Source organism: Bactrocera dorsalis, chromosome 1 (assembly GCF_023373825.1).
Source record: "Bactrocera dorsalis isolate Fly_Bdor chromosome 1, ASM2337382v1, whole genome shotgun sequence".
Classification (NCBI taxonomy): domain Eukaryota; kingdom Metazoa; phylum Arthropoda; class Insecta; order Diptera; family Tephritidae; genus Bactrocera; species Bactrocera dorsalis.
Window position 1 is genome coordinate 5,679,533 of NC_064303.1, and position 144,179 is coordinate 5,823,711.

General features: G+C 35.5%; 12 protein-coding genes, 2 non-coding genes and 1 pseudogene across 17 annotated transcripts; 7 read left to right on the forward strand and 8 right to left on the reverse strand.

Annotated features, from left to right (window-relative positions):
• Nucleotides 1–22,484: 22,484 nt before the first annotated feature.
• LOC125776059 (rabenosyn-5-like) lies at nucleotides 22,485–24,457 on the forward strand (annotated as a pseudogene).
• Nucleotides 24,458–29,078: 4,621 nt separating this feature from the next.
• Nucleotides 29,079–31,548, reverse strand: LOC105232435 (uncharacterized protein C19orf47 homolog). Its single transcript, XM_011214112.4, has 7 exons — nucleotides 31,385–31,548; nucleotides 31,064–31,235; nucleotides 30,838–30,980; nucleotides 30,569–30,760; nucleotides 30,184–30,503; nucleotides 29,753–30,116; nucleotides 29,079–29,687 (listed from the first exon to the last, which is right to left on the reverse strand). The coding sequence occupies exons 1-7, from the start codon at nucleotides 31,401–31,403 to the stop codon at nucleotides 29,365–29,367; spliced, it is 1,533 nt and encodes a 510-aa protein (XP_011212414.1). The 5' UTR covers nucleotides 31,404–31,548; the 3' UTR covers nucleotides 29,079–29,364.
• Nucleotides 31,549–31,910: 362 nt separating this feature from the next.
• LOC105232437 (peptide chain release factor 1-like, mitochondrial) lies at nucleotides 31,911–33,334 on the forward strand. The gene is made up of 2 exons (XM_011214114.4): nucleotides 31,911–32,366; nucleotides 32,425–33,334. Exons 1-2 carry the CDS (start codon nucleotides 32,010–32,012, stop codon nucleotides 33,316–33,318), a joined length of 1,251 nt encoding a protein of 416 aa, XP_011212416.2. The 5' UTR covers nucleotides 31,911–32,009; the 3' UTR covers nucleotides 33,319–33,334.
• Nucleotides 33,316–34,263, reverse strand: LOC105232436 (exosome complex component RRP41). The gene has a single exon (XM_011214113.4). It carries the CDS (start codon nucleotides 34,141–34,143, stop codon nucleotides 33,394–33,396), a length of 750 nt encoding a protein of 249 aa, XP_011212415.1. The 5' UTR covers nucleotides 34,144–34,263; the 3' UTR covers nucleotides 33,316–33,393.
• Nucleotides 34,264–34,451: 188 nt separating this feature from the next.
• Nucleotides 34,452–40,229, forward strand: LOC105232438 (actin-binding protein IPP). Of its 3 annotated transcripts, XM_019992508.3 has the most exons (7): nucleotides 34,452–34,635; nucleotides 34,693–34,887; nucleotides 35,194–35,713; nucleotides 35,810–36,001; nucleotides 36,662–37,503; nucleotides 37,576–37,831; nucleotides 37,891–40,229. In XM_019992508.3, the coding sequence occupies exons 3-7, from the start codon at nucleotides 35,249–35,251 to the stop codon at nucleotides 38,023–38,025; spliced, it is 1,890 nt and encodes a 629-aa protein (XP_019848067.1). In that variant the 5' UTR covers nucleotides 34,452–34,635; nucleotides 34,693–34,887; nucleotides 35,194–35,248; the 3' UTR covers nucleotides 38,026–40,229. The 3 variants fall into 3 exon arrangements, with proteins under 3 accessions (XP_019848067.1, XP_011212419.1, XP_011212418.1); XM_011214117.4 differs by lacking the exon at nucleotides 34,693–34,887 and having other exon boundaries at nucleotides 34,460–34,639; XM_011214116.4 differs by lacking the exons at nucleotides 34,452–34,635; nucleotides 34,693–34,887 and adding an exon at nucleotides 34,958–35,122.
• On the reverse strand, nucleotides 36,416–36,488 carry Trnav-cac (transfer RNA valine (anticodon CAC)). The gene has a single exon. It is a non-coding gene; the product is annotated as a tRNA-Val (tRNA).
• Nucleotides 40,230–40,568: 339 nt separating the features above from the next.
• Nucleotides 40,569–40,641, reverse strand: Trnav-cac (transfer RNA valine (anticodon CAC)). Its single transcript has one exon. It is a non-coding gene; the product is annotated as a tRNA-Val (tRNA).
• Nucleotides 40,642–40,936: 295 nt separating this feature from the next.
• LOC105232439 (ran GTPase-activating protein) lies at nucleotides 40,937–43,394 on the reverse strand. The gene is made up of 7 exons (XM_011214118.4): nucleotides 43,133–43,394; nucleotides 42,366–43,047; nucleotides 42,104–42,305; nucleotides 41,883–42,041; nucleotides 41,722–41,823; nucleotides 41,469–41,648; nucleotides 40,937–41,414 (listed from the first exon to the last, which is right to left on the reverse strand). The coding sequence occupies exons 1-7, from the start codon at nucleotides 43,236–43,238 to the stop codon at nucleotides 41,082–41,084; spliced, it is 1,764 nt and encodes a 587-aa protein (XP_011212420.2). The 5' UTR covers nucleotides 43,239–43,394; the 3' UTR covers nucleotides 40,937–41,081.
• A 589-nt stretch (nucleotides 43,395–43,983) lies between these two features.
• LOC105232443 (DNA topoisomerase 2) lies at nucleotides 43,984–51,565 on the reverse strand. The gene is made up of 9 exons (XM_011214123.4): nucleotides 51,267–51,565; nucleotides 49,896–50,486; nucleotides 49,396–49,816; nucleotides 48,533–49,333; nucleotides 47,585–48,413; nucleotides 46,067–47,150; nucleotides 45,715–46,002; nucleotides 45,258–45,644; nucleotides 43,984–45,184 (listed from the first exon to the last, which is right to left on the reverse strand). Exons 2-9 carry the CDS (start codon nucleotides 50,466–50,468, stop codon nucleotides 45,122–45,124), a joined length of 4,446 nt encoding a protein of 1,481 aa, XP_011212425.2. The 5' UTR covers nucleotides 50,469–50,486; nucleotides 51,267–51,565; the 3' UTR covers nucleotides 43,984–45,121.
• A 357-nt stretch (nucleotides 51,566–51,922) lies between these two features.
• Nucleotides 51,923–54,502, reverse strand: LOC105232442 (sorting nexin-17). Its single transcript, XM_011214121.4, has one exon. It carries the CDS (start codon nucleotides 54,266–54,268, stop codon nucleotides 52,658–52,660), a length of 1,611 nt encoding a protein of 536 aa, XP_011212423.1. The 5' UTR covers nucleotides 54,269–54,502; the 3' UTR covers nucleotides 51,923–52,657.
• A 265-nt stretch (nucleotides 54,503–54,767) lies between these two features.
• On the forward strand, nucleotides 54,768–57,171 carry LOC105232441 (tRNA-dihydrouridine(20a/20b) synthase [NAD(P)+]-like). The gene has a single exon (XM_011214120.4). The coding sequence runs from the start codon at nucleotides 54,845–54,847 to the stop codon at nucleotides 56,087–56,089; it is 1,245 nt and encodes a 414-aa protein (XP_011212422.1). The 5' UTR covers nucleotides 54,768–54,844; the 3' UTR covers nucleotides 56,090–57,171.
• Nucleotides 57,172–57,211: 40 nt separating this feature from the next.
• Nucleotides 57,212–60,237, forward strand: LOC105232440 (MAPK regulated corepressor interacting protein 2). Its single transcript, XM_011214119.3, has 3 exons — nucleotides 57,212–57,507; nucleotides 58,440–58,677; nucleotides 59,600–60,237. Exons 1-3 carry the CDS (start codon nucleotides 57,491–57,493, stop codon nucleotides 59,735–59,737), a joined length of 393 nt encoding a protein of 130 aa, XP_011212421.1. The 5' UTR covers nucleotides 57,212–57,490; the 3' UTR covers nucleotides 59,738–60,237.
• A 540-nt stretch (nucleotides 60,238–60,777) lies between these two features.
• On the reverse strand, nucleotides 60,778–61,983 carry LOC105232444 (60S ribosomal protein L7). The gene is made up of 3 exons (XM_011214125.4): nucleotides 61,832–61,983; nucleotides 61,415–61,731; nucleotides 60,778–61,348 (listed from the first exon to the last, which is right to left on the reverse strand). The coding sequence occupies exons 2-3, from the start codon at nucleotides 61,729–61,731 to the stop codon at nucleotides 60,889–60,891; spliced, it is 777 nt and encodes a 258-aa protein (XP_011212427.1). The 5' UTR covers nucleotides 61,832–61,983; the 3' UTR covers nucleotides 60,778–60,888.
• A 295-nt stretch (nucleotides 61,984–62,278) lies between these two features.
• LOC105232445 (RIP-like protein) lies at nucleotides 62,279–63,548 on the forward strand. Its single transcript, XM_049446685.1, has 4 exons — nucleotides 62,279–62,544; nucleotides 62,600–62,674; nucleotides 62,755–63,026; nucleotides 63,093–63,548. The coding sequence occupies exons 1-4, from the start codon at nucleotides 62,422–62,424 to the stop codon at nucleotides 63,283–63,285; spliced, it is 663 nt and encodes a 220-aa protein (XP_049302642.1). The 5' UTR covers nucleotides 62,279–62,421; the 3' UTR covers nucleotides 63,286–63,548.
• Nucleotides 63,549–64,267: 719 nt separating this feature from the next.
• On the forward strand, nucleotides 64,268–117,541 carry LOC105232446 (ATP-binding cassette sub-family C member Sur). Of its 2 annotated transcripts, none has more exons than XM_049446656.1 (24): nucleotides 64,268–64,377; nucleotides 65,116–65,326; nucleotides 82,274–82,542; nucleotides 82,683–82,858; nucleotides 82,961–83,179; nucleotides 84,298–85,435; nucleotides 88,102–88,205; nucleotides 92,386–92,523; nucleotides 94,001–94,163; nucleotides 94,221–95,184; nucleotides 102,642–102,903; nucleotides 106,548–106,685; nucleotides 107,838–107,971; nucleotides 108,374–108,797; nucleotides 109,554–110,278; nucleotides 110,405–110,574; nucleotides 111,432–112,249; nucleotides 112,429–112,586; nucleotides 112,650–112,845; nucleotides 113,834–114,272; nucleotides 114,660–114,787; nucleotides 116,207–116,498; nucleotides 116,560–116,756; nucleotides 116,841–117,541. In XM_049446656.1, the coding sequence occupies exons 2-24, from the start codon at nucleotides 65,169–65,171 to the stop codon at nucleotides 117,018–117,020; spliced, it is 7,590 nt and encodes a 2,529-aa protein (XP_049302613.1). In that variant the 5' UTR covers nucleotides 64,268–64,377; nucleotides 65,116–65,168; the 3' UTR covers nucleotides 117,021–117,541. The 2 variants fall into 2 exon arrangements, with proteins under 2 accessions (XP_049302613.1, XP_049302615.1); XM_049446658.1 differs by having other exon boundaries at nucleotides 64,308–64,673.
• Nucleotides 117,542–144,179: the final 26,638 nt, after the last annotated feature.

The following is a 144,179-nucleotide window of genomic DNA, read 5'->3' on the forward strand; positions in this document are numbered from 1 at the left end:
TTCCATGTGCTATTAAGAAGAAAATTATGTCGATTTAAACGTAATCCAGTATACTTTGTGTTTAGAGTTTTTGAATCTCTTGAGGACTTCCTGTTACAGCTCAAATACTTAATAGAACTAAGGTTTGTAGCCAGTATCACTTTCCTGCTGAATAGCAACTAGTTCAGTAAAAGTTCCTTCCAGTGTCCTTTGAAGCCGCGTACTTGCCTACTTGCTTACTTAATATTGCGTTGGGTTCTTCCTGATTATCATATGATATATCATAATATTTGAAAAGCCATGCTTAATACGATCAGAAATTGGTTCAAGGACTCAATCAACATCCCGCTCCAGCATTTCAGCGGAGCTTCGCAATTCCACAAACTCAACTCTAATGTCTGATGGTGCTGTCTTCAAATGCATTTGAAGTTCTTTATTTCATACATAACGTACTTTCCTACCTAAGCGCCGCCTGTAGGTTCGAAGGACAAGATTTTAAATCGAAAAATGTTGAAGAGTATGCCCTTATGCCCCAGGATGAGAGACGCTGGAAAATGATAGACGATTAAATATATTGCCATCGATGTAGAGAATGATTTTTACATCCCGGCACGCCGATTCGATGATTACCGTTTGTGCTTTATTCCTCTGCATTTTTAGAAGCTTTCAATTTGACATGATCAGCTTCCTTACTGGTGATGAGTGTTGCATGTTTTTTAATAATACCATTTGGTGACGAGAAAGAATTATTCCTAAATTCAGATTAATCAAAAGAAGAAAACGTTGTTATCCCATTTGCCGTGAAGGCGCAGGCCATTTGGCATTACCCAGAGTGCACCAACGGGGAGGCGACCTGCATTACACTCCAAAAATGTTCCGATGTGTCTGTCTCAAAATATATAAATTACTTAATAACCTAAACTTTCTAGCTACGGAGCAGCTGGAAAACTTTTTTCCCTAAATATATAAAAAAAACAACAACAAAATAGATTATCTAGTTACTGCAGCCTTTTGAACTTTTACTCAGGCGAAGTAAAAATCCAAATTAACCGAAGCTTCGGATTCTTAAAGTCGGTTCTCTTGCCACTTGCAGTCCTTTGAACTTATGGATGATTTTAATTTCAAAGCCGCAGAAGCTGGAGAACTTCCTTCTCGATTCCTGTAGAGAAATTAAACAAACAATTAATTAACAAACAATTAAGGAAATAATATATAAACAAATAGAATTAAGCAAAAGGAAAGCTGAATAATCGGATTTTCAAAGTCGGCTCTCTAGTTGCTTGCAGCTTTTTGAACTTGGGGATAGAGTTAAGTAAAAAGCCGGAAATAACCGGAGAACTTCCTTTCCGATACCTGCAAAACAAAGTAGACAAAATAAACTTAATCTTACTAGCATAGCTGACCTAGAAACAAATATTCTTACAATAAATATTTACAAATGTCCCTATTGATTTTTACTATTTAAAAATCTTAGTATTTAAACGCTTTAGCCGGCGGCTCTTCCGGCAAGCGATCGTATTACGATCGCGTCGTAACTGTTCCTCAACTGTGCGATCTTTTGTAGGAAACTTACGAGCCTTTTGTGGTTGGTAAGGTAAAATCTCTTCCAACTCGGAAAGAGTTACGTTATTTCGCAAACTTGAAAAATGTCGAGATCGTCTTAAAGATTGCTCCCTTTGATGGTGCACATTAACGTTTTTGATGTTTGGCTGAATTCGAGCTGTTGCCCCACCCAAGTAATTGGTTCTTGTATTTTCTCCTACAAGAGGTGCCGAATATGCTGGGAAATTCGGCAGAAATTGCGTTTGTTGTCTTCGGACGAAGTCTCTATATACAACTTGATCTGCTGGAGGAACCAAATAAGGTTGAATGTATGGCAGAACACCTATTTGTTGCATTCGGAGAGAATTTCCACCACTTTCTAAAGTTTGTCCTTCTGAAGGAAGGGAATGTGGAAGAACATGTGGAAACGTCGGAAACTGTGTCTGCAATGGATGCACGAAATTAAATCTATAATGTGGTGACATGGCTAAGTTTGGATAATTACCAAAAAATTCTCCAAGAGGAGGGGTCCGATATGGAAAAGGAGGAGCTATCGGCGGAAATGCTGGTGGCATTCCAATTATTTCTGGTTGAGTAAAATTGTTTTCCCATGGTCTAAAGGGTTTAAACTCGCCTTGCACAGCTTGAACCATTGTAAATTTTTTCAACAACTTTGATATTTTTTGTACACTCTCGGATGACTGTCAAAGGAATGAGTATAACTGGGCACTTTCGTCCATTTATAGAGAACCTGAAATGTATAGGTAGGTAACAGGTAATTTCTCTTTTGTTTACACTAACCAGAGTTGGGACTAGACGCCAACCGCAGGTAGACATACATAATTATGTACATACCTTTTGTTCTGCAATAACGACATTAATGTAAATTAAAATGACCTTGGTTTCATAATTTGTGAAAAATAATTGAATCTATCTATTCAGAAATTGTACAAGTACGAACCTTGCATGAATTGTATAAGTGAATACATTCATAAGAGATATTGACTCCCTTACTTTCTCTCAAATGGATGTCAAGACCACCGTTTCCTTAAGTTTTTCTTTGTTATCGTAATTAATAGAAGTAGAGGTGGACGACTAACAAATTTTCAATGGCTTGACGACAACACTGAATGCTTTGTGGCACTCAAATACTTGTTTTCATGAAAGCCAAACCAAAAAAACACTTCAACAAAAGTTTATGGTATTGCTGTACGTATTGCCTGTGGAGACTTTGTATTGCTTATGATATACAATATATACTTCGTTACCATTTAATCCTGTGGAATGAATACATTCCAAAAATTGAATCAAAACATCAAGGAAACCTCTGCATCACCATGAATATGATATGGCTTGAATTCACGAGATTATCAGGCAGTTTCGACGTCATATTCATAAACCCGACCCCTGTTCGACTTTGTTTTGCAAAATGTTCAGAGCCTTTGCTACGAGTCTGGCTTCATACCCAAAATATTAACCAAAATGTGTTGAGTTAATCTGTAAGAGATGTTGAGATCCTCTGCTATCTCTCTGATACCAACTCGAAGAGTGCCATGACACTGTTTCTTTAACATTTTCAATGTTATCGTCATTAATAGAAGTGGATTCACGATCTTTACTGAATTTTTTGCCAATAAAATACTTTCTTCTGTGATAAAGTTGACTCCCCAAAACACTTTTTCAAAGTTTTCAACAATTTCGTAGCCATGATGTCACTGCCGACTTGTCCTTTAATTTTTTTGCATGAAAAAATCACAGAAACAAAAAAAAACTTTCCAGTGTAGGAAAAACTCGATCAAATGCTATTGGTTCCTTAATTTTTTGAATCATCTATTAAATAATAAGGCCCTACTTAATATTTCTATTACCGAATATCCATCAACGAAACCCTTAATCAATGTAGATTTTAAGGGGTTTTATACAGTTAGAATGCCGAAAAAAGCCAATTTTCCAGAACTTTTTCTGAGAAAACTTTAAAATTTTTTGATCCAAAAATTTGTACACATATTTTGGTATATTTTAACTGTTTAAGACTTAGTATTAGTAAAAATATTTATTTGGAAAGGAACTACAGCTAATCTCCGAGAGCTCTCTTCAAAAATGACCACTAAATTTCTGAACTGGATCCTCTAAAATTAAAAAAAAATTGGAGATTTCGTCAAAGTAATGTTAAATCTATTAATTGATCGAAAATGGCGGTTCTCCATTCAGGAAATTAATGATAGAGTTGGCTTCAGCAAGTCTTCCATTGGAAAATTTCTAAAAAAAATGTCAATAAAACCAGGTCTCTTAAGAGAAAAACTGACTCTATGTAGAGCAAAGAAAAAGACAAGTTCTTGGGAAGATCGGGTGATACGTTCTATCAGCTTGAGGGATCGCTTCAAAACTGCTGAGGACATTAAAGTGGAGTTATTTGAAGATGTCGGTATGGAAGTTAGCTCAAGAACTGTTCGTCGAAGGCTTCAAGAGGTTAGTTTGAATGCTCAACGGGCCGCCAAAAAACCACTTTTAACGTCAAAAATTCGTTAAAACCGTTTACGATGGACAAAAGAACATCAAAATTGGACTCAACTGGATTGGCGAAATGTAATCTTCTCAGATGAGTCCAAATTTAACATTTTTTGCAGCGACGGTATGTCCTACGTGGGAAGGAGAACTGGTGAGCGGTTCAAAGACAAATGTGTTCAAAAACTGTTAAGCAGGGAAACAGCCGAATGGTCTAGGGTTGCTTTTCCTAATATGGCCTTGGGAAACTAGCCCCAATAGAAGGAACCCTCAATGGGAATAAGTATCAGGAGATACTTGAAACCAATTTAATACCTTCAATGAAAAACCACTTTTCACGAGCGGATGTCCTTAATTTTCAGTATGACTCTGCGCCTTCCCATCGTGCGAAAATAGTAAGCATCCGTTTTTATTTACAAATTTTATACTTATCCATTTTTCTTTCTTTAAAGTGAAGAATTATTTATCAAAATCGGGGTCTCGGCTTTGCAGTGGCCACGTAACAGTCCATTGCATTGAGAACATTGAGAACCTTTGGTTTATAATGGTTTGACAAAATACTAAAAATTCTATTATTGTTGTACATTGAGAAAATCAAAAAGATATATGTATTGTTTTTGAAAATTCTAACTGTATTTAACCCTTTAAAATAAAGTAGACATGTTTCGAGACACCGTTATCGTATTTCTTTAACATTTCAGTGGAATCCAACGTGAACAACTTTTTTACAATGGAATTTTGAATATATTTATGTTGGACAACTAACGTCTATTATTGTCTCAATCTCACAACAGAACACATGGCGTTCCTTGCAACATTAGTTTACGCAGAGCATCAATAGTTTTTGTAACAACAACTGCTTTTGGACGATCTTCACAAAATTCGTCTTGGAGTGATCTACGACTTCAATGAATTCACCACACCATCGATAAACACTGATCCTCGTTAGAGCTTGATCGCCAAAAATTGAGTACACTGTTGCTGAGTCGTTGAATAATAACGTGAAAATATTCGCTATTTAATTAAATTTTTTGGCCGAGATGAATATTTTAAGTTACTGTAAACTACACTACTATGCAAACATCAAAATTGTCAAACTTTTTGATAAAGTTCTGGGTGCAGATTGCAAAACCGGGATTACCGGATAACGTTTCTATAACCTAATATTTTCTATCTTGTTTAACCACTGTAAACAAAAAAATCTTAAAATGGATTAGAAGGGAAGAGACATTAGAAATTTTGTTTTCCAACATATTTTTATTGGTTGCTTTATATTTTAAAATGTTTATTGAAAACTTCCATTATTGCATACGTTCTTAGAGAACAACAGTTAGCCAGTAGAAATATCGTTTGGAAAACATAAAGAAGGAACGAATACTTTTCTCAGCATTTCAGCAACGTCATTCATATAATAAAACCGTGCACAAAGCGATTCCTCTTATCACCGATATCTATTGTATATATAACCATATTCCAGTTCCATGTGCTATTAAGAAGAAAGTTATGTCGATTTAAACTTAATCCAGTAAACTTTGTGTTTAGAGTTTTTGAATATCTTGAGGAATTCCTGTTATAACTCAAATACTTAATAGAGCTAAGGTTTGTAGTAAGCATTACATTCCCACTGAATAGCAACTAGTTCAGTAAAAGTTCCTTCCAGTGTCCTTTGAAGCCGCGTACTTGCCTACTTGCTTACTTAATATTGCGTTGGGTTCTTACTGATTCTGATTTAATTGTTATATCATAATATTTGAAAAGCCATGCTTAATACGATCAGAAATTGGTTCAAGGACTCAATCAACATCCCGCCCCAGCATTTCAGCGGAGCTTCGCAATTCCACAAACTCAACTCTGATGTCTGATGCTGCTGTCTTCAAATGCATTTGAAGTTCTTTGAAGTCGAGACCGTAGAACCTTATTTCCTACCTAGGCGCCGCCTGTAGGTACAAGATTTTAAATCGAAAAATGTTGAAGAATATGTCCTTATTTCCAAGGATGAGAGACGCTAGAAAATAATAGACGATTAAATATATTGCCATCGATGTAGAGAATGATTTTTACATCCCGGCACGCCGATTCGATGATTACCGTTCATGCTTTATTCCTCTGCATTTTTAGAAGCCTTCAATTATGACCTAACCCTATTTGATATGATCAGCTTCCTTACTGGTGATGAGTGTTGCATGGTTTTTAATAATACCATTTGGTAACGAGAAAGAATTATTCCTAAATTCAGATCAATCAAAAGAAGAAAACGATGTTATCCCATTTGCCGTGAAGGCGCAGGCCATTTGGCATTACCCAGAGTGCACCAACGGGGAGGCGACCTGCATTACACTCCAAAAATCTTCCGATGTGTCTGTCTCAAAATATATAAATTACTTAATAAGCTAAACTTTCTAGCTACGGAGCAGCTGGAGAACTTTCTTCCCTAAATATATAAAAAAAAAAAACAACAACAAAATAGATTCTCTAGTTGCTTGCAGCCTTCTGAACTTTTACTCGGGCGAAGTAAAAGTCCAAAAGTACCCGAAGCATCGGATTCTTAAAAACGGTTCTCTAGCCACTTGCAGTCCTTTGAACTTATGAATGAATTGAAGTACAAAGCGGCAGAAGCTGGAGAACTTCCTTCTCGATTCCTGTAGAGAAATTAAACAAACAATTAATTAAAAAACAATTAAGCAAATAATACATAAACAAATAGAATTAAGCAAAAGAACAGCCGAATAATCGGATTTTCAAAGTCGGCTCTCTAGTTGCTTGCAGCTTTTTGAACTTGGGGATAGAGTTAAGTAAAAAGCCGGAAATAACCGGAGAACTTCCTTTCCGATACCTGCAAAACAAAGTAGACAAAATAAACTTAACCTTACTAGCATAGCTGACCTAGAAACAAATATTCTTACAATAAATATTTACAAATATCCCTATTGATTTTTACTATTTAAAAATCTTAGTATTTAAACGCTTTAGCCGGCGGCTCTTCCGGCAAGCGATCGTATTACGATCGCGTCGTAACTGTTCCTCAACTGTGCGATCTTTTGCAGGAAACTTACGTGCCTTTTGTGGTTGGTAAGGTAAAATCTCTTCCAACTCGGAAAGAGTTACGTTATTTCGCAAACTTGAAAAATGTCGAGATCGTCTTAAAGATTGCTCCCTTTGATTGTGCACATTAACGTTTTTGATGTTTGGCTGAATTCGAGTTGTTGCCCCACCCAAGTAATTGGTTCTTGTATTTTCTCCTACAAGAGGTGCCGAATAATTTCAGCAGAAATTGTGTTTGTTGTCTTCGGACGAAGTCTCTATATACAACTTGATCTGCTGGAGGAACCAAATAAGGTTGAATGTATGGCAGAACACCTATTTGTTGCATTCGGAAAGAATTTCCACCACTTTCTAAAGTTTGTCCTTCTGAAGGGACGGAATGTGGAAGAATATGTGGAAACGTCGGAAACTGTGTCTGCAATGGATGCACGAAATTAAATCTATAATGTGGTGACATGGCTAAATTTGGATAATTACCAAAAAATTCTCCAAGAGGAGGGGTCCGATATGGAAAAGGAGGAGCTATCGGCGGAAATGCTGGTGGCATTCTAAATATTTCTGGTTGAGTAGAATTGTTTTCCCATGGTCTAAAGGGTTTAAACTCGCCTTGCACAGCTTGAACCATTGTAAATTTTTCAACAACTTTGATATTATTTAAGGTAATTTGCAGCTCTTGATGTACACTCTCGGATGACTGTCAAAGGAATGAGTAAAACTGGGCACTTTCGTCCATTTATAGAGAACCTGAAATGTATAGGTAGGTAACAGGTAGCCAACTATATTAATTTCTCTTTTGTTTACACTAACCAGAGTTGGGACTAGACGCCATCCGCAGGTAGACATAATACACATACCTTTTGTTCTGCAATAACGACATTAATGTAGTAAATTAAAATGACCTTGGCTAATAATTTGTGAAAAATAATTGAATCTATCTATTCAGAAAATGTACAAGTACGAACCTTGCATGAATTGTAAAAGTACATAAAATACATTCATAAAAGATATTGACTCCCTTACATTCTCTCAAATAGATGTCAAGACCACCGTTTCCTTAAGTTTTTCTTTGTTATCGTAATTAATAGAAGTAGAGGTGGACGACTAACAAGTTTTCAATGGCTTGACGACAACACTGAATGCTTTGTGGCACTCAAATACTTGTTTTCATGAAAGCCAAACCAAAAAAACACTTCAACAAAAGTTTTTGATATAACTGTATTGCTGTTTGTATTGTCTGTGGAGACTTTGTATTGCTTATGATATGATACTACAATATATACTTCGTTACCATTTAATCCTGTGGAATGAATACATTCCAAAAATTGAATCAAAACATCAAGGAAACCTCTGCATTACCATGAATATGATATGGCTTGAACTCACGAGATTATCAGCAGTTTCGACGTCATATTCACGTTATTTTGCAAAATGTTCAGAGCCTTTGCTACGAGTCTAGCTTCATACCCAAAATATTAACCAAAATGTGTTGAATTAATCTGTAAGAGATGTTGAGATCCTCTGCTATCTCTCTGATACCAACTCGAAGAGTGCCATGACACTGTTTCTTTAACATTTTCAATGTTATCGTCATTAACAGAAGTGGATGGACGACAGACATGAGGCTTCACGATCTTTGCCGAATTTTTTGCCAATAAAATACTTTCTTCTGTGATAAAGTTGTCTCCCCAAAACACTTTTTCTTAATTTTCAATAATTCCGTAGCCATGATGCCACTGGAAACTTGTTGTTCAATTTTTTTTCATGAAAAAATCACAGAAACAAAAAAAATTTCCAGTGTAGGAAAAATTCCATCAAATGCTATTGGTCCCTTAAATTTTTTAATTATCTATCAAGCAATAAGGCCCTACTTAATATTTCTATTACCGAATATCCAGCAACGAAACCCTTAATCAATGTAGATTTTAAGGGGTTATATACACTTAGAATGCCGAAAAAAATCTATTTTTCCAGAACTTTTTCTGAGAAAACTTTAAAATTTATTGATCCAAAAATTTGTAAACATATTTTGGTATCTTTTAACTGTTTAAGACTTAGTATTAGTAAAAATATTTATTTGGAAAGGCTGATCTCCGAGAGCTCCCTTCAAAAAAGACGATCACTATATCTCTGAACTGGATCCTCTGAAATTAAAAAGAAGTAAGAGATTTCGTCAAAGTAATGTTAAATCTATTAAATAGTTTATTTCTTAAAAAAATCGATTTTTGACCGGCCTTAAATTGTTTATATAAAAATATTTATCGGCTCGTGTTAAAATTTGAGACTAATTGGTTTAATGGGTTTGAAGTAATTTCACCGACTTTGAAAAATACCATTTTGAGAAAAATTCGTTTAAAGTTTGGAATGCACTTCCAAGGGCTTTTGAGTGTAACTTCGTAAATATTCACCGGAATGATATGAAATTTTCTGTGCATATTGTTAAAAATGTGGACATTAAGAAAGTAAAATAAAACAAGTAAGGAAGGGGTGCAACCGAACGTTTTACGCTCTTGCAACAATCATATAGAGAAAAGTCAGCCGGATGTTCGAAAATCCTGATATTAATTCTATATCAAGTTTTCGCTCAAATGTATCCATTTTAGGCACAAAGATGCACTGTTATGAACAAAACACGCTCTCTTATTTTCATTTTGATATCTCACATATTGGCCGATAAATGCAGTACAAAGTCACTCCGAATTTCGGATATCTTTATATTAAGTAAATGGGGGCTAAGGAAAGTATTTGTCCATCATACCATTATAAGAGAAGGATTATCGCTTGATTTCAGTTCTATATATTGTATATCACACATTGACACACATTAAATAGGACTTGTACTCAGCAAATTTGGTTATTGAAGCTTACGTGGTTTACTACATAAAACTTGGTAGAGGGCAAGTCCACGACCACTTTTTCAAAAAATTTTGCTCACAGGTGTCCCGTGCTATTGGGATCCTCTGTACGAAATTACAGCTTTATATCTTAACTAGAGGAGCCGTCCGCGCTTTACTGTGGCTGACGCATAGATAATACTACTACTACCATCTTTATGATTTCTATTAGTTAGATTATAACTATTAGTTAATGAGATATAGCATTTTTGAGAAGCAATTTGTGTTAGTTTACATACAAAAAAAAATGGATCATAAAGCATTGCGTTTTGGTGTGAAATGCTATTAAATTTATGCTCTGCACCAGCGAATTCAACCGTTGAGAAGTTTGCTAAGTTGGAAAGAAGCGAAGTTAGCACCGAGAACAAAGACGCTAGAGATCGCCGATCGCTGCTAAATTCAAATGGTACCGCCGCAAACGCTGCGTCCCGCAATTTTTATATCTCTAATATCTTCGAAAATATTCATTTAAATCAAATGGTGTAAAGGGCCATATACTTGTAGATCTATATTAAATAAACAATGTATTTAAGGTATTTAATTGGATAAGGATTAATGCTGTATTGGTTAAAATCGCTTCGAAAATTAGCCATTATTTGTCGTAAAAAGTAAATGACAAAAAAATGTTATTGTGGGATATCCATAAGGGATATACAAGTATATACACATACCATCGCGGAGTTTTCTTTAGTTCTTTTCAATGCGTACAATACTTAGTACATTATTGTGATAAGTCTCACTCTATTTACCCTGCGTTGTAACGTAAGCGGAAAAAATTTAATTATTTAGGACATCACATTAGAAAACTCAAAAATAACAGTACAGAGCTTGCTGCGGTGTTTAGGATCGTTGTCTTCCTGCAGAATCCAATCTTCATTTTTTTTTTGATGAACCATCGTTTGGCAGATACCAGTAAAGCCTTTTTGTATATTGTAGTGCCTCATCCCTGCTTTGAGAAGCAGCCCCAAAGATGCACCTTTATTCCATGATTTATGGTCCGCTGAACATGCCTATTGGTGGAAGTTGACGAGGCTCGCGTGAGGACAGAATGTGCCCATATAGAACATTCATGAGTAAAAATGACATTTTCAAAATCTCTATCAATATTCTCATGCGCTCAAGCGAGTAGCTTTGTCACAGCTTTTTCAGTCGACAGAGGCTTCTTCATTGTGTTCTGCCATTTCAGGTCATGAGTATGAAGAAGGGTTTGGATAGTTTCGTAGGATATATCTAAACCTTTTGCCATTAATTTTGCTTGTCCTTGCCACAGTGTTAAAGCAGGATTCCGCGAAAACAGATTCACTTTTTTCATATTTTTTGTTCACATTTCCTATCGAACCACGTTCTGCTAAATCATCGACATCGTACTGTATGTATATCGCTGTATCCACTTCTGTACAAATGCCTTTGACTTTCTCATATATTTAGCAGCTGCTGAAAGATCAACGACAACTGAACCTTTGTTGACAATGCATCAAGGACGAAGCTTCCCTCTATTGGCTCGCAAAGGAATTAGAGCATAATCTTTCATTAACTGTCGGCAAAGTCGACCACGCTCTTACTTGACAGACTGTATATTGATTATTAAGAAAATTTAAAAAAAATATATACGAGTATATTGTTTTTGAAAATTCTAATTTTACTTAAGCCCTTAAATTGAAGTAGACAAGTTTCGAGACACCGTTATCGTATTTCTTTAACATTTCATTGGAATCCAACGTAAACAACTTTTTTACAATCTAATATTCATGCAATTCTGAATATATTATATGAGCGTCCAACTAACGTCTATTATTGCCTCAATCTCACAACAGTTCACGTGGCGTTTTTGCAATATCAGTTTACGCAGAGCAATAGTTTTTGGAACAACAACTGCTTTTGGACGATCTTCTCAAAATTCGTCTTGGAGTGATCAAAGACTTGAATGAATTCACCACACCATCGATAAACACTGATCCTCATTAGAGCTTGATCGCCAAAAATTGAGTACACTGTTGCTGAGTCGTTGAATAATAGTAATAAAATTAATATTTTAATTTACTGTAATCCACACAAATAGATTCTTAGCAAACAACAGTTAACCAGTAGAAATATCGTTTGGAAAACATAAAGAAAGAACGAATAGTTTTATCAGCATTTCAGCAACCTCATTCATATAATAAAACTGTGCACAAAGCGATTCCTCTTATCACCGATATCTATTGTATATATAACCATATTCCAGTTCCATGTGCTATTAAGAAGAAAGTTATGTCGATTTAAACGTAATCCAGTATACTTTGTGTTTAGAGTTTTTGAATCTCTTGAGGACTTCTTATTATAGCTCAAATAAGTACTTAATAGAACTAAGGTTTGTAGCCAGTATCACTTTCCTGCTGAATAGCAACTAGTTCAATAAAAGCTCCTTACAGTGTCCTTTGAAGCCGCATACTTGCCTACTTATATTTCTTTGGGTTTTTCCTGATTCTGATTTAATTGTTATATCATAATAATCTTCGTAAACTCAACCTTTGAAAAGCCACGTTTTCATAATATCAAAAATTGGTTCAAGGACTCAATCAACATCCGCTTCAGCATTTCAACGGAGCTTCACAATTCCACAAACTCAACTCTGATGTCTGATGTTGCTGTCTTCAAATGCATTTGAAGTTCTTTGAAGTCGAGACCGTGGAACCTTATTTCCTACCTAGGCGCCGCCTGTAGGTTCAAAGGACAAGATTTTAAATCGAAAAATGTTGAAGAGTATGCCCTTATGCCCCAGGATGAGAGACGCTGGAAAATGATAGACGATTAAATATATTGCCATCGATGTAGAGAATGATTTTTACATCCCGGCACGCCGATTCGATGATTACCGTTCATGCTTTACCTCTGCATTTTTAGAAGCCTTCAATTTGATATGATCAGCTTCCTTACTGGTGATGAGTGTTGCATGGTTTTTAATAATACCATTTGGTAACGAGAAAGAATTATTCCTAAATTCAGATCAATCAAAAGAAGAAAACGACGTTATCCCATTTGCCGTGAAGGCGCAGGCCATTTGGCATTACCCAGAGTGCACCAACGGGGAGGCGACCTGCATTACACTCCAAAAATCTTCCGATGTGTTTGTCTCAAAATATATAAATTACTTAATAAGCTAAATTTTCTAGCTACCGAGCAGCTGGAGAACTTTTTTCCCTAAATATAAAAAAAAACAACAACAAAATAGATTCTCTAGTTACTTGCAGCCTTCTGAACTTTTACTCGGGCGAAGTAAAAGTCCAAAAGTAACCGAAGCAATGGATTCTTAAAGTCGGTTCTCTAGCCACTTGCAGTCCTTTGAACTTATGAATGATTTGAAGTACAAAGCTGCAGAAGCTGGAGAACTTCCTTCTCGATTCCTGTAGAGAAATTAAACAAACAATTAATTAACAAACAATTAAGCAAATAATACATAAACAAATAGAATTAAGCAAAAGCAAAGCCGAATAGTCGGATTTTCAAAGTCGGCTCTGTAGTTGCTTGCAGCTTTTTGAACTTGGGGATAGAGTTAAGTAAAAAGCCGGAAATAACCGGAGAACTTCCTTTCCGATACCTGCAAAACAAAGTAGACAAAATAAACTTAACCTTACTAGCATAGCTGACTTAGAAACAAATATTCTTACAATAAATATTTACAAATATCCCTACTGATTTTTTTCTATTTTGAAAGCTTAGTATTTAAACGCTTTAGCCGGCGGCTCTTCCGGCAAGCGATCGTATTACGATCGCGTCGTAACTGTTCCTCAACTGTGCGATCTTTTGCAGGAAACTTACGAGCCTTTTGTGGTTGGTAAGGTAAAATCTCTTCCAACTCGGAAAGAGTTACGTTATTTCGCAAACTTGAAAAATGTCGAGATCGTCTTAAAGATTGCTCCCTTTGATGGTGCACATTAACGTTTTTGATGTTTGGCTGAATTCGAGTTGTTGCCCCACCCAAGTAATTGGTTCTTGTATTTTCTCCTACAAGAGGTGCCGAATATGCTGGGATATTCGGCAGAAATTGCGTTTGTTGTCTTCGGACGAAGTCTCTATATACAACTTGATCTGCTGGAGGAACCAAATAAGGTTGAATGTATGGCAGAACACCTATTTGTTGCATTCGGAGAGAATTTCCACCACTTTCTAAAGTTTGTCCTTCTGAAGGGACGGAATGTGGAAGAATATGTGGAAACGTCGGAAACTGTGTCTGCAATGGATGCACGAAATTAAATCTATAATGTGGTGACATGGCTAAGTTTGGATAATTACCAAAAAATTCTCCAAAAGGAGGGGTCCGATATGGAAAAGGAGGAGCTATCGGCGGAAATGCTGGTGGCATTCTAAATATTTCTGGTTGAGTAAAATTGTTTTCCCATGGTCTAAAGGGTTTAAACTCGCCTTGTACAGCTTGAACCATTGTAAATTTTTTCAACAACTCTGATATTTTTTAAGATAATTTGCAGCTCTTGATGTACACTCTCGGATGACTGTCAAAGGAATGAGTATAACTGGGCACTTTCGTCCATTTATAGAGAACCTGAAATGTATAGGTAGGTAACAGGTAGCCAACTATATTAATTTCTCGTTTGTTTACACTAACCAGAGTTGGGACTAGACGCCAACCGCAGGTAGACATAATACTTACACATACCTGTTGTTCTGCAATAAAGACATTAATGTAAATTAAAATGACCTTATTTATTTACATTTATTGAGGAAACGACTATTAAAGGAATAAAGCTTGTTGAGCCCTCTTATCCTTTCATATTCTCAAATAGGTAGATAGGTAACAGGTAGCCAGAGATATTAATTTCTCTTTTGTTCTTCAATAAAAGCACTAACCAGAGGATGTTAAAGTAAGTAAAGGAGGTTAAGTACTTATACACATACATACCTTTTTAAAAAGGACTATGTAAAAGGGTGATTCAATTGAATGGTAATATAACTATATCGATTGAGGAAATGTTGTTAAAGTAAATTTTGTAATAAGTATCGACACCAAGTATAAGAAATTGACCCTAACTTACAAAAACATACATTTTCACATATTTTAAGAAAAATCTTTTTAATCGCCTACACCGAATTTTGATTTCTGAACTCTTTTGCGACTTGTACTCGACGTCGGGTTTGCAAAAGGTTCATTGACTAGTTTCATACACAAAATGTGAATCGAATGATGTCAAAGCGACTGCTTTAAACCACTGTTTTCTTAACTTTTTCGTTGTTGTCGTAATTAATAGAGATTGAGGAGGTGGACGACTAACAAGTTTTCAGAGACTCAACGACCTACACTGAATGCTTTGTGCCACTCTAATACTTGTTTTCATTTCAAGAATTCCGTACCAATGCGTGTCAAATTTAACAGGATGGTATTTGTTTATTATTTTTGGAAGTAAGTATCATATAAAGAGGACTTTCATATTTTTTAAGGCATACTTTATTTTGTAGAGGTGTTCTCTGCATAACGGCACGTCCATGTTCCTGTCAATTGCAGAGAGCAGCAAAGATTGCAGCCCTGCAATTGAAATGGGGAACCTGGGCTACTCCCCTTTTTTCATAAAATCTGATTGCTACAACCAAACGTATTGTTACAAAAAGTAGTATTAAGTTGTATTAGTATTGCTATATGCATCACTTATTATGAACAATAGTTGTAGGTATATGGAATAGCATTTGTCTTGTTGTAGACATCTGGCGCCACGGCTGTCTGCTCGTCGAAACAATAGACATCTGGCGCCGCACTGTCTGCTTGTCTAGGTAAACAATTGCTGAGTCTGGCGCCGCGACTGTCTGCTTGCGTCTGGCGCCGTATAGCCGTATGTTCTGGTAATTTCCAGACGCGATATTCTAGAAGGACACGTCGGCATCAGCGAGAAGTGCGTGGCTATATAAGCCGTGGCAGCGCCAACGTAATCAATCAGTGCTAAGAGTAAACTGCTATAGTGTAGAAGAGTTGTGAAATAAAGTGTTGTTGAATTAAATTAAACAGTGTTGATTTTATTTGTCAATCCAGAGATACGGACCTAACAAAGTAAACTAGCAAGAGTAAATTCGTAACAATTGGTGTCAGAAGTGGGATTGTCAAATAATCCAAATTCAAGATGGTTAAATTCGGAGAATTGAGAATTCAACAATTAAAAAAGGAACTGGAGGAGCGTAATTTGCCGATAAGCGGGCAAAAGGCGGATCTGCAGGCACGATTACGTGAAGCAATGGAAGCGGATGGAATTAATGTGGACGAGTTCGAATTTGTTGGGCCAGAAACTTCTACAAAGGTAGAAGAGAAAGTAGAAGAACAACGAACATCATCAAGTGCAGACACGAACATGCTGTTAGTGGCTATTAAGCAAATAATAGCTGAAAATACATCACAAATAGCAGAAAATGCAGTGCAAACAGAAAATCGTCTGGTACAGCAAATAGCAGAAAATGCAGTGCAAACAGAAAATCGTCTGGCACAGCAAATAGCTGAAAATATATCACGAATAACAGAAAATGTAGTGCAAACAGAAAATCGTCTGGCACAGCAAATGACGCAAATAGCTGAAAATACATCACAGTTAGAGTCTCGCCTTACACAACAGATTACAGAGAATAATACACAAGTGCAAGAGAAATTTTCAAAATTTGAAGACGAATTAAGCACTTTAAAAAATGACGAAGAAAATTTAAAAGCAGAAGTTCTTCAATTAAGTAATCGTGTGCGAGAACTGCAACTGCATGGCCCTGCACCATCAACAAATAATCAAAGATTGAAGGCACCCACATTCGATGGAAGTATTCCATTTCAAATTTTCAAACTTCAGTTTGAAAAGACAGCAATGGCCAATAACTGGAATGCAGCGGACAAAGTAGCGTCCTTGTTTGTATCATTGAAAGGACCTGCGGCAGAAATCCTTCAGACTATTCCAGACTGTGAACGGGACAACTATGAGGCATTGATGAGTGCGATAGAAAGACGATATGGTAGTGAGCACCGGAAACAAATATACCAGATCGAACTGCAAAATAGGGGTCAGAAGATTAACGAGTCATTGCAAGAGTTTGCAACTGAAATAGAACGACTGGCTCATTTGGCAAATGCAGATGCACCTGTGGATTACATTGAGAGGGTAAAAATTCAATGTTTCATAAATGGAATTCGTGATGTGGACACCAAACGCGCCACATATGCATTGCCAAAAAGAACGTTTGCTGAAACGGTTTCGCACGCCCTCACACAGGAAACAGCTTCCCTACTAAGTAAACCAGCACACAAAGTACAAAGGGTTGAAATGGAACAACCGGCGCTGATGGAAGAAATATTGAAGACTCTGAAGACAATTGCTGCACCGCGAGTAAATACAACAGGAAGATGTTTCAACTGTGGAAAAGCGGGTCACTTTGCCCGAAATTGCAATGTAAAAGTAAACCCATCAAACCGGAAACAACCAACAGATAACGAGGACGGAGCATCCACATCTCACAAGTCGTTAAACTAAAACGGAACAGTTCAAAGGGGCGTGAGCTGGTTCCCACAACTATTTGCCCCGCCATCTCGATATCACAAATAGGTCGCCATGACAACAATCTTACTATCAACGGCATCGTAAATGGACGACTGTCAACGCTTACTTTGGATACTGGTGCCACACATTCAATCATCCGACCGGATGTGGTGAGAGGAACGGTTGAACCATTAGTTGGTTGCAAGCTTCGAACGGCCACTGGAGAGGAAGCAGCTGTTGCGGGAAAAGTGTTCTGCGAAGTCATAATTGGTACCCTGGAAGTTAATCACACCTTCATCGTAGCAGAAATCGCGGATGAAATTATAATGGGAGTAGATTTCATGATTGATCACGGGGTTACTTTGGATTTAAACAAGCAAATGCTGTTTTGCCAGAACATGGAGATGCCTATAAACACCGGATATGTGACCAACGTTGAAAGTAAGAGGGTGATTGTTGATGATAATCAGAGTATTCCACCAAAATCTGAGGCGATTGTATGGGCTAAAGTGAATGGAGGAGGTGGGACTGAAGAGTTGTGGATTGTGGAACCAACAAAAATAGATACACCCATATTGGTAGGAAGAACGCTTGTGAAAACTAGAGAAGACGCCACCATTCCGGTCAGAGTAGTGAATGAATTCAACACGCCTATAAGTCTGAAGAAAGGAGCAGTAATTGGACAGTGCCAGAATATAAGTGCAATAGCACGATGCGAACGGTCACAACAGAAGCCTACTATTGAGCCACAACAGATAAGTCCTACACTCCTAAATAATTTGCTGAACGAACTGCATGGAAATGAAAAATTAAAAGCAGAAAAACCATTAGAAAAATACGCATCCATATTTGCAAACGAAGGAAACACAGGAAGAACCGGCATTGTCAAACATCGCATAAATACCGGAGACGCTAAACCAATCCGACAAGCTCCGCGTAGGGTTCCACTAGCAAAACGTGAGGATGCTAACAAAATTATTGAAGACATGCACAAAAACGGTGTAATCGAACCTTCAATAAGTCCATGGAGCTCACCTATCGTCTTAGTTAAAAAGAAAGATGGTAGCACCCGTTTCTGCGTAGATTATAGGAAGTTGAATGATGTCACAAAGAAAGACAGTTATCCTCTACCAAGAATCGACGATACATTAGACACCTTGTCTGGAGCGAAATGGTTTTCTACATTAGATCTACAAAGTGGATATTGGCAAGTCGAGATCGATGAATGTGACCGTGAAAAGACCGCTTTCAGTATGGGCGACGGGTTATGGGAATTCTCTGTGATGCCATTTGGGTTATGTAATGCGCCTGCAACGTTCGAGCGACTGATGGAACATGTGTTAAAAGGACTCAACTGGAAGACATGTTTGGTGTATCTTGATGACATTATCATCATGGGAAAAAGTTTTGATGATCATCTGAAAAATCTAGAGGAAGTCTTTCAGCGAATAGCATCAGCCGGATTACGCTTGAATCCCAAAAAGTGCTCATTATGGAAGAAGCAGGTCACATATCTCGGACATAAAGTGTCAACTGAGGGGATTCACACCGAGGAAGGAAAAATAAATGCAGTTAAAGATTGGCCTCGACCCACCAACATACATGAACTCCGCAGCTTCCTCGGTTTATGCACGTATTACCGCCGTTTTGTACCTGGATTTGCGAACGTGGCTAGAAATTTACATGATTTAACAAAGAAGAATCGCCCGTTTGTATGGCAGTTGGAACAAGAAAAAGCGTTTGAGCAGCTTAAAGAACTACTTTGTACGGCGCCGATGCTGGCTTATCCAATACCTGGAAAGAAATTCATCCTGGATACAGATGCGAGCGCTTATGGAATTGGAGGTGTCCTGTCTCAGCTCATCGACGGACAAGAAAGAGTAATTGGGTATTACAGCAGAGTGCTCGGGAAACCAGAGAAAAACTACTGTGTGACGCGAAAAGAACTACTAGCTGTGGTGGAATGTGTAAAACATTTCCACAAGTATTTGTATGGACAACGATTCTTGCTGAGGACTGATCATGCAGCATTAAAATGGTTATTACAGTTTAAGAATCCGGAAGGCCAAATTGCACGATGGATCGAAAGATTACAGAATTACGACTTCGAAACGGAACATCGAAAGGGGATTCACCACAAAAATGCGGATGCATTATCACGTCGCCCTTGTCCACTGGAATGTAAACATTGCTCCAAATCAGAAGGAAAAGAAGGTATAATCGACGTGCGATTACTGAATATAGAACCTGAAGATGATTGGACTCCTCACCGCATCAGAATCAATCAGCTGGAGGACCCTGATCTTGCAAAGCTGGTAATAGGCAAAGAAAATGGGGTACGACCACCAAAGGAACAAATAAGTAGCGAGAGTCCAACTGCAAAAGCATATTGGGCCCAATGGAACAGCATAAACCTCGTTAATGGATACCTTCATCGTACCTGGGAAAGCGAAGATGGCAAACAGTCTCGTCTGCTGATCATAGTACCGAAGTCCATGATCCCGAAAGTATTGAAAGAATATCACAATGGACCTAGTGGAGGGCACCTTGGAATTACAAAAACTATAGAGAAGATTAAACAACGGTTCTACTGGATCGGTTGTCGAGATTCCATAGCAGAATGGATAAGTAATTGCGTAGAGTGCATGGCAGCTAAAGGTCCTAAAGCCAAAAGTCGCGGTAGGCTACAACAGTACAACGTGGGATCACCATTTGAACGAGTCGCAATGGATGTTGCAGGTCCGTTCCCAACCAGTACGGCCGGAAACAAATATCTACTGGTTGTCATGGATTATTTCAGTAAATGGCCAGAAGTATATGCCTTACCAAACCAAGAAGCGAAGACAGTAGCCGAAGCGTTTGTAGAAAATTGGATAACAAGGTTCGGAGTGCCCATCGAATTACACTCAGATCAAGGCAGGAATTTCGAATCTTCCATTTTCCAAGAAGTCTGTACATTATTGGGCATCCACAAGACACGGACAACAGCGTTACATCCACAATCAGATGGAATGGTGGAGAGATTCAACCGAACGCTCGAAGAACATATGCGGAAAATCGTTGATAAAGATCAACGGAATTGGGACAAGTGCATCCAGATGTTCCTGCTGGCGTATCGTTCAGCGAAGCACGAGACAACTGGTTACACGCCAGCAAAGATTATTTTTGGATCTGATCTGCGACTCCCTGCTGATCTTAAGTTTGGAACAAATCCTACAGCTGTAAGAAATGATGGAGATTATTGTTCTGCCTTAAAGGAAGAAATGAATGAATTGCATCTAATGGTAAGACAGCATACGCATCTGATGAGCAATAAGATGAAGAACCGGTTCGATCAAGCGGCAAATTCAAAAGGTTTTGAAGAAGGTGATCTGGTCCTGTTGTACAATCCACTTCGAAAGAAAGGCTTGTCCCCGAAATTGCAGACAGCCTGGGAAGGACCCTATATGGTGATGAAACGACTTAATGATGTGGTATACCGCATACAAAGAAATGGGAAAGCACGATGTAAAATGAAAGTAGTACATTTGGAGAGGCTCGCCCCATTTGGTTCAAGAGGATTTGTGCCTAATCGGGACGATTAGGCTTTAGTGGAGGGCAGTGTTACAAAAAGTAGTATTAAGTTGTATTCGTATTGCTATATGCATCCCTTATTATGAACAATAGTTGTAGGTATATGGAATAGCATTTGTCTTGTTGTAGACATCTGGCGCCACGGCTGTCTGCTCGTCGAAACAATAGACATCTGGCGCCGCACTGTCTGCTTGTCTAGGTAAACAATTGCTGAGTCTGGCGCCGCGACTGTCTGCTTGCGTCTGGCGCCGTATAGCCGTATGTTCTGGTAATTTCCAGACGCGATATTCTAGAAGGACACGTCGGCATCAGCGAGAAGTGCGTGGCTATATAAGCCGTGGCAGCGCCAACGTAATGAATCAGTGCTAAGAGTAAACTGCTATAGTGTAGACGAGTTGTGAAATAAAGTGTTGTTGAATTAAATTAAACAGTGTTGATTTTATTTGTCAATCCAAAGATACGGACCTAACAAAGTAAACTAGCAAGAGTAAATTCGTAACGTATATTACCGTCCAATAGGAGTAAAGAAATGACACATATGTATGTATGTATATTTTCTGATATTGCAAGCTAAATCATACAGGTTCGTCCATTGTCATCTGGAAAAAAGTTTAGGTAAAATTGGTAAAGGTAAAATTGAGCCGACATCAGAGAACATAAAAAATTGTTTAAAAATTTAAATTCTTTATTCTAATTTTCTATGTTCTATAGCTAAAAACACCAAATAGATTATTACCTTGTGTTCTATGATTTAAATTAATATTTTTCTCTTGTACTGCTTTATCAACGAAAACTTCTTTGCCGACTTTAAATCAAAACAATCTTTTATTCAGTAGGTAGATGTCGCTTTTCACAGTAGTTACCTGCGATATTTAACGGGTGATTTTTTTGAGGTTAGGATTTTCATGCATTAGTATTTGACAGATCACGTGGGATTTCAGACATGGTGTCAAAGAGAAAGATGCTCAGTATCACGGTAGAGGAGGAGTAAAGAAAGTATCAGCTGATGTTATGTAAACAAAGGCACAGCTGAGAGGTGCCACTGTAGAAACGCCAAGTGTAGTCCGGGGTTGAGTTTCTATTTGAATCCAAGATGGCCGACTTTTAACCAAGATGGCCGACTTTTTACCGGAAAATGGTTGCATTGTGTTATTTTCTTAAAATTTATGGAAAAGTTGTCCCAAAAATATTGGTTATATATAAAACTTTAATATATTTTCAAAAGAAAATCGTTTTATTTTAATATATATTCTTAAAGATGAGAACAATATGAGCAAATACATGAAAAATTAAGTTTTTTATTTATGCCTCTTTTTAACTGTGGTAAGCTAATGAATGTTCACCACAGAAAAATGTTACGAACAAATAAGCAACCATGCCAAATAGTGGGGTCCAGATTATGCTCATTCACAGCCATATTTACATTTTTGCCATCGTAACCTCTATACCATGATAGTAACAAAGGTTTTTGCAAAACAATTTGTTCGAGTTTATCTTTAATTTTATGGATCGCCAAGAAGTTGGCGCCGAGTATAACCATTTGGAGTATTTTCCATCGATAAGAAACCCACGACTGGAGCGATATGCAAGTGAAACGAATAAATTGATTATTCGGCTACATAAATTATTAACCAATTTACCAATGGATCCCGTACTGCGAAAACAACATGAACGCAATGTGAGTACTTAATTTAAACCGCATATAATGTTTATTTACTTTTATTTAATTATGAATTCGTAGATTTTTACATGGTTGGATGGTAGCTCAGTGAAATTATGCCCTAGTTGCGCCAAAAACTTTCACATTGCTCGCCATCAGCATCACTGCCGTTTGTGTGGAAGTATTATGTGCAATGATTGTTCAAAGATCCTTCCAATAGAAACTGCATGTAAGTAACTTAATTGTCTCCTGTTCTTATGTCATAAAAAATAATTTATTTAAAAATTAGTGCAACTTGCCAGTTTGGCTACATCACAAAGCGAAGCTATCAAGGAAATGCAAATAAATCAAATCCACAGCACCATGGTATCGGTTCCTGTGACCATTGTTTGTGGCTACTAGAAACTCGGCAAGAAATGCATGAGAGTCGAACATACCGTCCGCTTATTTCACAAATTTATGCTAATACAAAAACTGCGCAAAGATGTATTACCCGATATAGAAAAGTATTTAAAAATTGTTGGTAGTCTTTACGATGGAGAGTCTAATTTCACCATTGCCGACGCAAGTGCGTTCAGGGGAAAAATTGGTCATGTGGCTGAAGCTATCGATTTGCGGAGTAAACGTATATTAGCTCTACCTTGTCAAGAAGGTAGTCGAGAAGGGGCCCTAAAAAAAGCCATACGTTTATCATGCAGCCAACTAATCAAAGACAAAATTCTGTCAATACGACCCCTACCTGAAGAAGAAGATATACGAAAAATTCAAGATCGTAAACGAATGAAGGCAAAACAACGTATTGAAACTGAACGCCGTCAAGCAATGGAAGCATATGAACGACAAGCATTAGCAAATAACGCTAGCGGCGGTCAAATCAGAGGAAATAATGAGAACGATTATGCTTACGGGGTAATTTTTTTAAATATTATTTGGTACGATGTAACTGTTATTGTATTTTTCTTTGCAGTCTGACTTGCGATCTTTAGATAATTGGTCGGCGCAACCAGTAAATACACAAAGTGAAGATCCACTAGCAAATAAATATTATTAAGGGCTATATAAAACAAGCGCGGCAAGAAATGAATTTCGAAGTAGTGGAGATATTAGAACTAAATTTACGAGAACTGCAAATGGAATTCTACAAACAAGCAACTTAGAGAACTTACAAAACAAGTATTGTATACATTATAATAGGGATAATTGCAAGTGAACATTGTTTGTCAAAGTAAAAGTATCCAAACTTGGCTTAAAACAAACTTATAATTGGACCCTTTTTCTACCTATTTTATAATTATAAACCCAAATAAAAAGTAAATTGTAACTAAATGTTTTATTTCGGTAGATTTTATTTATTGTTTCTTTTTTTTACATATTTTAGTGCCTATGTTGCATTTTCCACACCACCATGAGGTATGCAGCTAGGCGCGTTACCGATTTTTTTTGGGTGTTCGGTTCCCCCGGAGGCCTATTTGCACCCATATACCATATACCCATATACCTTCTATTAGTAATTAGCTATAATTAAACTTCTAGCATACTAACCTGTCGATCGACCTGCACAGGAACGGGATAGAATTGCTCTGTGAAAATAATAATAAAGTAATAATTTAATTAAAAACTTAAATAACTTACTTTTAGATTGACCGTCCGTCCGTCCGTTTGAATATTTTCAAATAATATGCCAGTATTGCTATTGAGCATGTCAAAATAGTGTTGCGTAAGCTAATTTAAACTCCTTTTTACTACTAAATAAATATTGCAAATTCAATAAATAATTTTTTAAGAATAATTTTTATTTAAAAACTTAGCTTAGAACTAAAAAATAATATAGTAAATCTGTTAGGATGGTCAAACACTCCATTTGGGAACGAGTAGAATTCCTGATCGCAGGCGTATAGCTAAATTCTGACATTTAAAACGTGTACGTAGTTTGTGATTACAAAAATTTATAATTAAAATATAGAAAACATGGCTATTATAATTATCTCTTGATTTATCTTACAATAAAAAATGTGTTTTACTGTTCAGACGAATTGTTATGGTACGTAATATCAAATTTTTCACAATAGTTATCTATTATGGTCCACTCATTATCAAATATAATTTCCATTTTGTCCATGAATAAGTTAACTAAAACGCTTAAAAATATATAGCATATTTATCTATATCATGAAGGTATAATTAATTTTTGTTATAACAGCTAAAATCTTTACTCTATAACAAAAATTGAAAATAGTATTTATAAATGTACAAATATAGTACTATAAATTTATAATTTAATATTATAGCATTTTCGCTTTCTGCAACCCGTTTTAACCTCTCGCCACCCTTATTCACCAGAGGTGGCCATGATGTTGTTATTGTAAAAGTACACTTGAGGGGTAGCTTAAGTACTGTGAATGGCTCTTTTTCTATGGTGAATGGGACTTTCCCTACTCCTCTATACCATGCTCAGTATGCTTTGACATTTCATCATGAATAGACTTACTAACGAGCAACGCTTGCAAATCATTGAATTTTATTACCAAAATCAGTGTTCGGTTCGAAATGTGTTTCGCGCTTTACGTCCGATTTATGGTCTACATAATCGACCAAGTGAGCAAACAATTAATGCGATTGTGACCAAGTTTCGCACTCAGTTTACTTTATTGGACATTAAACCAACCACACGAATGCGTACAGTGCGTACAGTGCGTACAGAAGAGAATATTGCGTCTGTTTCTGAGAGTGTGGCTGAAGACCGTGAAATGTCGATTCGTCGCCGTTCGCAGCAATTGGGTTTGTGTTATTCGACCACATGGGAGATTTTACGCAAAGATCTTGGTGTAAAACCGTATAAAATACAGCTCGTGCAAGAACTGAAGCCGAACGATCTGCCACAACGTCGAATTTTCAGTGAATGGGCCCTAGAAAAGTTGGCAGAAAATCCGCTTTTTTATCGACAAATTTTGTTCAGCGGTGAGGCTCATTTCTGGTTGAATGGCTACGTAAATAAGCAAAATTGCCGCATTTGGGGTGAAGAGCAACCAGAAGCCGTTCAAGAACTGCCCATGCATCCCGAAAAATGCACTGTTTGGTGTGGTTTGTACGCTGGTGGAATCATTGGACCGTATTTTTTCAAAGATGCTGTTGGACGCAACGTTACGGTGAATGGCGATCGCTATCGTTCGATGCTAACAAACTTTTTGTTGCCAAAAATGGAAGAACTGAACTTGGTTGACATGTGGTTTCAACAAGATGCTCGCGCAGCTCGCGATTCTATGGCCATTTTGAGGGAAAACTTCGGAGAACAATTCATCTCAAGAAATGGACCCGTAAGTTGGCCACCAAGATCATGCGATTTAACGCCTTTAGACTATTTTTTGTGGGGCTACGTCAAGTCTAAAGTCTACAGAAATAAGCCAGCAACTATTCCAGCTTTGGAAGACAACATTTCCGAAGAAATTCGGGCTATTCCGGCCGAAATGCTCGAAAAAGTTGCCCAAAATTGGACTTTCCGAATGGACCACCTAAGACGCAGCCGCGGTCAACATTTAAATGAAATTATCTTCAAAAAGTAAATGTCATGAACCAATCTAACGTTTCAAATAAAGAACCGATGAGATTTTGCAAATTTTATGCGTTTTTTTTAAAAAAAAAAGTTATCAAGCTCTTAAAAAATCACCCTTTATTTTATTTTAACTAATTATTATTATAATATTAAAGAATTAAAAATTTTGGAGTCAGTAAACGGTATTATAGCTCCATATATAATAATTGATATTTAATAGTCATAAGATATGGGATGGAGTGGGGTTTTATTTTTTTTTTAATTTTTAATATTTCTCGATATACAACAAACATTTTTTTTAATCGCCTTTTTTCCTCCAAACCCAAAAATTTTAATGTCGAAACCTCCTAAGAGGCAGAGAGTTATGAGGTGTCCTACAGATTTTAAGTGGCTGCTAAAAATATATAAAAATGGGCCTTGTTTTATAGGAATTAACCTTACTCCCTCCCTTAATTACGACTTCATATATTCGTTTTTTTACCGGCTTCGCTTGTTAAATAGTTCATTTTGTTTTTGTGATGATAAACTTAATAAACGTCGAAGAGAATAAGTTCAAAGTTACTCAGCAGTTATTTGGCGTTAAATAAGTAAAGCAACAAAAGGAATAATGATAAACTAACGGAAATTCAGTCAAATAACAATTAAGAAGGATAGCTAATGGAAATTAAAAACTTGTAGGTGCAAGTCATTTATTAGCTAGGCTGCTGCCGCCTAACAAGTGAGTAAATATTGTAGAACACATATTATATTATATAGCAGAGGTATATTTTAATTTAAAAATTAAATTCGAATACAACAAAAAAAGTAAAAAAATAAATAAAATACATCATTAATTCTTTTTATTTATTTGCAAATTCTTGAAGCAAGAAAACGGGACGTATTTGAAGCAACTAAAAACAAGCAATACATAAGTGATCTCAAGCAATGTCCAGGAATTCATGTACAATAAAAATTTTCCAAAACTGCTAAATTAATTGACACGCAAGTACATATACATATGTATCAAATTTTATAAAATGTTATTTAATCGTTTAAACACCAATATGCACGCGCGTCAAAATTTTGATACTGTGTGTTATGTGCATAAAAAGTTCGGAGTAATCAGAGAAATAATTAATACAACAAAATTAAAAAGGCAAGATGGCCTAACCAATCAACCGAAACGTTTTAAAGTTGAGGCTCTAAAGTCTAAGACGTCAGATACCAATAGTCCAGGGAAAAAAGCAATTATTGTTGGAACAAAAACTGAAAATAAAATAAAAAATAAACCGCTAGACATGCCAGACCTCTCTTCACCATCGCTAACATCTAGGCAAACAAAGGTGAAGCGAAAAGAACCACTGAAAGGACCCTGTAGACCTATATTGGATAATATCTCTGCAAAACCTCTGCAACCAATGTTTGAACCACGCATTAAACGAATAAACCCACTTAAAGGACCTTATAGACCTGTACCCCAGCCGCTACAACAACAACAACCGAGAGGACCTGCTGTGGCAAGAAAGTACTTGGATGATATTTCTGCAATGCCGCCAATACCTCTGCAACCAATGGTTGAACCATGCTTTAAACGGATAGAACCACTGAAAGGACCTTTTAGACCTGTACCTCTGCCGCTCCAACAGCCAATAAACGGACCTTTTAGATATGTACCTCTGCCGCTCCAACAGCCACTAAACGGACCTTTTAGATATGTACCTCTGCCGTTCCAACAGGCACTGATAGAGCCTTTTAGATCTTTAGATCTGGCGCACAATCAACAACAAATTTCTATGATGGGAAAGAGACTGGAGGATCTTAAAAAAATGGTCGATGATGAAATTAAGTTTATATGCAAATCATCAAACTCGGAGCCAAACATGATGCGAAACTTAACTAATACAATACTGAGATCAGCCAATAAGGAAAACTTAATAAAAAAACCGAAGGAAAAATTCGTCGAATCAAATTCAAAAGAAGCGAATGCAAAGATACCATCAAATAAGAGGAAAATTAATAAGGAGACAACTTCACGCTTATCACCAGGTGTCGTAAAGGCAAAAATAGAAACTCTTTCAACAACCGGCGTCAACGGAAAACAAAAAAATTGTCAACAGCCAATGCAAACCTCAGATTCAAAGCAAGCGACTACTAAGAAAACATTAAATAAAAGGAAATATAAGAAGACAACTTCAATAAAATTGCAACAGGCGGTGCAAGCCTCAAATTCAAAGCAAGCGAGTGCAAAGAAACCGCCAAATAAAAGGAAATATAATAAGAGGACAATAGAAACTCCTTCACAGAAAAACTTGCAACAGGCAGTGCAAGCCCCTAACCTTAATTCACTGAAAAATAAAACGGAAAACAACATGTATGTATGTATGTAGTGAAGAAAGTAAATCCACAACAATATGTGGTTGTATCAAACAAGCTTAATTAGGCGCAATTAAGTTTTATAAAAAATTTACAACAAAGGTAATATCTAAAATATATATAATTAATATATATTAAAATGTAACTATGAATGTATTTTGCGTACATATGTATGTATGTATAAAATTTAGAAATTTAGTGTTGAAACTATTTTAAAATTTTCCTTCCTAGCCTTCATATTACAAGTTAAAATAAAGTGTCACACAATGTAAACACAACTCTGTAAACCTCAAACAATGTAAACAGATTTCTGCAAATGTCAAACCAGAGAATGTTAATAAATTTATTAGTAGATGATTAATATTATTTATTAATTAATTATTAACATTATTTATTAATTAAAAACATTAATTATAATGTATTAACATTCTCTAGTCAGTACTAACAGTTTTCTATAATAAAAACCTCAAATAAAATATACCAAAATGCGAATATTAATTTTAGCAATTTTTTATTCATTTTTTGCAGTCTCAGTTAGTCTACTATTAGTCATAAACGTATATAAACAACTCTAAATAATCAAAAAGTGTGATTTTTTATTAAATAAGAAAGTTTTGGTTGATCTGCTTGCATTTAAAACGCCAAAATTACCGCGAAGCAAATTCAAATTACTTCTTTATTTTTGCCTCAATTATGTGATAGACATTTGAAACGTGAATTAAAGATTTTCTCTTTTTCACACATTAGAAAATTTTAAAAATTATTCGAGACAATAGCAACTTAACTGTTAAAACCTAAACGGTCAAAAACTGATGACGCTGAACTTTTTAGTGGTTTTCTTTGTATTGGAGATGATTTCTTAGAAATATTAACTCTACCGACACGCTTTGTAAGTGCCGACATCGATTTGCCTTGTGCTGTAGAACTGCTAATATTGCTTGCACCACCCAATCGACGATGTACTGGTAATTCCTGACGCATCAGAATTTCATCTGACTTCAATCGCAAAGATTTTGCTTTGACGGGGCTAATGCGTGATTTTGCATTAATATTGCTGGCAGCCTTTAAGTTGTACGTTTTCTTTGTGGTATGCAAGATCGTGTCTATTAGTGAAAAAAATGTATCAGTTTAGTTATACACAGCTAGTTTCAAAATGCGTGTAACTTACTCAAACCCAGTCTTGATTTTACGCCACCTGCAGCGTTGCCTTGATAAACACTTCCACCATTTGATTTGTAATTTCTTTCGTTGGGAGATTGTTTAAATCGCGGTTCCGATGCTATTTCATGCACCTCTGCGGTTGACGCGAATTTCACAATTTTCTCACTGCTGCTTACAGCATTTGAGCTGGTAACGATATCATCCATATCAATGTCATTATCACCATACATTGAATTATTATCGTCGTCGTCACTTTCGTTTGTTTTTAGTGGTACCTTCTTCACCAGTATAACCTTTTGTTTTTGTGGATGTATGCGTACAGGCGATATATTTGAAGTTACGATCTTCGATTTTACGATTGTAGAACGACTCTAAAGACAAAGTATTAATTAACTAATTTTATTTGATATGTACATATGTGTATATGTATGAACTTACTGTTGTTTTCGAAGTGTTTTTTAATATTGGTTTAATATGTTTAGCTATGATTAAATCATTATCAGCATCTTCCTGAGATTTTCCTCCCAAACGTGAAAATATAGATGAACCAGCAACTGATTTACTATTGTTGCCACCGACACCAGTTACTCGTACTTGTACATTGCGTATAGTTGCTGCTTTCGCGTTACTGTTACTACTTCCACTACTAATTTCGCCATCATCTGTATCGTCTTTAGCCAAATCTATAGTGGATGAAGAGTTTCTTGCTAGACGTTCAAATACATCGGAACGTTGTGTGCTTTCACGTTGTGAATATACTAAAAAGTAAAATTACATTTTAGTAAAGAAATAATATAATAGCTAATCAATGAGAATTACTTACATTTTTCTTTTTTGGCAAGTATTTCCTTGCTTCGCTTTGTGCTACCAGAGGGAAGCTTTATTTTATATTTACCTTCATGCTCTGGTAAAACGCGTCGAGTTTGCTTTGGCAGCGGTTCACCCAATTCATCTGAAGACTTTAGATATACACGACTACTACTTGTGGTTGAAGTACTTGATGTTACTGGTACAGCTGCAATAAAAATAATACAGTAATTTCTAATAATAAACAGCTGCAACAAAAACATTTGATAAATTTTGTTAACTTACATTTTAGTCTAATCGTGGTAGTTGTTGATGGACGCTCTTGTGATAAATGAGGGTTTGCCGGTACGGCTGCAATGGGCACACACATTTCCGAATTGGTGAGCACTTTTTCTCTAGCAGTTTGATCACTCACAGTCTTTGCATGCCTAATTTATCATATAAAATAGGTGATGTTAACACATTTTTCGAGTGTTATAATTTTTCAAACATTTGTTTTTATCAAACTTACCTTAATATAGCTATTATATCGCCCATCGGTGTTATACCCATTTCTCGTAAATATTCTTTATTGAGATCCATTAACATATCATTTTGTATGCGATTTTCCACAAATATATGTGCGTAACTGGCTGCCGCTGGTGAAGGTATACCAGATGCATTGAAGAATTTTACCCATTGTGCTATTCAAAAAATTAACAATATTAGTTAGGCTATTTTGCATAGATATCTTGAACATATAAATAAATAAACAAGTCTGCCCACACTTAAGGCCACAACACTAAGTAAGTTTTTTTAACTTAGTTAAAATCACACTAGTACTTTTACACACCTGCTGCTGCGTTAGACATATTCGTAACACTTACAAGCACATTTATTTAAAATATTTAAATATATTTATAATATTTTTAATGAGTGCACTTTTCACGGACGAAATATCAAAAGCTAAAAATAATTATCTGCTTTCCGAATCGCAGCCATTGAATGTCATTACAAATGTCAAGCAGAATATCCCTTGAGGTTGCCATAACGATTAGTTCGCTAAAGAATAATTACTTAGGCATTTGGCACACAGAAACGGTAAAAAATTAAAATTCTGACAGATGAAAATGAAATTGTGACACTATTCGTGGTAAATCCGAAATGTCAGAATTTCGACTAAATCAGTAGCTAGGTAAATTTTTGAGAAATTGCCTTCCTCTGCATTTTTATTATTTAACTAGAAAGTAAAAATATTAATAGAAAAAAATATTTAATAATCTTAGTAATAATAAAAAAACTTCAGTATGGTTACGTGATTTGAAGACCGGCAAAACTGGTGGCATCTCGCCTTTGTTTTCTCTATAACAGCTGACTATTGTTATTGTAAATAAGATTAACCTCTAAATGAAAATAAAGTTTTCCAAAAGTGGTTATAGTAAGGCTAGACAGTAAAATTAGTTTTTTCTGTGTACAAGATGATTTTAGGAAAATTTTTAGCACTCAGCACTGTGCAAAAAATGAAGTATTTGCTACCGAATAAGACACTATACAGACATAAGCGACTGCTTTCGGTTACCAACACATTAGCCACTAAAGATTCCCTAAATATATCAAGTGAAAAAACGCAAAAATATTTGGAAAGTTTGCGAGTTGAATTCTATAACTTGCGAATTAATCCCACACCGCACACATTACCCCGTCTAAACCAATTAGATGGAGTTGTATCTGCTCTAGAGCAATATCGTTTATTAAAATCTAAACTTGCGAGCCAAGAAGATATTGAAAATGAAAAGGATGTGGAAATGCGACAACTTCTTGAAGAAGAAAACGAAGTAGGTGTAAAAATATGCATATATATTAATTTTAATGAATACCTTTCAAATTTTTCAGGTATATGGAGATATTTTACGCCAAACGGAAGAAACATTACTTGATAAGATGCTTATGTTAGCCGAAGAACAAACATATAACTCATTAATATTTGAAGTTAATGCCGGAGCCGGTGGCCAAGAAGCAATGCTGTTTGCCCGTGAGCTTTTTGACATGTATACAAACTTTTTTGATTATAATGGATGGTCGTATGAAACTATCGACAATGAGGAGACAGGTATCGGTGGCTTACGACATGGTAATGTTATTGTGCAGAATAGAGAAGCCTTTAACCAAATGCAATATGAAGGTGGAGTGCATAGGGTACAACGGGTGCCTGCAACTGAAAAATCTGGTCGAATTCACACGAGTACAGCTTCTGTTACAGTAATTCCACGTCCGGACAATGTAAATATTAATATATCTGAGAAAGATTTAAAAATTGAGACTAAAAGAGCGAGTGGCGCTGGAGGTCAGCACGTCAACACTACAGATTCGGCAGTAAGAGTAGTCCACTTACCAACAGGTTTAGCAGTGGAATGTCAAACTGAACGTTCGCAAATAAAAAATCGTGAACGTGCTATACAACGTTTACAAGCAAAACTGGTGCAGCGAGAATTGGAAAGTAAAGAAGCAGACGAAAAACGCACTCGCAAAGCACAGCAAGGAAATTTAAACCGTAACGAGAAAATACGTACCTACAACTTCGTTCAGGATCGTATTACAGATCATCGTATATCCAACGGCACAGTGCATAATTTAGAAGAATTCTTCGAAGGCGGTGAAGGCTTGGAGAGACTTATAAAACGTGTCGCTGTAGAATATAGACGTGCAAAACTAGTTGATTTAATTGATAAATATGAAGTGTTAGTTGCTGAAACGGAAAAAGGCGCGAAGAAAAATGTGAACGAATAAATTTCTATTCAAAATATTTTTAATTTGATAAACTAATTTTCACTTTTATCCATTACATTTAAATTTTGTTTGAACTTATTTAGCAATATTACTCCAGTCGCCAGCAGAACCCATTTGCATCAAATGCTTTCGTACTTCTTTTTCCATTATCGCTTGTATTTCACGGCAACCGTTCAACGCCTGCTCCATGACAGCTGGTAAGTTATCAAGATGGAATCTTTGTGACATTTCCATGAATGCGATCTTATTAGATGTTGGTAAAGATGCGACGGTTAATGTGGGTCCTCCTGACATCTCTTCCACGTGCGAAACATCCGTAAGGGGTATGTTGTTTTTACTCAATGACGCGGTACATGCCACAACGTATTCCTTAAGACAAATACCAGCATCGACAAGCGCAAGGGTGGCGGCATTTAGAGCAACGGCATAATTAGCACCATCTGCTTGTAACACTTCTACGTATACGTCAATTTGTGAACGTGGGTATAACTCAGTCTTTATGGCAGCCCTCAATGCTTGTCGTAGGTAAAGTGTAATTTCTTGTGATTTACGATCCCCACGTGGTCTGTTCTTACGTTCCGCAGTAGAAAATGTCGCCATACTATATTGACAATTTATAACCACTTCATTAAGATCAAGTTTGTTACTTTGCGCCTGATGAGGGCCATAAACTGCGGCAAGCACTTTTGTGTTACCTTGTTCCAAATAGGCGCTACCGTCAGGTTGTTCAAATACACCGAGTTTACATTTGATACAACGGAGTTCATGAGGGCGACGACCATCAAGACGTAAACCCTGCTCGCTAAGTAATTCAAAATTAGACATTTCTTTCAACAAAATTAAAACTTATTTCGTTAAAACAGGAAACAAATTGTTTTGTATTGAAATTGCACGAGATGTGATATTGCAGTGTCAATTTTGTTTTGTTTTGTCGGATTTGACAAATGTCAACTCAGGGTCGTAATAGAGAAACTGAAAATGTTTAAAAATCGTTCAAAATATTTTTTACATTTAAATTTTGAGTTTAATAAATAATATTCAAAATACATACATTTTTTAAAGTTATAAATTTTAAAATGTGATTACAACATTAGTGTTTGAAAATTTTCATTAGGGATTGCCATAAATGAGGACTTTTTGATCTCCGTAAACAAAGAAACTTGGTATCACTGGTATTTTGTGTCAAAAGTGAAGTCATGTAAAAAATGCAATGGGCGTTTAACAGTGAATAAAACGAATTATTTTCAATAAACATAAAGAAAATCAACACATTTATATTAAAAGTTAACGAAGAAGTTTAGTGAATATTTGAAAAAAGTTGGTACGTTATAAGCGGTGTTATAAAAATAAAAATATGTTATTTTCTCTTAGCAGTGAAGGAATTTCTCTACGCAATATAATCGCTGTTTTGACTATATGTATGCGAGTATAATAAAAACCGCCCACCACCCATCACCAATATTTTCTTTTTACGAGCCTGCGAGCGTTACAAAATTGTAATTCACAACACTAAATTTGAGACCGACGATAGTGCCAGTGGCCAACAGCGCCAATTAAAGTTAATTAAATGTAATTGTAATGTTGATTATTGGAGAAAGGGAATGCGACGCAACTCTAGCTTCTGCTTAACAGAGTTAAGAGCGTTGCACATTTTACCCATACATATGTTTTGCTTATCCATAATATTAATATACATACGTACGTATACGTATGCATGTAAAAAATTTATTATTATATGTTTTGATACAAGTTGAAGAAACGCAAATACAATATTTTGAATTGCGTTCAACGTAAAAATGCATAAGTAATAAATTATATTTAATAATTGATATATATTTTTGGAATAATTACGTTTTTTTTTTGTATTTACATTAGATTAAAACATTTAATCACGTCAAAACAACGGTTTAAGTCTAAGGATCACATAATAATGCCACCATTGAAGACATACTCGCCACACAACGAATTCAATGCAAATTGTCACAATGGCAATAGTACAACTGGCGAAGGTGAAAGTAATACATCGGCCGCTGCTGCAACAGCATCTTCAAACTTAAGTGATATTTGTGGTGCTGTAAGCAATGCAGGTGCACAGCAGCGCGCTTCACTGCCTTGTTACAGCAATGCACAGTTTCCATTCAAAGTGCTAGCCAATTTAAATCAATTACGTGCAGAATCGCGTTTCTGTGACGTAGAAATTGTTGCTGGTGGTATTACATTCAATGCACATAGGGCTGTATTAAGCGCGGCCAGCGCCTACTTTGAGGCAATGTTCCGCCCTGAACTTGGTTTGAATGAGGTGAATCAAAAGTCAGTGGTGCTACACACCATAGATGGCGAGATCTTAAGCATTTTACTGGATTTTATATATACAGGACGATGTGAAATTACGCAGGTGCGTTAAAAAATTTTAATTTAATTTTATAAATAAATAATTAGCACTTTTTGTGTATTTGCTTTATTGACATATTTGATATTTGTTTATTTGCAGTCTAATGTTCAAGAGCTATTAGCTGCAGCTGATATGCTACAGTTGCCGGAAGTTGTTGACGGCTGCTGCGACTTTCTATGCCGCGAATTACATGCCACCAACGCATTGGGCATTCTCCGCTTTGCAGAAGCTCATAATTGTGAGACTTTAAAGAAAAGTGCATTGAACTTTGTGCACTCAAACTTTCCGGCGGTAAGTGGAATTGAAATATCTGTTAATTTAAGTGTTGTACCGAAAATATCAAGTTTAGTTTTAATATATTAAAATATAAGGAAATATATCGTCATCTGAAATGCAAAATAACGTAACAACATTTTCAGAAATTTAAAGTGGCATGAATGAAACACGAAATAAAATGGAACATGAGTGAAACAAAATTTTAATATCGATTAAAACTGGTTTATATCTGACCGCAGAACCTGAAAATGTTGAACATGTGTAATATTATGTGTGTAATATGAAGTAGTGTAATAAATAAGACACTCGATTTCGAATTTTTTGATGATACGTTATTTTGCATTTCAGGTGACGATATGTATTTTCAAGAAAAAATGTAATAATGTGTAAATATAATAATAATTAAAAAATAAAGTTCGCGACTTGATGTGTTTCCGGCCGGGTTCGAACCGGCGACCTTGTGCGTGTGAAGCACACGTGATAACCACTACACTACGGAAACGGTTGTGAGTGATCTGACATTTAACACATTTAATATTACAGTGCCAACGATTAAAATAAAATATTTTATTAGCCAAATTATTACTTATTTATTACAAATCCAATATATACCATACATATGTATGTATATTAATGAAGATAAAAAATAATTAAATTACGTTTATTTTTGCACAGATAACCCTCGAAGATGAATTTTTAGACACACCACAAACTCTGCTCGCTCAGCTACTGACTTCCGAGCAACTGCGTGTCGATTCTGAATCTCAAGTTTTCCAAGCGGCCCTACGTTGGATAAAACATGATGTTACTCAACGTCGTTGCTACGTCTTCGACACGCTATCACATGTGCGTTTAGCACTTGTACCCGTCAAAGTAATCGATCAGGCATTGAAGGATTGCCGCGATATGTCCGTAAAGATTGCCTTACGTTCTATTTGTCGCGATATAGCCTCGAAGCGTGGCCAATTAGTGCCACTACGTGTCTGTCCGCGTCAACAAGCTAAAAAGAACATCTATATAATTGGTGGCTCGCGGCGTGAGTCGCAACGTGACTGGACACCATCCGATTGTATATTTGAAACAGTCGCGAAATTCGATATCTTTCGACGAGAATGGTCGGAAACGGCACCAATGGAAATCGGACGCATTCTGCCTGGTGTGGCTGCATTGAATGGGAAAATATATGTCATAGGTGGCGAACGTGGTTCTCAAATTCTGGCTAATGGTGAAGTATATGACCCACAAACTGATGTTTGGACACCGATAGCACCAATGATTGTGCCGCGTTGTGAGTTTGGTCTATGCACCTTTGGTGGCACACTGCTGGCGGTGGGCGGCTGGTTAGGTGACGATATAGGTGGTTCAATTGAGTGCTATGATCCCGAAAAAAATGCATGGAGCAAGTTGGGCGATTTGCCAGAACCGCGTTTTAGTATGGGCGTAGTCAGTTTTGAAGGACTTATTTATATAGTTGGCGGCTGCACAACGTCAAGTCGTCATTTGCCCGATTTAATAAGGTGCGTAGACTTGAATTACTCTTCTCATTTGTGATTAAATTTTGACATATGTATGTATTTTTTGAACTTTAGTTTCAACCCCATAACTCTCGATTGGCAACCGATGGCACGTATGCGCACCGCCCGCTGTCAAATGGGTGTAGCCGTGCTAAATCGTCATCTCTACGTAGTGGGCGGCAACAGTAGTTCACAGGATGTGCTGAGCACAGTTGAGCGTTACAGTTTCGACGATAATAAGTGGGAGAGTGTGTGCTCTATGTCTGTACCACGTGCTATACCCGCTGTAGCTGCTGCTGATGGCCTACTATATGTGGCTGGCGGCGATCAGGTTAGTTAATACTTTTTTTTTAATTTTTTTTTTATTAATTAATGTTTTAAATGTTTCAGCCGTGTGAGGATAACTTCTATCGTGCTCATATCACAATCAACGCCGTGGAAGCATATGATCCCCTGACTGACACTTGGAAGAATTGCCCCGATTTGCCTGTTGGGCGCTCGGAGGCTGGCGCTGTCGTTGTTTAACGCATATTTATGCATAGCAACGTGACACTTTTGGGCAATAACAACTGCTGCGTTTATATCGTTGTGCGTTTAGTGAAAATTATAAAGTCTTTTACAAAACGTATGCGATAAATTTAATATACGATAGATAGGGTATGCATTTGTATTATATGTATTTCCTGATTTCATAATGTTATGATTTTTTAAAACATTTTTTACATTCTACATATAAAATTAAAATTAAGATTTCGCATTAATAAGCCACAACTATTCATATTATTTTAAAAATATTATTTTTGTATGTTATGCATTTATTATAGTGCAAATTGGAACGCCCTGCAATATGCAGTTTGATTAAACTCTCAGGGTTGCAAATATTTTAATTCCAAAAATTTTGCATTAAAATTAATTCAATTTTTAGTTTCAATTTTTTATTATAATTTAAATTTTCAATTGCTTATTCCAAAATTAGAATTTACCTTTTTGGAACAACAACAAAAAAGTTTATGGTTCTAATTTTTGTTTTAATCATTGAGTTTAAAAATTTTGTTTGGAATTAAAAATTGAAAATTTTTAAAAAATATTATTGTTTTAAAAATTTGAGTAACAAATAGGAAATTGTTTTCAAATTAAAAACTGGAATAGTTTAAAGATTTTTAGTTATTTGGAAGTAATTGTTTTTTTTTCGTTCCGGTATTTTTAACAAAAATTTCTTTATTTTTTGGTTCGGTATTTGGGATTCAACTCTGAATTATATATTTACTAAGATTTTCGGAATTACGAAATAAATAATATCTAATTCGAATGTTAATTCAAATATTTTTGCATAATTTGCAACCCTGAAAATTAAAAATAAAACGGCAACTACACATAAAATTAATATAAAAAATGCGCAAATTGTTTTGAAAGTGCCTAATATTGGCACGTAAACATCAATACTTAAATAAATGATACCAAAGCGATCAATATATTATTTAATGTTTTTTTGAACTTTTGAGCGCCAAGACTGTTGAAAAGTTCTTGCAATTATGTATTTATTCAAACCTTGCAGCATTTTCTAAAATGGAGTAAACAAATAGGCTTCCAATTGTAATTGTTAACAAAACCTAAATGAGATAAATAAATACAGACATACATATGTATGTATGTCAAATTTAGTAAGTAAAATCGAAATTCACCGTATCTACAAAAAAAATATTTAAAAAGACTACAAAGTTAATTTGAAACGCTATAATATTTAAAATTACAAACTTACATATAACGGTGTCTTTTTCATAACAAAACACAACAAATGTATGTATGTAGGAATCCTGTAGTGCGTATTTAAAATACCGTTAGCACTGTCTATAATAACTGCAAATACAAAATTATCTGTGAATATGTTGTAACTAACAATTGTAACTAATTGTATTAAAAAAGCTTTTATTATACTAAAATGGAAGGAGGTTATGTGACACGTCTAATTTATGGTTGAACTAATGTGTCTTTTTTTGTAATAAAAGCAGCAAATTATGCTCATCATTTTTGCTTTCAGAAATGTTCAAACTGAGAAAAAATCAAATAATATATATATGTATACATACATATATAAAGTAAACTTTCAACGTTAACGCATTGCTAAAAAAAAAAAAACAAAAAAAAATATATATTTTTATTTGAAGCAGATATGTATGTATATGTAACAGTACTATTGATGTTGTCACTTTACGAACTATAAAACTGCGCTGCTAGTTGAATATACTTACATATGAGATAATCGCAGAAATATTATGTAATTGTTATTTTTTAAGTTTGTGTAAAATCGATCTGATCGTTCTAAAATAAAAAAACATAAAACAAGTAGGGAAGAGCCAAGTTCGGGTATAACCGACTATTACATACTCTTGCAACATGTAAGGATATAAACCAGGGGTTCATAAAACCTGTTAGATTTGTCCGATTTCATAAATTTGGTTGTTCTAGCTTAACCGTTAGATGAACAAAACTGTTATACCCTGTAGCAACATGTTGCAAGAGTATAAAAAATCAAACTCTTGCGAAGCTAACAAATAAAATTATGCCACATAAATTGTTGTATCAAATGACTAAATAGAGTACAGACATAAGTATTAACATTATCACTAGCTATAAGAAAGAGCAAATAAAAAATAATATAAATATGTACAAAAGCTGTGTGTACTTCTTAATAAAAACTTATATTATCCTACGCAAATATCGCCATCTAACCATTTGTTTGCAGATTGTACCTTTATCTGATAGAATAATCCATGCCAAATGTGACGATGCCTTGTCAAAAAAAAAAAGTTTTCCATACAAAGACTTGCGAAATCGGCGGTTAATACAAATAAGCAGCTTCTCTGTGAGAAAGGAGGGGTAAGATTTCAAATTGGTATCTCATAAACTGTGGGGCAAGTTTGAATATTTACAGATAGACAAACAGAAATAATAATCATATGTCCAGTATACAAAAAATTATTTTACTAAAAAACTGACCGAAAACTATCTCATTTCAATAGAAATATAAAATAAAAGAAAAATAATTAAAAAGAAACAGTTAATCAGAATGTTTCCGGCCGGGTTCGAACCGGCGACCTTGTGCGTGTGAAGCACACGTGATAACCACTACACTACGGAAACGGTTACACTCTCAGCCTCAAACTGCTCACTTCAGTCGTATTTCTCATAAGAACATACCGCTTAAAAACCTACAAAAATTTGCATTTGTGTTAGCATTAATGTAAACTAACACAGAATGCCTCTGAGCAATAAAAATTTATACTTGATGTTGTTGGTTTTTAGCGGCAGAAAAACATTCCAGAAATAATTTCAAGAAATATGATGAAAATGGAGCAGTAGTCTTCATTTGACCTGGATCTTAATCTTTTGTGTATTAAAAAATTGCTAAGAAATCTCATAAATGAAAAATAAATACTTGCATTTTTGTATGAATTATATATATTTGAACTTGGCACCGTCAGTTAATGCAAAATTATAATTTAAACCGGGAATCATAACTTATACAATCTATTTTTTTAAAATCTTACAAAGATACATGAAATTCTTAACATTCTATAGTTTCAACCATCCAATTCTTTTAGGAAAACATTGAAAGCGTTACGCATATGCTCACTGCCAAACTGTGGATTAGACTTAAGTGTCTCGCGTAGCGCGTAACGACAACTTTTCAAGTCGTAGGGGCTCGTGAACTTTTCTTCGCTGCGCAGCAAACCCAGCTGCATCAGCATGTAATTCAAAACACGACGCTCTTGTTTCGTCTCCACAGCATAGTCGACTGTCTCTTTATAAAGCGCTTTCGCCAAATCCAATGCCGCTGGCGATGATTCAGAGAGGTGTGCACATTTCAATGTCGTAAAAATGAGCAATAGCAGACGATTATCGTCAGTGAATTGCTAATAAATAAAATATTGAATACACATTATAAAAATAATATTATTATAAATTACCTCAACAATGTTTTTGAAGGCCTTCAATTTATCTGTCTCCTGCAGTGACTCGAATGCTTGTATGGTGCAAGGTTTCTGACTCAGACAAAATGATTCAACGGTAACTGGCTTTGCTGGTGTCGCTTGTTCAACAAATTGAACATTTTTAGCAGACATAAAAGTATCATTTGCACCAAACATCTGTTAATCAAATAAAGAAACGAATCAATTAAAAAAAAAGACACTTTGCAATATGATATTTGAAAATTTTTACATTTGTTGTAAAAGCGGGAGATGTTATGTACGCTTCATCGCCCTCTTCGTCGGCATCTTCATCTTGGTATTCCTCATCTTCATCAACCTCCTCAGTAGTATCCTACACAATTTTTAAATAATATTTATTACATTTATTTATTTACTTTAGCTTGTACGTACATCTTCTTCATCATCATCATCTTCTTCATCGTCGTCATCTCCATCCTCATCTTCATCATCGTCGCACTCAGATTGATCTTCTTCAAGGCTCTCTAATGCATTTGGATTCGCGAATGTCTCTATAATCTCCTTAACACGCTCACGTCCTTCATAACCAAACTAAAAAAATAATTGAATGCCATAAGTGAAAAAAATTTTCGGCTCAAATAAGCAGCACTTACTTGATTGCCATCTAAGTTAAGCCTCTTTAAATTCGTCTTATTTTGTAAAGCTTCAGCCAAAACAACACCGCCGTCTGCGCCGATTTCATTGAACCCTAAATCAACCACCTCGAGTTGATTGTGATTTTCGCTTAACGCCTCAGCAAAATGATAGGCGCCATGAGTTTTGAGCAGACAATCACCAAAATTAATATCTTGCAACCTAAGTTGGGGAAATACAATAATTTCAACTAATAACTTTATAACAATTTTGCTAACTTACATTGGCGTGTATGCAAATGCTTCAGCTAGTGAAGCTGCGCCTTTCTCAGTCACTGTATTGTCGTTCAAATTCAGAATGCGCAAGTTAGGGTTCTCTTTGAAGCCACTAGCTAAAGCAGCAATGCCCACATGATATATGGAATTTTGTGGCATTGCTATTTCTTCCAAAGTTTTAAGTGTAGAAAATATTTTTGCTATAGCTTTAGCACCATCGTTTTCCAAACGATTGCGACCGGCAATAAAAACTTTCAACTTAAGTGGTGTTCCGGCAGCAACACTGCTCTTATGGCAATCCAATATAGCTTTTGAAAGCATTTGACCACCGCCAATACCCAAACCGCAATTATTCAAACGCAATGTTTGTAATGAGTAAACTACAGGCGAACGCAAGAGATCTTCTAGTCCAACCATACCATTTGGACCCAGAGCATTATCACTCAAATCTAATACTGTAAGTTTGGCACCGGCTACCATTAAACCATTACCCAAATGCTTTAGTGACAATGGTGTCTCGGTTTTGAGTCTTCTTGAGAACATATTATACCACAATGCTTTATGAAATTCGGGGTGCTTCTCAAGGCCTTTTGCAATAGCAGCCGCCGCATCAATGCCCAAGGTGTTACCACCCAACTTTAGGTAGTGGACAACTTTTGTTGTTTCCAGAGCCTTAACAATATCAGCGACTATGTAAATACATATGTAATTTTTATAGTTTAGCAAATTATTTTTCTCAAACGATTGTTGTTATGCGTTATTCTCCACTCTTACCATCCTCTGCCGTATCCCAAGTTAGTTGTTTATCCTCAAACGAGAGCCCCTCTTCCTGCACATCATGCAATTCTTGTGCAATTGTTCCGAAATTAAAATTAGACATTATAGATAACGTAAAACTGTATTACTGCAAAAATAATTAAATCATACACTTGCGAATCTTTACAATGCTTGCAAATTTCAAATATTTTTGTTGGAACGCTTGTTTTGTAGGTTATTAAGAAAAAAGCCGCTTTTTCGCCGCTTTGCAGCTGTCAAGATAGTAGCAACAGGGTGACACTTATAGCAAAATATTGCATGCAATATGTTGGGGTGGTTTTCTAGGGTAGCCAAATTTATTATTACATAAAAAATATAATAAAGGAATTTTCAAATATAATTTAGCACGTTATGGAATGCCCGATATAGGTTAGCTGTTAAGTAGCAGTAATATCTAAATGATGGTGTTAATAAGTTTATAAAACTTGATATAGAAACTGAAATACATGCAAACACTTAAAATATGAAATTAATTCATTGAACCAAACAGTAATGTAAAACTTAACATTAAAATGTTAACACAACTGTTTAAATGTAATCTAAGCTGGTGTGCAAAAGTTCAAGCCCCGCTTTCAAAAAACATGACTTTTCAAGCTATTTTTTTATCAATAAGGTTTTTAAAAAATATTATAAAACACACGGGACCATCGTAACAATGTGCTGAACTGACATTCTGCGCTTCTTGTTCTACAAATAACTGTAGGAGCAACAAATTCTTTTCGTAAAGTATTAAAACCATAAAATGGACTATAACTGCTGAATCACAAAATTCCTGTTAAAACTTGTATAATCACTTTACAGATATTAAGTAATTTATGAAATAATCATTCTTTTATTCATATTTATTAAAATTTATTTTATTTATAATATATTGAATGATAATATTTTAAGTATAACCTTACTTGGTACATACTTAATAATATGTTTCATGTTCCATCTTAAAATCCGTCTCTACGTTCATACATTTATCAGTTATCATAAATATATAGTTAGTTTGACAATGCTAACTTATTTTCGAAAATATTTCTTAAGAAATCAGCTTCCAAATTGAAATTGTACACAAAGTTTTTGTGCGCTAAAAATACATATAGTAATATACAAATTAGCAAGAGATAACGAAAATAAGGAATTTATAAAAATAACGCTTCTTTCGCACAATTATTTCAATTTTAAAACAACACTTTTAGACAGATTTTGCGATACTTTGAAAAATACTTATTACGCAATCTTCTTAATATACCGTTCATTTTGTATACTAACAATAAACTTTCACTCGAAAGAAACGTGGAGAGAACTTGTAAGTTGATTTATATTTACAAATTTTAAACTACTTTCAAAATACTTAAAACATAAAAAGGAGATTTGGACGTCCAGACGCCACGATATCATTCTATCCGCACACAGCATTGAAATATCTTAATAATGAACAAAATTTGTTAAAATAGATAACAGTCGTAGACTGCAATTATTATTGTAATAGGCATTGACATTTAATTACGAACAAAAAGTAACCAATTTTAATATGTTAAAATCATAAAAAAAAACCTGGCATGTTGGCTGATTCACTATGCCGAAGTTTGTGATGAACAATGGTTAATGGGCTAAAATTAAAAATACAATACAAAAAAATCAGCAATGATTTGAATTGTGACGAAATGTGATATCGTATAAACAAGTACTGCGATTTCCAACTTCCGTTTGATCATAAGCTGATGGAATGAATGTGCACGTTTGAGGGTGTACGGTGGGAAAAGAATGTGTATAGAGGCGTTTGATTCAACATGAATGTATAGATATAAGGTGAATTATAATTGGTTATTGATAACCTTGCTGCTTCTCCAATTTCTTAGTGCTATAACTCTTCCGATCTCACATTTTATATTATATGCAGACTCTTTTGCACATTAAGTCTAATTTTTTTTTTATAATTCATTGGATTGGAAATGCTTAACATTCAAAATCTGAATCGTCATCGTCGCTCTCGGATGCAACCCGTTTCTTCTTCTTTTTCTGGAAAAAAAATTAAATAAAAAATAAATTAAATTTACGTTAGCGTTAAAAGTTAATAGCAAATGCTGCTCACCTTTTTGTCACCATCACTATCACTTGTCATTGCCTTCTTTCGTGGACGTTTCGCTGTAGGCTTCTTCTTAATCGGTGTGGCATCTGATTCGCTCGCTATAAACGCATTGCTACCATTGGGCTGATCGGCATCACTGCCATGCTCGTCATCAGATATATGTGCCACCTGGTATGACTCTTCTTTGACACCTTCATTATCTCGGAACTCGAGCTCACCATCGCTACTCTTTTCGGCGTCGCTATCCAATAAGCCAGAATAATTAATTTTCTTGGCAGTTGCTCTGCGACCTGGTCGATCTGCGCGTGGCGCAACATCGACATGCATTTCAATATCACTACCAGATCCTAAATCATCGTCTTCATCGGAAGAATTCTGTTTCTTTTTACGCTGTTGAACAAATAAAAAAACACGTTTAGTTCACACTGCATTGGATCAAGCAAGAGTTAAAAATGCTCACCCCTTTGCCGAAGTTCAACTTAGATTGTTTCAAACCATCTTTGGGTTTACGAACGCGCTTCTTCTTTTCTCCGTCGCCGCCAGCGCCCGCTTCTTTAGCTTTTGTCTTTTTCAAAGCTTCCGGTGATCCTTTCGGTCCCTTTGCGCCACCTTCAACTATTGCATCAAACTCATCCACTTCTTCACCCTTAACTGCCTTAGCTGCTTTTTCGACCTTCTCCTTCTTAATCTTTGGTCTGGCGGCAAGTGCCACTGCAGTTGAAATCTTTTTCATAATCTCCTCAGTAACCTGTATGCCAAAAACATATATACATCAAACAGTTTTCATTAATTAAATACATTACTTTACATACCTTGAATTCAATTTTAATGCCATTTGGATCGGGGAAAATGTTTTCATTGCCATCCTTAGCAGCACGCTTCTTCAATGCACCAGATAGAGCCTTTGCCTTAGCAGTTAAGGCCTTTGCTTGTTTCTTGTTGATGCCTAACTCTTCAAGTCGTTCGCGTTCCTCTAATTCATTAAGTTTCTTTTCAAAATCATCCAAATCATCCAACCACAAAGTTTGTACTGTCTTAGCTTTAAGCGCTGCAAGCTCGGCTAACTTTGTATCGCGTTGTTTCAACAATTCATTTTTCTTTTCCTCGGTCAACATCCACATGGACATACCCAAAAGATAATCGAATTTCTTGACATCTGTTAATTTATTGAAAGCCTTCTCCGGATCCACCGGCTTTTTCTCCTTCTTCACTGTCGAGCTGGTTGCAGTTTCATCGGCTTGCTCTTCATCGTCTTCATCAGCCTCCTCTTCTTCTTCCATATTTATACGACGCTGCCATTCCTTTACTGGATCGGGTCTATAGCCGCGTTTGATCAGTTCATCGATCATGGCCTTACGTTTCTTATTTTCAACCACTATGGTACGATCGCACTTTTCCATAATAAAGCGTGCCTGATCGGTCAAACGATCAGCCTGTGCTGTCAATTGACCGATTAAGTACTCTTTGCGTTTAACATAATACTCTAGACGTACGGGGAAATATTCTTTCATAATATCGATAGATGTAGGAAAACGACGTAAGCAATTGTTTTGATCGAAGCAATGCATTTGATTGGTAGACATTGAAGAGGTTAATTTGAAAGCACGATGGAAGCCGCCATCTTCAGCTTGCAGGCGCTCGAATTCACCAGGAGTGAATGTAATAACGAAACGCACTGTGGTATCAGTATGATACTCGCGGTAATCGGCAACAACCGCTTTACCTTTTTCACCGTTTGAAAGTGCATCCAGCACACTCTCCTTATACGCTTGGGTCCAAGTGCCCACTGGCAGTTCAGATATTTCGATTTTATTATTTTGCACAATTTGTATATTGCCAGATGAAATATAACGGCCATCAGAAACGTAGTCAATGGTGCCCTTGAAATTTTTATACCTGTAATAAAAGTAAAACAAAAACAATTCAAAAGGAGCGAAACGGGTAAACATGATTATCATATATGTATGTATATGCAGGGCTGCAATTAAACATTTTATTTTGTAATCTCGAAAAACGTAATTTAATATTATTTTAAAATGTTTGATTCCAAATACCAAAGCAAAACTTTAATCCCAATTTTATAATTAAATATTGAAAGTAATAAATGTACTATTTTGAAAAATTTAATCCCGAATACCGGATTGAAAAAAAAAATGTTTAATCCCAAATATCAGACTGCCAATAAGAATAAGTTAATCCAATGTTTATACTTAAAAATTAAAAAAAAAAATTTTTAGCTTTCTTACAATTAAAAATTGAGTATTTAGTTTTTAAACTAAATTTTTTTAATCGCTATACTGTATATTACAACAATATGCAAAGTAACTTACCAAGGATGCATTGGCAAAGGCTCCTCATTAGCCAACATTCTACGTATATTCTGTATAATATCACGCGGGTTGTGATTGTAAATCTTTGTGGACCAACCTGTGCCAATACCATCAGCACCATTCACCAAAACCATTGGTATAATTGGTATATACCATTGTGGTTCAATCTTTTGACCATCATCAACTTCGTACGTCAACAATGGATCGTCGGCTGGGTGGAATATGAGTCGCGTCAACGGTGACATTAAGGTGAAAATATAACGAGCGCTCGCACAATCTTTACCACCCTGCAGACGTGTACCGAATTGACCACGGGGCTCCAATAAATTAATATTATTTGATCCCACGTAATTTTGCGCCAAATTGACTATGGTAGCCTGCAGTGACATCTCACCGTGATGGTAGGCGGACATTTCAGCCACTGAACCAGACAATTGCGCAACTTTCACCTCACGTTTGTCGTTACGTTTGAAACAGGTAAACATAACTTTGCGTTGGCCTGGCTTAAAACCATCTACCAGACATGGTATGGAGCGGACGTTGTCAGCATTGGAGAACAGCACCAACTCAAGATTAACGAAGTCCGAATATGTTATGTGTTTGGTGCCTTTGGTGTACAGATAACGTTCGGGTAGACCAAGTACTTTTCGGCGTTTCACCTCGTCCATGTGCGACGTTAGCCATTCTTTACGTGCGTCGACGTGCTTTTTGGAGAAAGCCATAACAATGGCATCATCATCCACACTGCCGTCGTACTTGAATGTTATGCGATGACGTTCCATGTCTTGGAAATATTCTTTAGCCTCCTTAGATGTGGAGGTACCCAAACCTATAAGTAAAATTGTAAAAATGTTGGTTTTAATAAAATCATTTCATGTTATAAAGTTAATATCATTGATTTGTATATGCACTATATTCGCAAATTGCAATTCGTTGAAAAAAAAATACCTTTGTAGTATTTGATATTATATGTATTATTGTTGGGCGTATCATTCTTCCACTCTTCGAACTCGGGTAGTGAGTAGAAGGAAAGCACTTCATTTTTCTTCGATGCCTTAACAATTGGCGTAATGAATTCTTCGAGGAAAGGTAGTCGCAATAATTCGGGCCAGTTTGTGTGTATGAAATTAATCAGTAGTCCTTTTATATGAGAACCGTCCTGATCCTGATCAGTCATAATCATGACCTTGCCATAACGTAAAGTTTTCAAATCCTCCATTGTGGTGTATTTCTTCTTGTACTGCAAACCAATAATCTTTACCAGATTATTGATTTCTGCATTTTCAGCCAGCTGTTTAAAAGAAGCCTCACGCACATTTAAAAGTTTACCACGTAGTGGAAATACACCATACAAGTCACGTCCGATGACACCAAGACCGGATACAGCCAACGATTTGGCTGAGTCTCCCTCCGTTAAAATAAGCGTACATAAGTACGAATTTGATTTTCCAGCCTCGTTTGCGTCTTCGAGTTTGGGTAAATTCTTTATTTTAGAAGACTTTTTACCACCTTTCTTGTCAATTTCACTCTGTGCTTTAAATTTGGCCCATGATAATACGGCCTCCACAATTCCGGACTTGGAAACATTTGCAATGAATTTTTCTGAGAGCGCACATTTCGATCCAAAACTTTTAGATTGCAATGTCATGTTTTCTTTTGTTTGCGAATCGAACGTCGGATTTTCGATAAGACAATTGACGAATACCCACATATGATTGCGTACTTGGAAGGGTTTTATGTTAATACCGCCTAAAATAAATGAAAAGATTAAAATTAAAAAATGTTATAATATAAAAATATTTTCTACAAACCTTTGTTCTTCTTCTTAACAACTTCGATCAATTGTTTAATTATCATGTCCACTACATAGTCCACGTGACGTCCACCTTTTGTGGTAGCAATCGAATTCACAAAAGACACCTGTTGGAAATTATTCTCTGAGGGACAGCAAGCTACCTCCCAACGTTCACCAGCTTGTTCGTAAACAATTTTAATTGTTTGTCCGGAGTCATCATTATTCTTTACATATAAATCAATGTAATCTTTGAAATTCTTTACCGGCAATTTTTTGCCATTTAAAAATACAACTACACCCTTTGTCGCAGCGGCAATATCATAAGCACGACGACACATTAGTGCAACAATATCTTCGTCGAGACGATCCATTTTAAACTTGGACAAGTCGGGACTGAAAGTAATTTTTGTAAAATCGGAGCCCGCAAATTCTTTGATCTAAACAAAAAAAATATAAATATATATTATATTAATATTTAAATGTCGGCATAGCTAAGTTATTAAATTCTATGCTCACCTTTGGCGGAGTAGTTTTTGACATGTTGTTAGCCCAGATTTGTTTGAAACTTTTCTTGTATTCTTTAGTAGCGGTTTCAACCATGAAACTGGTTGAAAAAATGTTGCACAACTTTGCGCCATAACCATTACGACCACCAGTCACTTTTTTCTCATCATCATTGTAATTTGACGAAGTTAAGAGATGACCGAAAATCATTTCCGGCACATACATTTTATGTTCCTTATGAATGGTAACTGGAATTCCTTGTCCATTATTCCAAATCGAAATAGAATTTTTTTCCGCATCAATATCGATTTTTATTGTACTCATTGTTTTATCGCGTTGCTTATTGTCGGCGGCATTTACAAGAATTTCATCGAAGATCTTGTACAAACCAGGTACATAGGTGACTGGTCGCTGTATCATTCGATTTTTTTCCTCATTATATACCCACATGGTTTCGCTAACGTGCTCCACCGAACCGATATAAGTGTCCGGACGCAATAGAATATGTTCTAATTGAGATTTCTTTTGGTACATTTTTTCGATGGAGGTACCACTCCCGGCCACACTACCACTGCCGTTCTCCATTGCTGTATAATTGGATAGCTAAGAATATAAAAAAATAAATTATTTTAGAAATTTTGAAACGCTTAAGCAATTAATTGCAACGTATAAAGTAAACATATTTGTAAAAATTAGTGATATAATTTGCCTCTGGCAGAAGCTGTACTGAAATTTTTAATTTGGCGCCTTGTATGACAGACGCTATACATACATATATGTAGGTATGCATAATATTACCATAGCAAGAATACATTATGGCAAACAAAATATCTTCATACCTTGTAGATTTCGATAAATACAAGAAAATATCAATCTAAGGTAAAATTTAATATTGAGCACATTAGGTAGATTAAAAAATATGAAAGCAGATGTTTTGAAACTCGCATTTGAGTATGTACACCTTTTTAACGCACCCTGTATAGCAATTTCAAATTTGTATGCCAAGAGAGTAGGCGTCGGTATAACATTCGTTATTTCGTCTAAAACTTAAAACAAAAGCATAGACATAAATATTTTAATGTTTTCTGTGTCTTGCTACAATAAACAATATTAAAAACTGAAACTATTGCTTTTCTCATGTACAATCGCATTTGTTTCTTTCTCTTTGGCTTCCGTTTACTTTTTCGCTCGCTCAACCAAAGCCGCTCGCTCTGCCACCGCTGCCACATGAGTGCGCCATTTTTAATTTGCAAAGCGAATTGCAGCGAATGCCGCTTCGCGAATATACAACAAATTTTTATGTCCTCCAACTCTACTCACAACTTATACACTTTTTCAAAGCTATTATTAATGTTTTTACACTTAATACTTTTGTAATCTTACCTTGTATAGATAACCAAGGTTTTATTTTCTTAATTATGCACAATTTCGTACAAATTGTAATGTAATCGGTCTCACCACCGTAAGTTTCAAAGCCGGCAAACTGAAAATGTTCACGTTGTGCAATTGACTCCACAAATTCAAATGATTTTATTCAAATTGACATTAAAGTATATGGGTTATGAAAAGCAGTAAAAAATTTATTTCAATTTTACAACTGACTTCACGCACTGCGACTGCAACCGCGACCGAAACACCGAAACACGTCGTTGCTTTCCGCCGTTGAAAACTGAATTATTTTCGCTTGACGCGAACCACAGCGAAATGCCAATACCGATGCGAATAGTAACAATGATACCCATCCATGGTTGCATTGCTGTTAATTTATTTAACTTTATATGAATAAGGGTATTCCTTATGCGGTCATATAGCATTAAGATCACAGGTAATATATATCTTTTGTTTGAGGCACTTGTTTATAATTCACTTTGAGATGCTAATTTTATTTAAAAATAAGATACAAAAGTAATTAATAATTAATTGTTATGATTAGATCGATTTTTTCTCAACAGAGTCTATGCATCTTTAAAAAGCATTGGATGTAGTGTACTGCCAACTCTTGTTAATTGGAAAATGTGTCCGTTAATTCAAACTTTCAATTCAATTTGTAAGTTAAATTCTTCATATATCTTTTATTTCGATTTAAGTTTTTATTTAAATTATAATAAGTTTATACAAAAGAGTTAAATATTTATAAGAGTGAGTCAAATGTTAAAATATGTATTACTAATATTATGCGCTAAGAACCGTTACCACAATGCGACAAACTTCTTTCGATTTACTAGTATTTTGAGTTAAAAATTTTAACATTGAAATCTTTAAAATAAATTTAAATTATGTATTTTCACTGCAGAATAATGACAATATTTTGTCACAACTTGCTTACATAAAATATTTCGTTCCTAAAAATAGCTTTTCAAAAACGTCCGTATACAAAAACAGGATTCGTATATAAATTCATTTACATACATACATACAAGCATATGCATATCGTGAAATGCAATTTTAAATGCAAATTCTTTCGATATCTTTTTGGCACACCAAGACGTGAGTCCTGAGTGAAAGTTTTATATATGTACTTATTGTGTTTATGCATAAAACAAAAATAAAAAATCAACTTTTATCAGTATCTAAATTTTCTATAACAGATTAATCGTAAATAATTTGGCAATATTTTTGACAAGAATAAAAAATAATCAATTTTAACATTTCAATGTGTTGGCGATCGATATCCTTAAATTGCAGAACTACATTTACCGACTTAGTAGTTAAATAAAATCCAAATGCATTTCAAAAATTACGCAGTTATAAATTTACTTAGAAATGCCTTCTGTTCAAAGATCATCATCCCCAATACCTTCGAATGCCTCATTGTGGACAGACTCTTCAGCACCGTTACGAAAGAAAACTGCAGAATACGAACTCGAACTGGATATTTTTGGATTGAATTTCGTGCGAGTGCGTTGAGTGAAAAATTTAACAGGTGCAGTTGGCGACGATGAAGAAGATGAACTTGACGTGGTAGTCGCTGTTGTTGCAGTTGATGATGACATTAATTCTGTAGACAAAGATGGTGTAGAGACGGATGACGTTAATGTCGATGGAATATGTGATACTCTTCCGTTTCGTGAAACATATGAAAGCAATTGGGATTGAGAAATTTCTCTAACTCGTGCATTCAAACCGTCAACAGTATCTTTACAATTCAGCAATTCATCAACCATTGATTGTAGACAAACTGACATAAGCATAGCTTGTGAACTTGTTATGGTAATCCATCGTAAAGTCTGTTTGGACATTAAGTATTCAAAGGCAAGCTGTAAATTGGTTGGCGATTTTCCGTAATTACTTGCATTTTCATCGGTACTGTTTGAAATTGATGAATCTATGGTGCATGTGTTATGCATAGCTGTTACCCGCCAGCAACGCATTCGTGTTACACGAAATTTAGTCTCATAAATTTTGCCAGCTTTTGCAGTACGCATACTTAATTCTTTATTTCCAATGGAAATAAGTGCTGTGGTTTTTGGTTCCGGATAGTCGATAAGTGACGCACTGAATTGCAAGCACCCGTAAAGCGGTAATTGTCGTGCCATCTCTATGTACTCTGTTTGCATCCCGTGCTCTTGCAAACTAGTTAGCTTCTGTAAAACTTCGGGAGGGCTAATTATCCATTCATTATCTATGTCGCATACAATTTGTGCAAAAAGCAGTTTCAAAGCAACCTGGTCATGTAATAGTCCCAAATCATATGTGGGATTCCAATAGCTTTTACGAATCATTACTTGGCACGATAAAGTCTTCTCTTGCGCCCATAAACGTGATAAATACGGTGATTCGAAGTCCATTAATCGTCTTAAAAGCACCAATTTGTTTTGTGTAATATCACTATTTTGCCGTCGCACCAAATATAGACAAAAATGTTGCATAAATTGCGTGGGCAGTTGTACACATTCACATACTTTTCGCAATACCGTGCTGGCATTATCGCCAATATGACAATTGACCTGCAGGGTGAGGTCATTTGATAGCCACACCTCCAAAACAGCTGACACACGCTTAAGATCGCTACCACTATAATCCAGCCCTAAAATACCATCGGCTAAAGAAGTTTCCTGTTGTGCATTCAGCAGATAACTTTGAAAATTATCCATTTTCGAAATAACGGCATCTTGTCCACATAATTGCAAATAATGTTCTAAAGAAGCCCTTCTCGATTCTAGTTGCCCATTAGTTAATGGTAGCAGACGCTTTGGAGGGAATGTCGCTGGTAACTGGATATTGAGATCTGCACACCTACGACGAAGCTGTTCGTGCAGTGCATGCAATTGTTTGTACCTCAAACAACAATGGTAGCTGCCATTTATATATATATTGTAGCCTGTGTAGGTGGTTCCAGTTAACTCCGAATATAATTCTTGCGTATCCGGAATGGAGAAGTGCATGTCTTAGCCAAAGTTTCTGTTACTTCAAGTTTTATTCTCTTCTCAATAGACACAAGCCGAAGTTTATATTTCTTATCACTCTTTATATTTACATGAATATTATTAAGTTCTATGTATGAAATTAATATTTTATTAAAGTTTAATATTAGTCACAGTCATTCACTCTTCTTTCTAATTAATTAATATTTGGGCTTTTGTTGTTTTCCTGACTTTTTATTTCGTTCTTTCTTTGTTGCGACTAACCAGAGTTGTCAAGCAAGCTTAAGCTAATTAGAAGTAATAAATATCGAAAATTTGTTAAATTTTGAAATAGTTCCAATAAATAAAAAGTTATATACTTACTCGTGATCTGAAACCAATTCATATAGTAACTAATAAAAAAAAAACATTAAGTAATTATGAAAACTTCATTCTTTATTATATGGTCTGGCATAAATTCGTACGTTAAAAGTGAGGCATCACTGGTTTCTTTTTTCTCAGAAATACTACCCTGATGATGAGAAGAAATGAACCATAACCAAAAAAAGTAAAAATGTAAACAAACGCGAATTGGATTAAAATATAGGTTTAATTATCATGAACACATTAAATATCGAGTTATTACCTCAACAAAGACCGCATGCAAATATTTTAAGCATTTTTGAACACGAAAAGGTCACCTCTCATGGATTTGTGCCTGTCAGTGCTCCAATGGTGCGATACAGCAAGCTGGAGTTTAGGCGGTTAATTCGTCAGTATGGTGTGAAACTTGCCTTTACCCCAATGGTTATTGCAGATTCTTTTATACATAGCCAAAAGGCGCGCGATAATGAATTCACAACATGTTTAGAAGATATTCCAGTTATATCACAGTTTGCTGCACGCGATGCCTATGAGTTTTCTGTTGCTTCTCAACTGATATACCCATATGTTGATGGCGTTGATTTGAATTGTGGCTGTCCACAGTCATGGGCTATATCCAAAGGATATGGTTGCGGACTTTTACGACACCCAGAATTAGTTCGTGATATTATACAAACCACTAGACGTCTTTTACCACAAAGTTTTAGTATATCGGTAAAACTACGTTTACTTAATGGATTGCCGGAGGAATCTATTAGATCTACAGTTGAATTGGCAAGACAACTGGAAAAATGTGGGGCTACATTTTTGACAATCCACGGCCGAACAATGTGGCAAAAAACATCAGATCCGCTTAACATTCCCGCTATGGCTGAGGTAAAAAAATCAGTTCATATTCCTCTTGTCGTCAATGGGAATATACGTAGCTGGCAAGATGCGCAAGAATTGCATGACCAAACAAAGGCTGATGGTGTTATGGCAGCGCGTGGATTGCTTTCAAATCCAGCACTATTTGATAATAATATTGAAGAAAAAGAAACGCCAATTGAATGCGTGCAAAAATGGTTAGATATCGCAACTCGCGCTGGTGATAACATACATTTCCAATGTTTTCATCACCATCTAACATTTATGTGGAGCAGCCACATGAAACGTAAATTGCGTTTGGAATTTAACAATTTTACTAATAAGCAACAGGTGTTCGATTTTTTTGAAGAGCGTTACAGTTTAAAGCCGCAAGATACAACACATAGCAATCCCTTTGATTACACCAAGTGTGTTTATCCGCCAGTGACACATAATTCTACAACTAATAAAAACAATGTCGAAGAATCATTTGAAGGGCAGATATGGAATGAAAACTCAAATGGAAAATACTTTAATGAATTTAAGGAGGAGTTGTCGGAGACGGAAACACGATGCGACAACAAACATGAGGACGTTGCTTTAGAAGGAAGCTTTTTCACGGAATTAGACTGATTACCATTTAATGCGTGAATATTCAGGAGAATTGACTGTGTTAAATTAAGAGAAATACAGAAAACAAATTTTAATTTAATAAAAATATACAATATTTTTTATATACGGAAAATTTTTAAGATTTTTATATTATGAATATTGTATATTAAGTTGGTTTTTAACACCCATGAAGAAATATCGGAGACCCTATAAAATATATAATACATATAAATGAGCAAAGTGTCGAGCTGACTCGATTTGATCATATCCGTCTGTCTGCATATATGCAAACTACTCCCTGAAATTTTTAACTATCCTCTTGCCCCTAAGAAAGTGCTCATTTCCCGGAAGCGCCGATATCGGATTACTAAAGCATATACGTAGGTGCCATGTATCTTGTATACACAACTTTTTCCGGAATCTGGTATAAATATTTATCCAAGATAACGGAATAATCGTTTAAGATATTGTCCAGATTGGGACATTATAACATTTATGTAGCTACTTTACAAAACGACCGACCGAAACCAAGTTGTTACATACAAACTTGTAATTGTGAAGGGTATTATACTTTCGTTCCAACCGAATTTACGGGTTTTCTTATTTTGTACTGAAAATGCAGTATTCGACCTTCGAATAATATAATCATTTTGCGTTTTTTTATTGCAGTGATATATTAGATGTATTAATTATTTTTTTTTTACAATATTGCAGTTTAAAAATTGTTTTCGCAAGAATTTAAAATTGAAAGAATGGAAAATGTTATAAACTGTCGCTGCCTATAGCGCAGTATACAGTATGCAAGATCATACTATTTGAATGCAACCCTGCAGTTATTGATTGCATACTTTTCGAAACGAAAGTAGAAAACTATTTATGGAAGAATTCCGAAACGAACTAGATAAAGAAAATTCTTTATAAAATTCTAAGTTAAAGGCTGCAGTTATTATATATTTTTGAGCTTGTAGCAGAAATTGTCGATGAACAAACTTCTTGAAGTTGTATTTCTATCTCTGTTGGACTGATTGCGTTGTTTTTGTAAGGCAGAAGAAATCAAGTGTGTGATAAATACTGACAAAAAGGAATGTAGATAAAAAATTGGGCACAGAAGAAAAAATAAATTTACAATAAACAAAGCGACGGACGAAAGAGTGTGAAAGCAACTTGGGAGTGCAAAAACAGCACCAAAATTCAACGTCGACTATATTGTTTGATATTCGAAGTATTTTAATTAAAATTCAGAATAAGTTTAATGCAGCGAAATATATAAGAAGGCACTACACGTAATTCGCATAAAAAGTAAACTTTGCGTATAGTTTAAAGAAGAGCACAAAGAAAGTTGTATGTGCAGTTGTATTGGCGCATAAAACGTATAAATAAATAATAAATAGTGAACGCTACAGATAAAGCAAAATACCTACAATGGATCGCAATAACGGGTAAGTTAATATTTTCTCTAAAATAAAATTATTTCATTTAGTGTGCCGTTGAAGTATTTGGCAAGAAAACTACAGTGAAAGCAGAATATGCAAAATGGTGCCAAGGCCTTTAACCACCAACTCCGTCGAGACTCTTTTAGATTACTCTTAAGCACCATACCTGCTACGATGAGTTTGTAGTTGACAAATGTACTAATACGTGAACGCATCTAAAATTAATCAACTACATGTTCATATATTAATGTTTACATTTTCATGTTGATTTTTAAAGGGCTTGGTGCTTAATATAACGCGTTTTAAACCTATCGCCTTGAAATTTGTTGTTTTGTTAGGTGTTTAAATGTCAGCTAATAACGCTTCTTGTGTTAAAAGAAACGTAGACGACGTTGATCACGCGCATTTGAAAGTGAGAACATTTGGAATGGAAATCAAATGCTAAGAATCCTTACTTTGGTTTTCGAAACGGCGGTATATAAATATACTAAGTAAAGAAAAAAAGTTAGTATGGCACTATTTGCAATAGTCGTCCGATATCGTCGTTTCCGACTGAGCAGCTTCTTGGGATGAAAAGTTTACAAAATTTGAGATTGATACCCCAAAAATTAAAAATTCAGTTCGCATATATACACACTGACGGATATAGCTAAATCGGATTATCACACTGAACATTTATACATGTATATAGATGCATATATAATATAATTTCTTGTACTAGAATTTCAAAACATTCTTCCTCAGGAAGTACTTGCATAGTACCAGTTCTTTCTGAATGCGTTAAGCACAACAACAGCAGATAAGTTAAATTATGCAGTTACAAGTATTTCCGTTTTAAAGTATACCAAGATACGTTTATAATTTTGATAAATATGTAAATATTCATGTGTGCGGGAAAAATATATACATAAATAATATATGTTTCAATATATTTACAGCTCTAATCGCTACACACCAATCCGGCGCGCAGGCCAGCAACAACATCAATCAAATTCGTTATCATCACTTTCATCATCGAATAATAATCAACATCAACATTTAGATAATCATCGCAATAATTCGTCACAATATTCAACGACCAATCATAGCGCATATTCACCACAATCATCAATGTCCCGCGAACCGCTCACACAACATGACGAACTGATTCGATATATCAGGGAAGCATGGACAAAGGTAATTTTTTATAAACAAAGTTTGTTTAGGAATGAATTGTTTGGAAATACAAGTTTAAGACATTAAAATAATGAAGGTATCGGGCTGGTATATAAGCATTTTCAAAACTTACCTCATATAAATTAAATAATAAATGGGAAGGTGGTTGAATCGAATCGAATTCATGGTAAGAGTAATCATGGTAGTCCGAATAACTAACTCCGTTGTAGAACTCGTCTCCATTACTCGGCTGAATTATTTCAGACGTATTATTAATCTCGGTAAAGTTTTCGTCATATTCGCCGTCAGTAGATTCGACACCTGCAAATCCGTAATCAGAATGTGCATTATTCATTGCGCCAGCCAGAAACGTGTTAACTGATGTCGAATTCGATACTGGAAGCGATGTTGGTGCAAATGACCAAGGTGGTGTTGATGGACGACTGTCGAATTTGCGTTTACGTCTTCGAGGCATTTTTACGTTTTAATAATATTGAGTGCACCTTTCTATTTATATTTGAATTTTAACTTCAAATCGAATGTACTTTGAGTTTGTTTTGATTTCTATATTATTATTATCCGTTCTCTATGGTTGAATTTCGTTTATTTTGTTCTAATGACTTTTTTAATTTATATATTGTTCTCAAATTGACGTGATTACGTTGACATGTCGGTGGCCGTTGGAATTTTTTAAAATAATTTATATAAGAAGATTTGAAAGAGAGCGAGAATTTTTGTAAATTACATTAAACAAAAAACAAAATATTTTGACTGAAGTCAATTAGTTGTAATTTGTAGAATTTTTTTATATTATTGCCACATTTGTTAAAATTACAGTAAATTTATTGATGGATAATGCTTGGAATCGAGCCAAGGTGCTATTGTATATCTCATTGAAAGCCATAACATTATAAAAACATTTTTATTATATTTATTTTTACAGGTGAATGAACAGAATACGCCCGTAAATTATTGTAATGAATCGGATCATCAACTAAAAAATTTCAAACCTTTTAATTTGGAGGAGTACTGGGACCAACGGCATTTTCAAAATATTCGTGTATCACATGGACAACAATAAGATAATAAAAATTTATGCAGCAATAACAGCAGTCGTAAAACAAATTTTCCTTGTTTTATATGTTCTGTGTTGTTTGACATGCATTGAAAAATGTTATTGTAATACTACAAGTAACACATACGCTACATAGAACTATGTATTTCCATTATTGAGAAAAAATCTAAAATTTTCTTCAAAAATCCCGGATATTTAAGCAAATACTTATTTGAAAGTAAATTGCGATATAAAGTAGTTGTATTTCTCAAAGCTGAAATTCTCGTTACATTGTAGTTAAGAAAGTATATTTAATTACAATATAGTAATTACAAAAAAAGAAAAAAAGTAACGAAACGAAAAACCAAAATTAAGTTATTTAAAGTAAAATAGAGTCGTATGAATCGTTCATTCTATCAATTAAAAGATTTCGCAATAATATTATTAAATAAAAAATTACGTGGAAGGGAATGCAGACGAAATATTTCAAAATTACAATTAAAGGCAATAAAAAATATGTAAACAAACTTGTTGGTTTTCCTTTATCAAATAGAGAAAATATAATTCTAGCTGTATGCTATAGTGGTCCGATATCTGCGGTTTCGACAATTGAATAGCAAAAGCCCAGCAAAATTTCAAATCGATATCTCGAAAACTGAAAGTAGTTCGGGTATATATGTAGACACACGGACATGGCTAAATCGACCCAGTTCGCAGCCCTTCTGGGTTTTACAAACTTCGTGCTAAATTTAATATTTTATTATACCGGCTTATGTATTATATATTTTAAGTTCTGTGGCTTCGCGTCTACAAAAATAGATTTCCGCTTGAACTCCTAAATATACTCAAGTAAATTTGTTACACCTCTCCCAAAAGAATGGTCTTTGTTTGAACATAAACAAAGGACAAAAATTAAAATTTGAGAATATTCAGCAAATGCCTTCGAAGCAAAATTAAATCTAAACGAGCCTATTTGCAAGGAATACCTAATATTTCGTATTATTACTTTCACGTTGACTTTCCACACCAATCAGCTATATTTGATATGCACTTTTATATAAAAAACATTTATTTTTTCTATTTTTATTATTATATATTTTTTTGGAATAAAAATACTCCCCCATGTACACCAACAAAATCTCCCGGAGTCAACGGGTTAGGCAATAATTTAAAATTTCTTAAACCATTTTGCGCAGCAATTTGTTGATTTTATCTTCACGGTTACCGAAATCACCACCCTCTACGTAGTGATTAGCCTTCTTGCGCCATCCACCGGTTGGAGTGTTCAGTTTGAATGGCCATAAGAAGTTGGAGGCTTTCTTGAAGTGTGGGCCAACGGTGAAGATTTCATGTACCAAATCCTCAACGCACTGGATGTCATGCGCTTTACGCAATTTACGTTCAATCACGAAGTTGTCGGTGATGGGAACACGTTGACGATTGTGCTTGACGAAACCGCGTTTGTAGACCAATTCGCGAACTGATTTCAGATTTGGGTATCCCCATGTAATGTAGGGTTCAGCAATGCGCAACATGTTAATGGTGGCTTTGTTCAATTTGATGAAAACACCATTGTTAATTTGGCGCAGACGGAACAACTGCAAAACTTTACGCACTTTGGGGGCAACTTTGTTGATACTAGTGAAAATTAAAGAAACTTATTGAAATATTTTTTTTATGCAAAAAGATCATACTAAAACTCACCCACGAATACGGATAACAAAAGCCAATTTGGATTCAGCAGGCACGTAGAATTGGCCGCGTTTCTTGGCCAAACGGCGTAACTTGATCTCACGACGGTCAGCACGCAGATATTCGGCTTGGTATTTCTCGGCACGAACCAAGTTTTCACGTTTGCGGAGCGCAATGACAGCAGTACGCTTCAATTTACGCTTGATCAAGACAGCACGTTTGCTGACTTGTTTCTTGCTGAACTTCAGCTTCGACTCGGGGACAGCGGGTAATTTCTTGGCAGATTTGCCCTTTGCTTCGGGCTTCTTGGCGGCTGCGGTGGCAGTCATCTATAATGCAAGGATACACGAACATTTTAAGAAGAATTTAATTTAGATTTGCAAGCATTAGAAGTGAAAAATCACAAAAATCACAGAATCTTTTGCTAACCTTAACTTGTCACTTAGCACGTTGAAAGAGGAAAGAAAGAAAAGAAAACGCGAAAGGAAGTATAGCCGTGTTGGCTGCGATTCAAATTGACAATATTATGTTGGCTGTACTGACGAATAAGATATGTGTCAATAAACAAATTGGAAAAATGGTTTGTGTATAAGCTAATTAAATTAAAAATAAAATATTTTATTGAAATATCTCTGTATTTAAAATATTACTGTTTTCACACAGCTAATTTTGACTAAAAAATTATAATATTATGCACTTATATTTTTAATACGTATGTATGTCAAAACATAACAAAATTTAATTGGGGTGTTTGTAATTTTAAAAAATTATATATATTATTTTCGTTGTGCAGCTTAAAGACATTTGCTACTCTGAACGCATTCTTATTCGAAAAGCCGCTTTTTTGCTATGCGAATCTATTTGTGTGAAACCACTCAAAACAGCTGTTTGTTTTCAGCAGTTGGTAAATTTGCTTCATATAACTGCAAATAGTTTTTACTGAATTCAGTTGTTTATTTCAGTGATATATTAAATATTTGATTCAAGTTGAGGTGTATATAAAGTATATTCTTTAAAATATGTCTTTGGAAATTCCTTCAAATCCTGTTTATCATACAAGTGTGGAACAAAAGCTTCATTCGAAAAATGCCGCCAAAGTATATCGCTATGGTTCGCCAAAAATTCGTGACCAATTGCGTGATGTTAGTAAATACAATAGTTTTCCTTTGTTTTATGTATTAAATATATTTAATTTAGAAATGTCGCATGCGGGTGCGTGAAGCTAGGCAGGCCAACTTCACTAAACGGCGTTTAGCAATTGTAACAGAAGAGGTTTGTTTTCTAATTTTTCGGAATTTTAGTAATACTATAATTTTTATAACAATTAAATATTTTGTATTGTTAATAATTAGTTCGACCTTGATAAGCTGTTGCGAGAAGAAGTTGCTAACTTGGAAAGCGACTTGCGTTTGCAAGAAGAAATTTTCAAAGAGCTTCGCGATGAAATGAATGAATGGTTTGTACAGGAATTAGAAGCAGAAGAAATATCGCTAATAAATGCCGCCGATGAAGATGCCAATAACAATTCTGTTATTTGTCCCATTTGCCAACAATGCAATCTTTCCCATGCAGTCGCAGAGGAGAAAGAAGGAACTAATATTTTCAAGTGCACTTGTGGAGTGAGGTAGGATTTATTTGAAAAGTATAATTTTTAAAAGTTATTTGATATACATGTGAGTATATTTTCCAGTTTCAATAATGCGGCTAAGCCTTTGGCCCTACGACAAATACTACATTCGCAAATAGATGTGCATGAGCAAAATTGTGATGCCAATCTCACCTTCTATTTGGAGCCGCAAAGCGCATATGATGTAGCAACTGATGCAAGTGTCAACAGTCTTTGTGCTATTTGTGATAAATGTGATTACTTTTATAGCTTCTAAGTGTTTAATAATTAACAATTATTTTTTCTATTGATGAATTATACCAAGGCAATAGTATGTAATTGAAAGATAATGCTCGCCATAATTAGAAATTAATAAGTGAACTGAATAAAAAATTTATAAATTTATGTGCATTTAAGTATTATCGACATCAGAATATTTTAATTTTTATGATTACTTCTACAAACATGTTTAAAATGAAAGATATAACAATGGAAAACTCATTTGTATATCGTTGTATTAATAAAAGGCTATATATTGAATTGTTTTCCCTTATTTACCGTCACATAAATGATCAACAGTGGGTATGGTGACAAGATATTAAAGTTGAGCGATGAAAACAATGAACTTAAACATACATACATATGTTGAAAAAAGATAAACAATCAGCAAGTTGAGAAAGAATAATAATCGGTAGCATCTCTTGTGTAAATAATGTGTAACGTTATCTGCTTGAATTCTTTATGTTTTAACCAATCTAAAGACATCAACAGTGGTGATAAGAAGATAAACTGTTTAAGAAAAATATATCACACACTTGTGTACTATGTACAGCTTTTGAAGATTCATGTCCCCATTAACAATATACTCACTAAAGGCATATATTCATGAGTGCATACACTTACCTACGAATGCTGTATGTACATACATATAGATATACGGAAATAAATTTATATGGTTTTATGAATATCACTAGAAAATCACTTGGCATGATCGCATGAAAAGTTATCCTGAATTCAATAATTATCAACGTTTGATGAGAGCAGATGATCGACGGGCTGCTGCTACAAGTCTCTCATGGGGTAAATAAACAGATTAATGAGCTTAAAGAGTTATAGCGCACGTACATATGTAGTATGTGTTTATAATTGTACATTTATGTCAGTGTCTTCTTCCGTCTCTTGGAGAAAAAATTTGAATGTATGTATGCATGTGTGCCTAGATGCGCGAGCATCTTCAGTCACTCACATGTTTCTTCAACTCAGTGGCGACTGTGGCATCTTCGAAATGTTTGGGCCGCTTTGTTTCAGAAATGCCGTGTCGATCGGCGGCAACGCACGCGAAATTCGGTTCAACAAATTCATAAAAGGGGTATTTCAAATTCGAGTACATTTTCAATTCTTTTTTTTTTGCACAAGAAAAACGCAAAAATAAAAGAATTTTATTAAGAAAAAAATAAACAAATATTTAGCGGTTTCCAAAATTTGTATACACTAAAATACACAGTGTGGTGTAGCAGTAAATATCTTGTCGGTAGTACGCGTCTGGAAATCAACAAAATTCATATTTTTATTTAAAGTGTGTGTGTGTTTTTGAAATTTGGTTTATGAAAGAAAATGTTTTTGTGGAATCTTTGCAAATTGTTTAATTCGATGGAATGACAGCATGTATTTATATAAAGTGCATTGGAAATAGTATTTTTGAAGCATAATAATTTAAAATATTAAATTAATAAAAAAATAATAATTTTAATTAAATAAAAATTTAATTATAAAAAAATTTAATTATAAAAATTAATTTTAATTAATTAAAAAGATATTCATTTAATTTTTTTAATTTCAAAATAATATTTATTGATTTGGTTTTTTAATTTTTAAGCGTTTTTAGCTTCCAATTTCTAGTTATGAAAATGAATTAACAGTTAATTATTTTCATATTTTTTTTTTAATATTTTTATGCATTTTTCAGTCTTCTGTTTTAAGTCATGAAGATTAAAATACACTATAGTATTTTATAATTAAATTACTGTTACATAAAAGTGTTTAATAAGAAGTATTAATATTTTTATAAATTCCATTTTTTTAATGTAAAATAAATTATTAAACACAGTGCATTTGTGGTATGACAAAAATAAATAAGAATTAAATAAATCGATAAAAAAAATGGCTCTCATATTATACTGCGATGATTTAACACAAGCCCCTCAAAGCCTTAACACGGATATATGCAGCATTAGCACCTTCAAATGGCAATTAAGTATCGTGGTAAGCGCGTTGTTGTTAGTGATTGGCCTACACGTTTTAAGAAAGTGGAAATACAGGTAAGAATATGAAAAAAAAAATTTCTAAAATTTTTTTGTAATTAAAATATTTTTTATTTTATTAGAAATATTAGTATTTTTACTCAAATTCATACCTAGTAAATATATGTATGTAAACCTACAAACTTATGTACATATGTATAGTATTTCATATACAATATGTAGTTAGTTTGAACGATTACTGTGAGGTAATTATTTCGAAATCTGAATCTAGGCAAAAAAAAATATATTATATACATATGTACATATGTATATGCGAACTAGTCGCTCGTTTCTTGAGATTTCTTTCTGAAATTTTGCTTACGTTCTTTTCTCCCCTAGAAGATACTAATTACTCGGAATCGATGATATCGGGCGACTATAGCATATAGCTGTCATACAAAGTGACCGCTCAAAACCAAGATCTTGCATTGAAAACTTTTTTATTTGACTCATTATCTTCACGAAATTCGACACAGTTATTACTGGCACATAACGGTAAAATCACCGAAAAAAATATTCAGATCGGACCACTATAGGATATAACTGCCATACAAACTGACCGATTTAAATGAAAATAAAGGACTTTTTATACCCTTTCGTGATATGTACATGTGAAGGGTATTATTAGTTAACGTTTTTTTATTTATATATACATACATGTACACTTAGCAGTAAGTGTATGCGTTTTGCAACATTTTTGATTTGTTTTTAAAAACTAATTTTTCCAAGGAATTGTGATAAACGTAAACAAAATATGTACGTGAGAATCTTACATACCGACAGCAATACAATTTTCGGTACTCTTGAACTAAATGCTAATTTGATTGCATAAAATTCCAAAATAATCTCGGCACTTGTTGAAATAGACACGCGCTTCCAAACATGATTACACATATACTTACATACATATACATATGTATGTATGTAAGTACATGCAATTCATTCACGCATTTATTGTGGAAAAATTCAAAATTAAAAAAAAAATTATTGAAGCCAAGAACAATAAAAGTTGCATAAATATGTTCGCTTTCATGTAATAAATGTGTTTCCATATAAATACATACATATATGCTTACATATATACATACATACATACATATTTACAAAAAAGCATGTTCTTAATGAAAAATGTGCAGTCATTAATTTACAAACGAATACTGCATTCGTACACATATACAAGTATGTACTTACATATATTTACTTTGCAGCGGATTTCATGTCTTGAGTGTTTTCTCTTACAATTTTACAGAAATTTCGCAAAAATCAAAAGCTCACGCGTTTTTCTAGTAATATGTTATAAGAAATAAAGCTAAAAGAGCGCAAACGAATTTTCAACAACTTACGGAGAAAAACAATGAGCGAGTTTTCCACATTCGTGGAACGTGCGAAGTACATCCGCACATACATACATATGTACTTATGTATAGCTTGTCTGCAAAAACAAAAATGGAATAAAAAATAAATAAATATAAACAATGAGCTTAAATTTAGCAAACGTGATTAATATTCTTATAAACAAAACCAAAGCGAAACAAACGTGAAAAGGTGAAATTAAAGAAAAGTCTTGAGCTGTAAGCAATAATGAAAAGTAAAAATGTTTGGCAACCAGTTTATATGTATGTATGTATGTGTTTTTGTATTTTTTATGCGAATGTAAAATAGAATAATATAATACAATTAATTAAATTATATTGACTCATAACAAATTCGAAATAAGATTAGCTTAGGCGTTCAAACTCAGAACCGTTGAATATTTTCCATAAACAAAAAAGTACCCTGAAATTGTAATTAATAAAAATGTAATAAAAATTTAATTATTCATCAGTAATTACGATACTTTATCGCCTTCAAAGTATAATAATCCCCAACAGATGCAATACACTTATGCCAACGTTTTTTTCCAGTCCTCTTAACGCTTTTCATAAGCCCTTTTTGGGATAACCTTCAGGTCCTTCAGCGAATTTTTGTTTAACTCTTCGATCGAGTGAAAACATGTTCCATTCCGATGATTGTTGACTTGTTTGCATCTCAAAATCATAAACCTTTGTCTCATCGGCAGTTATAATGCTCTCCATGAATGTGCGATCGGAATTCGCACGATCAAGCATGTCCAAAGCGACCTATTTACTGCACTATTTTTGAAAAAAAAAATCAGCTTTATCGGGACGAGTCGAGCAATAACGCGTTTCATACCCAAAATATCCGCCAAAATCATTCGAACGTTCAAGCGAGAGATGCCTCTTGCCTCTTGCTATTTTTCTAACATTTGCCTGGCAACTATATGTTTTACTAGTTCTTTCCAGCCACGTTGTTTGATATTAACCACCTTCAAGTCGAATCAAGGCTACTTAATAAGGAAAAATTATGTTTTTAGTTTGCTTTTGATCGCTCAGTTTGTATGGCAGCTACACGCTATAGTGGTCCGATCTGAACAATATGTTCGACGATTGTTTTCGTGAAGATGTCTTGTCAATAAGTTATACACATACAAGGCCTCGGTTTTGATCGTTAATTTTGTATGGAATCTACGTTATGTATCGTATATGAGATCTACGATATTTCTTTTTGGGAGTTATAAACTTCGTCGCAAACTTAATACAGGGAAAGCTCTATTAAACTATAAACTATTAACTGGTCAGAAATGCTGGTCCTGACAGTGTCCGCTTAAGGGAGATTTCACTGTATACCCTTCTCGAGTATAAAAATTAAGTAAATTCGTATTTCGGTATAATACTGAAGTTTTATTTATACTTCTTTCAAAGTACGAATATTAAATTGCGATTGGGAGCTTTGCTTTTAAGATAGTTCCAGATTTTATAACTAGTCAAGGGTTTTAGAGTTCGTGGCCTTCGTGTTTATGCTATTGCTGCACATGTTTTCTCAAATAGATAGTGCTAACAGTACATTTGGTTTCAGCCATCACTGTTACACTGCCAGAGGTGGTTTGCTTTGGTTTTGGTTTTGGTTTCCTGTTCTTTTTAGGTATACAATAGCTCTCTAGAATTACTGGGAAAAATTCGAAGAACTATAAAGTCTAAGCTGTAGCTTTCTCACTTTACCCGTGTAAATCGGTAGATATATGTACGTATTATGTAACAAAAACTCGTTTTATATCTCCTTATTAATTTGTGGTGCCACCTAGTGTTTCTGACAATTTTAACTGTGTTTGGAATGGGTTCGTATTCTTTGAATCACACTTCTTCTATTGTTTGCGTTAATTCAATAATTATTTTGCGTTTCTTTTTGTGTATTTTAGCGTTTATTAGAACCCTTACGTTCCGTACGATTGAGATTCGAACACTTAATGGCCAAACCAATGAATTAATACCTCAAAATTAACGAATTAACTTAAAAAAAAGACGGGGGGACCGAGTGAGCGCGATAGCGAGATGCAAAAGTATCCAAAAAATACGACTGGATAATTTTCGGTTAGGGAACTAAGATGGGTACTATCCCTTCCGTTATAATATTTTTATAATGGGTGATCCAAGTAGAGGTACTTTCTACAATATCCTTTTTTTGATAGATCACTCTTAAGTCGTGCCAAGATGCCATAATGGCAGTTTTGTTCGGTATTGTTTGGCATTTCATCATGGAAAGGCTTACGACTGAGTAACGTTTATAAATTGTTCAACTTTATTACGAAAGCCGTTCGCAGCAACTAGGGCTGACGTATGAAACGATATGACACATTTTACGTCGAGATCTTAAATTGAAAGCGCTTTTGCATGAATTGAAGCCGCTCGACCTTCCCAAGCGATATCGCTTCGCTCTATGGGATTTTGAAAAGTTCCAAGAAGATCTGACGTTTTCGAGCCAACCTGAAGAGATTCAAGAGCTGCCATTTCATCCAGAAAAAAAAACGGTTTGGTGTGGTTTGTGGGCCGGTGGAATCATCGGTTCATATTTCTTCAAAATTTTCGGTAATATTTCATAATAACCGACTATTTGATGCCTGAAACTGAAGCTCTTGATCTCGGCGGCCTTTGGTTTCAACAAGACGGCGCCACTTTCCACACATCGCATCAGTCAATGGATTTATTGAGAGAACACTTCGGTGAGCAAATAATTAAATGTTTTGAGCCGGTCGATTGGATACCACCTGTGGGAATATGTAAAGTCTAAAGTCTATGCGGACAATCCTGCTTCGATTCAGGTCTTGGTCAAAATGCTGGAACGAGTCATCGATGAATGGATCATCTGAGACGTAGCCATGGCCAGCATTTGAAAGTGATAATCTTCAAAAAATAAAAGTCAATGAATGTTCTTTCGAATGATAATAAACATTCCACATTAAATTTGAAGTTTCAGTGTTTTTTGTTTAAAAAAAGTAGGAAACTTCGAAATGAATCACCCTTTAGTTTTGAAAATAGTTATATTTATTATTTACAGTTATTATTCTTATTTTTATATTTATCTTGTCATGTGCATTTGATTCTACATCTGTGCAGTTTTGATAGTGAAATTTTCATCGGTAGTTCAGAAATTTCAATTACACTAAAACTTCCGATTTAGTAGGTAAATACTTAGTACATATTTTGTGTCTCTTGCCTTCTCTGTTAGAATTCTCTACGTACTGTCTTAATTAGTTTAAGATTGGGATTACCGAGTCAAAAATGAGTAGACTTTGCTAAATATCTGCGCTTTTTTAGATGTGCACAGATACATTTTAATGTATATGTATTTAGACCGTGCAAGCTTTTCATGACACATTTTCACTTTTTAGCGTCGAAAATTCCGAGAAACGTGAGCAAATACCGAAAATTATCAGAACAAAGATGAGTTGAAACAGTAGAAAGATTAAAAAATGTGTGTTTTACTTATGGTATTCCCCATAATTCTACACACACACACTTAAATTAGCCGTACATATGTTTGTCTGTATGTAAGTATACACTAATCGGGTCCAGCGGCGGGGAGTCAACCCAGCTGTCAAGTGCCAAATGCTACGACAGCTGCGGGCACAATAGACTCAGACAAACAGCAGCCATCGCATTGCTTTATCAATAAAAGCGTTCTGTGATATTAATCAGCGTTCAGTAAACAAAGAAGCACAGATGTACGATGATAAAGGGTGATTTTTTAAGAGCTTGATAACTTTTTAAAAAAAAAAAAACGCATAAAATTTGCAAAATCTCATCGGTTCTTTATTTGAAACGTTAGATTGGTTCATGACATTTACTTTTTGAAGATAATTTCATTTAAATGTTGACCGCGGCTGCGTCTTAGGTGGTCCATTCGGAAAGTCCAATTTTGGGCAACTTTTTCGAGCATTTCGGCCGGAATAGCCCGAATTTCTTCGGAAATGTTGTCTTCCAAAGCTGGAATAGTTGCTGGCTTATTTCTGTAGACTTTAGACTTGACGTAGCCCCACAAAAAATAGTCTAAAGGCGTTAAATCGCATGATCTTGGTGGCCAACTTACGGGTCCATTTCTTGAGATGAATTGTTGTCCGAAGTTTTCCCTCAAAATGGCCATAGAATCGCGAGCTGTGTGGCATGTAGCGCCATCTTGTTGAAACCACATGTCAACCAAGTTCAGTTCTTCCATTTTTGGCAACAAAAAGTTTGTTAGCATCGAACGATAGCGATCGCCATTCACCGTAACGTTGCGTCCAACAGCATCTTTGAAAAAATACGGTCCAATGATTCCACCAGCGTACAAACCACACCAAACAGTGCATTTTTCGGGATGCATGGGCAGTTCTTGAACGGCTTCTGGTTGCTCTTCACCCCAAATGCGGCAATTTTGCTTATTTACGTAGCCATTCAACCAGAAATGAGCCTCATCGCTGAACAAAATTTGTCGATTTCGAACATTTCGAACCGAACACTGATTTTGGTAATAAAATTCAATGATTTGCAAGCGTTGCTCGTTAGTAAGTCCATTCATGATGAAATGTCAAAGCATACTGAGCATCTTTCTCTTTGACACCATGTCTGAAATCCCACGTGATCTGTCAAATACTAATGCATGAAAATCCTAACCTCAAAAAAATCACCCGTTATATAGTATACTTGTGAACATAGATATAGACATATATAGGTATATACAACCCAATTGTAAGTTATCTGCTATGAGCATACCCTTAGTATGACTTATTTTACTACTTTCCTACTACTGACTTTCAGTTACAATTTGCTGTTCCAAATAGTATTTGTATGACATGGCGCGTTCTTTGAAGCTTACTTTTGAGTTTCGGAACAGAAAATAGTTATAGAGAGATAAATTCAGCGAAACAGTGTTTGTGCTATGACTCTCGTTTCGTACTTCGCCAAAAAGTCAGTCACAATCAAGCTAGACTTTGACCCATTATCGTTGTTCAAAATCAATGATTTCTTTGCCCACAAATTCGGTTGTAGACGCCTGAAAACGGCCATCTGGTATTCCCTATAAAAATATGATCTTGGCCTTAATTTTTAACTGACTTCGACAAGTTTTTTTCGGTTTGGCTCATTTTTGGAGCGCCCCACAGTGGCACCGCTCCATACATTTCTTGGAAAAAAATAGAAGGAGTGGTCGTACCACAATGAAACTTTGCAGAAACACTTCTCTGGACTAAATTAAGAAATTTTGAAAAAATCTTGGAAAACTGCCCACTGCCACACCCACCTCCCATACAACTGCAATTGCCAAAATTTTTATTTTTGGACCTAGAGACTTGAAATTCGGGACACTTCTTAATTGAGTTCTCCTGATGAAAAAAAATTAAACTTAAACGCAAAATGACGTTATTTATACCTTTACCTTTATAAAAAGCCAATATAATATGCAATGTTTTAATTGAATATGTAACAGGGGAAAAATTGTGTTAGTTTTTATTTGTAATATTATGCAAGCACCATATCTTTAACAATGGGATCTAGTTCTAAGGAAATTTTGTTCGAATGACGCCTTAAGCTACTTATGTAAGGATCCGAAGTTATGAGAAGTCTGTTGAAGACATCAGTATTTGTGGAAATTCGATCACACTTTCTCGAAAACATCAATCGATACTTCCTGTAGTCTTTGTTTCTGGCTTCCTCGGCTTCCTCTGAAAGCATTCCTATTGGTAATACGGCAGCATCCATTATATCCTTACCATGCATTAGTACTTCGTGCACAGTAACAGGCATATAAAACCAACTATAATTTTGTACGAACAGTTTCGCAGTGTCCGACGTATATAATTTAAATGTGTCACTATCAATTTTTTCGCCACATGTAATTATTTGAAGAATTATCCTGAATCGACTGATAAGTTCTTCATTGACGCCAGTAATATCCGCAACCATTTGTGGGTTTAAAAAAAAAGCCTTGACGTGTTCCCGTCGTTAGAAGTTCCTGTACCTTGTTGAACAAAATCAACTCGCAACCGCATTTTATCTTTAAAGGCCGCTTGTATTTTCAATTTATTTTGTATTTTAATTTAATACATTCCATAAACTTGATTCTAGCATGTAAGGATGAAATTCCCAATTCACATGCCTCAGGTTTAATTGTTTTCATGGAAACTAACTCTAAGTTGTTCATTTCAGTAGGTTTCGCCATACAAATGTAGCATACTGCTGCTGCAGTAGTATGTGTCACTATCTGAGCGGTTTTACCATCCAGCATTGTAAAAAGGAGCTTGTGTAATACATTAATTTCCTTGCCCTTTACATGAGCGCCTGAAAGTATACTACATTTTTTTTTGGCTTTTTGACCATTTGTATGAAATATTGGAAGCGACTTTTGAAATTAAAATCGATGTTACTAAAAGGGACGGTAATTGGCGGTTGTTTTTTTGTTTTTAATTGAAAGTACAGACTTGGAACTTTCATTTTTTTATAGTAAGAGGGCTAAGCAAGGCAAAGCACATAAAGTTTTTTTCCATCAAAAAATGAAAAGTTGATATTTTTTAGTATAATTTTTGAAAAATTATAAAAATTATCTTCCTTTGCCAATTTCAATAAATCTTTTTTTTTATAAACAAGTAGGTGCTGTATTTTCACTAAAAAATAAAAGAAAAGTCATAGCTATAAACTTACACACAAAAAAAATCTTTATTTGGACAATAATTTTAATCTGATTTTATTGAATAACTTTCCGTCGATTTCTGTTAGTTTTTTTTAACTATAAAATTTCACTTTTTAGAAAAAACCTTGTTGAATTTTTCTTATCCAAATATTTCTTTACAAACCAAAACATTAAAGTTTTGAAAGTGGAAAGTGGAAAAATCCTATTTTTTCCGCCGAAATGCCACTGTGCGCCCTGCGCTAGATTATTGAACATCTTCGATATTCGTAATCCACGACTTTTCATCATGATGATGCGTTTGATGAATGTAGAGTTCCCGGCAAGGTCGTAGTCAAGCATCTCTTTGGCGATCTTTATTCGACATTGTTTTTGCAAAATATTCAGTTATTTTGGGTTCTACCATTGCTTAGCTTCACTTCCAAAATGTTAAACCAAATGTGTCGAGTCGATCCATAAGAGATATTGAGATCTTCTGCAAACTCTCTGATGCCAACACGACTACTTTCAAGCACTGTTTCTTCAACTTTTTTGATGCCATTGTCATAACATTAAGAGAGGTGGATGGACGACAAGCTAAAGACAAGTTTTCGATGATTTCACGACCTTACCTGAATGCTTTGTACCTCTCAAATACTTGTGTTTCTGATAAAATCCTATGCAACATTTTCAAAACATTTCTGTAATTTTTCATTGGATACAGAAAACTTCACGCGAACTTGTTTAATTTTATTTTTTGGTAAAAATAGCGAAACAAACTTTCCCCGTCGAAAATAAATGGCTTCAAAACACACACTAATGAACATATGATGATCAAACTTCACCGAAACATAGAACTGATAAAATTTTGTATTGATTCCATTTGCGCGCACAATTTATATGAACCTGTCCGAGCCAAATTGGATGAGGTTTAGCAGTTACTTTTCTATTCTTTTGAGTGATTCTTTCCAAACCTTTCTCAAATAATATATTTATGTATAGCCTTATTGTAGCAGTTAGAAGAACGATCTTGAAATTTTAAGTTACCTTTTCACGGAACTCCTTAAAGTACTATATATCACCAGACCTCCATAGATAGACAAGAAGAGAGTTCGACAGAGTTTTTAGCCGCAACGCGTAAAAACCAATTGGACAGTGTCCAGCCAGAACATTTACAATTGCGGCGAGAACGGCTTTATTAAGAGGCATTAGTTCAGAAAATATCTTATTGTTCACTCTGGTCCAGAAGGATCTTGAAAAGGGATTCTATGAGTTTTAAGAAGCTCCGAACGTTTGAACGACTGATATAAAAATCACTAAAAATAGGATTTTTTCAGGCTAGTCTGATAACTGGTATAGTATGGTACTACTATACAACAGTCGCGTCTATAGATGAAGAATTAGCAAACGCTTTTACGTTTCAAAAGCCCACTTTGAGGGAACTTGTTGGATATTTTTCATAATCTATAACTTTTTGAACCTCTAAATAATATAAAAATAGTCACATGCTCAAGCTACTCATAAAGCTTGTTCTCGCAATATACATACATACATACGTGTGTACTTATAGACTATACGCTCAATTTAGTGCCGATATAACTGAAGCAACAACGTCTAGTGGCGTGTGGGTACACTCACTCATTTTGTTCGGCACTGTTGATGAGCCGGCTGATGACGATTTACGCGCCCATATAACTGATAACAATGTGCTGATGATTTCGTTGTCGATGTTGTTGATAATAATGATGATTTGTTGGGGGCAATGCCGTTCGCCTTTAAATTTGTTGCTCGCATTATTTTCCATAAATTTTTGTTGTTCCCGTCGCTATTGTTGTTTGTTTATTTTTCGCTGTCGCTGCTGTGCTATGCCTCCCGCATATGTACATAACATACATTTGGTACATATGTATATGTCTGCATATACATATGTATGTATGTATATTTGACAAGTTTATGCGTTCATAAAAATAATCTGTATGCGCGGGATTTCCATTTGTTGTGACATCATTCGTTAGACATGTATGACACATACACAGCCACGAACACCAAAGTAAGGTGCATGGTTTATTTATGTGTGTTTGTGCATATGTATGTATGCCACGAAGCTAATGGAATCGCATACATACAAATACCAAAATAAATGCATGCGACTTGCAACATAATTCACATAATATTTGTTGCACAATGTTGACTAATGCATCGGCATCGTTAATTTGTTTCCTTCTGTTCTTCGCTTGTTCCGCGGATATCCTCGCCGACTTAACTCGATCAATTGAAGTGCAGTGCACTAAAGTTCATATTGGCTTAATTGCTTGTGCAATTCCAATTGATGCGATGAGATGCGATAGGGATAGGATTGTCAAGTCATTGTTTTCAAGGAAATAATTGTTCAGCTCATCAAGCAATATTTGTGTGCAGCGTTATAGATTTTCCAAAATTCTCTTAGCCGGTTAGAAAGTCTTCATTCTAAATAGAGAAGCCGAAACAAGGTGAATAACTAAAGTGGAAGTTATTATTATAAATTCCCGGTTGCCGTAGCGAAAGAGCTGATTCTTTGGATGATTGGAGATTTCAAGCGAAGTCAGGTCCTTCTCCACCTGGTCTTTCCAACGGAGTGAAGGTTTTCCTCTTCCTCTGCTTCCCTCGGCGGGTACTGTGTCGAGATAGAGTCGACAGAGTTTTTTTTTGTTCGTCGAGCGTGGACTTTACTTCTCAATTGCCTACTTGGGCCGAAGTAGCACCTGTTGGCAAGAGATATTCTGCGTTGGATTTCGATACTGACGTTGTTGTTGGTGTTGAGGCTAGTACCAAAATAGATGACTTCGAAGTTGTGACTGACAACAGTGACGTGGGTGGCTAGCTCGAGGGCGACGACTGTTTGTTTGATGACAGGAGATATTTCGTATTTTTAGAGGACTAGGTCTACTTTTTCGATTCTTCTTTGGTGTCTATTGTTTTCCAGTGGAACCATGTCGCTATGATCAATACCAAATGTTTCGTTACCCGGGTAGCAGGGTTCATCCGCTAAGCCGTTTAAACGTTTCGATGGTCTACAAATCACATACTTCGGATCATCAGAGACGCGTCATGGACTATCTTGACCGGATGTGGTTTATTTTTGGCTGTTCACAAGAAAGGTGGTGTGAGCCGGGGCATTGTCCTGGTGCAACTTCCAATCGGCTACGATGTCGGGCCCGATTGACCTTTCGCTTGAGTCTCTTGAAGACTTCCACGTAAAACTAGGCGATGATTGTTTGCCTAGGAGGAACAAATTCATAGTGGGCGATGCCTTTGATGCCAAAAAAGACAATAATCATCGTTTTCACTTTAGGTTTGCTCATTCATCAGCGACCTCTCCCGTCCCTCCAAAAAGGCCTGGTGCCACGGAACCACATCACTTCGTGCTAAAGCTACATCTGCGTAAGCCTGTTTGATCATATCAAACGTCTCTGTCGCAGATTTACCGAGTTTTACACAGAAATTAATCGCGTAACTATGCTCTAACGAACGCTTCATAATATCTGTTCTGACTCTCAGGTGCTCGTACACGCGCATTGGCGAAGGCCCTCTACCGAATCCAAACGGCGCTCCGAAGTACAGTCGTGGCGGAAGAAAATCAGTCCTATTACTTTCCAGACAAACCCTGTACAGTCGCCTCAGTTGTGGTTGTTGACCCCGCTTGCTGCGCTCACTGGAGGACCAAGGGTCCAACGCCAGAACGAAAAGAAGACCGGGAAACGTAATATGGAATAAACCGGAAGCTATTGATAATAGGTCATGCATTTCTTGACTAGTTTTGAGCATCCAGTCAGCGAGCTGACTTTTAATCTATTTTTGTGGTATCATAATTACCGCCAGTGGGGTTTAAATAACAAGAACGAACTTAGACTTTATATCCAGTCAAAGACTGTCTACTTGGATGTATCAAAGTCTCCAATTTGGTATTAGAAAAGCAGCAAAGCATTTGAAGATCTCTATGGATCGAATCAACACATTTTGGTTAACATTTGTAGACTCATACCAAAAGATCGGATGGCGCCGTTGCATTCTAGAATGATTGTGGCTGTTATTCTGGTCAAACACGAAACAGTCATATTCGCCAGACTTGGCTCCTTCATTTATATAATATTAGTAATATGGAAGATGCTTTTACTCCACCTTCCATATTATTTCTGATGTTATCCGAAATATTGCTGTTGCCGAAGTTTTTAATGTCGAATCATATTTTGCGTTTAACATTTCCTGCAAAATGGTGGCCAGAATCAGTAACCCGCTCGAATGTGTGCTTTTATTTAACCTCAAAAATCTCTATATGTTTCCTCAATGAGATATACATTTGTATTAAAATATCCATATTTACGAAACAACATGTGCACAAATATACAAACAGACACACACACGCACACATATATTTCTAAAATTGGCTACTTAAACGGGCTCATTTTCACTTAGAGTTCCTCCAGATTGTGTGTATGCTGTGCACATTGTAAGCACACATTGCTTTATTGATCATTAATTGTGAATTGAGAATAACGTAACATTGAAATACTTTCGGAAATTTCACTGCCAGCGGCGATTGGAATATAATTTAGGCAGTGAGGGAGTCACTCTCCGAATGCGTGTATGTTTGTATGTGTATTTAATATATTAAACAATATTTCGAAATCATTGAGTATACATATTTAGATATAAATATGTGTGGATGAATGTGTGAATATGTGTACGTGCGTGTGCTTACTTTACTAGAATATAATTCATTTCGATGAAATATATGTAAAGCCTGCCCTACCTTGCTCTATTTCTTTTGATTGGAGTACAAGTGATTGTTTAAGGGATTATAGTATATCCACTTTTTAATTTCAAAAAATCAATGTTTTTGCTTTTAAAAATCGAAGCTAAGTATATAAATTTAAAAATATTCTCTGAAAATTTGAAGTTGATCCGTCAAACGGTTTTTATCTGACTTCCAAGTGGATATAACCCCTCAAAGCAGTACTTTACTCATGAACATACTCGTATCACAAGCATTAATGAATATATGTATATTTGCGTCCTTCCCCCACTCAATATTCGAATAAACTCCACTTACCACTTGAGTATACATATAAAATTAATTGGAAGCCATTACTTGACTGCAAGCGAAAAGTTTTTATTAATTGATTTTTTGTTTGAAAATTGGAAAATATTATTTTAGGCTTCTCTTTTAAGTGCATTTGCTGCAAGTGCCTTGCTGAGGCATCACTTTCGCTCTCATTTCCTTTATTAGCCCAAATAATCATAAAATTAAAATCAATAATTGGGCAACTTCGGTTCTTTTCAACACGGTAAAAAAGCCGCTAAAGAATTTTACTGCACTAGTACGAAGCAATAAAGGAAATACGCGGATATTTCTTGTGAATTTGAGTATATGCTCCAAAGCTAACAAATGCCCTGCAGGAAATGGACAAATATTGATGATATGATGAATGATAGTTTGTTATAACTAATGACTAGAAAGCTAGTTCTCAACTTATGAAAAAATTAGGTGAGTCTTGAGTCCTAAAAAATGCCTAACTTTGGCAATTTATTCTGTATCCTCTTGTGTTTGGCCCAAGATCGATCGTAAGAGATCTCTTTGTTCTCAGTAAACTAGCCTATCCCTAGTTGTGGGGCTTTTAACAAGACAATGCTCTATTTGCGTCCACGCAGTAAAGTTGGAAATCCTAACAGACGCCATCTGCAGAAGCTGTATGGAAGAAGATGATATGCAAACAACTGAACACTTCATTCGGAAGATCAAGACTCCAACACTTGGGAGCGCATACCTTCAGATGTCCCACCGAACTGGCGGGAATAGAAATTAAACGCCTGTGTGCGTTGGGTACTAAGCGTTTTGGTAATTTATAAGTTCGAACACAGGATATCTTCTCTTTCATGGCTTCACAAAGAACTAGAAATGGACTGCGTGTCCTTTTTGATTAGCCATCTCACCTAACTTAACTGAGTGAGACAAATGTTTCGGAACTACGGAACATTATTTTTTATCTAATGTTTCCAATACCCTAGAGTACACTTAAAGCCAAAAACTATTTTTAGACTGACCTAACTCTTTTAACATAGAGTTCTGACATCAAACGTTCGCAAATGTTGCGATTTTTCTTCGTTGAACGTTTTAAAAAGTTTTTACTTTCCGAAATACATTTCTTCGATAAATTACCTGCTAAGCATTCTATTACGAATTCTAAGAGAGAAAGAGAAAGAAAGAGAGAGATGAAGTGTTAAAGAAAGGTAGAGGAGAGTCGGCCTCGTTCGAACCATTTAACTACTGCTAAATATTGAATTTTTTTTTCAAATTTTACTTTGGGAAGGGACTAGCCTCATTTATTAGGATATTGATCTCAAATTTAGCGCACGTCCATTTATCCTCAAGAAACTTATCATTTGAAAACACAGTTTCGAGAAAAACTCGATTAAGGTTTAGGGTATGGACGACTTCCAGCTCGCAATTTTTCAAGGCTGTATCTCCAAAACTATTATTCGGATCAACTGGAGCATTTGGGACAATATTCTAGAGACCATAAAGAACAAATAAGACAATAAAAAATCGATTTTTTGAGGCCGTTAAATCCATATATCTTCTAAAAAACCGGCACAAGGTGTCTGAGTTCCTACCGGCCACACATTCTCGTCCGCAACACAAGTAAAACTGCGTTGTGGCAGGTGTGTGGTAGCAATTGAAGTTGGCGAATCAACACTATTTACCAAACTCATACATACACACACATATTTGTATATTTTCTATGCAACTAAACACAGAAGCCACTTTAAATGCAACACACGCGTTTGTAGTTATATTTGTGTGGCTGCCGATGCGGCTTCGTTGCATTCACACGTGTTGCCCATTTATATGCTGCTCATTTAGTATATTTGTTTTTGCTGTTGTACTTTTATTATTATGTGCACTTATTGCACTTCTGGTATGTTGTTGTTGTTTGTGTCTGGGTTTCAGTTTGTTTTCGTTATTAGTGCTATTTGCGGTGCATTAATTGGTGTAAGGTGTAGCCGAGCCGATAAATCAATTTGTATATCTTCGGCCAAGTGGCACTTGGAGTCTGTGGCACCACTGCATTCGTGTGCTACACACAAGTTGCTGTAAGTGCAAGCCACTTGCGGTACTCTACCGAATGCCACGATGAATGGGACTTTGGGTTTTGTTTGTGTTTGTTGTCTTTTTGTTGGCTCAATTTTATGAATGAAATTTCCTGAATGAGTTTAATGAGACAATTTGTTTGAGATTGTGGGATTTTATGTTGTCTGGTGGGCGAATGAGATTTTTTTCGTTAATTTTTGATTGGGTATGGGGCTGCAGAAAAATAAATATACATTAATTTATGGTTCTGTCATTGATTTTGCTCATTTCGGGTATATTGAGAAGAGGTATTTCGTTTCGAAAGGCTTCGAAAGTTAGTTTTAAGCATTTTTGCTAAGTTGACTGTTCATAGTCGTTTAAAATGCGGAGCCCTTCCAAATTTGAATTCACTCATGGGTAAAAGACAAATAAGTGTTATTGGCAACATAGAAGGCAATCGGCCGGCCGATCTTCAACTAGCCCTCACCAATATGGTTGTCTGGATGCACTGAAACCCAGACGAAGAAGTTTCAGACAGGTCAGAACTCTGCACTTCGGGCTATATCGGGATGTCTCTTGATGGCCCCGGTCGAAAGTTTACATAGTTAGGCCCGTATGCTTACGGGTAAGGAACATATTGAACTTTTCCCGCTGCTTGAAGAGGGCCGTCTCCTAGGAACATCTAAAGCTCTTTCCTTGACTACGTTGATGACATTAGACAGTGTGCGATCAAACTTTGCAGACAATTCACTGCATATACGCACTGTTCGCCATTCACAGTGGATTATTGGACATTAATTTCCTCACCGGCTCCCTATCAGTGAATTGCGGACTTGAAGTCAAACCACAACACATTGCAGGCGACGAGAATCTAGAGTGATCTAGAGCTTCGTTCAGGATACCGTAACAGGCTAAACTCCAACTTATCCAAAATCGACTCCGACATACCAAATATAGGTAACCCCACTCATCTAAAACCCCATTCATCTAACACCCCTATCCCTATGGTCCGACGCCGTAGAAACAGCTCCTTTCCCCATTGCCTACCGTTAGATGTCCTCCATGACAACTTAAGCCTGAAACTTGCCACCCAAGCGGGGATTAGATAACACCACCAATAACAACACCGAACATCACCTTTTAAGTAGATTTTTCAGTTTCGACTTCTTTTTGGAGCTTCATTCGCAAGGTTTTTGAATTCATAACCTACATCACGTCACTAGTAATAATGTGTCTGATGTACATATGTACAAATGTAGGGTTCTAAGCTACGATGTCAAGCATCTCTTTTGCGGTCTCTACTCATCGGCGTTTTTGCAAAGAATTCAGGTGTTTTGGCACGAGTCTAGCATTGAGATGCTGCATACCCAAAACATTAACCAAATTTTGTTGAGTCGATTCCAAAGAGACGTTGAGATTTTTTGCTATCTCTCTAGTGCCAACACGATGACTTTCAAGCACCTTTTCGATGTTATTGTCGTTCATAGAAGTGGATGGACCTCTCGCATGAGGCAAGTTTTTGATAACTTCAGAACCTTCAATGAATATTTAGTGCCACTCTGGTGTTTTCAACAACTCCGCAGCCGATGTTTCATTTGAATCCAAAAATTTTAAGTAAAGGACTATTCCAAATATTTTTCTCATGGTAAAAATCGCCAGACAACGGATATGGAGATCAAATTTCACACAAACATAAAAAAGTTCATATCAATATAGGGAAATAATTTTATTAGATTCGAACCAGTCTGGGTCAAATTTGATCGTATGATATATTCATACATACATACATATATGAGTACAACAGTAAACTAATTATGTATATATTTAAGTTCCCACCAATAAAAATTACAACAACAATTTACATTACGTATTCTGACCTCTAGACTACATCACACACTACTTTTGTATCATAATTTACGCGCTGCCACGGCGTTGCTGTTATTTTCTTTAAACACAATAGAGCTCGCACGTGCTTTGTTGCCCTTATCAGCAGAGCAATTACAACAACAAAACACAGATGATAATAATGCAGCGGCGAATACAACTTATTTAGTTGTTGGCAGCGATTTGCTGTGGAATGCTTTGGCTGCGCTGTGCCTCACCCTAATACTAATGTGGTATCATCGCGTGGTGGAGGTGAAGAAATCGACAAGTGAGTACATATAAATGAAGCGAGATAAGATAAGTAGAATAAGATAATGTTAGTTATTCAAAAAAAAAAAAAAATATCATAATATCAGCGTTATTTTTGTTTATGATTTTTGTTGTTGTTACTTATTATCTCTACTATAGATTACCTATACTTCACCTGCATCATTGAGTTATTTATATCCTTTGTGCGCATTTATGAGCTTGCTGAGATCTCTTATTTTCAAAATATTTACGAAATGGAGGCTTGTCTTGAAACCTTATCCGTTATGTCACTGCTAGGCATGGCCGCTATTGACGGTTTCACCATCTACAAGGAGGTATACAAACTTTTATGGCATAATATTGAAAACATTATAAACATTTTTTGGCGAATATTTTTATTTCGGAATTTTATTTTTATATTTTTTTATAATTTACAGCGTTTCCGCCCCGATTATTTAGAGGATTATGAAAAAATCGGCTACAAACACACATTAGCTACCTTTTATTCCAAAGCTTGCTTTTGGTGGCTCACACCTTTGCTTTGGTTCGGCTACAAAGAGCCTTTGGAAGTTGAAGATTTGGGTCAGATGCGTTTGGAAGACAGCGCGCGTGCGCATTACGATCAATTTTTATTGATATACAAAACGGCAAAGGTGGTAAGTGTAATGTCAAAATGTTGTTTAATGTAACTACTTTGAAGGGAGATACAAATTGTTCTATCTGCAAATAAGAAGAAATTGAAAACCGTTATGCTGAAGACCTTTCCGTTAAAATTTTTTAGTGTAGAACAAACAAAAAGTATTTGCTCTATTTTATTTCACTTAAAAAATGTATATTTAATTAATAAAATTATAATTAATTAATTATATTTTGTTTTAGTTTTTTTTTACTTTATTTCAATAAAAAATTAATTGTTAATTAATATAATTTAAATCGATTAATTTAATTATTTTTACTCCATTTTATTTTTAATGTCATATAATTAATTATTATTAATTTAATTAAATTTAATTTATAATTTTTATTATTGTATCACATTATAATACTTTATTTTATATATATTTATATATACTTTATTGTATTTTCGAATGTAAATTCAATTAATTATAATTAATAACAATAAATTTTGATTTATTATAATTAATTTGTTTTTTAACCATTTTTTTTTTAGTTTTATTTCGCTTTACTATTTTACTACATTTAATTAAATTTCTTTTCTATTTATTATACTAATTATGATACAACTTTTTATAATTTATTCGTTTTAATCTATTTAATTTTAATTAATTGATTTTAATTTTCATCTATTTTACCACATTTAATTATATTCTACATTTAATTATATTCTATTCTTTATTTCAGTAATATAATTTTCTTTTAATTAATTTAAGTTAATTAATTATATTTTGTTAATTAATTAGTTTTCTGCAAATGATTATGACCTTTATTATATTTTATTTTTTAATGTTATATTTATTATTTTTAGTTAATTAAATTCTAATTAATTAATTTTAATTAATTTACTTTTAATTTTTTCGGAATTAGTTAATTTTTTAAATTTTAATTTATAATAATATTTTTCTACAGCTAATTATAGTTTCAATTATATTAATTTTTCATTTATTTGGATTTAATTTTAATTTCTGTAAATTTATTTTCATTTACTCTACAATATTTTATTTTATATAATATCTATTTTAAATTATTTTTTCTACATTATTGAAAAGCCATAAAAAATATTTTGTTCTCATCACGCCACTCTCTTTATTTGCAGAAAAATGGCGATCGCCCGCCGTCGCTGTGGCTTTGCTATTTGCGCAGCAGCTGGCGCATGTTTACATTGGGCGGTCTGTTAAAGCTCTGCGGTGATTTATGCGCCTTGATTGGCCCACTTGCCATACAGCAAATTGTGCAATATATCGAAAGCATGTACAGCACGACTTACGCGAGCTGGTTGCACTCTAATAACAACAACAACAGCGGCGCCAACAACCCAAATGCCACTATCAATGACAGTCCATACACACCGGGGCGGGCGTTGAGGTCGAGTGTGGGTAACCACAGCTATGATAGTAGTGAAATTGTTAGAAATAGATCAATTACGCCAGGGGGAATTCAAAATCTCTATAGTGACCACAGTAACAACAGTAGTAATAGTAGTAGCAGCAGCAGATTTGGCAATTTCCATGACAGCAGTCGAATTAGACTGCAAGCGGCAGCAACAAATTGGATATCAAATGCCTTGGCGGCAGCCTTAACCAACACTAATACATACAGCACGAGTGGCACTAGTGGTGGTGGTAATGGTAATGGCAACAACAATTACAATATGCATTACATCAACGGCCCGTCAGCAGAGGCCGCAATGATAACTGAGCCCAGCCGTGCGCTGAGTGTTGGTCTCAGCAGCATCATCATCAACACCACCACCAGCACAGATGATAACAATCAAATGTTGAATGCCGGCATCGATTACAATGACGCTGAAGTGCAAATTTACTATCCGAATTGGTTAGATTTAGTGTCGAACGGTTGGGCTATCGCCTGGCTGGTGTTGTTGGCCGCATTGGCGCAGGGCGCATTCTCACAAGCCTCGACACATGTACTCAACATGACAGGCATACGTATAAAGACGTCGCTGCAGGGTTTAATCTATCGCAAAACATTACTGCTCAATTCAAGTGTTGGACAATCAGCTGCCGGCGGCGGTGGTGTCGGTTATAATGAAGCATGTGCGGCGGGTGTTGGTGCGGGTGGTGGCGTTGATGTCACGAAAGGAAAATATTTGAAAACGCATGCTAATGGAGCTGTTAATCCTGCGGCTGCGGAGGAAGGTAGAGCAGGTGGGAAGGTTGATGTCGCTGCGGACAATGCGAAGAATAATGGTGCGACAAAGGGAGCGGATGTCAGCGGTAAGTTTTGGGAGAAGTGGGTTGAAGAAAGCGCACGTAATGAAATTATCAAAAAATATGAATGTTTGGAATCCTAAAAAATTTTTACAATAAAACATTCGCGGAAGACTGAGGAATAATAAAAAATATTTAAAATAAGAAAATATTCATTAAAGAATATTAATAGTTATAATTAATTTTTAGGGAGTTGAAGAACTGTTAGGGTTCCATTACTTATCCAAGTTTTACACAAAAATCCAGCTTTAAGGTATTTGGTGCACTATTCTAGGAGCCCGCTTCGAGATTTAGAACGGCGATAAGTACTTAGCCTCACCTGATGGCGCAACTATCGCAAGAGATGCCACTGCCTTGTATAGTTTCCTAGACAGCTACCGCCAAAATATAATAAAATAGCCGAAGAGTGTCAATGGGATCTCACGTCCGTTTTTACACAGGCAAAACGTGACAAAAATTTACGATTTCATACTCGCAGACTATCGACTTAACAGTAGGGAAATTACGGAGACACTAGGGATCAGGAAATAGCCGAAAAAGTGGACTTTAGCCCCCGAATCTGCTCCGTAGAAAGCGGATATTGTTCTTTCATTGGGAAAGTGACGGTACTTCGTTTGGGAACCACAAGGTACGATCAAGTTTGAAGAAGAGTGAAACAGTCACAGGGCTCTATTATGTAAAATTATCGGGCCAATTCGGCAACAATATTCGACTCTACACTCTTCCTCTTGTAACCGTCGACGAAACATGCATCCATTGGTAGACACTACAAATCAGAATATAGCGGAAACAGTGGACTTTGGCCAACGTATCCGCTCCGTAGAAGGTGAAGAATGTCCTTTAGAAGAGAAAGTGATGGGCTTTCTTTTGGGAACTACAAATTACGATCAACATTGAGAAGAGCGAAACGGTCACAGGGCTATATTATGCCAAGTTATTGGGCCAATTCGACACCAACATTCGACTCTTCACTTCTACTGCGTCCCCATAACCAATTTGTCTGAGACAGTAAGCACCTTAAAAGTTCTTGGTTGTCAAAGCCTTCGTGAAATATTGGCATGAGAAAGTAGTTGACACTGTGGGCGGTGCGTCAGCTCCATTCGTTAAACAAGCAAGACGGTAAGCCTTCTTTACTTCCTTTGGCGATGCTTAAGAAAAATTAAAGGGAGATTCTGTGTTGTTTTGTGATCGTCGACAAAACCTGGATCCACTGGTATATTTCACGGACCAAGGAATTCTTTAGTAATGGTTATCGCTTTTCTGGGATTTGGGTGTGATCCAGACCGACTACAAATAGGGGGGCAAATTTTTCTTAAGGCTTTATTGGGCCGATTCGACTCCAAGTTGCAGAAAAAGTGGGCTCATTTTGCTCCGCCACCATGAAAAACATTGACTCGAATTTCGGCTGTCCCCACGGTCAAGTATCGAAGCTATTCATTACTCGTATTCTTCAGATTTGGCTCTATGTGAGCTCTTTTGATCTTCAAACTTGAAAAAGTCGACTCCAGGCAGCAATTTAAATCGCATAAAAAGACCTAGTTTCCCGATCTCCAAAAAACGTATTTTTCAGATCGCTTAAAGAAGTTGGAGTACTCCTGGATCAATTGTAAAGAGTTAAAAGGAGGTTTTTTCAAAATTTCTTTTGTAGATTTAGAACTTGCCAAACTGCCCTCGTATTCAGAATTATGAAGTTTAGGGAGTTTGTTACCCCGATCCGATTTCGTCTATCTCGGAACCAGTATTAAGACCAACAACAATGCCAGCCTCAAACTCAACTAACTTTTGCCAACTCTTGCCAAAGTAAGCAACTCTCTCGACGAAAAAAGACCAGATTCTATAAGTAACTCATTATTCTCGTTCTGTTATATGATGACAACATCTAATAAGTCGACGTGACGAGTTTTCGAGATAAAGGTTCTGCGGAAGATTTATGATTCTTTGAGCGATAGCCACGGCGAATATCGCATTCAATGGAACGATGAGCTGTATGAGATATCGACGACATTGACATAGTTTAGCGAATTAAGAGACAGCGGCTACGCTGACCAAGTCATGTTGTCCGGATGGATGAAATCACTGTACCCACCGGAGGAAGCAGAAGAATTCTGTTAGAGAGATCAGGTGGAGAAGAACCTGGCTGCGCTTGGTATCTCCAATTGGCACCAAATTGTGAAAAGAAAACGATTGGCGCGGTGTTGCTAACTAACTGGGTAGACGTGTCCCCGCCAGTAAAGAGGAAGAAGAATACCCGCGTTTTTGACTCAAAAATGTTCCACTACCGTATTAAGGCCGCGTTTGAATCTCAGGGAATTTATAATTCGCTTAAGTTTTGAGGTACAAGAGGTCTCTGATTCGCGATCAAACATTCTGGGAACTAAATATTATTAAAAATATTAGATTATCAGCATCCATAACCTTATAAAAAGTGTCAGTTAGACTTCCCAAACCCGTAACATCTTAATTTAAGAAGTTTCAATGCACTGTAGGCCTCTGTTTTCACATATCCACACAACATATTTTACTCGCTTATACACTTCTAACTAATTGAAGTTAATAACTGTTGCTATTAAAGTGCATAAATTAATAAAATATGCATGAGAATTGCTTATTTCAATTAGCTCTTAGTTAAAATATTAACTTTAAATGCATAAAAATGAAAATTCCTCCATTAGGCTTAAGCGATGTGGGCGCCATCACCAATCTGATGTCGGAGGATGCGCTGAATGTGATGTCATTCTTCTGGATAGCGCACTACGTCTGGGCCATACCACTCAAGGTTTGTATGTAAACACTCTCCATGTATGTATTAAACATCACACATGTGTGTATGTGTGCGTGTGCTAATGTTGACGCTCGTAAGTGCAGCTGCATTTTCTTTTCGGCAATGAATTAAACTTGAAATTGCAATTTAAAATTTATTTCATTTTATTGCTATGTAAATTGCTTTTTCTTAAACTTATCCTGATTTATTTGCATACATTCGACAGCGTGCGTGTGTGTGTGTGTGTGTGAGCGTTTTCATGTGTTTGCCATTTAATTACACGCATACACAGACAGACAGTTCGACAGACATTTGTATTTGTTATCTGCGTAATTTGTTTATGCTGAAATGCTCGAGTAATTCCCTCGATTTTATTCAATTCGTCAGTTGAATTTTTTCCTCACAACAACTTTATTCACTGCAATGCTTTAGCAATACTTTGCATGCTTCGTTATTTCAATACTACATTACGCAAACACACTCACATGCGCAAACAGCGCATAAATGCATACGCTCTCGCATGTGTGTGCGTGCAAATATTTGACTCATTTCAGTGCTGGAAATAATTTTCGTATAATGAAAACGAAAATGGAAATTGTTGTGTTAAATATCTTAAATTCTGACATTGATAAACTATTTATTGTGGCCATTGTGTGCTGGTGTGTGTGTGTGTGTGGCACACATACGTGTTTGAATTTACAACACAGTATTTTTAATAGACATAAAAGTGTAAAGAAAATATTATATTATTTAATTTAAATAAATTTGTCTAAACAAATGTCAAAAATATTCATAAACAAAAGTTGTTGTTGTGCTTGCCTTGATGTGGTTTTATTTACAGTGAATGCCAAAGTTTAGATTAATAAAGCGAAATTGATTAAAGTAAATATGAATGACTTGACGATCTTAGAGAATTTACTACAATGAAAAATACAAAATAACATAATAAAATTGTATAAAATATGAAAATTATTGAAGTTCAAATTCAAAGATTTCTTATTTCTTTTTCTATTTCTTTTTATTTATATTTATTTTATTATAATATTGTATGTATTGGGTAGTCAAAAAAGTCTTTTTCGTATTTTGTCAATAGATGCCGTTGCAATCGTATACATATCTCCATTGCTACCAATAACATTGTGTTAAACTATATAATGATGAAAAGTTGAAAATTTGAGTTTCATATAACCCAAAAAATTAAATTCGGGGGGGGTTGAAAAAAAGTTACAACGGTCGACCAAAAATAACTTTTTTTTATTCACTATTGTTCATTAGAAATGTAAAAAAATAAGTTGAAGTTTGTTTAGAGATACGAAAAGACTTTTTCGACTACCCAATATTATAAATATATGGTAACAAATATTGTTTGCTAGATAGGCTAAAAAGTCTTTGATCTGACTAAGATATGGCGCTGCAAACAAGAAATCTGTATACTTGCCTGCCTTAGTGTTAGACTAGGCTAGGTCTTAGGTTTGAACCTTGCGAAAAAGATAGCACTGGATTTCACTTTGACGCCTTTAAAAGTATGTCCTTTGTAATACCCAAAAATTTTCAAAAATGTACCACAGATCTTCATAGATCGACTAAGCGATTTGAGTTCGGCAAGAAAATTTTAAGGCGGTCCGCTAGATCCGCCGAAGGTATATCTATATAGATATTTCAATCTCAGCCTAGAAAAGCTAGGAGCAAATATTTAGAGGATTCTATCGCGCCCTCCTCCATAAAGCTTTGGCAAAAAGCGTCGTAGAAAATATTTAGTTGCAGCGTGTATGAGTCTATTGGACAGTGTCCAATCAGACAAAGCACAATTGTGGCGGTATTGACTTTGCTAAGACCAATTAGATGAGAAGACCTCTTACTTATGTCAATCCCTGCCACATCGGTAGGTCTGCCGAAGGTGTATCTATCTAGATTAGGGTGATTCAAAAAAAAAATTTTTGTTTTTTTTGATTGGTACTCGGAAAAATGGGTTCCTAGACACCTCTAAGAAAGCCTCTCCAAATATGAGTTTTTAATTGTAACGGGAAGGTCCTCCGCCTAACGGTTTTCTATTTTTTCTTATTATCAGATAGAAAAATTTATATCTCGCTTCCAACTACTTGAAAAAATATCTTGTTAATTAGGTTTTGTAGGAAATTGAATGCTCTAAAATATGGTCTCTTATGATTTTTTCGTAAACCCAACCGTTTAAAAGATATTAACAGTTAAAGTTTGATTATTTTTGGTACAATTTTTTATTTCTTATTAATTTTATAACTCAATGAAAAAAAATTATTATGAATAGGTTTTTGGAGAGGCTTTCTTAGAGGTGTCTAGGAACCTATTTTTAAGAGTACCAACGGAAAAAAAAAATATTTTTTTTTGATCCACCCTAATATGCATTGATGTTTGACGATGAATATCTCGTAAACGCTTAACTTAATCGAAAAATCATAGTAGACCATTTTTATAGAGCAGTAAATTTCCTACAAAACTATGTGTTTCATCAGTCATAATAATTTTTTTTCATTGAGTTATAAAATTAATAAGAAATAAAGAATTTTTCCAAAAATAGTCAAATTTCAACCGTTAATATCTTTTAAACGGTTGGGTTTACGAAAAAATCATAAGAGACCATATTTTAGAGCATTCAATTTCCTACAAAACCTAATTAACAAGATATTTTTTCAAGTAGTTGGAAGCGAGATATAAATTTTTCTATCTGATAATAAGAAAAAATAGAAAACCGTTAGGCGGAGGACCTTTCCGTTACAATTAAAAACTCATATTTGGAGAGGCTTTCTTAAAGGTGTCTAGGAACCCATTTTTCCGAGTACCAATCAAAAAAAACAAAAAAATTTTTTTTGAATCACCCTAATCTAGATATTTCTATATCAGTCTAGAAAAGCTGGAAAAGGAGGAGAAAGTATCTAGAGGATTCGAGCACGTGTGGGTCTAATGCACACCCAAAATTATGCCGGTATTAACTTTGCTAGGAGAAAGTATATAATATAACAAGTTCAGCTTGTTGATCAGCGCTTGCCAAGCTCACGGGAGTCCATGGTTCAACGTTATAGCGCAAGAGGACAACGAGGTATCGACTAGTTTGTAATTGATTGAAATTAGATTAAGGATGACTTCTTAACCTACCTAATCGGCTTGCATTTTCTAGCGATTCAGTTGCGACTGTGCACTCCAACAAGTTTAATGCCATAGCTAATGAGGTCACTCTTTGACTTGCTTTGAGCGCACAATCTGTGACTACGGAGCAAGTATACTTGTAGTTGCTCTGGTATCGGGGTGAGTACAGACCCTTCAAAAGCAAGCTGGACTTTGAAGCAGATGGCCTCCAGTTGAAACGTACTACAACAGTCTTGTAGTGTGAAGCTAGGGTTGATGGAACGCTGTTTTCTTTGACGTATCCGTGAATAAATACTGCACCTGTTTTCCAGCTACTTCAGCCTACCCACGAGTCCCTCGCTGGTGTGATAGCCGAAAATGAATCCACAGATTGTCAGGAGTGAAACCGTGACCGTCTCCATATTATCTTCGGGGTCCGTGATTTCTGCGGGTTCAATGTGATACTATCAGGAGTATTCCTCAGAGTATTGTCTATCTGTGTGTTCTGTGATGAATATTTTGAGCTTAGTACTTGTGGAGAACCTGCCGTACCAATAGTAGCTGTCCAAATGCCGCTTTTACTTGGCTTATTCTAGAATTGGCATCCATCCATACACGAACTGCCAATTATAGCCTTGCTAAGTTTTGTTCTAACCTTAGCATTATGAAGAATTGTAAAATTGTGATGGGTGAGATTCACCAGATTTGCTCCCAGTGGCTAATTCCTATTTCCCAGACTCACATAAAGAAGTCAAGATTCATAAAATGCATATTTTCAAATAATCGAAGTTTCACACTATCGAATCAGTTTTGAAATGTGCGAGGGCCTTCACAAATAAATACATTATCCTGGAAAGACTTTGTTTAAAAAACAAAGCTATATTTCGCTCAATAATTGTTAGGTTAAAAAAATTCCAATTCATGCATATGTATATGTATAGAATAGATATATACATACATATATGTATATTTAGATTATGTGATATATAAAATTTATGTTTATTGTCTGTCACTAAGTCAATTTATTATAATTATATCTATTAATTTAATTCTTATTTATAATCATTATATATCTTATTCTCACATCCAATTTCAGATCGGTGTGGTTATGTATCTACTTTATCTTAAATTGGGCATAAGCGCTATCATTGGCTCATTTGTTTGTATTCTGACGATGACACCGCTGCAATTTCTGATCGGACGTGCCATGTCGTTCAATACGGATAAAGTTGCTGTATGTATTCCCTATTATGTTATAATACGTTTTTTGAAATGTTCGGTTCATTCTAAGAATTTGATTGAACTAAGTTATTGAGAAATTGTGTGAAAGTTGATGCGTCCAAAGTTTTGAGAAAGTCTGGGTTATTTAAAATAAAAATGTACGCTTCTAAGTTGAAAAAATCATTAAGTTATGCATTTTATAGAAGAGATTGTAGGAACATGATGAGAATACTGATTGATCACTGTCTGGTAGCGACACACGCCCGCAGGATGGGGCTAAGAAATCGAGAAGAATGCAAGAAATGTCTAGAGAAGGGCACCAGTTAAACAATGAAGCATATCTTATGTTGGTTCCGCAACAGTACGCTGTAAACATCTGGTGCGGCCGCAAAGTCTGTTAAAATTCGCGTCAAGTGTAGTCATTCGAATGGACTTACCAACTTATTGGCATACCAGATTACCCTAACCGAACCGAACATTACCCAAAAATAATTTTTAAGTTTAACTGATTATGCGTTAATACCTTGTCTTCAACAGCTTGTGGACCTTAGTTGACATGTATATATATAGTAGCTTCATATATTCCCTGTTTGTTGGTTGGGATTGAAGTTCTGAAAGACCATCTGTATAAGGTTTTGTGATTGTGCTTAAGATGATTCTGAGCTTGATCTGTAAAATCAGTTTGTATATGCCAGTAGTTTTCGGAAATTTCAGAGATCGAATTATTTTGATATATGTATTAAAAATTACCTTAATTATTCTGTATCGGTAAATAACCAGCAATTAAGATCTTGTAGGGTGATCAATTTCGAGATTCCCTTTGGCATTTGGTTTTTGAAGATTATCTCTCTCAAATATTGGCCGATATACGTTTCAGATAGTCCATCCGTTGAGTCCAGTTTTCGATGACTCGTTCGAGCTTTTCGAAGTGAAGCGATAATGTCCACATAAACTTTAGACTTGAATTTTTAGCTCTTGAATTTCTTCAGGTTGGTCGTCGTCCCAAATGTGACGTATTTCCATACCCATTTAGCCAGAAATGGTCCTCAACGCTGAATAATATTTGGCTCGAAAACGTCGGATCTTCTTAAAACTTTTCAAGAGCCCATAGATCGGAGCAATGTCACTTGGGAAGGTCCAGTGGCTTCAGTTCTTGCACAAACTGTATTTTGCCTGCTTTTAGTTTAAGATCTCGAAGTAAAATGCGCCTTTTCGTTTCATATGTCAATTGATGCGAACGGCCCTAAATCAACTCTCCACGGTTTTCACGTTCGAACGAAGTATTTTGCAAGTGAAGTACATATATATAAGCTTTGAGATGGCGACGCATACTTTGATCTCCTTATTAGTTCATCGGACTTAAGTTATACATATGTAGTTCGGTTTTAATATAGATGTACCTATAAATTACTCCTATATTATTTAAATTTTTAAAACCAGATTTTTAAATCAATTTTAAGCGCTTCCGACTAATAATTTCTTCTTTATAGGAATGTGCCGATCAACGTCTAAGAATAATACACGATGTTCTAATGGGCATCAAAGCCATTAAGTTTAACGTTTGGACCGAGTCATTTGTGCATCGCATTGATGAGAAGCGCAAGAAAGAACTGAAATATCTGGGCTGGGATTCTTTCTACTTTACTTTGATGAGTAAGTGAAAATTTTATAAAATTATGATAAATATGCTAATAATTATTCTTTTTCCAGCCATACTGACACACATCTCCAGCGTACTTATTAGCTACGTCACCTTGGCTGCATATGTGGCGCTCGAAGGTGACGAGGCCGAATTCACCGCCAGTCGTTTATTCTCCGCTTTGGCGCTATTTCAGCAGCTAACAGTGCCATTACTTATATTCCCCATAACGGTGCCCATTATTTTATCTGCCGTTGTGTCCACCAAACGCCTTGAACGATTTCTCAGCGCACGTGAAATACACAAACAATTCGAGGGCATACGTCACATGGCGCGCATACTGAGCAAAAGCGATGCCTCACTGGACTTCTACGAAGTACAGGGAAAATCGGTTAACGACCTAACGATAAGTGAAAGCGGCAGCGGCGATAGCGGCTTGGGTTTCGTTGGCGATAAGCAGCGCGTGCAACGTGAAAATAAATTGAATGAACGCCTAGCGCTGAAGCTGCACATACCGGAGAGTCCCGCACCGTTGGCACACTCCGAACCACAAACGCCGCTCACAACAAACGATCCATCTATAGTCGATAAACATTTGCTAACGCCACGTCGTAATAGTGAGGAGCATTTGCTTGGTAGCGCCGTGGGCCGTAAGTTGAGTCAACAGCGTCGCGATTTATTGCGCAATAGTCCTTATGTAGTAATACGACCGCGCAAGTTTCCCGGTGGCGCGACAGCACCGGCGCATGCACAACTCACGCCGGCACAGCAGTTGGCACACAAACGCATGGATTCGTGGAGTCGCGACTCGTTGGTGCTCAAGTTGCCGGAAGATATGGCGGTGTCGGTGCGTGATGCTTGCTTTGCTTGGAATCCGCAATATCCGGAGCTGCGTCTATTGACTCTACGCAATGTGACAGTGCCGCGTAGCAAACTTACCATGGTGGTGGGTAAAAATGGTAGCGGCAAGACATCGCTGCTGTCAGCTTTGCTCATGGAAATGCCGCTGCTGCGTGGCGATATCATCTGGAATAAGTGAGTATTTGCTGTTTCGAATGTAAATATATATGTGTGTAAAGGTGAAAATATACTAGTACTACAGGATGAAATGCGACTAGTCAAACTGATAAGAAAAAAGATCGGCTTATTTTTGGAGTGCCATTCTCTAGATTGTTGTACTACATATGTTAATCCTCTTCTAATAATCTTGGTAATTCTTCTTGAAGCAACTGTCGACCAAACAGACAGAAGCCTGAAGGCTTTTTGTTTTAAAATTCGTGAGCATGTCAAATTTGTTCGAATATTATAGCCTTTGAATACTGTACTCTACATCCTTTCTTCCTCTTTGAATAAGTCTCACTCCGCTTAGATGGTTAGTAAAAAGGAAATATGTTACTTATACGACATGGCGAACAAAGTATTACATTTTGTAGTATGTAAAAAAATAAGAGTTGTGTGATAGTGTACATTATTGCCATTCAAAACCTTATAATTATCATCAAATCCATTACTAAAAGCATTATTCCAAACCGTAATCATTCCTTGGTAGTCAAAGACAAACTTTGAGTGTACATCTGTTATTATTAGTATAGATTTGAAGGCGGTACATAAACCATCAATCTCCACTTGAAACTCTGAATCTCTTTCTTATAACCAAAATTAACACAATTAGCATACAGAGAAAATGTTACTCATACGACATGGTGTGCGAAGCTTCAAGGTTTTTGTTTCAATTCCTAGCAATTGACAGGCTGAAGTACATACATATATTAAACGTCGGTGACATTTTAAGCATTTTATTGGATAAATCCTTGGCTGGAGCTAAGATAATTACATATATATAAATAAATATACATATATATGTTATATATATATAGTCTATATTTTCAGTTGTTCAAAAAAATTGAAAATTTTACCGTCTGGTGCTTCCAGTTTATAACTAGTATGTGTGTATGTAATTTTATTTACACCTGTACGTCAACTTGAATTTTACGCTACTTAAATATGCAAACATAGCCATATGCATATGTATATACAAAGCTGTGTTGGTAGCCTTTGCTCCTTTGTTTGTGTATAAAGATTCTTAAATACTGAGACTGCCTGCAGCTGTTTGGTATTCTAATTCTTTAAATGTTTTTCAAATGGTTATGATTTCTTTGGTGTTTTTTTTTAATCTTTTAATATTTATTTATTTAAATTTAAATGTATTGTATGGGATATATTCACTTGCAAATAAAAAGCGCTTTTTCGGGTGCTTTTGTTGAAGATACGTTTTATTTAATAAATAAAAAAAAATAATATAAATTTACGGAATTTAATGTATTTTAATAATCGGTGATTCATTTACGAAAAATTGGAAATCTTAATCCCGAAACCCATCTCCAAGAGACCTCCGAAAAAGTTGTCTAGAGTTAAGTGTTGAGAAAGCCTTTTGTACTTAAAACCAACTCAAATTACAAATCCAAAAAAAAAAAATGATTATGATAGATGAATACAGCAAATCGATGAGGTAATTATTAGTCGAAAAATTTTGTTTTTTGAAAAAATATTTTTCTCTGTTAAAAAATATTTTTTTAAGTAAACAATGTATCCATATATTGGGTAGTCGAAAAGTCTTTTCGCATAGCCATCCTTTTTTAAATGGTTCAAAACCGGCTTGTTGATGAATGTTATATTCCTTGGCAATGGCATGGCTGCTTATATGATGCTCCTGGTCAATCTCTTCCATAATTTTATCGATTTTTTCAACGATGGGTCGAGAGAAAGATGCATTTTTCACAGCGAAATTTTCAGAACTGAAGCAACGAACCATTGTTCTACAACACGAACTGATTCAGCATCGTCTCCGTAAACTTCACAAATTTCATTGGTTGCTTGCGTGAGACTCTTTCCTTTTTTATACAAAAACTTCAAAGTAAAACGAATTTCTTCACTATTTTCACTCATTTTTGAACAGCTGTAACTTTTTTTCAACTTCCCCCCATTTTTTATATATTTTGGTTTGGTTCAATGAAGCCTAAAATCTCTCCTTTCCAATACTATATAGTATGACACAATGTGATTGGTAACACTGGAGATATACGACTACAACGACATCTATTGACAAAATACGAAAAGACTTTTTCGACTACCCAATATAACTCCTTAAAGCATATAATGTATACATATAATATTTAATTTGTTATTAAATTATTTATAAAATACAAAAATTTTATGCACTCATATTTAAATTAATTTTTTTATAAATCAGTCTATGAAAATTTAATTTTCTCTTGACATAAAATTCAACCGTCAACTTTAAATAGTAATCCATGACAACTCAATTTTTTCCGCAGCACATGACTAACTACAGTTTCCTTTTCTTTATGCATTCATGTGGCTTGTAGCAAAGCTAGTATAGTCACATGCAAAAAAATGGCTATAAATGTTCATAAGTATGTGTGCAACGTAATAATAAATTCTCACCAATGTGGCAATTTATAATAGCAATTGAAATTATTGCATATGCGTAATGCCAATTGCATAAATACACATGCACATGCACCCATATGTGAGCAACTGCCGTTATGGCTCATATAACACTATTCCACAGCACACAACTACACACGCATATATCTGTGTGTGTTTTTACATACATGAAATTGCATTTATAATGCAGCAGCGCCACTTTAGCACCGAGAGTACATTTGTAGGTTTGCACATAACTGTGATTCCAACGCTGCGCATATCAGCTGCAGTCGCACATTTCGCATAGACCCATAAACATTGATTTTCTCACTTTTTTTGCGCATTTTTTATGTTTGTTTTTTTTTGCATTATCTACTTTTATTGCGCTATTTTGCTAACCATGGCTTGTGGGGTGACACACACACACTTGCATTCTCGTTTCATTCACACATTACACCCATCAAACTGCCCCTTTGTCTGGCCGCCTGTCTGCATTTCTCAGCAAACGATTCACTGACTTTTACCGCCTCAACTACTGCACCCGCCTTTAACGTCGTCTTACAAGTTTTCTTTCGCTTTACCTCTACTTCGTTGGCGCTAGCCTCGCTCACAATCCCTGCTTTATCAAGCATGCCGCAGTTTTTCACTGCGATCTTTAGTGTCTGAAATCTTTGCTGCGTTTCGGTGCAATAAAATTAACATACAAACATTTGTTATAAATTGCAATGACGTGCTGTGCATGGAAATGGCCGCACAAATATGTTGAATGACTGCTGCATTTCATTGCGTTTTCATGCGAGTATGCGCTACAGCCACGGCGCTGGTTAAAAAATCATATATATACGTATATACATAGCAAATGGTCAATCTGCGCATAGTTGTGTGTGTGGAGTGTGCATGTGTGAGTGATGGGATAATGTGATTTAAAAAATTACGATAACATTTAATGCGAATATTGAGTACTTTAGTGGTGCGACAGCGCGTATGAGTAACGTGCATGAGCTGACATGAAGCACTTCGTTGCGAAATAAACAGACTTACATACATACATTTATGCTTGTAGACATATGTTGATGTGCAGAGCTGTATATTTACTGCATAAACGTTATATTACAACAACAATTTCACCTTAAATAAAATGTAAATATAAGTGAACAACACTGTGCGCATTTTTTTGCGAAGTTCTTTGATCTTCTACATAATAGTGCGGATTTCTGTATTATAATCTTAAATTCAGTATTTTGCACAATGTTTACAATTATCATATTCATTTATAACGCAAATGCCTAGACATTTTCTTCAAGAAATAAATTTTATTTCTTTTAACAGTTGTCTGTAACTAAGCGAGATAAATATAGGGTTATGTATATATAAATGATCAGAATGACGAAATGAGTTGAAATCCGGGCGACTAACTGTCTGTCCGCCCGTGCAATCTTTAACTTGAGTAAAAATTAAAACATTTTGATGAAATTCGATAGATGTGTTCCTTGAAAAAATAAGGATGAGTTCGTAGATAGGTGGACTACTAAATTAACTTTGGCACAAGGAATCGCAGTAGCAAAGCGCACAAGGCCCCGACATCTAATGAGTTTAATGTACTTATTTCCTAGACCACTAAAGATACAATAGCCAAACTCACTCAGGATAAATCACTGGAACGGGGTACTCGGCTCTATAAAAATATATAAAATCTGAAAATAACCCCATCCACTCCCACACAGTGCCATAAATAAATAACCAGAAACTCCAGTGACATTACATTTTACCACTAAAATGATATTAGACAGCTTTATATGAGCCGTGGTCAAAATTGGACAAATCACATATCAGGGGATGTACTCTATCGTTTCTAAACATATTTGGTATGCGCCATTTTTCTTACATTGCTATGCATATAGTGTGAAATTTGACTACAACCACGATTACTCCCATATAGTACAAATTTAAAATCCATTTGATTGTTTCTTTCCCTATATGTTGACCCTAGTATCATTAGTTAATTTTGACCGAAAGTATCGGTCAATGTGTGGGATATACAATTGAAATTCAGAGAGCATCCTTTCCTGATGATAGCATATCTCGCCGGTTGGAGAAGAAGCCACCACAGTTCGGTTTGAAAACTCCATGATCAAAGTGATCCGGTATGAAGTCAAAGTATGTGAGGATTTCCAAGTGCTCAGACATATTTTATTTTAGGAATTCAGATTCTCTGAGCTTCATAGTAACTTTTGCGGCCATAAAACTTCCAACTTTTGAGTTTCTTGCAAGTCTGGTCTTTTTAGAGCTCTTCACCACATAAAGACTCCAAAGAACACAATAGGCTTAACTATGGTGTCGTAGAGTCAGAGGACCACTTTCGGTGAGAGACCCTACCTTTTGTCAATGGTTCCTATACAGAAGTACAAGGCAAATGCCTTTTTTGCTTTACCTATTATATTTAGCTTCCTATCTAAGAAAAGTCCTAGATATTTTACTTAATTATAATAAATTATTATTTATATTTAAATTGCTTCATCAACAATATAATCTTATATGTAGCATGATAACTACCTTACATGTCGTTCCAATTCATAATAGTGGTAACTATATTTCCGTTTGCAACAAAATTCAGTTCAATGCAGTAAATTTAACGCTCAAATCGACTTTGCGCTCAAACGTTGCAACACCGCAAAAGTAACTTACGTAATATAATTAAAACTGTTATGGGCACTATTACTTTTGTACATTCATACATATGTACATATGTATGTATATAAACGCAGTATGTTAGCGCTGGCAACTAAGTTGTAAGGTGCTTATGTCTTCTAAGTAAAATTTATATTTCCTGCAATTTAGCAAAATACTCAATATAAGGGCTTGTACATGCGTAACAACAGTACATGTTTACAGTTATCGCGAACGTCATTTATTTTGCTGACTACAACAACAATAAACACATAAATTTGGGCTGACTCTAGTGCGTTGGGACACCGAAATGGCATAAAGTGGTGTATTTTTGAGGGAGACAAGGGTATCGAAGGGAAAATTCTATATTTATTGACTTCCCTTCACTTATTAGAAATAGGAATCATAATAATTACATAAGGAGTTGAATAACGCCTGAATAGGGTATATTAAGAATTCCATGTAACACCTAAAATGTCGGAGACCCTGTAAAGTATACATATGTATAAAGGATCAGTGTGACAAGCTAAGTCTATTTTGCCATTAAATATTGCCATTTATATCTTGAGAAATTCATTCAAAATTTTGCACACGTGCTTTCGGCTCCAAGGAGATTTTCATTTATAGGAACTGACAATATCGGACGATTATAGGATATAGCTGTCATACAAACTGATCGATCAAAATAAAGTCCTTGTAAAGAAAACTTGTTTATTTGACAAGATATCTTCACGAAATTTCGTACAAATTATTGCATCAGGCACAGCTATAAACTCTGAATAAATTGTTGAGATCGGACCACTAAAGCATATAGCTGCCATATAAACTGATCGATCAAAATCGAATCCTTGTATGGAAAACTTTTGTATTTGATAATATATCACCATGAAATTTGGCATGCATTATTCTTTAAAGCAGCGCTATAATTTCCGAACAAATCGTTAAGATTGAACAACTATAGCATATAGCTGTCATACAAACTGATTAATCAAACCCAAATCCTTGTATGGAAAACTTGTTTATTTGACAAGATATCTTCACGAAATTTGACATAAATTATTCTTTAAGACTGCGATATAATTTCTAAGCATATTGTTGAGATCGGACCACTAAAGCATATAGCTGTCATATAAACTGATCGATCAAAATAAAGTCCTTGTAAAGAAAACTTGTTTATTTTACAAACTATTAGCAGCTTTGACAAAAAATTAAAGTTTCTTTAACAGTAGATTAAATTTAAAACCTCATTTCACAAGTAAAATCTATTCTCATTCCTTTCAGCTGACTACAAAGCGCATTACAAAAGCAAGCTTTTTGAATGTTGCCTGCGAAGCCCTTGAAAGTTTCGTTTTTGCCTTTCAATCAATAATTAGTCGCCCATTGTTACTTGCATATACCTTTCAACTAGCTGCCTGCTAACATATGTCAATACTGTGCTACTAAATTACATAGTCGCAGTTGAAAAATTCACTTGTGTATTCGTGAGTTTTTAGTTACGCATACGCCATGGCGCACAATGTCATACCAATTACATATACGCCGAACTGTGGCTATTTTGTCCAGAGCTATGCAGAAATAAGCACTGATTTTCAATGCTGCTGTGCACTAACTTATAGCGTTAGTGCAAACACACACACTAATACATACATATGTAGTTATAGGACGCACATTAGTAAATATGAATTTTCCCAGAACATTGAATGTTATTAGAGAATTTACATAACAATATGAATGTGCCAGGCATTGTTGTCACACACATCAGCCAAACTCGACTCGAACAGTGTATGGAAACGTTTCTAATAATATTCAAATGACATACAATACAATGAAAATTTGCCTTATTGTCTAGCCAAGTTTAGAGCACTGAAGGTAAGCTAAGGCATTGCAGTTAGATAGATGCCAGAGCGCATGTGTGGTGGCGGCTACAAATGTAAATATGCTTGTGTGCATATTTCAGTGTATTGTAATTATATACATACATACACAGGCATATAGATATATGTATATAAACATTGATTCTTATGAGACTGCGATGGCCGCATGTGTGTTCAAATATGTGCTTGTACCTGACCCAGTTGCAACTCAACCACACCTAACAGCACAAAGTTGGCTTCAAGTTTATATTGAAAATGAAAATTGAATTAAAGTGAAAGAAATGCAATTGAAAACGTCAGACTGGTTTACGTACATTTGCAATTACATTCGGCTATTATTTTAATAATTTTGTTTTGTCTTTCAATTCTATTATAACATAGCCACACATGTGCGTTATAAATAGCGCTTTTATATAACAAATTTATTTTTAAATGGTACATCATTTTATTTTTATATTAAAAATATATTTACGCTTTATTTTCATTTATCTGTGGCATCGCAAGGACCTCGACAATTGCTTTTGTACCGCAGCAACCCTGGCTACTCAACGCTAATATACGTGAGAATATTTTATTTGGCGAATCATTTCGTCCGCGGCGTTATGATTTCGTATTGGAGGCGTGTGCATTGAAACCGGATATTGAGTTGATGCCGGATGCGGATTTTACGGTGATTGGTGAGCGTGGCATTAATTTGTCGGGCGGTCAGCGACAGCGCATAGCCATTGCACGCGCACTCTACTCATCGGCCAATGTGGTGATAATGGTGAGTGCAATAATGAAACTAAAAATAAAAAAAAAGCAAAAATAAAAACGGTAGCAAAAACGCAACGGCTGCTTGCTATGCCTGTTCGTTATGGAAATAGCACTCAACGCGGGCGGCTAGGAGGCGAGTTAAATTGGATTGTCTGGTTAAATGGATTGTATGTGATTTTAAAAATGTGGATAATGTTGTGAGGTTGATGCGCATAATTAAAGCTGAATTGTTGTGAGGTGAGGCACTTTAAGCGGTGTGTGGTGGAAGAGACATTTTCCGATAATTTCAATCGGATATTTTTCTAGTTTTATTTTACTTTAATTATTCAGTGAAAAGCGCTTGCCACTCACTGCCTGAATTATAGGTATGCTGTAAATTAAACAATATGCTAAGCGTTATTTAAATGTAGGGGAATAGAAAGAAGGGCTTTAGTGCTTTGGAAGTAACTTTTCTTAATAAATGAATATATATTTTGCCTTCCATATTAAAAGACAGTTTTTGAAAGTGGCCAAACGGGTTTCTTATGTATGAATTTACAATATTTTTATTTCTTACAAAAAGAAGTAATAGTGTAACATTTAAACTGCATAAATTCTCAATTATTCGAGAAAAAAAATCTATACTCAAGATGCATTGTTGAGTTAAAAAAAGTATTCGAAGGAAGTTTAAGAAACTGGTGTCATAGATCATTTATAGAAGGTTTAGAACTTCAAAGGCACAAAGTTGATTTTTGGTCTGATATCTATAGTAGCTAAAACTATTAAGGGGCACATCAATATGACAGCTAATAAAAGACGATTTTGGCCATAAAAAAATTATAATAATTATTGTTTTAAAATTAGAAATTCATATTTATAAACATTTCAAGAATACAGAATCATATTTTTTATAAATTTTTGAGTTGCACGCGATCTCCAATGGTGGTTCTGGTTTAATATTTTTTAGGGTTTCCCCTGAGCGGTCGTTTGAGTTCGCTAAATACGTAGAAGTCGCACGGAGCTAAATCCACGATATTGGTGGAAAATTTGGCGAAAAATTCACGAAAAATTAATGCAGTATGCGACGATGCATTATCGTGATGCAAAAATCAAGAGTTATCGGCCCATGAAGCCTCTTTTTACTAATAGCTTCGCGCAAACAACGCATTATACTCAAATAACATAGAATTGTTTGTTGGCAGTTTGGCCGGTTGGAAGGAATTCGGAGTGTACGAGTATCACACCTCGATAGTCGAAGAAAACTGTCAACATAACCTTGATTTTTGACCTGCTTTGACATGTTTTTTTCGCCTTTGGATCACCTTCGCCACAATACTCTGCTGATGAATCGTTAGTCTACGGGTCAAAAGCATAGATCCAAGGCTCATCGTCAGTAGTAATACATTTCATGACATCCCGGTAATCGGAAAGCATTATTTCACAGGCATTAATGCGACAATGCGTTTCGCAAAAAGTGAAATTGAGTGATTAGAGAATTAATCGTGCTTTTACTTTTTTCAGGTCCAAATGATCTTTTCAAATGGTTTTCACTGATCTTTTCGATATCCAACTATACCAGTAAGGTTTCTGACTGTTAATCGTCAATTATCAAGCACTAATTTCTTTATTTTATTCATGTGAATACTTGATTCTGCAGTTATGTATGCTTAAAAGCCTCGGATGGGAAGGTCTTCAGTGCTTTCAGCAAATTTCAGTCTTCTGGTTGGGAAGACCTTCCGCGCCTTCTGCGATTTTTGGTATTATAAACCCCTCAAACACTTGTGCTGGCGATAAAGTAGACTCCCCAATTTTTTTTTTAATTTGCAATAATTCTTTAGCTGTGATTTTATTCAAAACATAAAATTTCAAATAAATTCGTGTTAAAAATCGCCAGAGTACATAGTATTCAGCCCATTATCTTCTATGTAGTCTTTATGTCATGGAAGGCTCTAGAAAAGATCACGCTTTCACAGAAACTAGAGAATGTTTAACGGGCGGGGCTCATGAGCATATACGGTGCACTAACAATTATGGCACTTAACGCTTTTTTACAGATGGTCCCTATATACATAGTCGGAAGTGGTGTGGCTAAGAAAATTGTTATCAGACTCAGAGAATCTGAATTCTTAAAAGAACACGTATCTGAACACTCTCCTCTTGTGTTCTACTACTAGATAGCTAGGATTCGCGAATGCTTGGCCTGCGTTGGGCCACCATCGGTACTTGCGCTGTTTCAAAAGCCTCTTCGCCTAGGATCGCACGCAAGAGATCTAGTGAGAATCTTACCAGACGTCGTCTGCGGAAGCTAAATGGAGGAAAACGAAGAGGAAATAACGTCAAGACCTAAACACATGGGAGCGCATACCTTCAGACATCCCACCGACTGGCGGTGCAAATTGTTATGGCTACTAAGCGTTTTACTAATTTATAAGTTCGAACACAGAAGTATATAGCAGTCCACGTGCGGTCCTTGATCAGCAATTTAACCTAACCTATTATAGTTTATTCAGAGCAAGAAAGCTGCTTATTACATTGCCTCTGCCAAAACATATACAACCTATATTAGCTTGTTTATCTACAAACAAAAGGAGCAGTTGTCAAATTTTTTAGTTACAAGAATTTTTTGACATATTTTTTACCTAGGTACTAAACCCCTTGTTTCGGCTCAATACTTGCATTTAAATTCCCATATTTTGTACTGAAGTTGAAATTGTAATTGATTTTGAATTACATATACATATGTATTTGTTTACACTCTGTTCTCATATCCCTTGTCAATAGTCTAATGAAATCTCAATGAATTTGTCATAACCACTCATTTTAAAGCTGTCTGAATAACCTTGTCAGTTTCCTACTCGCGACCTTGCTGCTCTAATTTCGTTTGAAAAATACGCAAAACTATGCTGTCAGGTGATGTGTTAGCCTCACTTTCCTGCGCAAATCATCTAACAGCAGATATTTGATTTGGTGGAAAATAATTCACTATCGAATTTCATAGCTGTTTTTGGAGTGAAAAACAAAACTGTTAAATTTTACCACATATTTATGCAGGTTGAATTTATACTAAGCTATAAAAAATGTGGATGTTGTGAATGCTGAGGAAATTTGTTTGTGTCTGTTGACAATGTTGCATTATTTTTCATAGATAAAAGTGCAAATATATAATAGCATATTATATACATATCTACCTTCACAATTGTATAGGTATACATATGTATAGTATGTTAATCTATTTTAAATAAAGCTGATTATTCATAGCTCTTTAATTCGATATGTAGTATATTTTATAAGTTATATATATCACCTATATTATTATATAAGGTATATTATAGTGGTGGTCTGTTCACAAAAATTTATGTACTCGTATCTATGCATATATTTTGACTTTGATGATTATTGACGTGTACAATCGGCAAAAGGTCGCTTCATTGCCAAAATAACAAACAAAATATTTGAAATGTTAACTGTCACTGGAGTATATTACTTTGTTCTTAACTACCAAACATTTATGTAGAAATATACAAGCTTATACCACACGCATATGCACGCATAACTAACTTACACATACATATGTTTTCCGCCTTTGTGCAATTTTTAGTCGCTATTTTATTCTATTTCTATGCCACTTTTATTTAATAAATTTTTTATTATTAATTTTCGTTTGCTATCCTACAGGATGATCCGTTCTCCTCGCTGGACAATGAGGTGGCACGTCATATTTTCGAACAAAGCGTGCAGCGTATGTTGCTCAAGGCAAAGCGAACTGTCATATTGGTGACACAACAGTTGCAACTGACGCGGCATGCGGATTATGTAAGTGATAAAAATGAATAAAAAAGTTGCAAGAGTCGCAAATAAAAGAAGTGGCATATTAAGAGCACTAGAAAAAAATTAAAAAAAGGGTTAAACCCAGCTGTGTATGAAACGGGGTTTTGATTGGGTTTAATTTAAAGCAATTTGTGAAGTTTCGTCAATGGATGACAGTTGGATAAAAATAAATTTCTGGAGATAAGAGCTCATGCTTAGGACTAGGTTTTCTTGTTTTCTGTAATCATATCATATAAGTTTTTTGGAAAATTAAGAGTAAATGATTAGTACTTCAGCCTAAGCAAGGTGATTTTTATTTAAGTGTATAGGGAGTCGCTTTGTTTGAAACCTTAAATTTCCAATCGTTAGGTGTGCTTTCGTCCGCCCGTATTCTACAAAGAAGCTGATGCATGCTCCTTGTCAGTTCTTCGCCGCCGTATTTGAATAGTTCGGCTGGCAATCAGTCGGATTCGCCGCTTTGTTGTTCTTCAAACGGATATTTGTTATTCGAACTTCATCATGGTCGAGCAATGGAACATTCGCTCCATCGTCATCGATTATGGAATCAAGTTCACCATCTCCTGGTGTTTCACTGCCATTCGGCAGGCTGGAGAAGTGTTCCTTCATAATTTAAGTAAGCTCTGGGCATCAATCATTAGATTATCTCGGGGGGTTCCACAAGAGTGTGCTCCGGTCTTGAAATCTTCTGTTAGTCACCGCAGCACCGTAGTAAAGAAATTTCGTAAGTTAGTTTAGGGCCAAAAATGGTATGAACTTTAACCCAAAAATAGGCAGAAGTATTTAAAAATATATTTTAACATCATATGCTGAAGCAGATCACTCTTAGAATAAACTCTTTTCTTTATTTTTCTAAAAAAGCAATGTGTCCTCGAAACGAAAATTCTTCATTTGTAATTTCTTTGAATTTTTCAACTATTAATGCTCTAATTTTGCTTAGTTGCATAGTATTTCCGTTAGAACGATTTTCATTTATATTTTCTGCCATTTTTCTTCGATTTCTCTCAAATTTCTTTGCATGCTTTTTGCAATCAAATTAAATTAAATGGAATTTCCGACATTTTGTGGTTACTGCTTCTAAATGCTGTCTGTTGCCGACGACATTGCTGCTGTCACCATTGACCAATCAACAATTCACAGCTAATTGTCATGAAGAATGGCCAATTGCTGGCCACAGGCGGTTACAAGGAAATCGAATTGAAATATCCACATATTGTTGCCAAATGGCAAACAATTATTGCCAAAGTGAATGAGCAGACGGATGACAATGACTGGTGAGCAATAAAATTTAATTTTAAATATGCATACATACATATATACTAGGGAGAAATATTTATTCATATATAAATGATTTTGAATATAAGGGATAAAATTTAAGTGTTTTGATAACATTTATTGCAAGTCAACAACGACATAAAAGTCAATGACTCCCAAAGTGTCGAAAAATTGTTTTATTTTTCATTTGTATTACGTTTAAAGATAAAATAACTGTACATCACCACTCACACATAGCCACAAACATACACATATCTATAACCAACTTCTGCTCAGCACTTCAAACTGAAAGAAAACACTTTCCGAATTCTAACTTTTGCACAAAGTGAATTTTTGATGAATTTCTCGTCAGCAGCAGCTTCATTACACTTCTTGTTTTCTTTGCATAATTTTCGGCGCAGCAATATGGCCGCCGCTGGTAGGACAGCGTGTGAACGTTGGAAATTATACCAAAATGTTACGAAATTAGGCCTGCAGCGCACCAAGTCCACCAAAGTTATGGCAGCGAAAACAAAAACAAAAGCCAACGCGAAAGCAGCAGCAAAACCGAAAACAATTCGTAGCGACTCACGCGAAATTGTTTTGAATATGGAAGCGGGTGTTGTTGGTGATGTTCGTGCTAATGGTGATACAATTGTTGAGTTGCTTGATGGTGAAGTTAGTGAGCAAGCGAACGTTGTCAATGATGTTGTTGCTGTTGCTGGTGATAGCATTGGCAAGGAGCTTGATGAAGTGGACGCTATGGAGGAGGAAGATGAGGATGACGAGGAGGATGAGGAGGAGGAGGATGACGATGATGATGAAGAGGACGATTTGATGACAGTGGTGAGTTTATAAGTTATTAAGAGTAATTATTTCATAGATGAGCTGTGGTAGCCGTGAGTGCAAACATACACAAACATATGTATAAGTAAATACTCTGATACGTATGTACATATATGTATATAGTATATAAAGATTCCCATAATTCATATATACATATGTACATATATAAAAAATTAAGTTACAAAAGTTAAGTCAAGTCAAGCTAAGTTAACTTAAGTAAGTTAAGTCCACCAACGTAAGTTTAATTAAGTTTCGTTAATATGACACAAGTTTAGTTTAGTTACGTTAAGTTAAGTTAAGTTAATTTAAGTTAAGTTAAGTTAAGTTAAGTTAAGTTAAGTTAAGTTAAGTTAAGTTAAGTTAAGTTAAGTTAAGTTAAGTTAAGTTAAGTTAAGTAAAGTTACTTTACGTTAAGTTAAGATGAAAGTTAAGTCAAGTTACTTTAAGTTAAGTTAATTTACTTTAAGCCGCGTTTCGTTGCGTTAAGTTAAGTTAAGTTGAGCTAAGTGAATTTATGACAAGTTATTTTAAGTTAAGTTAATTTACTTTAAGCTGCGTTTCGTTGCGTTGAGTTAAGTTAAGTTGAGCTAAGTGAATTTATGACAAGTTAAATAAAACTTACTTAACATAAGATAAAAATTAAGAATACAATCTCAGCATAAGTATAAACTAACACACTTACAATTAAGAAACCACAAACCATGTATTGTTGTTGTTGTTTAAATTATTTATTAAATAAACAAAATCCATCCGTAGCAACCGCTTCCGTCGATAAGTCGCTGTCGCAGCGGTAGTACGTATGTAAATCGTATTGGTGCTCTGCACGATACGCCCACCGGCGCCATTCCCGCCCGTATACCGTTGACGCGTCAACGCTCCAGCCACTATGGGTCACGTCATCTTTTCTACGACGCGCCACTGCCCACCGACGAATGTCAAATGGAGGATGTAATCTTACGCCGGCGACGACGCTCCCAGCGTGTACGGCGAAACTCTGCACAAGATCAACAGCGCCCCTATTCGCTCATCTCCACCGGCAGCAGTCGGCTGAGCGCGACAAGCACATCGACCACAGCATCAGCCGAGTTACGACACAGTTTATTCACGAATAGCGTTGGCAGCAACGCACCCAGCTATATGAGTGGTGTTAGTGGCAACAGTTTGCTGTCGGTGGATACTGGTTTCGTTGGCGGCGTCGAGGAGAGTCCACAGCGTACACGTTCCTGGCAGCCGCAGAGCGCTGGCGGTGATGAGGTTGTCATTAAAGCTCATCAAAAAGTGTCACGTAACAAATCATCGCCAGGCTGTTTGGTGCATAGCACACAGCAACAACAACAGCAGCAGCAGCAGAAAGTGAATAAAGAGGGGGCGGCAACAGTTGGTTTGGGCAGCGGTTTCCAGCAGTTCTTGCGTCGCATGTCGATGCGTCGCACGGCAGCGCACATCAAGCCACGACCGCTTAGCGGCAGCAATTCCATAAGGTGGGGAGTAGTAATAATAACGGTTTATTTATTTTGCATTAAGTTTTACTTAGATTCGTTAAAGCTTTTAGATAGATTTATATATACCTTTTCTTCTATTATCTATTTTATTCGGCCTTTATGTAGAAGCATTACCGAGGAGAGTACCACAAATCAATCTACACCTATCTCCAGTTCGGTGCCTTCGATTGAGTTAAGTACCGTTGCCACACCAGAGGCGGATGAAGATCAGAAGGATGCGATAATATCCGAGGATGATAGTTGGATTGTTCATATCGAAAATGAGGAAGTGGCGGGTGAGTCATAACACAAAATAATATCTGGATAGAGAGTCCGTTTTTCTGTGTCAACTTATTGAGAGCCTTTGTTATACTGTAGCATCTTCTTAAATCACAAGATCCATCCATCCGCTGTCAGAATTATTCATTTACAATTTGTTCCACGTTGACCTGTAAAGGTGAGATCTTATGGGAGTTGTATGGAGGTGGGTGAGGTGAACAAATTCAGGCACTTTATATTCCAGACTTTGTACGACTGAAACTGAAATATCTCGGAAGTCTTACCTTCAGCGAACCAGAGGACATAGCCGAAGCTAACATTAGCAGTTTTGCCAATTTGTAAGGTTCTTGTGATCTATAATATAGGTGCTTTAGTTACCACAAAGGACTGGTCTTCTCAGCTGTTCAAGTGAGATCCCTGTTAGGATCGACTCATGCAGAGTCTGTGATATACTGAATAGTCTTAAAAACAGATAAATTCGTTGTCAGAAACGAGTTTATAGTCCTTGACCGGATAAATATTCGGGTCCAGTCCGGTTACGTAGACCCGACTGTCGTGGAAACGGAACCAGATTAGTCATTCTATGCGTTTATTTTGCCTAAAAATATTTGTTCCTGGCTGACGTTATAAGATATCTCCTGTTCCCACCTCCAGTTCATCCTCAGTTGAAGTTCTCTTTTTTCTAGTCCTCATCTTTTTATCAGATTTAAGACTTTCTTATACTTCTAAGACTGCAGATTTAGGGAAGTAACAATTCATCAGTCAGTCCTTGCGCTCTTTTTCTCCAGAAGTTCTCTCGCCATACAAGCCATATAACCTCACAAATCTGCCGCTTATAAAAATGCCAACACTAAGTCTGTTCCTTATCCCACAGATGCCACCATCGACTATAAAACTTTGACCAACATGACAAATACACCGTTACACAACAATGATAACAAGCCGCCACAACGAAGAAACACTATAAAACGCAGTCGGAGCGGTATTAAGAGATCAGCAGGTCGTGGCGGTAACTTTACTGTCAACGCCAGCACATCGTCTGGCTACGATGCCGAGCGAAAATATGGAAAAATACCGGCACACATCTATTTGCTGTACCTACGTGCATCCGGTTGGCGAATGGTGACGATATTCTTTTTGACGGCGCTGATTTGGCAAGGCATGCGTGTGTACACAGATGTCTGGCTACAGCACTGGACCGACGGTAGCACAGGTAATGGCAACATAAACGTTAACAGCAGAGACAGCGGCGACAATGCTTGGAAACGAGCTGACAGCATGACGACGGCCGTGTCGCCTCAGGCCTTTAATCGATTCGATACAACTGGCATAAACGCTACGGCAGCAACAGGAATACGAGCAGCGACAGCATTACTGCAGGCGGCTGTCATCAAAACGGCTTACAACAATAATAACAACAACAGTAAGGTGTACAACAATGATAGCAGCGACAATGGTCATGCCGAGGATGTCACGTATTATTTTCACATTTATTCGGCGATTTCGTGCGTTTGCATTGTAATGGCGGTGATATCGACACCAGTTGGCCAATTGGCCGGTTGCAATGCGCGCAGCAATCTACACGACCAATTGCTGTTGGCGATTATGCGCAAACCGTTGCACTTTTTCCAAGTGACCCCACTTGGCCGACTGATGAATCGCTTTGGCAACGATATGGCCATCATCGATAAGGTGAGTGTGCGCCGAGCAGCGTGAGAAATAAAAATAAATATTTAATTTGCCGATAAAGATAAAAAAGAAGTTGTGAGAGCTTGAAATTTAAATCGGAAACGAGGTCAAAGTGTTAGCTTATATAAGTAGTATCAGCTTTCACTTTTAAATAAATGACATTGCTTACTCTTTCTTTACAGAAAATCGCCGCCACCAGTCAACGTCTCCTACAATTCTCTCTACTTTGCTTATGCGCTGTGCTCATAAATGTCAGCATTACGCCCTGGTTTATACTACTAACAGCGCCGATTTGTATTGTCTACTATGGCATACAAAAATTCTACCGTTGCTCTGCAAGGTTGGTGTCGAAATCGAATAAAAAATTTTCCAACATTTACTAAACGAAACTTTTGCTTCGCAGAGAGTTACAACGCATTGAAAACTCGACGAGCTCGCCGGTGATCTCGCATCTGTCGGAAACGATACAAGGTGTTACGACGATAAGAGCATATAATCAGGAGGCACGATTTACCGAAATACTCTTTAAGCGTTTGGAGGCGAATACGATTGCATTTACGATATTGAATACAAGTAATCGTTGGTTGGGCATATCCCTGGTAATTATGAATTTTAGTTGTTTATGGAATATGTGGTAATGATACTGTTACTGGTAATGGAGCTGCAGTTGCTAATGATACTGGAGTTGGTAATGGTACTTGTACTGGTACTGATATTGGTAATGGTACTTGAATTGGTATTGATACTGGTACTGGTACTGTTACTGGTAGTGGTACTGCTAATGATACCGTTATATTATATTGGTATTGGTAATGATACTGGTACTTCTACTATTACTGTTAATGGTACTTGTAATAGTAATGATGTTCTTTATGGTACTGCCAGTGTTACTGATAAAGGCACTTGTATTTGTGTCGATATTGGTGATGATACTGGTACTAGTACAGTTACTGATAATGGAACTGCTAATGACAATGATAACGCTACTGGTAATGATATTGGTACTGGTAATGGTAGCCCTACTAGGAATGGAAGTGGTATTGGTATTGATATTAGTACTGGTAAAGAAAGTGATATTGGTAATGTTACTGGTTCTGCTACTGTCACTGATAATATTACTTGTAATGGTAATGATACCCTTTATGCTACTGCTAGTGTTACTGCTAATGGTACTTGTGTTGGTACTGATATTGGTAATGATACTGGTACTGGTACTGTTACTGGAAATGGGGCTGTTATTGCTATTAGTAATGATATTGGTATTCTTAATGGTAGTGGTAATACCTAATGATACTGGTACTGGTAAGGAAAGTGGTATTGGTAATGATACTAAAAATGATAATAGTGATGGTAATGATACCCTTTATGTTGCTGCTAGTATTATTGACATTGGTAATGATACTGTTACTGTTATTGGTACTTCCATTAGTAATGAAACTGTTTCTTGTAATGGTACTGTTATGTGGCTGCACTACAGTCTTGCAATCATTTCCGATAGCCATTTTTCGAAAGCAAGAATCGCATAAAATTATCGCTTTATTATTTTTCATTTCCAATTAATCAAGTACCCTCTTTCTCTCTTCACAGGACTTCTTGGGAGGTTTCATCGTCTTTATCGCCGTTATAACCGCTTTGGTAGCTGCTACCATTAGTTGTAATCGTTACAAATCAAAATTCGGCAACGGAACCCACAATATAACTGAATTGCTAACGCCATCGCCATCACTCGTCGGTTTGGCCATCAATTACACACTGCTAATGCCGATCTACTTGAATTGGGTAGTGAAATTATTGGCTGATATGGAAATGTATGTGGGTGCAGTGGAACGTATAGCTTACTATGCGGAAATTGATCAAAATGTCGAAACACCGTTAGATATAACATGTGACGATGACACAGCGACGAATGGGAAAAAAGCAAAAGCGACTGGGAAATCAGTTAATGATACTTCTGTCAATTTTGAAGTGGCGCGTGTGGAGTTCTGTAAGCCGAGAAGCTTGTCGGTGCCATTGGTTATGAGTAATTGTAAGTTTCAGCGATATGTTATTTCACAAAAAAGCTTTTTTGAAGAATTTATTTTACAAAACTTAATATAATTTAAAAATTATAAATAATATATATTTTATTTCTGTTGCCAATAATAGTTTTATAAACATTGCAATAATCATAAATCACTCATTCATTGATGCATTTAAATTTATGTTCATATGTGTAGCCCTTTTTTGTTGAATATTTTAGCGACTCATAAATCAAAAGCCACTTCAAAAGAGCTTTTTGTTAACATTGATGGTTCTTCGTATATATAACGGTAACGGAAATGTAATGCTTTGTTTGATTCATGGATATATAGTAAACATTTTTTTTGCGAAGTATGAGTTTATATATTAAATAATTTAACTCTTTATTCTATAGATGAATCCGTACCCATTTCATGGCCACGGCAGGGTGACATCAGATTTGAGAGTGTCAGTTTGCGTTATGAAGGTCAGAGAGATGAAGTGATTAAGAATTTGTCATTGAAAATTCCTTATGGCCAAAAGGTATGTTTTTTGTATCGATTTTTCTTGTAAAAATGTGACTGTGGATGAATGATTACAAATCGATTATTCACTCATTAGAAAAAAAATTGTATGTTGTACGATAGCTTCGGGTAACATTTTTATCGATAATTTTTAAATATAAATAAATTTTTATCGATCTATCGATTAATTTTTTTATTAAAAATGTCGAAAAATTTAACTTATCGATAATATTTTTAAATATTATTTGTTATATATGTATATTGGAAAATTTAATTTATCGATAACATATTTTTAAATATACAAAAAAATGATGTATAGGATAGCTTCAAGGAAGTGATAAGCAATGTTTATAAAAATTTATCGAAATTTTTTAAAATATTATTTATTATAAATATCAAAAAGTTTAAGTTATCGATATAAAAAAATTAAGAAATTTAACGCAGTATTTGTGTAATGTTAACGTGGTATTGTTAATCAAACAAAAATGTAAAATTATCGGAAATAATCGAGTATTATAAGTATTAGTTTTTAAATTTAAAAAAATATCGATAAAACTTTTAAAAGCTTAATTTAATTGTTGGCGTTTTTTCCATATGAATAAGATATTATTTATTAGAATTATCGAAAAGTTTAACTTATCGATAACATATTTTATAAATTTAAGAAAAGTAAGGCAATTTTAGTGTTATATTAATGCTGTATTGTAATTTAAATTATCGGAAATAATCGATTATTATAACATTGGTTTTTATATTTAAAAAATATCTATAAAATTTCTAAAAGCTTAATTTAATTGTTATTTTTTCAATACGAATAAAATATGATTTATTAGAAATATCGAAAAATTTAACTTATCGATAACATTTTTTCAAATATGTAATGTTAACAAGGTATTGTTAATGAAACAAAAATGTGAAATTTTTGGAAATAATCGATTATTATCAGCATTGGTTTTTGTATATGAAAAATATCGAGATAATTTAATTTTTGTTGTTTTTTTTAACATGGCATGGCATATTTCAATGATAAAAATAACACAAGAGTAATCGTTGATGGACTGTAATAAAAAATTATCGAATGACAGATATATTTATCGATTTTTATTCCAATAAAAGCTTTGTATGCAGAGAAAACTTAATATACATTAAAAATTTATAGAAATATACAGACGGTAATCTAAAATTATCGAAAAAAATCGATTATTATTTAGATTTGTATCTAAAAATATCGATAAATATTGTGAAATGTATTAAAATATGAATTTAATGCTTAATATACTCGTATTGCATTTATGACCTAGCTATTTCATTAATGAAGATAACGTAATAGTAGTTATCGATTGTTATCAAATATTACTGAACAACAGAATCAATTATTATACTAATGAAATATTCGTATGTACAGCTTTTTATAAATTTCTTATACTCCTCTCTGTAGATTGGCATTTGCGGACGCACTGGTAGCGGCAAATCTTCTTTAGCCATGTCCCTATTGGGTGTGCTACAAACGACAGCGGGACGCATTTGCATCGACGATGTGGACATAACGAAAATCCACCCCGACGAAGTGCGCATGCGTGTTTCGATGATACCACAGGACGTGCATGTCTTCAATTTGAGCATACGAGAGAATCTCAATCCAACAGCTTACTATGCCATCTCCGAGCTGTGGGATGCGCTAGAGAAGGTGGGATTGACGAGCTTTGTCAATCAGTTGCCTGACAATATTGGTAAGTGTTTAATCTTACCTTTTCAAGGGGTATCATACTACTACCGTTACTTTAATTGTAGATACCATTGTTGGTGAGGGTGGCATACAGTTGAGCGCCGGTCAACGCCAGTTACTCTGCTTAGCGCGCATTCTTTTGCGCGGCTCGGTTTGTTTGATACTGGATGAGGCGACCAGCTCTCTGGATAGCGGCGCTGAACAGGCGTTACTCACAGCGGCGCATAATTCCTTCCGCGGTCGCACGATTATCACAATTGCGGTGTGTAGAAAATTATGATCTCTATATATTTTGAAAATATTTAATTTTTATAATATTTTCATCATTTTCTTTACTAAATTTCAGCACCGTCTCTCCACAATACTTGATTACGATCGCATTATTGTTTTGGAGCAGGGTCGCATTATTGAAGACGGCACACCAGCTGAGCTGCAGCAACGTAAAGATGGCGCTTTCTATGGCCTATTACACTCAGGGCGTACCGTGGCTGGTGCTAATTTTCCTCAGCAGGAAATGCGAGCTTAAAATTTTAACTTTAAAGTTTTACTTTCTAACGGTATTGTATTTATAGTGTAATGCTTGTGTTAATAGCATTACAAACTTAGTATTTTTGCGATTTTGTGCATTTTATGATCTTGTTCGTAATTTTAAAGCAACCCACAAGTGTCAACTAAGTTTTGTCACTTTAAATAAGAGTATTATTGTTGTATATTAATTTAACTTGCGATTATGTGTACTAAATGTAGGTTCTCTACTTAAAATGAGATTGAAAGGAGTAATTGTTTGGCCATATTGTTTTCTAGTCTTTATTTATAAGTTAAAAATTGTACAATTTAAACGACAAACATATTGAGTAGGCGAGCCCTTGAATTGTACTTATGTATATTTAAATTCGTTACATATACACTTACCATTTACAAATATATACATATATACGTACCAGGTACTATACAATCGCTTTGTAATGGAGTATGGGCACGTACTTACGAGACTAATGTCTAAAACCATGCATTTGTTTAAATAAATAAAATAATAAAAATAAAATGAAGATTTCGTGTCCTCGTGAAATATAAAATAAGAATTTTCTGGAACATTTATTGTCAGTGATGATATTTTTATATAAGGATCTAACTTGTTGCTACTTCGAGGGTAATCTAATAATGCCACACTGATAGAAACCAACGTCTTTATTAGCAAAAACTGGGAATCGAAATCCAATGTAGAATAACTCTTGCCAACAGGTGCTACCACGGACTGAGTAGGCAATGGAGAAGTAAAGCTCTCTCTCGACGAACAAAACCAAACTCTATACTCGTAAGTCACTCTTTATTCCCGTCCTGCTATATGGTGCAGAGGCAAGGACGATGACAATATCTGATGAGTCGACGTTACGAGTTCTCGAGAGAAAGGTTCTGCGGCAGATTGATGGTACTTTGTCCGAATGGACGAAAATATATTCCAGGTTTGAAAGTATTCGATGCAGTACCAAGAACGACTGGCGCGCTGTTGTAAACTCGGCTATAACCGCGTAACCTTTGTCTACGCAAACAAAGAATCTTCACAAGTTGTTCGTAACTCGAGTTGTTCACGAGCAAAACTATTCGCCATAGACAGGAACAGTTAGTAATCACTTGGTGCCATGTTCGGATTACAAGGTGTGTGTATGAGGACTTTCCAACCAAACTCTCGGCATTTTTGGCGAGTCATAATTGCTGTGTGGCGCCAGGCTTTGCCTAGATGAAATATAATACCTCTCATATTGGCCTCACGAGCATATCCTTGTTTCTGTTCGAAATGTTGGAGGGACTATCTAAATGGATCTCAGCATTAAGAGCAGAATATCGAGTAAAACGCTCAGTATGGCAATATCAAAGGCAGGTCGGTTGACATAGCGCCAAGACAGTCGGGTCTGCGCAACCGAACCGGACCCGGACTTTTATCCGACTAAGGATTGTCAACTCGGAAAATGTATGTCACTACAACAACAACAACACAGCTTTGCATGATGTGGTGTCACAAGAAATTTGCTGTAGAAATTTTTCTAAACATCGATAAGGCCTTTAACAATGTGTGCCCGCAGACGACGCTGTTCTTATGGCTAAAGCAGGCCACGGGCTAACCGAACGCTATTTCAAGAAGGTATCCAACTGGGCGGATAGAAGCGGTCTAGCGTTAGCCCAAGTAAAAATAAAATTAATTTATTTAGCAGGAGGATAAAACTCTAGACGTGCATCGCCCTTTATTCGGATGCTCACGTCTTCATCCTGTAGAAAAGGTGAAATACCTAGTGCTTACCCTTGATAGAAAGCTTTCATGAAGGCCAAACATTTAGGAAAGAGTAATGAAGGCTTCGGTTGCCTTATATTTCTGTAGAGAAGTTATAGGACAAAGGTGGGGACTCTCATCAAAGGTGGTATTTTGTCTTTATGAAGGTGTATTACTGCGAAGTGGGCTCTAAAGCTCAGGGACGCTGGTCATATAAAAGGTCCGAAAAAGGATATTGCGTTCAGAACTAGTCAAAGAGTGTTTGTCCTCACTGGAAACACCATCAAGCTACTTCATCATCAGTCTCGTTTGGGTGTCTGGTTATAGCGGAAACGCTGGCAACGCGCACACAGGAGGTGGATTTCTATTGCAACTTAATACGACTGCAAGATCCTTTCGGCCTAGTGTATAATAGATGGGGAAAATCATCCAAATTACTTGCCTTTAGCAAAGTTCATGGAGGAGGGTGAGGTGCAAACATCCAAACCCCTTCTCCTTATTTGCCAAGCATTTGCCAGAAGGAAAACGAATGAAACAAGTCGATAGTCTTATTTTCGGGGAACCAGGAAACATAGCCGAAACTCACATTGGCCCTCTGACCAATTTTGTGATAGTCTTGAAGCGCTTTCGGCGATATCTAAGGATTTTATGATCTATTATAAAGTAGTTTCTGGTAACACAACGGACCGACGTTATAAGCTATTCAAGTAAGATTCCTATTAGGATCGACCTTTAAACCTAAACTAAGCCAACGTCTCGTTGTTGGTCACGTCTGGGCGATTGCTTATTTCACACGGTCCAATTGTCGATAGTACCTATCCGAGTTTAGAGTATGAGACATGTGGAAGGAGCTCATAGTAAATGATTATTTGCCAATCTCATAAAACACTGCCTGTCTTGTTCATTATGTACCTTCAAAATTGTAAATAATATGTGTTGAGTCATATTTTGGCAACCTTGAGCTTCACTTACTTTCTTAAAGCACTTCATGGGTATTCTCCTTCGGCTGAGTACTAACTATTTGTTATATATGTTATTTTGCGGTTAGGGCTTAGTATTTGACGTGCATGCGGTAAGCAAAGGCACAATAAATAAATAAATAAAGAAAAAAAGTGTAAAAACTTTACAAAACATAAAATCCAAATCAACTAACGTAAAATAATGTAACAATAACAATATTCGGCGTATAACGTTGAAACTAGAAGAGTGTGAAGTAGTTGTACTAGCAGCAGCTGCAACGACGGTCAGCACGTGCCACAAGCAGCCGACTACGATGCATTCCATACGGACGGATAAATAAAAAGATATGGTACGAGCACATTTGTAGGTATGTACATATACATATATTTATAAATGTAGAAACATAACTATATGTATTTTATATACCAGCAGACCTTAAAGGAGGCGCTGTAATAATGCAAAGGCTACTACACACATGTACATGTGTGTGAGTGTGTTGGCACATCGTGTATTATATAAAATATGTTTGTGCTTTTTTGCTTGCACCGATACGTGTTTATTGCCAAACATGTGAGCGCCCACATACAAACACTTGAGAGTGCAAATCCCTTTAAATTGCTATGTGACACCCCATTTGCCTTGAGTGTATACGATTGCAGTGGTTTAAGTGGTATTTTCGAAAGGAGCACAATAAGAAGCTTCGCTTGCAGGTTAGCTTTGAAGGTGTGAAATGTGGGGAAGCATGGAGTATATATTTTGAAATTTAAGAGGGAGCTGGGAAAGCAAAATCTTATGTTAGTTTAAAATTAAGGATCGCAGTGTACTAGAAGAAGAGAAAAAGTTATTGAGACTAGAAAAGGTGAGAAAAGCTCTATCAGTATTACAAATAGTGATAGTCTAAATTATTATCCAGTAATAGCGATCGGCTATTCAGGTTAGTGCTTTTACAACAAAAAAAATGTATCATCTTGTGTTGAAACCACCGAAGCCAGAGGACCACGGCTCTAGAAAGGACCACACTTGCAAAGAAACTCGAGGGCGTTCGATCGCCGGCGCTCATCAATATGAGTGGTGCACTAAGGTCCACTCTAACCATGGCACTTAACGCGATCCTGTTAATAATATTGGCCGTGGATATCGCCCGAAGGTAAATGCCTACGAAAGTTTCCATCAGACTCAGAGAGTCTGAGATCTTAAAAGAACACGGGTCTGAGCACTTGGAAATCCTCACCCACTTTGATTTCACACCGGATCACTTGGATCAGGGAGTCTCTAAACCATACTCTAGCGTCTCCTTCTGTACCCACATACCGGCTAGAGAGTTGTGGTTGGAAAGAAGCAGTTGGAAGAGAGGAGCAGTGAGCTTTTTTATGGATGGGTCAAAGCTTGGGGAGAAGGTTGGTGGAGCGGTCTACTGTCGAAAGCTCTCCATCAACTACTGTTTCAGACTTCCTGACTATTGCAGTGCCTTCCAGGCTTTGGTTGTACCATTTGGGTAGCAGCAGATTTACTGCTTCAGATTGCAGCCTTCTTCAGAGAAGTAACCATCCATTCATATAGCAGATACTAGCCTTGAATTCGTTAACAGTGCCTTCAAAGAGTGCCTAACCTCGCTATCAATAGCAGTGTATTTGTGATGAGACTGGTGTGGGTGCTTGGCCACAGCGGAAACGCAGGAAATTGTAAAGCTGATAAGCTAGCAAAGAAAGGCACTTTATAACCGCTATCGGTAGGATGGGAGCGAATTGGTGCTCCCGTATTCTCTTGTATTATAATACTGAATAGCTGGACCTCGCGGAAGCTTTGTGATCACTGGGCCACCAGCTGGCGGGAATGGGAATTAAACGCCTGTGCATATTTGTATTGGCTACTTACGTTTTGCTAATTTGTAGTTCGAACACAGGAGTTCTTCTTTCCTATGGCCTCACAAAGACCTACCCATAGTAGTCCACGTGCGATCTTTGATCAACCATTTAAGCTAATATAACCTAACCTTGTCCTGAAATACGTAATCAAACGCATTAACTTTAAATTCATCGATCTAAAAGTCCATTGGACCCGAGTAGCCCTATAAATTTGTTTATCATAAACGAAATTCGAACTATTTTCAAATTCAAATTACTTTGGACAAGACTCAACCCTTTTAACTTTCTTTAAAGCTAAAGTTGTCACTGTCAAAGTTCTAAAAAAGCGCTTTAAATGCACATAATGCCATCGTGAGCAAGAAAAAGAGCAGGAATAACAATAAGGTGCAATAACTTGGTGATATTTTTGCTAGTTACGTAAATAAGCTTTAAAACTTTTCTTTCGTTTTGTGCAAAGATATTTTCTTGCCGCATAAACTTGTGAAACTGAAAGTGAGCTTTATTTAACATATATTAGATATACATTGTTGTTTTTATTCCATCTCTTAAAGTTCATGCGACAAGGTCTTCAATATTACGAAAGCAAAAGAACAAAGTACAAGCTCGTAAACTTAATTTAAGCGTTTACGTACCAATTTACACTCGCCATTAGTTAGTTAAAAAGCAGGAAAATATAGATGAATGTCCATCAAAAGAAAACAAGTAAGGAAGGAGGAAAAAAGCGTGAATATTTCATACTTTCACAATTGGGCAAGTATCAAGGATGATATGGCGGCTGTTTCACGTCGAATGTTGGCTTTCAGTTGAGCTAAGGTCTTTGGCTTATTAGCGTATACCTTGGATTTCAAATAACCCCACAAATAAAAGTCTGGTGGCGTCAAATCTGGTGATCTCGGTGGCCAGTCAACATCACCATTTTTCGTTTTCAGCCATTTCGATGGCCCATTTGCCAAAATTAAGGCGTCGCGGATAATCAGCTGGGTTTAGTTTTTGTGCCATTTGAATTTTATATGGAAAGAGTGGTGCGAGAGATGTCTAATTCCTGAGAGCGGCGATAACTCGATGTCGATGGAGTCTCCTCAATACTGGCTCGTACAGCTTCGATATTTTCATCAGAACGTCTTGTGCGTTGTCTGGATGCATGACTGGCATTACTGAGATTACCGGTGTTCACAAATTTTGCGTATAAAGACTTAATTGTGTTCTTAACTGGAGCACTTTTCACTTTATTTTTTTTGCGAAACGCACGTTGAGTTAACACAATTGAAAAGTTATTTTGAATATAAAGCTGAACAATTTCAGCGCGTTCTTTTGGAGTGTACTGTTCCATGGTATAAATTGTCTTCGAATGACGCTTCTAACGCGGTATGACATTAGCCGATTTGTCAGCGCTGTTAAAAGTTACAGCGTTGCCAGATGGGTCAACTTTAAATGGCCTACCCTGTATGTATGTACATACATATATGTATGCTAAAAGTTAACGGAAAGTTTGAACATCCTTATATGTGGAGTATGGAAGCTAGGGGAAGTATTGATCTGATTTTACCAATTTTGGACACACAGACATTTTATTATCACAAAAATATTCTCTCCTTTTTCAATAGTAGATTTTACAGATGCACTAACATTTTCAATAAAAAGTCAGCCATAGGTATATATTCTGTAAGATTTCCGCAATTTTTAGACTTTAGGTCAAAAAGTTTATCAAGACTTGATGGTGGGTTTTTGACTTTGTTAATGGTAAACAAAGAGGTCATTGACCTCAAGATCAATAGTTCAATATATAAAAAGAGTCACAGACTCCGGAAAAGTTGTTGACTTTGCTGAAGACCAAAGGTCATTGACCTCAGATACGTAAATAAACCGAACTTACCAAACGTCAATGAGTTCTGGAAAGGATTTTCGCTAAACGGTCATTGATTTCAAGAAGGGTTGTTGATTTGACTAAGGATAAAAGATCATGCCTTCAAGAAAGGGTTTGACCTCGCTAAAGGTAGATCAAAAGGTAAAGGATTCCACCGAAGTTAATTGGCCCCGGGAAGCGTTGTTGAACTCCATTATAATAAAAGTGAACACGTCATTAATAAACTTGATCTCATGAATACCATAACGAACTGGTAAGAAGTAAATGTAATAAACAGATCACTGTTAGTTTTACAGTGTTCCAGATCACTGTTAACTGTGTTCAATCAAATTGTTTGAAAATCTTATACCAATCACAATATATAATAATAAAATAATATTTTTCTACAAATATAAATATTTTTTTGATTTTATATTATATATTTTTTTATAAAGGGTGATTTTTTAAGAGCTTGATAACTTTTTTTAAAAAAAAAACGCATAAAATTTGCAAAATCTCATCGGTTCTTTATTTGAAACGTTAGATTGGTTCATGACATTTACTTTTTGAAGATAATTTCATTTAAATGTTGACCGCGGCTGCGTCTTAGGTGGTCCATTCGGAAAGTCCAATTTTGGGCAACTTTTTCGAGCATTTCGGCCGGAATAGCCCGAATTTCTTCGGAAATGTTGTCTTCCAAAGCTGGAATAGTTGCTGGCTTATTTCTGTAGACTTTAGACTTGACGTAGCCCCACAAAAAATAGTCTAAAGGCGTTAAATCGCATGATCTTGGTGGCCAACTTACGGGTCCATTTCTTGAGATGAATTGTTGTCCGAAGTTTTCCCTCAAAATGGCCATAGAATCGCGAGCTGTGTGGCATGTAGCGCCATCTTGTTGAAACCACATGTCAACCAAGTTCAGTTCTTCCATTTTTGGCAACAAAAAGTTTGTTAGCATCGAACGATAGCGATCGCCATTCACCGTAACGTTGCGTCCAACAGCATCTTTGAAAAAATACGGTCCAATGATTCCACCAGCGTACAAACCACACCAAACAGTGCATTTTTCGGGATGCATGGGCAGTTCTTGAACGGCTTCTGGTTGCTCTTCACCCCAAATGCGGCAATTTTGCTTATTTACGTAGCCATTCAACCAGAAATGAGCCTCATCGCTGAACAAAATTTGTCCGAAAAAAAAAAAAAAACCGAACACTGATTTTGGTAATAAAATTCAATGATTTGCAAGCGTTGCTCGTTAGTAAGTCTATTCATGATGAAATGTCAAAGCATACTGAGCATCTTTCTCTTTGACACCATGTCTGAAATCCCACGTGATCTGTCAAATACTAATGCATGAAAATCCTAACCTCAAAAAAATCACCCGTTACAAAATGAATCATTGTATTTGCAATAGCATAAACAATTGCCACTTCAATGCGCTTTTAACACTGGGCCAAATTTTTCACTTGCTTTCTTAATTTCCTACTTACATATGTATATATTCGTCTTTAAATGAATACAGGTCTAACTCACTTTTCAATCAGTATTTGCAACACTGCACATTCAAGAAAAGTGTTGGGTGGTTTGGGCAAAAATGAAAGTGCGACAGCATTGTTTGTTTAACATGCAATTCGCCGGCAATAACATCGTTTGCAAGTTAATCGCGTAGTCGTAATTCGTTCGGTACGGTGTTTGTGCGCATCGTGAGTATGAATAGTGCATTGTAAAGAAAATAGTGAAATTTTAATGTTATTTGTGACTTGTGTGTACTGAATATTGCAAAAATAAGTGCCGGAGGCTTTTGCCTAGAAGTGGGCAAATACAGGTGAGTGAGTTTCTGCTAATGATCGAACTACCAAAAAGTCCATTGTGTTGATTTGCATTTATGCTGCAGTTTGTGCACAACAAATTTGCGAATTGAAGTGTGCTCGGCCACTCGGCTACTCCAATCGACAGCGAGCCGTAATTGGAGTCTCACTTGCGCTCGATTCGTTTGCTTTTGTTGTGCATTTTTCATTGAATATTTATGTGGGAAAGCAGCAGCAGCACTATGCATGTTTGTACATGCAGATTTGTAACAGTTGTAATTGAAGTGTTTAGGGAAAAGTATACTGCAAGAATTTTGCTTGCTTTGTTGGGTAGGTATGGTGTAGGTACTTGTCCTATTTCTTTGATAACTTTCATTTGGTTGCTTGTGGGTATTAAAAACTAAGTAATTATTATTCCGTGGCATATTTTGAAGGTATAATAAACATGCATAAAATAATAAATGATTATTAAAAATTTCTGAATACATGAGGTGTATTGAAAATGTGAAATATGAAAAAAAGGATTAATAAAGCTAACTTTTGAAAGTTATTTTAAACAGTGCTGTCAATGGTTTAAAATATATACATATTTAATTACTAAATCTATTAAGATAATTGAAATATAACAATTACGGTGTCAATTTAAAGAAATTTAAAAGAGGATGTTCTCAAAATATATTGTTAAAGGGTTGCCACATGTTTGAAAATTTTATATGAAGAATATTTTTGGGACAAAAACGGCTTTTATACGAATAGTCCAGTTCAAAATTAAGATAAAAATATTTTTGTAGCATTTTTTCTTGTTTTTTATGTTTTATTTGTTAAGAAAGTTGTATTATGTGACTTGTTAATTTGTATGAGAGGTTGTGCTTCTCCTCAACTTATTGAATTATGATAAAATTTCCGTGGGTTTTTATTACATCTTAGTGTTTAGCAAGCCACACATTCAAAGTTGATGATTTCGTTATTTATCGCAAAGATCAAACGTCCAATTATTACCAACTTGCTTATGCACCATTGAACATATTTTCTATGCGTGCCGATTTCGCAGGCAAAACTCACTCCTTTTAACTTTTCGACCAAATTGATGTTGATTTATTTTACTGCTGATGTATGCGTCTGAGCCAGTGAACTAATGCAATTTGTATTGATTGTTTGGCCACGGAATTACAAATATATACATACATACATATGTACATATACATACATACTTATTAACATACAAGCATAAATGCCCATGTGCTGGCTTGAGTAATTACTGCTTGAAACACTTTTCTTTTGCTTTCCACTCAATTATTCCTTCTTATCATTGAATCTTTGCATTTAATATTAACTTTCGTCTTTCGCACTTATTGGCTTGTCGAAATTGTTTTTGGTATTTAGTAGATATTTTATTTTCCTTTTATTTGCCACTTTTGTGTGTGATTTTATGCGTTGAAGTTAATTGTTGTTGCTGCTGTTGTTGTAAACGCGTGCGTGACGAAGCCGCATCCACTTAAGCGTACAATGAACAGGAAAAATGAATGATGGAGTAGATGATGATTATTTATATTTGACTTGGACACGAATGATTTGTTTGTAGCCTAGCTGTTGCCAAGTGTTTTACACATACACACATATATGTATATACTTGTATATGTATCAAATAATTGTTTGTGTTGCTGGCTTTATTTACGAAAATCACGTGCAAGTGAAGGCGTGAGATATACTAGGAGTTTGCTGTTGTTTTTGTAAGTTGTTGTTGCACACTTTGCCGAAGTCGCACGCTGATTATGTCATTAATTATGTTTGTTTACTAATAATGACTTGAGTGATGCATGAATTGCATATATGGTATAGAGAAGCACACTCATTGTCTGGCGTAATTTTATTCTTAGTTGTTCGGTAATGTATGTGTAATAGATTTTTTCAGTAATTATTTTCTTTTGGAGCTTTTAAGTCTATTGTAGAAGCCCTTGAAAATGGTAAGAAGTGAAAGAAATTCACAGGAGGTTGAAACCCATTGGAAACGAAAGAATATTCAGTAATTCAAGAAAAAATGATTTAGGGGTGAGTTGAGACTGAGAAGAGAAATTTTTACGACTTAAAAACGTTTGATCTTGATTTCCAACAAAACTACGGGTCCTATAAAAAAGAATTATATGGCAAAGTTGCGGGTAATAAAAACAGCTACAACTTTTGTATGCAGATTTTTTTCATGTAATTTCGAAATTTATGCAAAAAATTCAAAATTCCAAATTTTTGGTTTTTTTTTAATTTTTATCTTATTCCAAAAAACTTTTTCTTTCCTCGAAATTTTGCGTGTTTATTAAAAATATTAATGAAAAAACCTTATTTCGACTCAAAATCATAAAATAAACATAATTTTCATTTAAAAATTCTGACGTTAAAATTTTAGGGTTTTTTTAAGTCAATAAGCTTAATGTACGCTGAAAACTACTTTTGAGCACTTAAAATTACTTTTTCTTTAATGATGTTTTGTAATAATATATTTTTTAGTTTTGAAAAATTATAAGCAGAAAAACTCTTCACCAGAAACATCCTTTTTTGAAGGCCCTAATATAATATAATACACTGAAGGAGGTGTCGATAGTGAGGCCGCATAGTCTGTTAAAATTCGGGTCAAGCGCAGGCATTCTAAAGGATGTCTACTCTTCTAGAACCTAGCAACTGAAGTCCATTTGGTATCGCAAAGGACAAAAACTGGTCTATGCTCGGTTTATTGTTCTACCGGATTAACCTTTCACATTTTTTTTGATTTATAAGTGTACATAGGTATAACCTCTTAAGGAAATACTTCAATCCATTATTCCTTTTTCCCAAAAATAACCAAATTAAAATACTTAAAATCATCACTTGTAAGCATGTCTCCTTGCTGCCCACTTTCTCCAAGCCAATGACCTTACCTTTCATTTCCCAACACACACACACTCACATACACTCAATCAATTGTTGTTATTCGTTTGTATGTATGTTGTCGCTTTGCTACGTTGATGCGTGGCGCCAGGCAGATGTCAAATCAAACGTATAAGTTGACCCAGTCACACAGAGCACACAAGTCGACGACAACAAGCAGAGACAAAATACAATATTTGCACGACAACAACAACAACAGCAGGCACCATGAATACAGTAGCGAGTAATAGATAATCTTTTAACACACCCAACCGATGGTAAACATTTCCCATACACACACTCACGCACCGTCTTATGTGGCACATACTTACATACATATGTATACACTCATATACAGTCATATATTGCTCTTAAATAGATACATACATATAAATCTATGTGTTTAAGTGAAGAATAGCTGCAAACAAAGCACGGCAAGAAACCCTATTGAAATTAACAAATGTGTGCTGGCTATTGAGGCGGAAATTCGTAGCCAGTAACTTGTGGCATGCTGTAAGGCGCACAAGAAGAAGCAAAGAAGCAGCAGCAAGTGTGGCAGCTGAATCTGTAAAAAGTACAGTTAATTGGGTGAGTACTTTTGGTGCGGGGATGAGAGAGAGAGTGTTGTTTGATGCTCTCTAACGCCTTAAATTATACTGCAAATTATGTTCCACTATTCATTTATGGTTCTACTGCTGTTAACCACTTAACAGTAAACTTTTTTTAACATATGCTGTAGTTGTTTTACGTCTGTTTAGCAGCAAAATATCATAAATTTGTAGGATAAATGGAATTTGGCAATTTTTTTCTTTCAAAATCAGTTTTTTTCTCATATAAAAAATTAAAAATTTTATTAGGATTTTTCATTGCTACAAACATATACTATTAACAGAGAAATTCGAAAATTTTTGGAAACACATATTTTAAACTCGGTCATTGCGCAGCCATTTTCGGTGACCTCTCCGAAAAAAGATGCGCAGGCGTTGGCAGGATAACTCCTTACAGGATCATCTAAAGTGAAAAAATAAAAAATAAAATATCTTTTAATTAAAACCTTGGACGAAGAATATTGGATTTGTGGCTGATATTTTCGACAAAAAAAATTAAAATTTCAGTGAAAATTTCGCGGCATTGTTTTTTTCAAACAGTTGTAAACGAAAAAAATCCTTCGTCCTTTTTGTTTCATTTTTTTTTATTTTTGATAAATTGTCGCCATTTTGAAACTAACTTCTTACTACCACCCTTTTAGAACCCTTTGTCTCTATTGACAAAAACCTGTGACAGTCGATTTTGGAAACCTTTTTTAAGATGAATTTTTCAAAAACAAACTCAATTTCCATAGCCAGAAAGGTAGATACATAGAACCTGTCAACCAAGTTCCAGAAGATTCTCACAAGTTTCTATAGATGTTTGTGGCCTGCCGTTGTCTTGATGGAACACAATTTCTCTCTTATTGGTCAAATCAGCCCACTTCTGGGCAATATCTACCTTCAGACGGTCCAATAGTGACACGGTACAGGTCCGCATTTGGCTATAGGTAAGCTGCCTGAGCAAGCAAATTTTTCTTGGCAATCCTCATTTGGCCACCGTTTACGAGTCTCAGCGCGATTTGAACATGACCGTTTTCTCTTGACATTATCATGAATGGCCCACTTTCATCACCAGTTTCATCTGCATCAGAATTTAAAGAAGAAGAGAAGTTGCGATTCAACAGCGGATCGCATATTATAGTGAGGCTTTTTTGCATTCGCTCCTGCCTCATCCACATATCGACCTCCTTTTTGTTTTTAGCCTTATTTAAATCATTTCAAACAAGTTTTTGTGCAATGTTTAACTTCGGTGCAAATGAAACAGTACTTGCATCATGCTCGGAGTTGATAATTTTCATTATTATATTGATGTAAAGTATTCACATTTTGTCCGCTTCGATTACGTTTTCGCCATTATAGCAGAAAAAATGTAAACTGTGGCATATTTTCTCCATAAAATTGCCTTAAAATATTTTTTTAGCACAAAATCGTATCTTCCGAACGTCATATAGCGTAAAAAATCTAAAAAATATTTTTTTTTTATTGGGGAAATTGATTTAAAATTATTAGTTATTTATAATATTATTATTTTTTATTTTAATTAAATTTCATTCTAAATTAAATTTTAATCCATTTTCATTTTAAACTTACTTAAATCATTCTCATTAAAGTAATTTACAGCAGCTGTAAAATTTAGCTATTTTCATTGCATTCACTGTAACATAAACCCGGCTACTGTAAAATTTAACATTTCATTGCCTGCACTGCAACATATACAATATATGACTTAACAGTCTTGCAGTACCACTGTAAAACCGGACATAAATTTTAGCAGCAGCCTGTTGGATGCTGTGTACTCCGCCGTTGTTACAGTTCCAGCATACACAGCTGCCTTCGCTTCACTGTTGTCGCCATCGTCATCGTCGTCGTCGTGGTCATTATCCTCATCGTGTTCGTTGTTCGTGGCTTTCGTTTGATTTTGATTACAGCTGAGGCTGAAGATGGTTTTGTTGCCGACTTTTAGGTGCTACAGCTGCCACGCATTGCGTTTAGTTCTATCGTGTCTGCGTTAATGTACGGTTGCAAAACGTCGTCACTTCTGCGGCGACGAACTGAACGTGAACGTACGCGTAGTAAGCAGCTACCAAAGTGTTGGTACCTTGCCTGCCTGCTAACGGGCGCGACATCATCCGAAAGCAAACTAACCAACTGCCATAAAGTGCGCACTACAAGCGCTTGTGCGATGCCAAGTCAGCCGACTGACTAGTTGGAATTTCGTGCATTGTTTGCCTAGTACGTGCGCTGTTGTTGTTGTTGTGCGTGTTTATGTAGCAATTAAAGCGTAGCCTGGCATTAGGCGCTTAAGTGAGATTACAAACAGCAGTGCGTGCTCGCGTAGCCGCTGCATACTTTATGCGCGTTTGTGTGCTTTTTGCTGCTTGATGCTGGGCCGTAAAAACGAATGGCAACGCGTGCAACTTTAAAATATACATATATGCAAGTGCTTGTGTGTCCCCGGTATAGTTGTAGCAGTCGACGAGCAGCGTTGAAAAGTAAGCAATAATATGTTGCTTAGCAATTAGTTTATCTTTTGCATTTGCAGTGTCAAGAAATTGCTACAAATTTTGTTTGCCTACTTTAATGAAGGTAGCCATATACGTGTGTTCATATATGTATATGTGTGTGTGCGTCTTCACATGTGCGTGCGTGTGTATGCGTGCATTTCGTAGTTTTGGCCTACATAGACGCACAAAAGTATGCTGAAAGTTTTTTGAAAGCTTGCCAAATGCCCAAATGTGTAGCTTGCAAATATTTAATTGTGTCTACGAAACACTAATCTGACATTCAACGACAGTAAATAGCAGCGAGGATTTGCTGTACATATTCTACGCACCGGCAGTGTGGCTACTGCAAAGCAAAAGGAAATATCATGTCATTAAAAAATGTTTGCATAGTATGTGCCAATTTCAGCTGAGAAAGTTTAAATGCGATTTTGACGCAGTCATGCTTCATACATATATTTCTGCTTAATTCGTGGAATGTTCATTCGAATGGAAATTGAAATTTATGAAGTTAATGGTGTACTTTAAGCAGTACGCAAACTTAGAGGAAACATAATTTAATTTTTCGATTTTATAATATTAAGTATGTATGTAAAAAGTTAGTTAAAACAATGCGCCTCAAATAGGTCTAATATTGTCGAGTAAATATTTTTTTCCTTTGAAGGGTTAGAAAATTGACAGAATATGCGGCTGCTGTTATAAATATATTTTGTTTTAGGAAAAACACTTGTTTACAGTCACTTTGGGACTGTGATGTTAAAGGTTGTTTCTTGCTGATCTTGTGTTGGTAAAACCGAAAAAGATGATAAAAATTTCCCTATACTTACGTATAATTTTTTGTGTTGTTCAAGGGGTGTATGGGTCAGATCACCTCCTTTCACTGAAATGAAAAAATAGCTGTAGGTGATAGATAATCAGCACACCTCAAATACCCCAGAAGCTTCTTAGCATTTCCAGTCGCGAATTTTTCCTTCAGATTTGTTAAGTTGTGTAATTTAAATAAATATTTCTAATTCATTAATTAATTTAATTATTAATTTTTTATAAATTAATTATTTTAATTTTATTGATTTTATTATAGTTTCGTTAATTTAAATAAATATTTTTAATTATTTAAATGATTAATTTTGTTTTTTGTTGTAAATTAATTATTTTAAATTAATTAAAATTAATTTATTGATTAAATAATTTATTTGTTAATTTAAATAAATTAATTTAATTCTTCCAATTATTTATTTTTTTGATTTATTTAGTTTTTGAAATAATTTTTTTAAGATTGACTGCTGTTGGCCAATTTTCTAAAAAGAAAGTCGAAATAAAAATTGTTGATTTTGAAAAAAATTTCTTCTATTTCTTCTATTTGTAGCAAAATAATTAACAGTATTAAATAATAAAATAAAACTTATATATATATAAAGTAAAATTTGAAAGCAAAATTAATACATAAAAAATTAAACGAGCAAAGGAACAAATAATAAAATTAAATAAAATAAATATAAATATAAAAGAGTTTGCAAAATTTTGTTTAAAAATAAAAATATAATAATTAAAAAATAATATAAAATAACATGAAATGAATATGCTAATGCTAAGACTGAAATTGAAATCAAAATAGTAAATACTACCTTAAAATATTTCTATTAATCTATCTAAATATTGAAGGAAAATAAATTTGTGAATGACAAAAAGCAGATACGAAAAATGGATATACATTGTGACAAAAAAATACCCGGAAATTATAATTTAAATGATATTAAAAAATAATGTCTTTTGCTTAGTTGATACATAACCTTAATTAAGGTTTTTGTCCTTAATTACTATGACAAATATGAGCGGATATGTCAATCGAATTTAAAGCCAAAAACGTAACTAATACCATCGATCAACCAACATATTCACCAGATTTGGCTACCTGTATTACATCTGCTGGGTGTTACTGTGAAGGCGACAAAAGTAATATTGAGAAATTAATAAATGTTTTGCGTATTATTACAATTTTCGGGTTCTTCTTTGTCACAATGTATTGTATGTATTTACATTTTTTATTAACATTTAAAGTCATCGTTCATTGTGTCTTTCGGCGTGTTGCTTTTAAAAGTGGCTCCTCTTAAGTGCTTTTGACTACAAAAAAGTTAAATTAATAAATAAATGAAATTATTAAAAAAATGTAAAAACTTTGCTAAACAGTTAAGCAACATGTTAAAAATATAATAAAATAGATTTAATAGTATTCATTATTTTCCTCTCTTCCTAATGTTCATTCGGATAAATGTATGTATAAAAAACTAAAAATAGAACTTTAACTTCAGTAGCATCAGAGTTATAATAGCTACTGTATCTTTACAGGTGTTTTTCTGTTAGCTACTCTGCAGCGTTTCGAAAAAAGATTAAATTGGATCATCGAAATTCAACAAAATCAAAGTTCATTTGTTGCATAAAAGTTTTTTGCAGTTAGTGCCAAAAATTCGAAACTTAAATTCGAAACTTGAATTTTATATATTTTAGAATACTTTGTAGAAAATAACGCGAGTTATTGCAAAAAAATCGTTTTATTTGTAATCGTAAAATAAAGATGATTAACAAATTTTAGAACAATTCGCCAGCGTTACCTGAAAACTTATGTACAGAAATTGTGTTGGTAGTGTTTTCAAAGCATCGTTGATACACTGCTTTTGTAGTTATGAGACGCACTGTGAGGAAGAAACTTTGAAGTTCTACAGTGTGATATTCATAAAAATAGCCATAACTTCCTCGAATACAATTTGCTTGAAACGATTTGAAATTTAGACACAATATTCTTGTCATTATGCATTAGTTTAATCGAAACCCATACTTCTCCTTTAATAAGATTTCGAAATCGTAAAAATCTTTTTTTTTGTCGAAAAGGTCCTACTCCTCCCTTAAAAAAAATAAATACAAAAAAATTGTTACCGAAAAATCCCACTCCCACCTTAAAAAGTTTTCAAGTCTGTAAAAATCTTTTTTATCGAAAAAACTTTATTCCCCCCATAATGAGATGTAGAACTCGAACATTTTTTTTTTAATTGAAGAAGTCACTTCGTAAAAATCTTTTGACTTTTTATCTGCAAATTTGGTCAAGAAATCATATCTCGGACTCAAAAAATTCTCAATAAAATCAAATTTCTAAATGCTTCCAATCACTGGAAATTACTTTTATTTTCGAAAAAATTCATATATAGTATATTTTTAGTCACAATTTCGTAAAACATATTCTGACTCTCCAGTTGCTTTCGTATATAACTTTACTCCCATCAATTAAATTTTTTTAACTTATTAAGTGTTGTCCGGGAATAAGTAATGAAATTTGGTATTGAAGCATAATCTCTGGCGCAAGAAAATTTAATGAGACATTATTTTACTTAAAGGTTTATAACCACTTGCGAGTTTTAGAAAATTTATTTGTTTTGAATATATATCGCATATATGTACATATATGTATTTGAAAATATTCTCCAAAACTTCAGTTCGAGGAAACTAGTTTCAAGGGATGAGTGTATTCATTGAGAATTTTTCACTCAGTGTTTAGTGGCTGGAGGTTGGAGGCATGTGTAGAAGTTCGCAAGTGCGGAAAGTTCTCTGAGCGCCATTCACTTAGGAGTAACCAGAAACTATTCTTTTGCATATGGTTCAAGCAGCTCGCCACTCTCGCTCTTAGACCATGTATCCTCTGTGTAAAAAAATTCGTTTGAAGGCGAGCTAAAGTTGGAAGGTGAAACATTCCTCCACAGGGTTGTGAGCTGGGTAAAAAAGACCTGCAATGAAAAGAAAAAAGAAAGTAGCCTCGGATGAGAGAAGTAACTGGCTACCAAAAATTTAAAACACAGTTTTCAGAGTCTGTGCGGCAAATGTAATCGAAACCATTTAATATGAACTTTTCATCATGACTTTTTCAATATATTTGTCAGCTAATGAGCAAAAAAAAGTATTTTTTATGCTAATTTCCATATTTTAAGCCTTTTTGAAATGTAGTTTGGTTCACAAATAACGATTTTTTCTTTGGGGAAGTCGCAAATTCTGTCAAAAATCAAGCATTTTTGATTACTCCTGAGTTCGTGAAGTTCTTCAACTCGTCTCTCCCCAAATATTGTTATCAATTTAATGGAAAGTTTTAAGTATAAATTAAATATTCAAAGAAGATATCAAGATGCAAAGATCATACACAAACCATCTGATCAAATTTGACTCGGACTGACAAAAAAAAGTGTCACAAAAGTTTTTGTTTTTGTCTTCAAAATAGACTCCTAAGTTAAGATAAGCAAAACGATTCATCTTATTTTTAATGCAATTGTTATAACCTCATCATTTACTCATCTACATATTGTTGCAATAAATCTTATTGGTTGTGGGTTTCAAACAATTTTATTCAGAAAAATCGTCTTTAACGCAAAACCATTTTTTTTCGGAGGTCCCTTGGAGGTGGATTGCGGGTTAAAGGAAAGCAAAATTTTTCAAAATGAGTCAGCTATTTTGAAAATACAGGGTAGGCCATTTAAAGTTGACCCATTTGTTTCTAAAAAAAAGAACAAAAGAAAACAATGTTTTTTGTTCATTTCAAAAATAATTTATTTTGGTCCAAGGGGATTTGTTTCAGCTAATATTTAAAAATTAGATCGCGTAAATGGGCACCTTTAGCTTTGACAGCTAAATGCACTCTTTTTTCGACATTTTCCATGACTTTGGCCAATGTTTCGGATGATATGGCGGCTGTTTCACGTCGAATGTTGGCTTTCAGTTGAGCTAAGGTCTTTGGCTTATTAGCGTATACCTTGGATTTCAAATAACCCCACAAATAAAAGTCTGGTGGCGTCAAATCTGGTGATCTCGGTGGCCAGTCAACATCACCATTTTTCGATATCAATCGCCCGGGGAAAAATGGTCGCAATAAATTGATTGTTGGTCGAGCTGTATGGCATGTAGCCCCGTCCTGTTGAAACCAGAAGTTATCCATGTCATTTTCGCGAATAATGGGTATCACAAAGATGATGCGAGAGATGTCTAATTCCTGAGAGCGGCGATAACTCGATGTCGATGGAGTCTCCTCAATACTGGCTCGTACAGCTTCGATATTTTCATCAGAACGTCTTGTGCGTTGTCTGGATGCATGACTGGCATTACTGAGATTACCGGTGTTCACAAATTTTGCGTATAAAGACTTAATTGTGTTCTTAACTGGAGCACAATTCACTTTATTTTTTTTTTGAGAAACGCACGTTGAGTTAACACAATTGAAAAGTTATTTTGAATATAAAGCTGAACAATTTCAGCGCGTTCTTTTGGAGTGTACTGTTCCATGGTATAAATTGTCTTCGAATGACGCTTCTAACGCGGTATGACATTAGCCGATTTGTCAGCGCTGTTAAAAGTTACAGCGTTGCCAGATGAGTCAACTTTAAATGGCCTACCCTGTAGATGAAATTTTGTAAAATTTTATTATTTTGATTTCTTTTATTAAACATTTTTCTTAAATAAAACAAAAACAAAAAGTTTTTCTACCTGACTTTTGAGTGTACATAACCCCTTTAAATAATTAAAATCAAAAAAATATTTTTTCCTGACTTTCAAGTGTAACCCCGTTTAATAATTTTTATAAAAAAAAAAATAAAATAAAATCAAAAAATATCTTTTCTTCCTGACTTTTAAGCGTATTTGTATGTATGTATAACCCCTTTAAAAGTTTATTACACAAAATATTACTTTATTAGAAAGCAGCATATCTGTTTAAGCTGCGCTTACATTAGTTAGATTTATTTATTAATTTTATTTATCGAAAATATTTCAATTAATTACACACTACAATGTGTATGTTTTAACAATAACTTTAACAAATATGTTAATTTATTTGAGAAATAAAAAACAGGAATTTAATTGAAAAATTCCCAACTTATTAATTTTGAAACAATTAGCAGTTCAGCGAAGTTCTCACATCAAAGTCATAATAACCGCAAGTTTTAAATTTTAATGGAAATATTGCAATAAAATTTCATATGAATTATGCATGCTTAACGTATGCGATTTTTGTGCGCTGCTGAAAACAAAGTCAAACAATGTTTACATAATGCAAACAAAATGCAAAAATCCGGACATGCCGATGTTTGGAACCGGTAAATATTTGTGCGAATGAATAAAGCTTAAATGCATATGGTGTGTAAACTTGACCTGTGGCGCGTTAACAGCTGGTTAGTTTGAACTATAAATCTACAAGCATACATATATATATGTGTATCTGGTTGTATGTGCAGTGTACTAAACAAACAGCTGCGAAACAACGTAGCATACTTTTAAGAGCGCAAGTTTTAAAATAAAACAGCGGCAACTTTATGGCTAAATATTTGTTTTCAAATATTTTTAGATATTTTTAGTTAGCAAAAGCGAAAAGGATAAGTTCGAAAATATAAAAAAAAGTTTGAAAATTATAAAAAATTCGAAAAAAATAAAATTTTGAAAAATAGAAAATTTTGAAAGAAAGAAAATTTCGAAAAAATTAAAGTTTTGAAAAATAAACAAATTCGAAAAAAATAGAATTTTGAAAAATAGAATATTTTGAAAGAAAAAAAATTTTTTAAAGTAAAAAATTTTGCTTAGCAACACTTATTTGCGTATTAGTGGCATACGTTGCATACTTTTAGGTGTTTTGCATATACATATTTCTGCAACAATTTCGCATTAGCATAATTAAAACATGAAAACCTAGTTAGCATTGCCGCCAGCGCTCTGACACAACTGCAAAGTATGCAAGGTATGCACAAGTCCCACACACCCACATACTTGCAGCAAAAGAGAGCATAGTTTTAGGCGCTTGCAGCAGTAAGTGCACATAAAGCAAGCGGTAATGAAAGTGCAACTCAAAGCAGCGCCTCTTGCAGCAAACTCGGCGGAAGGAACACGCCAGCACAAGCCGTTAGGATTACCTCGTAGTGCTTACCAAGTATGTGTGGGAGGGTGAATAAGCTCCGGCAGCTTACGTGCGTAGCGTGCGAAATAGTGCAGTTAAGTGTGAAAAATGCTTTTGTGTTTGCCTTTAAGAACTTGACCTCAGTTGCTTTGAGAGCTGCAGCAGCAGCAGTAGCGGCAGCTTTGCTTTTCACGCCATTTTGCACTCGCTTCTAGTGCTTTTGCCACTTTTTGCACTACTTTGCGTTACTGCCACTGCTACTACTGTTGTTATAAGCAGATTTGCGTGTTATGCTTGTTGCTGTTGTTTTCATTATGCTTTTTACTCATGCGCATGCATTTGCATTTGTGCGCTTGGCTTCGGCTTGCCGTGACGACACACTTGTGTTTGTGATATTTTGTGCAAAATCCTGCCGGTCTGCTGGTCTGCTGGCCATGGAAGCGCAGACGGAAGCCAGCTGTTGCACAATTACGCAACGTTGCTGTGGAACGCACCATACTTAAATATGTTTTTAGTATTTATTTTGCCACTAAAGCTACTAGCCCATATGTGCTCAAACTTGCTTGTTTGGTATCGTCCTCTCTCTGTAAGCGCATATCCTTGAACTTTATTGTTTACACATGAACGAACGGTTTTACTTTCATTCATTTCTATGCGCCCATACCCCTTCAGCGCCTTTTATATATTTCCACATTGGTAAGTACAATTCAGTCCCCTACACTGTTGCCAATTTTAGCTGTTTGCTTGTTTGTTGACTATATATGAGGTATGTATGACTGTTTGTGTATGTTGGCTTTGTATGTTCTCTGAGTTGTGGGTTTGGCTTTATGCTTTCTTTATATTTAATTTTCGATTTTCGTCCCTTATTTTTTGAGTTTATATTTGAACTGCTACTTGTGGCAAGTGCAAGTTGACCACTGATTTAAAAAGAAGTATATTCGGGGCCTCAGTTCGATCCTCCAACCAATTTTTCCCGCTCCTATGGGAAAACGCAAATCATCGAACAAATTTTTGCTATGAACGAGTTTTGCAGAAAGTTCATTAGTTGCTCAGAGTCAATTTATAATTGTGTGATCGCTCTCATTGTGGAATAAATATTCAATTTTAAATATGAGGAAAAGCTGTGCCGGAAAAAAATCAATTAATTTCTATGAGCACACTCCCTTTCAGCCCCTCTTTTTATATATTTCCACATAGGTACGTTCACTTCAGTCTCCTACACTGTTGCCAATTTTCGCTGTTTGCTTGTTTGTTGACTATATATGAGCTACGTATGACTGTTTGCGTATGTTGGCTTTGTATGTTCTCTGAGTTGTGGGTTTGGTTTTATGCTTTCTTTATATTTAGTTTTCTATTTTCATCCCTTATTTTTTGATTTTGTATTTCAACTGCTAATTGGGAGAAGTGCAAGTTGACCACTGATTTAAAAATAAGTATATTCGGGACCTCAGTTTGATGGTTCTTTCGACCGATTTTTTTTCGCTCCTATGGGAAAACGCAAATCATCGAACAAATTTTTGCGATGAACGAGTTTTTCATTAGTTACTCAGAGTCAATTTATAATTTTGTGGTCGCTGTCATTGTAGAATAAATATACAATTTTAAATATGAGGAAAAGCTGTGCCGGAAAAAAAGCAATTCATTTCTATAGGCCCACTTCCTTTCAGCCCCCCCTTTTATATATTTCTACATAAGTACGTTCACTTCAGTCTCCTACACTGTTGCCAATTTTCGCTGTTCGTAGTTTTTTGATTATATGCTCTGTGTGTGACTGTTCGTAGCTTTGTATGGCTTTGTACGCTTTCAGAGTTGGGGTCTGGCTTTATGCTTTCTTTATATTTCATTTTATCATTTATTCTTTGATTTTTCGATTTAATATTGGGTAGTCGAAAAAGTCTTTTCGTATTTTGTCAATAGATGTCGTTGAAATCATATATCTCTAGTGCTACCAATCACATTGTGTCATGGCATATAAAAAATAAATACGAAAAGACTTTTTTGACTACCCAATATGTTAACTACTATTTGAGGAAAGTGGAAGATGAATACTGATTTAAATAGTATAGCAGCCTTTAGAACCTTAGTTTGATACCTCTTTCGACCAATGTTTTCTCTCTTTTGGGGAAATCATTGAACAAATTTGTAAAAAATGCAGCAAAACATTCAATAGATTTTTAAGAGCTAGCTATATATGTATAGATTAGACTTCCATCCTTCCTCGCCTTTATTTACCCAGCCTCTCACTCATATCCCACTCATCCGACCCTAGTTTGTTTCCATATTTATGTAACAGCTCTCATACCAACTGCTATTCGGCTGGAGTGCAGTCATAACCACAAAAGCAAACATATAAACAATGCATTTGCAATTCTATGGCAATCATTATACCTACGCTCCTTGGATCACGACAGATTTTGGGCCGAAATGCACACTAATTTTCAAAGCGCTTGAAGCTAAAAGTGCGCGCGCTACATTTTTTAATCAGAAATGCGTGACAGAAAAGTTATTTTGAGTTAAAGCACTCCTTCTGGCTTCACCACAAGCCACTACCAAAAAATATTATTTCCAGTGATTATATGATTGTCGAACTTCGCGCTTACAACCTCTCTGTCACGCACAAACGCACTTTATTACATGTCATTTGACGTTGTATTTTACTCGCGCTCCTACCGCCTACTGCATTGTCCACGCATTGCGCTAATGGCATATAATCTCAATAGCAATTGTCAGCGTACAACTGTCCACCGCTGGGAAACATTGGTTAACGTTGTGTTGGTAGCATATTGCTACATTTTACCCGACAGTTTATGTCTGTATGTATGTTTGCATGCTTGGTTACAGCCAAGTCGACTTTTATATCGGCTGATTGAGTATGACAGCTGGCATTGTTGACGCCGCTCATTGTGGTTGCCTCGGCGGTTGAGTGGAAGGTTGGTTGGTTGTCTGAATGGTTGAATGCATGGTTGGTTTGTTGGCTTGATCGGCATGCCATTGTTTATTTTTGCATCTCAATAATATGTGCATATATTTCAAGCAATTTTTATTAAAGTGATAAAGAGTCGTTGTAGAATTTGGTCTCCAAGCCTTGATGTATGTAGTCAGCAACTACTGACCTATATAATAATAATAAGCATCAATATTCAGCATCTGTATATCGAGATGCTTTCTGGTTAAGAGAAGAAAATTATCATAATAATATTCGGTACACTATGCCTCTAATAACAATATTTAGTTTTAGTTAGATTTCCTAGACAATTTAGTAATATATAAATGTGATAAAAGATATTCGTTTGAAATGGGAGGGAATTGCATGAATACAATTATTTTTACAATTAAAAAAAAAAATTTTTAATTTGATATGCATTTAAATGAAGTATAAATGGCGGCTGCGATTCACTATCTTCTACTAACCCTAAATGTAGGCTGCGTTTACTTCTCTATGTTTTAAGTATGATCGTTGCCTACTTTAAGGCAATTTCCTTTGAAATGTAGCGAAGACACATTCCTACTTATTTTGGTTATATTACTGATGAACTTCAGCTGAACCACGTGTTGGTTTAGAAAGTAGACATTCGAGTGAGAGATTGTCAGACAGTCACCCTATCCACTTACCTACTTAAACGTAAAAACTTGCCGATCTCAATATTATTACTGCGTATATAAACGTAAAAATAAATCCAAAACATCGGGCCATAAACATTGAAATATGAGAAACTAATGCTAAAGTCCTTCATTCGACAAATTTTACATTTGAAAATAAATATCATATTCTACTCTGTACATAGACCAAATATCAGGAAAAATTATGGTTGATAATAAAAACTTTGTTTATAGATTTTCTAAATTTGCCTTTATCACGTTTTAACTGTTCGAAATTTTATTAACTTTTTTCGAGAGTTCCGCAGTTTTCGGCCCTATGGGCATCCTGGCATTAGACTATATTCACCTAGTAATTGGTCAAGCCGCCAAGCACACACTGCTCTAAATGACAGCAGAATGATTTGGCAGAGGTAAGGTAATCTCTACCCAACGCATTAAGGACCTAAGTGCCGAAATACCACTGGCTCTTCTCCTAAAGGGTAACATTTCCAAAAGGGTTAACTTCACTAGGAAGTTTAAAGCTACACTCAGCAGCAAGGTCGAATAGAACGACTCCGATCTCGAGCTGCTGTTTTGGGACAGTAAAATCAGAAGGTACACCGACAGCTCGAAAACATCGGAAGGAATTGGGGCAGGGATCGCCGGACCACGTACAAAACTTTCCATACCTATGGGTAGTTTTGCTAGCATATTCCATATTGCAGAGATCTTAACTATAAGTCGATGTATAGAGTTAAACCTCCAACGCAACTATCGCAATGAATGTATAGCTATACTAAGTGATAGTTTAGCGGCACTCAAAGCGATCCTTGCTTACAAAATCAAATCGCCATTGGTGCATGAGTGTATAAAACGACTGAATGGTCTATCAGAGCTCACCTTATTTGGGTGCCAGGTCACAAAGGTATGACCGTCACCATGATAGGACCGGAACATTTCATAGCGGTTGGTCCTCACACCATAAAGGCGCTGCTCTGCAATGATGAAGCAGTGGGTAGGGAGGAGCATTGGCAACAATTCCAAGTTGGTAATGAGCGGTTACAACCTTGAAAGGTTTAAATATGTAATCAACCTCCCAAGAGAAAAAACTCAGGCTACTTGTCGCCATTGTAAGCTCAAGAAGAACATGGGCCTAGCTTCTTGTGCGAGTTGCCGGCTCTGCGACTTGGAAACACTAGAATACCCACTAATTGACTTCACAGCGGCCTGTAGGCCCAGGATAAAGGCCTTTTGAATCCATGTTTCGAAATAGAAATCACATCGCTTCAATAGCACGTAGCAGTATACAGGATTGAGATGTTGTGACTTACACTGGCCTACATATTTTTGGTCTGGTGCAGCTCTGTGCGCATCAGTAGTCGGAATAGTAGGTAGGATGAACCACATTCCCGCTACTAGACAGCTCTAGTTTGGTTACAATTCTCATTTTAATTTCCCCGTATACTATGTTTGCAAGCACTTGCAAGCCACCGCATCGCACATCACTCATACGCCCTGGCATACACTAAGTAATGTAAGCTTGTATGGTACTGTCCTGCATGAGGTCAGCCGTTTCAAATATTGGCTTCTGGCAATTTATGTGAATAAACCAATTACACTGGCCTACATAAAATTTTTTTTTTGGTTTTGTGCAGCTCTGTGCGCATCAGTAGTCGAAATAGTAGGTAGAATGAACCACATTGCCGCTAATAGATGTTTTTTCTTCTTTCTTATGAACAAGAGCTGATATGGAAAATGTGACTGGTTTTCTCGCATCAACTCATTTGGTTTCAGAAGGTTTAAAAAAGAGTTCTTTATCCTCCGAAAATACTATATTGGATATTTCCATTGAAATTCTTTACTGTTGAGTCAAAAATCTTAGTACCTTGTTGAAAAAATCGTTTAAATCATTTTGCCTGCCGGCTACTTTAAAATTTATTGCTGCAAATGCGCCACTTTAACATACCACATTTAAACATTAAAACAACATAAAATTAATTATAGCCCAAACATTTATTTTTCCAGCTCCAAAAATGATTGCATATCAGCAGGCGTAACAACACCAAAACTCAAGCCAACAATTCCAGAAACAATAAACGCTAACAGCAAGCGTAAAAACTACATTAAATTCAATAATTGTAGACAAACTTTGTGAATAACTCAATTCGTGGGCGCGCCAAATTATGCATTAACGGTACTTAAGCGCTGTGGAGTGTTTAAAAACGTTTTAGAACCAAAAAAAAAAAACGCACATTCAACACAACTTAATGTCTCGCTTGTAATTAAGTTGGCAACAAATGCAAGCCAAAATGTTGTTGTTGTTGTTGTGGCAGCAGTTGTGCGCAAAATAATAGCAAAAAACGAATTATGTGCAGTGCAACAAATTAGAGTTGTAAAAATAAAGTGTCTACGTGGCGGCAGCGCGTGTGTTGCAAAGTTTGCCACATTAAAAGCAACAACAACAA

Excerpts from the sequence above, each read along its gene's own strand:
- LOC105232435 (XM_011214112.4), bottom strand. Across the intron at positions 30,504-30,568 it reads ACTTGCCAAAAAAGAAAAAT|TATATTCACAACGTGAAAGC; the intron begins GTAAGTAATTCT and ends TTTACTTTTTAG. Across the intron at positions 29,688-29,752 it reads AAAATCAAGACTGGGTTTGA|ACACGATCTTGCATACCACA; the intron begins GTAAGTTACACG and ends TTTCACTAATAG.
- LOC105232437 (XM_011214114.4), top strand. The coding sequence starts at position 32,010 with ATGATTTTAGGAAAATTTTTAGCACTCAGCACTGTGCAAAAAATGAAG. Across the intron at positions 32,367-32,424 it reads TTCTTGAAGAAGAAAACGAA|GTATATGGAGATATTTTACG; the intron begins GTAGGTGTAAAA and ends CAAATTTTTCAG.
- LOC105232436 (XM_011214113.4), bottom strand. The coding sequence starts at position 34,143 with ATGTCTAATTTTGAATTACTTAGCGAGCAGGGTTTACGTCTTGATGGT.
- LOC105232438 (XM_011214116.4), top strand. Across the intron at positions 35,714-35,809 it reads GACGATGTGAAATTACGCAG|TCTAATGTTCAAGAGCTATT; the intron begins GTGCGTTAAAAA and ends GTTTATTTGCAG. Across the intron at positions 37,504-37,575 it reads CATTTGCCCGATTTAATAAG|TTTCAACCCCATAACTCTCG; the intron begins GTGCGTAGACTT and ends TTTGAACTTTAG.
- LOC105232439 (XM_011214118.4), bottom strand. The coding sequence starts at position 43,238 with ATGTCTAATTTTAATTTCGGAACAATTGCACAAGAATTGCATGATGTG. Across the intron at positions 43,048-43,132 it reads TTGGGATACGGCAGAGGATG|TCGCTGATATTGTTAAGGCT; the intron begins GTAAGAGTGGAG and ends GTATTTACATAG. Across the intron at positions 42,306-42,365 it reads GCATTTGCATACACGCCAAT|GTTGCAAGATATTAATTTTG; the intron begins GTAAGTTAGCAA and ends TCCCCAACTTAG.
- LOC105232443 (XM_011214123.4), bottom strand. The coding sequence starts at position 50,468 with ATGGAGAACGGCAGTGGTAGTGTGGCCGGGAGTGGTACCTCCATCGAA. Across the intron at positions 49,817-49,895 it reads CAAAAACTACTCCGCCAAAG|ATCAAAGAATTTGCGGGCTC; the intron begins GTGAGCATAGAA and ends TTTTTTGTTTAG. Across the intron at positions 46,003-46,066 it reads GCATTAAAATTGAATTCAAG|GTTACTGAGGAGATTATGAA; the intron begins GTATGTAAAGTA and ends TTTGGCATACAG.
- LOC105232442 (XM_011214121.4), bottom strand. The coding sequence starts at position 54,268 with ATGCACTTCTCCATTCCGGATACGCAAGAATTATATTCGGAGTTAACT.
- LOC105232441 (XM_011214120.4), top strand. The coding sequence starts at position 54,845 with ATGAACACATTAAATATCGAGTTATTACCTCAACAAAGACCGCATGCA.
- LOC105232440 (XM_011214119.3), top strand. Across the intron at positions 58,678-59,599 it reads TCAGGGAAGCATGGACAAAG|GTGAATGAACAGAATACGCC; the intron begins GTAATTTTTTAT and ends TTATTTTTACAG.
- LOC105232444 (XM_011214125.4), bottom strand. The coding sequence starts at position 61,731 with ATGACTGCCACCGCAGCCGCCAAGAAGCCCGAAGCAAAGGGCAAATCT. Across the intron at positions 61,349-61,414 it reads TTTGTTATCCGTATTCGTGG|TATCAACAAAGTTGCCCCCA; the intron begins GTGAGTTTTAGT and ends AATTTTCACTAG.
- LOC105232445 (XM_049446685.1), top strand. The coding sequence starts at position 62,422 with ATGTCTTTGGAAATTCCTTCAAATCCTGTTTATCATACAAGTGTGGAA. Across the intron at positions 62,545-62,599 it reads TTCGTGACCAATTGCGTGAT|AAATGTCGCATGCGGGTGCG; the intron begins GTTAGTAAATAC and ends TATTTAATTTAG. Across the intron at positions 63,027-63,092 it reads AAGTGCACTTGTGGAGTGAG|TTTCAATAATGCGGCTAAGC; the intron begins GTAGGATTTATT and ends TATATTTTCCAG.
- LOC105232446 (XM_049446656.1), top strand. The coding sequence starts at position 65,169 with ATGGCTCTCATATTATACTGCGATGATTTAACACAAGCCCCTCAAAGC. Across the intron at positions 65,327-82,273 it reads TTAAGAAAGTGGAAATACAG|ACTACATCACACACTACTTT; the intron begins GTAAGAATATGA and ends TCTGACCTCTAG. Across the intron at positions 116,499-116,559 it reads TCAGTTGCCTGACAATATTG|ATACCATTGTTGGTGAGGGT; the intron begins GTAAGTGTTTAA and ends CTTTAATTGTAG.